This window comes from Erigeron canadensis, chromosome 4, assembly GCF_010389155.1.
Source record: "Erigeron canadensis isolate Cc75 chromosome 4, C_canadensis_v1, whole genome shotgun sequence".
Lineage (NCBI taxonomy): Eukaryota > Viridiplantae > Streptophyta > Magnoliopsida > Asterales > Asteraceae > Erigeron > Erigeron canadensis.
The window spans coordinates 3770879-3915057 of record NC_057764.1 but is presented as its reverse complement, the minus strand read 5'-3'; the positions used below and the strand labels follow the sequence as shown (position 1 = coordinate 3915057).

General features: G+C 33.8%; 8 protein-coding genes, 1 long non-coding RNA gene and 1 pseudogene across 13 annotated transcripts in view; 6 read left to right on the top strand and 4 right to left on the bottom strand.

Moving 5' to 3' along the window:
* The window catches only part of LOC122596794 (sucrose nonfermenting 4-like protein), an 8597-nt gene extending 1617 nt beyond the window's left edge, over window positions 1–6980 (top strand). For both annotated transcript variants that reach the window (XM_043769437.1, XM_043769438.1), the window contains exons 3-12: window positions 1–90; window positions 189–248; window positions 3357–3446; window positions 3723–3857; window positions 4182–4317; window positions 4387–4560; window positions 5229–5292; window positions 5386–5455; window positions 5962–6079; window positions 6291–6980. The exon at window positions 1–90 is cut by the window's left edge and continues 18 nt beyond it. In XM_043769437.1, the coding sequence (XP_043625372.1) occupies window positions 1–90; window positions 189–248; window positions 3357–3446; window positions 3723–3857; window positions 4182–4317; window positions 4387–4560; window positions 5229–5292; window positions 5386–5455; window positions 5962–6079; window positions 6291–6382 (1029 nt within the window). In that variant the 3' untranslated portion in view covers window positions 6383–6980. The remainder of the gene's footprint in view (window positions 91–188; window positions 249–3356; window positions 3447–3722; window positions 3858–4181; window positions 4318–4386; window positions 4561–5228; window positions 5293–5385; window positions 5456–5961; window positions 6080–6290) is intronic.
* Window positions 6981–26292: 19312 nt separating this feature from the next.
* Window positions 26293–36528, bottom strand: LOC122596837 (annotated as a pseudogene).
* A 15270-nt stretch (window positions 36529–51798) lies between these two features.
* Window positions 51799–52206, top strand: LOC122596836 (nuclear transcription factor Y subunit B-5-like). The gene has a single exon (XM_043769487.1). The coding sequence runs from the start codon at window positions 51799–51801 to the stop codon at window positions 52204–52206; it is 408 nt and encodes a 135-aa protein (XP_043625422.1).
* Window positions 52207–57203: 4997 nt separating this feature from the next.
* LOC122595734 (serine/arginine-rich splicing factor SR30-like) lies at window positions 57204–62243 on the bottom strand. Of its 4 annotated transcripts, none has more exons than XM_043768163.1 (14): window positions 62166–62243; window positions 61456–61560; window positions 61288–61353; window positions 61099–61173; window positions 60902–61007; window positions 60748–60794; window positions 60486–60543; window positions 60125–60174; window positions 59928–59984; window positions 59169–59290; window positions 59002–59091; window positions 58064–58097; window positions 57906–57968; window positions 57204–57448 (listed from the first exon to the last, which is right to left on the bottom strand). In XM_043768163.1, exons 2-13 carry the CDS (start codon window positions 61537–61539, stop codon window positions 57906–57908), a joined length of 852 nt encoding a protein of 283 aa, XP_043624098.1. In that variant the 5' UTR covers window positions 61540–61560; window positions 62166–62243; the 3' UTR covers window positions 57204–57448. The 4 variants fall into 4 exon arrangements, 1 of the variants encoding a protein (XP_043624098.1); XR_006323251.1 differs by lacking the exon at window positions 57204–57448 and adding an exon at window positions 58571–58666 and having other exon boundaries at window positions 57915–57968; XR_006323252.1 differs by lacking the exon at window positions 57204–57448 and adding an exon at window positions 58565–58666 and having other exon boundaries at window positions 57938–57968.
* A 5969-nt stretch (window positions 62244–68212) lies between these two features.
* On the top strand, window positions 68213–69749 carry LOC122595131 (elongation factor 1-alpha-like). Its single transcript, XM_043767445.1, has 2 exons — window positions 68213–68640; window positions 68733–69749. Exons 1-2 carry the CDS (start codon window positions 68323–68325, stop codon window positions 69567–69569), a joined length of 1155 nt encoding a protein of 384 aa, XP_043623380.1. The 5' UTR covers window positions 68213–68322; the 3' UTR covers window positions 69570–69749.
* Window positions 69750–72561: 2812 nt separating this feature from the next.
* Window positions 72562–73941, top strand: LOC122596834 (peroxidase 5-like). The gene is made up of 2 exons (XM_043769484.1): window positions 72562–72795; window positions 73183–73941. The coding sequence occupies exons 1-2, from the start codon at window positions 72562–72564 to the stop codon at window positions 73939–73941; spliced, it is 993 nt and encodes a 330-aa protein (XP_043625419.1).
* A 1912-nt stretch (window positions 73942–75853) lies between these two features.
* On the bottom strand, window positions 75854–79365 carry LOC122595708 (serine/threonine-protein phosphatase PP1). Its single transcript, XM_043768132.1, has 4 exons — window positions 78865–79365; window positions 77523–78082; window positions 76983–77177; window positions 75854–76255 (listed from the first exon to the last, which is right to left on the bottom strand). Exons 1-4 carry the CDS (start codon window positions 79079–79081, stop codon window positions 76232–76234), a joined length of 996 nt encoding a protein of 331 aa, XP_043624067.1. The 5' UTR covers window positions 79082–79365; the 3' UTR covers window positions 75854–76231.
* Window positions 79366–91123: 11758 nt separating this feature from the next.
* On the top strand, window positions 91124–101035 carry LOC122595555 (dihydrolipoyl dehydrogenase 2, chloroplastic-like). The gene is made up of 15 exons (XM_043767936.1): window positions 91124–91672; window positions 92821–92967; window positions 94244–94378; window positions 94498–94615; window positions 95633–95757; window positions 96082–96207; window positions 96286–96366; window positions 96446–96508; window positions 96593–96667; window positions 96750–96828; window positions 96911–97011; window positions 98083–98196; window positions 98384–98497; window positions 99942–100013; window positions 100704–101035. The coding sequence occupies exons 1-15, from the start codon at window positions 91334–91336 to the stop codon at window positions 100749–100751; spliced, it is 1737 nt and encodes a 578-aa protein (XP_043623871.1). The 5' UTR covers window positions 91124–91333; the 3' UTR covers window positions 100752–101035.
* Window positions 101036–101946: 911 nt separating this feature from the next.
* LOC122598695 (cysteine-rich receptor-like protein kinase 15) lies at window positions 101947–109470 on the bottom strand. The gene is made up of 7 exons (XM_043771271.1): window positions 108642–109470; window positions 107483–107635; window positions 104127–104248; window positions 103487–103697; window positions 103104–103341; window positions 102842–102992; window positions 101947–102483 (listed from the first exon to the last, which is right to left on the bottom strand). The coding sequence occupies exons 1-7, from the start codon at window positions 109426–109428 to the stop codon at window positions 102100–102102; spliced, it is 2046 nt and encodes a 681-aa protein (XP_043627206.1). The 5' UTR covers window positions 109429–109470; the 3' UTR covers window positions 101947–102099.
* Window positions 109471–120572: 11102 nt separating this feature from the next.
* Window positions 120573–122116, top strand: LOC122598071. Its single transcript, XR_006323525.1, has 2 exons — window positions 120573–120693; window positions 121180–122116. It is a non-coding gene; the product is annotated as an uncharacterized LOC122598071 (long non-coding RNA).
* The last annotated feature ends 22063 nt before the right edge of the window (window positions 122117–144179 follow it).

Genomic DNA, 144179 nt, shown 5'->3' with positions numbered 1-144179 from the left:
ATGGAGGCTGATGTAGAGCTATCTCGTCATCGTATATCTGTATTCCTTTCTACACATACCGCTTATGACCTGCTTCCAGAATCTGGCAAGGTTTGATGTCTAAATTATTTTTGTGTTCAGGTTATTTGTACATATTCATACTGAATTGCTGGTATAGCTGTTTAGTTTTTACTCCTTGCGTTCTGTAGGTTGTCGCCTTGGATGTTTCTCTACCGGTTAAGCAAGCTTTCCATGTTCTCTATGAACAGGTATCATCTCATGAGTTTGTTTCTTTGATACTCACATAGGACTTAAATAACTTTTAAGTCGTGTCTTCAGAATTAAATGTTTCATGCATGCTTAAATTCAACCCATTACCGATTCTTATTTTCTGGATAATTTAATTTTAGTATTCCATTTTATCGAAGGCATATCTTTCTATCTTTCCAGAGAGATGTTTTCTTGTCATTTCATTCAACATTGGGAAGATTATCGGAAACATATCTTTGCGATAATTTTCTTCACTTTGACAATCTATTTTTCCATGATTTTGTCATTAGATTTAAATTTTATGGTGGTTTGTTGATTTTCTGTGGTGTTTGTCCAGACATCATATTTCGTATATTAGCTCACATGTGTTTTCTGTCTGAATAGAATTATTATGATTATGTTATCATCATCTAATCCTATGATTTAATATAGTCTTAAGTTTTTCTCTGCACTCATAGCAACTTATTCAATTACAGGCTACCAGCTCTAGCTATAAGCTACCTAGCTATCAGCTACCAGCTCTAGCCACAAGCTAGTTTTGCGAAACATACCCTTATTGTCTCATGTTTTTCTCCTAAAATGCTCTCAAAACTATAACTTGTTGACATGTGTAATCGACGATTTCTGTTTCTCTATCTCATGCATTGATATTGACAAGTGTCACAATCTAGTAGGTAGGATGATTATTACAATGAATGAATTTGTAGGATATTGTATCATTAATCTTTCATAATAGACGACCAAGGTCTTAGCAACATGATATGCTTAGTATTTAGGGAAAGTTTGTAAATAGCAATCTACTTACACTTCTGTCCTAAGGTCCGTAGTCTGTACTTTGTAACATACTCATTATAATGCCATTAGAAGATTGTACTTTCAAGTTATGTGGAATTATGACCAACAACCTTTTTACATGATGTTCTTGACAACTGATGAAAATGTATCGATGTGGCAACATTTGGCTTTTTAGTAGTCTTGATGCGGCCCACTTGGAGTAAAAGTATTTTTTTTGCGAATTAATTTGTAAAATCATTCATTATATAAATATTTTTTCACATTCTTGAAAACAATTAAACTTTTATAAAAACAATCATTAGTTTATATAGACAAGTTTCGAAAGTTGTATTTGTTTTTATAAGTCAATTTATTATTTTAGTATATAACTCTCTATTAAGATGGAGTGAGCAGTGGTTGGTTATGGGATGTGAGATTTCAGGAACTGATGCTGAGATTGTAGATTTTTGAGATGTCGGACTGACCGGTGAGGTTGCTAGAGTTGGGCGAGGAGAGATGGTGAAGTGTAGAATGGAGATGATAGTGGTTGACATGGGGTGGAGTATTTAATAAAGGATTTAGTCCAAAATCCTATTTAGGTAATATTCCATGGAAGCAATCAGTTATTAAGGTAATATTCAAAAAATTTAGGTTAGCAGTTCCGCAGGCTACCAAATTACTTATGTTGGAACAGATGTTGAAGTTTGTTGATGATATTGGTATTTTATTGAGTACATTACTTACATTTAGACAAAAGGTAAGTAGGGCTCTACTTAATAGACTTACTCTAAACTTGATTCGGGAAGAAAACATATCTTTGAATTTCGGCTTTGATATTAAGCATGGGATATAAATTTTTTTTTGGTTTTTTTTTTTTTTTTTTTAAACTTATCACCATGTGAAGGGTAACAAAATTAACTTTATTTATCAGGTTTCTGGTATTTTTTTAGACTCTTTGGTTTTTAGGTCCATGTTATGTTAACTAGTGTTTGTGTTGTCCATTATGTGAGATACATATGAACATCTGAACAAATACAACTTTCGAGATTTCAGGAACTGATGTTGAGATTGTAGATTTTTGAGATGTCGGACTGACCGGTGAGGTTGCTAGAGTTGGGCGAGGAGAGATGGTGAAGTGTAGAATGGAGATGATGGTGGTTGACATGGGGTGGAGTATTTAATACAGGATTTAGTCCAAAATCCTATTTAGGTAATATTCCATGGAAGCAATCACTTATTAAGGTAATATTCAAAAAATTTAGGTTAGCAGTTCTGCAGGCTACCAAATTACTTATGTTGGAACAGATGTTGAAGTTTGTTGACGATATTGGTATTTTATTGAGTACATTACTTACATTTAGACAAAAGGTAAGTAGGGCTCTACTTAATAGACTTACTCTAAACTTGATTCGGGAAGAAAACATATCTTTGAATTTCGGCTTTGATATTAAGCATGGGATATAAAAGTTTTTTTTTCGTTTTTTTTTTTTTTTTTTAAACTTATCACCATGTGAAGGGTAACAAAATTAACTTTATTTATCAGGTTTCTGGTATTTTTTTAGACTCTTTGGTTTTTAGGTCCATGTTATGTTAACTAGTGTTTGTGTTGTCCAATATGTGAGATACATATGAACATCTGAACATTTAATCTGATTATCTTGTGTATCAATGAAGCATAACATTAGTCACTGGCACATAGATGACATCAGTATATGGTGAGTATTAGGCTTTTGTATTATGTATAACATATAAACGATTGAAATCACACACATGGAAAACTCTTTACAGAAACATATATCACAACCATGTCCAGAGGTTTTCTATTTCAGTAAAGTTAAAATAGTTGATTAGTAGAAATTGCCAGTTGATACTATATCCGTCCACTCCTCAAAGTTTTAAACTTGTATATTTGCAAAGTCATTCTCATGAAACATGATCGATATAAATTCTTAAGCCCTGTAAATTGAACTTTTACAATTTTGTCCATCCCGTTAGCTTGGTAGATGGCCTTGTTTGTACTTACAGTGAGAAAATTGTCAGGACATCTTCTGTAAACAAGAATATGATATGCACTAATTATATCATCAAAAATTACGATAGAGCTCAATGTTTAAAGTCCACGATGCTCATTCAAGAATCTGCCCATGGATTTTTGTTCTAAAGTACATACCTAATCTTCTTAAAATCTTCTTCAAACTAAATGTAAACTTGATTCTCCAGTTATACGTTTCTAGATATTGTTAGGGTTCTTTAAAGTAAAGTCACATGCTTACTGAATACTGCCTCACTGTAGTGTGATGTGAATGGCTAACTGAACATGGTTCTATTCACAGGGAATTTCAGTCGCCCCTCTTTGGGACCATGCAGTTGGTCGATTTGTCGGAATACTTAGTCCGTTAGACTTCATCTTGATTCTTAGAGAGGTATAGCTTATTCTGAGTAACTTGTTATGTAACTGCTCATAGTCCCCTTGCTGTTTATTATTGTAATGGTCTTCAATGAAAGTATTAGATATTTGCAATAGTTGAAAAATGATAATTTTCCAGTAAACTAATGAATCCTGATAGGATACATCACTAATTAGTGGAACCCCCAAAACTTTACAAGATATTTCAGATCAAATTATATTAGCAAATGATCTAATTTACTTAAATGGGATTCTCTTACAATAACAACTAAAGTGTATTAACAAACTTCAGCTGGGGAATCATGGATCGGATTTGACAGAGGAGGAGCTTGAGACGCATACGATATCAGCTTGGAAAGAGGGTAAGTTACAGCTTACAAGGAAATTTGATGGTAATGGATCATTGCATCCAAGACGTCTCATTGATGTAAGTGCCTCTTTTGATCATTATTATAGTAACTCATCTTCTCTAAACCTCTAATGATTGATTTTACTGATCTTTCTTCTAGCATATGTTGTACCTAATGTGGTATGGGACTTGTAGAAATTTGGATGATGGTAATACCTGAAGAAATGTGATACAAGTTAAATTGGATTCGTGCTTTGTGTCTTGGAAACTTCATTTTTATACATTTATTGTCTATTTGTATGCTATATATTTGGCCAATATGATAATTATATTTACAACTTCTTGAATCTGAATCTGTGAAACCGTGTACCAGTGATTTTAAATTTCTATAATTGTATGCAGGCTGGGCCCCATGATTCGCTAAAAGATGTTGCTTTGAAACTGTTGCAAAACAAGGTTGCTACTATTCCAATCATCTCACACGATGGTTCAATCCCCCAGCTGCTACATTTGGCATCCTTAACCGGAGTTCTAAAATGTAGGTTTTTCATCTAGTGGTTGAAATTATATGCATATAATGTCTATTACTAACAGAAACCAATTTCAGGCATCTGCAGACATTTTAAACATGCACACGACTCTTTGCCAATTCTTCAACAACCAATTTGCTCAATTCCTCTGGGCACGTGGGTCCCAAAAATTGGGGAATCAAATGGACGGCCATTAGCAATGTTGAGAGCCAATGCCTCTCTTAGCGATGCCTTGTCTTTATTAGTTCAAGGTGATCCCTGTTGAATGCATCAAACAAAAGTATTTAACTGCGACAGTTGATTAACAATTTCATATTTTGAATAATTAAACTTAGGAGGTTGTATTTATAATATATGCTTTGTTAACTTTCAACCCATCTGATCTGTCTGACTATTTGGCTTTTTTTTCTTTTTAGATTTTTTTCAAAACTTAATTTATTTATTGCATTTGACCCGTTTGAAATATAATACAAGTAAATGGGTTTTTGTTGCAAGCTCTAGTTTTAATGGACTTATTGGCTGTTCACAAAAAACAGTAACTCAAAATTCTCGCTTCAATCAAGTATGTAGCTGATATATCATTACATAACTTGGTGTTTGTTACAAGGTTATGATGTCATCTGTCTGAAATTTGATTTCTAATGGAACTATTAATATCGCTCTGATTAATAGTCTCTTCTCTAAGGCTGTTTACATCTTAAGATTGTGTATAACTCAGCTCTTCTTTGAAGTTATGACCGGATTTACTTGTTGTGCATCATACAAGTATAAAAGCTTACTTCAATAAAAATAAACATTTCATGTTTTATCTTAAATATTTTCATATATTGTAGTTCATTCACAAAAAGAATTATATCTAATAAACTCTTCAGTGGGTGTTGTATTTTTTTTAATAATATATACTTATGTTCCGCTACAGCCGAAGTGAGTGCAGTGCCTATAGTGGATGACAATGACTCGTTGCTGGACATATACTGCCGAAGGTAAATTTTAGCCTACTGAATTGAGATTGTTCGTGTACTTGTATGTATTTGCTTCTTATATATTTTGTTATTTTTGGCATTTTACTTTTACAGCGATATCACTGCTTTGGCAAAAGATAGAGCATATGCACAAATTCACCTCAATGAACTGAGCATTCATCAGGTAGGCAATACATATTCAGTCATCTGATTTGTGATTTGTAGCTCTGTAAACATGATTTCTTACTGTGCGAGTCCCATGCAATTGCAATGTTTTACCATGATTGATTATCAGCGTAAGATCATTTGATAATCATAAAATAGTGAAACCATGGACCGAGGAAATGTAGGCATTGTAGTGGGACATTTCATGAGTTCTAGTTTTTATAGGAATGTAACAGCTAGTACTTGATATTACCTTAGGGGCCTTTAACCGAGAGGTATTGTGTGTGACCCATCAACCTAGTGGTCGTGGGCTCAAGTCTTGCTTGAGAGTTGAGATGGTGTAAATATAGGTGGGTAGGAGCTTAGTTCTTGTTTTCCAAGAAGAGAAATTTATTTGCTTGATTGCATTTACAAGGCCAGTGCATCTTTTGTGACCTGCCATTTCTATTATGTAATTCTATCCTCAAGTTGTAATTTATGTCCAAAATGTTCCTGATAGACGTGTATACATTTATATACATTCAGGCGTTACAACTTACTCAAGAAGCAAGTGCAACTTATGGCTTTTTTAACGGACAAAGATGTCACATGTGTTTGAGAACTGATCCGCTGCATAAAGTAATGGACAGGCTCGCTATTCCCGGTAACTAAGTTCAACATCTAATTTTGAATCATCAACTAGCATTTAGGAATGGGGTGATATGAATTGTGATTCATCTCAAACGGTCAAGTAAAATAAATATTTAAAATGGGGAATGGGTAACATGTGACATGTAAAATATGTTCAACAGAAAGTTGCCCAAAATAATGTTTTAATACATACACTACTAAATCATTTCTTTAATTACTTTCAGGAGTTAGGAGACTTGTTATAGTGGAGGCAGGAAGCAAACGTGTAGAGGGAATCGTTTCATTAACTGATTTATTCAAGTTTTTGCTTGGATAACCCAATAACCATTTTAGTCCTCTTCATATCCTCAAAACAAGTGATGGTTCTGTCTTATGTCGAGTCTTTGGTTGGTACACGGTCTGAGCTTTTGGCTTCCGGGTTTCTTTCCTTTTTTTCTTCCTTTATTTTATGCTTTTAGTTAAAAAGAAAATTATGTAAATTGAAAGAGGAGTTAATTTATTTTTTTTGTTTTTGCCCTGGCATCAATGTAAGGCATCACTGTCAAGTAGACTTTACTGGTTCCAACTGTGCCATTGGGTAAGCTACATTGTATCATTTCTCTCCACGCACCATGATCTACAGGACCGCTTGGTTAGGACTAGGATAGGTTGGGCTGATGCCCTTTCATGGGTGTGACTGATTATAGCAGCATTGGTTATAGACATGAGGACTGTTCAAAAAAGAATGTTTACAATGGCCATTTTAGTAGTCCGGAGGCTTGATTTTATGTTGGTGTTTATTTTGTTATCCTTTTAACAATGTAACTATTGTGTCTCCAGTAGCCAGCCATTCTCAGGGGTATAATTATTATCTATGAAAATTTAAGATGTTAGCCTATAGGCTCTTAATAAAAGTTATGTGACCATTTCTTTTATATTGTTAAGCTTTACTCTCTCAACTGCCAGTACAGGATTATGATCGAATATGTTTCCAAGTGAAGTAGTGTGAACAAAGCATAAATCAAGCTTCATAATTCGCCTTCCCTTCGACTTTTTAGTGGTATGGCATAAGAAAACATATGTATGAAGTTTGATAAAACTGTTGATCATGATTAACTATGTATTGGTTTAGTGGCGAGTTTGAATGTTTGATGATAAAGTTTAAGTTGCACATGTTTATCTCTCCTTTATGTTTCGTTGCTCCTTGACCGAAAGTATAAATAAATGAGATTGGTGGTTACTAGATTCAAGTAACTAGGTTATTTTGCGATTTTTCTTTTGTTGTGCTATTGATCAAGTATTAAATTGGTTCAGCTTCTAGTCTTTATAGCCTTGTTGGCTTAATCGAGTCGGTTAGATCAGTTCAGATTGTGCTATCATTAATCTTGAGATCTTGACTATTTAAACAAGATATTGCTTCTATCTGAGCCAATGTTTTTTTATCAATACTGGGAAGAGATTATTGTTTGGATTTTTTTTTTTGAACATTATTATTGTTTGGAGTTAATAATCCAAAAGTGCTATCAGATCATCCTTATTCACAATCTAACCCAACTTCATTAAATAATTGATTTTTCTCTCTTAAATCTATCCAACCTAACTAAATCTAATTTTTCACTCCCATTAACAATCCAACCAAACTATTTTTTTTAAAAAAAATTACAATGTTTAATTAATTAAGTTAAAATTAAAATTTCATTTCAAAATTTGAAGTTATTCATAATCACAAATAAATATAAATTAATAAAATTTATTAAAATGATGCATGCCATTTTGTTTTTATTTTACAACGTGTTATATAAGGGGATGAGAATATAAGACTGTTAGGTATCTAAGCTTAGGTGTGGAATACTTATATATCGTTTTTTTGAATCCACAAAATTCATAGGGGCCCAAGTATTTATTTATTAATCAAGAAATATTAAAAAATTTGTATGTGAGGGTTCCACACCTAAGCTTAAGTGACGGACAACTTTATATTCACTTTTCCCATTATATAATTATATAAAGTTGAACTACATTTTTTTACTTTTGATTAATGTTGGTTGATTAAAAGCAAACTGCCGGCTAAAACTTAAATTTTTTAATTATCAATTTAACAAAATATATATAGCTTATTCTAAAACATTCACTGCTAAAAAACAAATGAAAGTTAAGAATAAGATAATATATCAATATTATAGTACATAAATAATAAATTAATAAGTAAATGAGATAATTTAAGCTTTTAAAAATATGATGTATAAAGTTATAAAAATTGAACAAGTAAAAAGGGAACATGCAGACATGCGTTGCCAACTTGACACGTTAATTAGTATAGTAAAATCTCTATAAATTAATAATGTTAGAATTGGAATATTTTATCAATTTAATCAGATATTAGTACATCAATAAATTAATATTTTATTAGTTTAAAGAGATTTTAAGATATAAGTTGTGAAAATGACATTCATGACCTTGAGAACTTGATTACGAGTATGCATTATCAACACAAATTGGATATGAATCACTTGCTTATTTAACCTAATGTGAATAATGAATGTTATGATATTGAAAACATTAAAGAAATTATGACGAATCATTCAAAATCTAGTTAATAACGAAGTTGATTCAATAGCTTTAAAAAGAAACATTGTAAATGACAATAACTCTTCATAACTTTTTATGGTTAAAAAAAAAAGATACAAAAACAATGCCGCAACTCTTGAGTATAACAAGAAGATTTAAAGATAAGCTCAATACATATTTGAAGTTCAAACAAAAAAATAAGTAGCTTTTTACTAAACAATCTAAAAATTTAGAATAATTCTAATAATTATTAATTTATAATTTCGTTTGGATCAATATAAATATATTAAGATTTTAAAAAAGTTATTATCATATTATTTTATTGATTGAGGTCAAATTTTATACTGGTCTTAAATTAGAAACGGACAAATTTATTAGTTTTATCAAGGTTATTAATTTATTTTTTATCAATTTATAGAGATTCAACAATTCTTTAATATTTGTTTTTGGCCACTTGGACCCAACTAACTCCCGATGGGGATGGTCTCGATAATACCATTTTTTTCTAATTTGCTTTTAGATTCTGTAGTTGATTTGTTGATAGCTGACGTTTTCACTATTTTATAAAGCAAACGTGATTGTCTTAGAATTTTTAGTTTCTAAGAACATGAAAGTGAGTATATTATCTTTACATCTACAGTGAAACAAGTATATTATCTTCTTATTTTTTTTTTATAAATAAATGTGTTTTTTAATTATCTTAACTGATATGTTGTTGTGTATCTTATTTTATTTATATCTTTTTAGCCTTTTTTGTCATTCCTTTACCTAACGCCAATATTTCATTTATTTTTTCACTCATTTAGTAGTATACTAGCTAATTAACCCGGGTTTAACCCGGGCATATTAATAAAATTTTTATAAAAACCCAACTCCTTTACTGAAATTGCGACAGACCAACGGTAATTATAACCTCGAAATAGTATACCTTATCATTAGCTTATTAATGCGGATAATTTAAAAATCTCTTAGGACAAAGTTATTTAGATGGTGCAACTTAAAATACCATATATAAATTATTAGAGTTTTTAAAAGAAAACAAAATTTTTTTTAAAAAATAACATCATAAAATAACAAAAAAATAAGAATGCAGAATATTTAAAAAGAAAAGTATTTATGACATCATAAATAAATTAAATAAAAAAACTAAATTTTAAGAAAGAATTTAAAAGTGACAAATAAGTTATTTTTGTAAAAAAAATGATGTCACAACAATGCTATTTTATTTAATATAAAGAATAAAGAATTTGTAATCATTTTTATAAAGGGTCTTTCTAGCAAAAAAAAAAAAAAAAAAAAAAAGCTAATATTTCCCCGGTCAACGTTCAGGTAATCCCCGACTAACGACTATAAGGTTTACCTTTTGTTTGTTCTTTATTCATTTAGTAATATATTAGTTTGTACGGTTTCAAGGGTTTTTTAAATAATAAAATATTGATATTTCCATTGCCAAAGACTAAATAGCCACATGATACTATGATGCAGTATTTTTGTAAATAGTATTTTGGACTACTTTTTATTATTCATGTTGTTTTTGATTAGTTTCCTGGAATGTAAGAAACTTTGAACGAATGTCTATAGTATGAAATAACCAAAGTTGTGTGTCTTGTATGTAAACAACTAATTAAAATCTGACAAGTGGCACCTGTATATGTTTCTCACGTATGTTTTCTTACATATAATAAATATTTTTTCGAGTTGCTTACCTACAATACACACAACTTTGTAATGTGCGCTTATTTTTACGTATGTAGCACCGATCTTATACACATTGTAAGGTTAAAAAACTAGTTACTTTTAAAAGAAAAATAGATTGGCGGGGATACTTTAGCCTCATGTGCCTTTGGCACCAACCTGAAGCCCCTTCCAATGCTTGATTGCGGCCTTGCTACTTTGCTAGTATCAAACTATCAATATCAACACTCTGAGTGCTAATGTGCTATACTGCTATGTACCCACGCAAGTGGACAAATTAATTTGAACTCATGGCCCGCATTTCCAAAGTTCACATTGACTAGGTAAATTGAGTTTTTTGGGAGGACGGTGACCACTTTATCTATGAGCTATCGAGAAACGACTAAATAATTTTATTATAAGCTGATACAGTAACAGGATTGTATAGTTCTTTGATCGACACGTGACGCTATATTAATGTGATAAGTGTCTTTTTAGTCATATCTTATTTATCTTTATATATAATAAAGAAGAATTGTCTTCTAAACTATTTTTAGAAAAGTAATATGTGGTAAGTCTATATTTTTAGTCGGGATTGTAAGGTAGCTCCAAGGAAGCCTACGGTGTGTTTTAATTGTTTCAATGAAGGTCATATGAAAAGTGCATGCCCATTGTTATCGGAGGAGGAAAGGCAAACGGAGGTAAGAAGAGTTAATGAAAAGAAAGTGGCTAAGCAAGTAGGAACTCCTAAAGGGAGATCATTTCAAATTTCGGTGGCTCAAGCAAAGGAAACATCCGATGTTGTGTCAGGTACTTTTCTAGTTCATGACACTCCTGCTAAAGTTTTATTTGATTCCGGGGCAAATTGTTCTTTTGTGGCTACCCGATTCACTAAATGCATTCCATTACAATTATCTTTTCTTGAATCACCTTTGTTGGTAGAAGTAGCGGGTGATCAAACTTATGTGATTAAGAATGTGTATCTAGATTGTAGTTTGATTATAAATATTGAAAATTTCAAAGCCAACCTTATCCCTATGAATTTAGGAGAATTTGATGTGATTTTGGGTATGGATTGGCTTGGTCAACATAAAGCGAATATTTGTTGTATTGATAAGAGTGTTCGTCTTAAGACTCCTAACGGTAAAGATATGGTCATATATGGCGAAAGAAATCAATATTCGTTACCGTTGTGTACTTATGCTCGAGCCCGACGACTTATTTCTCATGGGTGTAAGGCTTTCCTTGCTCATGTTGTTGATTCTAATAAGGAATCTAAATCAATATCTGAAATTCCGGTTGTAGACTAATATGTAGAGTATTAGTCTGTTGTGGACAACATATGAAGTATTAGTCTGTTGGAGACTAATATGTAGAGTATTAGTCTGTTGTTTAAAAAAAAAAAAAAATTTTCGATTTTGATTTAGATGGGTTTGGGTTCTTACATAGGGGTTCTACACCCAAGTTGGGTATCTAACATTCACATACTCCATAACCTCATATATATATATATATATTGTAGATTTGTAGATAAAAAGTATAAGTATTAATATTGTCATTTAATAAAGATAAAATAATTAAATTTGATCTAATGGTTGTAAATCAAAGATGGAATTCATCTAAGGGTTTCTATTTATTTAAGAATGAATTTAGGACTCTGTTATATATATTGTTAGATTAAAGATTAGCTCATACATTATAAAGATATATAATATTATTAAATTATAGTTTTGACTTTTTTCTTTAACAACTTAATAATTATTAGTTAGCATTTGAGACACGAAAGTGATATTCAATTGAATACCCTCCCCCCCTTCAATAATCTACTTCCATAAATATTAGAAGTGAGATTCTAACACAATATGTACTTCTTAGGAGTATTAGTACTAAGAGAAAATTGAGTATATGCCTGTTAGATACCCAAGTTTGGGTATAAAACTTCTCACATACCAATATTTTAATATATATATATATAAATGCGTGGGCCCATTGATTTTCATGGATTAAAAAAATAAGATGTGAGGGGTTCTACACCCAAGTTGGGTATCTAACAACTACATACTCCATACCCTCTAGTACTAATCTGTATGTATATATATATATATATCATGTAAAGAAAATTTAGGCAGGTATGAAGTTCATTAAATAAGGGATCCTTACAACTAGGGGTGTTCATCGTAGGGGTTCGCGGTTTGGTTTTTATCCGATTAAACTGTAAACCGAACCGTTTAAAAAATAAAAAAAAAAACCAAACCGTGTTTGAATTTGGTTTGTGACCAAAACCGAATTAAATATGTGGTTTTTGGTTTGGTTATGGTTATATGATAATGAATTTGGTTAAACCGTAAAAACCGAATAACTTATATTACTAGTATGTATTAATAAAAATAATTAATGCATATTTTTATTTTATGGATAATTATTAATGTATTTTTTAATTTTATGTCTATTTGTCTATTATGTTACATTTTTCTTGAAATTAGAAAAATTTAATTGTCAAACAATAAAGAACTCGATGGAAATTTTTTTTAATAATGATGACAAACAAGAATTTAGCAGTTTCAGTAATGTTTACTTATTTATCCATATTGTGTTTGAAGTCTAAATTACTGCTTTGGTGAAAATTGAAAATACGAACCTGTTTTGATTGAACACAACTTAGACAAAAAAAAATTTGGTGAAATTGTGTTTTTCATATTTGGTTTTCTCGGTTTTAAACCGAAACCAAACCGACTTCTAATTTGGTTTTTGGTTTGGTTTTTTAACTTTGAATTAGGTTTTGGTTCAGTTATGGTTTTATTTTTTAAAACCCGGAAATATACATACACCTAAATATACATACACCTAAATGAATCTATAAATATACATACACCTAAATGAATCTATAAATATGAACCACATAAATATCATCCTTTTCTTTCAAAATCCGGAAATATACATACACCTAAATGAATCTATAAATATGAACCACATAAATATATATATCAGGCCTATATATGATCTATATCTATATCTATACCTAATCAAGATCAAGATCAAATCATATCTGTATGTTCATACACATCAATCTCAGTCTATATCTACATCTATATCACACACAAATCTATATTCATACCAAATCTAAATCTATATCTACATATCTTTTCTCACACACAAAAACACACATATATATCTATTGTGTGTATATATATATATACAGTAAAAGAATCATCATCAAATCGGTCGATCGATCAATTGATGTTAGCAAAGGAAAAAGAGATGTCGATAGAAAAAGATCGATGGTACACCTTACGGGGGTTCTTGGATTGTGCTAGAGCATCATCAATCGATCGAATTGATGTTTTCTGGGTTTTGTTTTGAAGAAAACTTTGGGTTAAACATTCTTTTTTGGTGAATGGAAGATTTGGGTTAACCACCACAACCGGATTTTCCCCATCGCCGCCGCACCACCGTCGCTTGATTTCCTCATCGCCGCCGCACTACCACTTCCGGATCTCCCCATCTTTGCTGTCAAATCGAGGTAAAATCCATTCTGTAGTATTAGTGGTAGTTGACCAATGATTTCAAACATCAAAATCGAGAAGATGCGAAGCTTGTTGAGATGGTGAATTTCTTGAATGTTTTTCACACAGTTTTTAGTGTGTGATTATATATATGCATATGTATATAACTTCATAGTTGAAGAAGTGACATATGTATTTAGTTGATGCTTTATGTTTATTTGTATATGTGTATATGTTTGTGGTTTGAAGTGTATTATTTATATGTATGTGTATCTGTACACGTTGCAGAAGTGTGAGATCTATAATATGATGATTGGAGTGAAAATTAAGAAATAGGATATATAGATTAAAAAAATACAGTATGCATTTATTTGAAAGTGTTTGAAGTTATATTTACTGGATTTCTAAGAAGATGAATGAAGAAGTAAGGTGTTTAAAGGTTGAAGAACAAAGAAACGAGATGGGTAAAATGACAGAAATGCCCATCAGGGACAAGTGTATTTAACGGAAGTTAGACCACAGGGATAAAAAAACTCAAAAACTAACAGAGGGGTGAAAAACCATTTTTCGAATAACCACAAGGATGAAATTTGCATTTAACCATATTTTTATTTATAAAAGGTGTTTCTTGTGCCTCTTTGAAAGACATACCACAATTGGTTTCAGATGTGTAACTTATTTCTCTCTAAATTTTGTTATTCCCTCAATTATTTGATACGTGTATTCGCTAACAAATCGGTTGATTGTAGATGAAGAAATTCTTGGAACGTTACTGAAAATGAGATCTTCTTCTCTTCCGGGGGATTCCCAATTTGACCAACAAGGTTCGTAGAGATAAACTGGAAAAGTTTAAGAATCGGTTTCAACCTACATATCACAAAAACAAAAAAACCCAATATAAAGGAAACTAGTTTTCACATGGATGATAAACACAGGTTTCTATAACCCTATAAGAATAGAAACCCTTTTTAAAACCGGTGTATATCAGATTTCTTTTCTTTTATACCTTATAACTGGTTTCCTTTCTCCATTCACATTATCGACTTGGGCTTGCGGTATCCCTAATGGGCCTTCGACAACTATGCCATAAAGCTCTATGGTTTGCCCCCTAGGTGCCCTTATAGTGCTTAGTTATACCAAGCCCATAGCCCGACTGTGCCAAGTTTGAGTACAGTTTGTTGCTGCTGCCCTTGCTTATTATAGACTAAGGGTGCATAACATATTTCTCTCTCTGCTTTTTATTGATTTGATTCCTTCATGGCTTTCAGAAGGAAGGAAGTTTTATGATATATTTGATTGTTTTCTTCCATGTGCATAATTTATTTATTACTTCAATTTTTCTCCGGGTATTTTTATATATCTATTACTTACAATTTGATGGATTATTAGCGGATTTGATCAACTTCAATCCTGGATTTTCCGATGGTGAAGGTGCTTAATTTATTAATTACGTCAATTTTTCTCCGAGTATTTTTATATACTTATTATGTACAGTTTGATGGATTGTAAGCAGATTGGATCACCTTCAATCCCTAGATTTTCCGATGGTGAAGGTGCTTAATTCAATTATCTTATTCATTTTTCTTTTTCTTCAGTTGTTTACCGCTTATTTCATCGTGAGTTACTTGAAAATTCATTAATTGTAGCAGAAAACGAGTTGGATTCTGCATCACCTGAACTGCCACATTCGGAAGGTGGTAAAGGTGCTTTCTTGTTTTATTTCTTTGTTTAGATACTTCAGTTTATCCATATGTTATCAATAATGGCTAGCGGGCATCAGGCAAAATAGTGGTCCTTCTGTTATGGGCGCTATTTTACCAATATCGGTGTTGTACCTGTCCAATGTCAGTGTCAATATATTGCCGTGTTTACAATGTCAGTGTCAATAATTTATTTTCTCTTCTTTTTGTTTTCTTTTTTACCTCTAAACGGATTTAGGGGGTGTTTGGGAGTGCGGTGGTGTTGTGATTTTCAGATTATTACGATTAAGGAAGGCATATAATCAGTTAATGGTGTTTTGAAAAAACCACTTATTACGTTTTTGTTATAATTGACGTGCAATAATCTAAAAACAGGTGGACACCTACGGTTTCAAAACGTAATTTTTCTTTTGCGTCAAAATTACCTAGTCACCCTCAAACTCTCTTACAATGTGATATCTGTATTAAATTAGTATATCTTTTTATTTTCATTTTTGTTAGTTTTGAGGTTGTAATTTATAGGTATGAATAAAGATCCCATGTACATTAACTCATGAAAATATATCTTAGTTTAAAATTATATTCGTCAATTAAATTTAAAGTTATATATTAAATAAGTTTGTGAAGATAATATTGTTACAAGTCCACTTTGTTAAAGAATATATTAAATATATTAAATATAATATACCCTTTTTAATCATTTTACCCGATAAGTTGTTAAAGAATGCAAGCAAACAAACACACAAAAAACTGATTATTTGATTATTGCGATATGAAACTATATAATCAAATCCCAACATTATATTCTTGCAACATGATGTGTGGTCGTTGATTATCTGATTATAATTATTCAAAACACATAGTCTTTCTTTGACGCAATCACAAACACCCCCTTATGCGGGGTTTGATTTATTTATTGATACAATGTCACTGTCAATATATTGTCGTGTTGCTTAGTTCTGTTATAGAAGATAATTGACGGACTTTTCAGTTTGGGTAAAAGTTGCATTTAACTCTAATTTTTATTATAATCAATCGAAATCACGATAATTTTATTCTTCCTTTACATATTGTATTGTTTTCACGATTCTCTTTGTTTCCACATTCATACCAGCATTAGCAAAGTCAAATTATCTCAAGTTCATAGAGTTTGAGAAGAAAACGAGGCAAGTTATAAGTCCTATCAAATCAAGATGGAGACTGAGAAGAAGAAGCAATTGGTCTTTACACCTTTGGACTTTCATAACGTTGAGGTGGATCCAATATGTGGTATCGAGCATGCTTTTATACGCATGAGGCTCAAGAATGAGGATTACAGCCTTCCGTTATGTATTCCTATCCATCGCAACACCCTTTTAATGATTCTCGACTATTGTAAAAAACGTGCGAAGATTAAACTCCAACATTATGCGCAATTCCAGCATTCTCCGCAGCACAAGTATCTAACGCAACTCTATTTTATGTCGTCCTAGTATGAAGCTCAACGCAAGAAGCTTAGGGAATTTGACTTCAAATTTCTCCATTCTATCCATTAGTATCCGAATCACAGCGATCGCCGTATTTTGGATATTTTTGTAGTCACAAAGTGGACTTGTAACAATATTATTTTCACAAACTTATTTAATATATAACTGTACATTCCTTGTTCATCGGTTCGGTTTTTGGTTATTGGGTCTATTTGGTTCGGGTTTTTCGATTTTTTTATTTTAATTTTTTAAAACTATAAATATACATACACCTAAATGAATCTATAAATATACATACACCTAAATGAATCTATAAATATGAACCACATAAATATCATCCTTTTCTTTCAAAACCTAGAAATATACATACACCTAAATGAATCTATAAATATGAACCACATAAATATATATATCATGCCTATATATGATCTATATCTATATCTATACCTAATCAAGATCAAGATCAAATCATATCTGTATGTTCATACACATCAATCTCAGTCTATATCTACATCTATATCACATACAAATCTATATTCATACCAGATCTAAATCTATATCTACATATCTTTTCTCACACACATATATATCTATTGTGTGTATATATATATATACAGTAAAAGAATCATCATCAAATCGGTCGATCGATCAATTGATGTTAGCAAAGGAAGAAGAGATGTCGATTGAAAAAGATCGATGGTACACCTTACGGGGGTTCTTGGATTGTGCTACAACATCATCAATCGATCGAATTGATGTTTTCTGGGTTTTGTTTTGAAGAAACCTTGGGGTTAACCATTCTTTTTTGGTGAATGGAAGATTTGGATTAACCACCACAACCGGATTTTCCCCATCGTCGCCGCACCACCATCGCTTGATTTCCTCATCGCCGCCGCACTACCACTTCCGGATCTCCCCATCTTTGCTGTCAAATCGAGGTAAAATCCATTCTGTAGTATTAGTGGTAGTTGACCAATGATTTCAAACATCAAAATCGAGAAGATGCGAAGCTTGTTGAGGTGGTGAATTTCTTGAATGTTTTTCACACAGTATTTAGTGTGTGATTATATATATGCATATCTATATAACTTCATAGTTGAAGGAGTGACATATGTATTTAGTTGATGCTTTATGTTTATTTGTATATGTGTATATGTTTGTGGTTTGAAGTGTATTATTTATATGTATGTGTATCTGTACACGTTGCAGAAGTGTGAGATCTATAATATGATGATTGGAGTGAAAATTAAGAAATAAGATATATAGATTAAAAAAATACAGTATGCATTTATTTGAAAGTGTTTGAAGTTATATTTACTGGATTTCTAAGAAGATGAATGAAGAAGTACGGTGTTTAAAGGTTGAAGAACAAAGAAAAGAGATGGGTAAAATGACAAAAATGCCCATCAGGGACGAGTGTATTTAACGGAAGTTAGACCACAGGGATAAAAAAACTCAAAAACTAACAGAGGGGTGAAAAACCGTTTTTCGAATAACCACAAGGATGAAATTTGCATTTAACCCTATTTTTATTTATAAAAGGTGTTTACCACTTATTTCATCGTGAGTTACTTGAAAATTCATAATTTGTAGCAGAAAACGAGTTGGATTCTGCATCACCTGAACTGCCACATTCTAAAGGTGGTAAAGGTGCTTTCTTGTTTTATTTCTTTGTTTACATACTTCAGTTTATCCATATGTTATCAATAATGGCTAGCGTGCATCAGGCAAAATTGTGGTCCTTCTGTTATGGGCGCTATTTTACCAATATCGGTGTTGTACCTGTCCAATGTTAGTGTCAATATATTGCCGTGTTTACAATGTCAGTGTCAATAATTTATTTTCTCTTCTTTTTGTTTTCTTTTTTACCTCTAAACGGATTTAGGGGGTGTTTGGGAGTGCGGTGGTGTTGTGATTTTTAGATTATTACGATTAAGGAAGGCATATAATCAGTTAATGGTGTTTTTAAAAAACCACTTATTACGTTTTTGTTATAATTGACGTGCAATAATCTAAAAGCAGGTGGACACCTACGGTTTCAAAACGTAATTTTTCTTTTGCGTCAAAATTACCTAGTCACCCTCAAACTCTCTTATAATGTGATATCTGTATTAAATTAGTATATCTTTTTATTTTCATTTTTGTTAGTTTTGAGGTTGTAATTTATAGGTATGAATAAAGATCCCATGTACACTAACTCATGAAAATATGTCTTAGTTTAAAATTATATTCGTCAATTAAATTTAAAGTTATATATTAAATAAGTTTGTGAAGATAATATTGTTACAAGTCCAGTTTGTGACTACAAAAATATCCAAAATACGGCGATCGCTGTGATTCGGATACTAATGGATAGAATGGAGAAATTTGAAGTCAAATTCCCTAAGCTTCTTGCGTTGAGCTTCATACTAGGACGACATAAAATAGAGTTGCGTTAGATACTTGTGCTGCGGAGAATGCTGGAATTGCGCATAATGTTGGAGTTTAATCTTCGCACGTTTTTTACAATAGTCGAGAATCATTAAAAGGGTGTTGCGATGGATAGGAATACATAACGGAAGGCTGTAATCCTCATTCTTGAGCCTCATGCGTATAAAAGCATGCTCGATACCACATATTGGATCCACCTCAACGTTATGAAAGTCCAAAGGTGTAAAGACCAATTGCTTCTTCTTCTCAGTCTCCATCTTGATTTGATAGGACTTATAACTTGCCTCGTTTTCTTCTCAAACTCTATGAACTTGAGATAATTTGACTTTGCTAATGCTGGTATGAATGTGGAAACAAAGAGAATCGTGAAAACAATACAATATGTAAAGGAAGAATAAAAATTATCGTGATTTCGATTGATTATAATAAAAATTAGAGTTAAATGCAATTTTTACCCAAACTGAAAAGTCCGTCAATTATCTTCTATAACAGAACTAAGCAACACGACAATATATTGACAGTGACATTGTATCAATAAATAAATCAAACCCTGCATAAGGGGGTGTTTGTGATTGCGTCAAAGAAAGACTATGTGTTTTGAATAATTATAATCAGATAATCAACGACCACACATCATGTTGCAAGAATATAATGTTGGGATTTGATTATATAGTTTCATATTGCAATAATCAAATAATCAGTTTTTTGTGTGTTTGTTTGCTTGCATTCTTTAACAACTTATCGGGTAAAATGACTAAAAAGGGTATATTATATTTAATATATTTAATATATTCTTTAACAAACTGGACTTGTAACAATATTATCTTCACAAACTTATTTAATATATAACTTTAAATTTAATTGACGAATATAATTTTAAACTAAGACATATTTTCATGAGTTACTGTACATGGGATCTTTATTCATATCTATAAATTACAACCTCAAAACTAACAATAATGAAAATAAAAAGATATACTAATTTATAAGCTCGAGCGGGATATTTTACGCATTTCAAGCTTGGATTTTGGGCCCTCCGTGCTTGAGCTCGATAATAGCTCGACTTGAAGGAGTCGAGCTTGAGCTTGGGCTACTTGGATTTTAGGTTAAATAAGTGTGTTTTTTGTTGTTTTATTATGGGATGGATATGCATATTCATTTAAAAACGTGTTACTACTATTATTTTTCATTGTGTCTTTTTATTATTGTCATCTTCATTATCATCTATTATATTTTATCATTTCAATTCTTATTGTTTGTTTTGTATCTACTGTATCTAATTTATTCATTTTATTTGTTTGTAATTAATATTCTGTTTACACTACATTCAAAAGCCTCTATAGTCTGGTCCTTGATGATGCTGCTGCCATCTGCGACCAGTGGACTTCTAAACAAATTCTCGATACCTTCGAAGCGGCCACTAATTGTCATCTTTGGAACGTCCGCAGTCCCCGTTGGTTCAATTGGGCTTTTACTATAAATCGTACTTATAATGTCGACAATTAAGTAAGGTTCAACTTTGTTTCATTTTAGATCTTAGGTATGTTACCTTTTTGTGTTTAGTGCTCACGGATGTAATGAACTATACCCGTTTGTTTATGTTACGCAATGTTGTACAAGGGTGTTTAAAGCATGTAATTAACTTGTATTTTGGTCTAAAGCATGTAGTGGATATCTGCGTGGCTTTTAATATATGACTAGTAGCGAATCTGCACGATTTTGAATACTTTTGGCAGGAACAGCTTCTTTCCAGAAGCAAGTAAAGTATTCTAATGGCACTGGGAAGTAGGAACTGTATACAGGATTGTTGAATTTTTGCTACACAATTACAGCTTAAACTTCACAATTTGCACACCACCACAAGGTAAGCAGGCGTAAATGCAGTCTTGATTGCGTATATAATATTATAAAAGGGAAAAGGGAATATAATGATTTCCCTCACCTAAGCTTAGGTGTGAAACCTCTCATATACTAATATTTTATTATATTTTATTTAATGAATAATTGTCTGGGCCCCTATGATTTTTATGGTTTAAAAAATTAATATGTGAGTGTTTCATACCTAAACCTAGATACCGACACCCTTATATTACCATCCACCATTATAAAATTATATTGTTGGTGTGCTAATCACATTGTATAAATTAATGGTCGAAGTTAACTGAAAAGTATTTGGCTAGCCAAACTCTTGTTATCATCTTCTTTGAGTAAACTGATTCTTGTTTTTGCTGCTTATTTACTGATTATATTTTTTTGAAAAGTATTTACTGATTATATGACGAGCTTGGTTGACTTGTAGATTATCTAGTAAACTATGTCATGTACTTGACTTAATGTTTCTTTTAGTTAAAACATATGGAATTTCACAGGTCATAGTGATTTAAAGAACTGAAAAGATTATCTAGTAAACTCTATCATGTACTTGACTTCTTATTGTCTGAATAGCAGCATTTCTGTCTGAGAAGTTTAGTACTTGTGACTCAAGTTTCTTTTAGTTAAATCATTTGGAATTTGACAGGTCATAGTGGTTGGTGAGGTGATGGGTCAATACGGGTAATTTTGAAAAGTGGGTCTAAATGGCTGGTCTGAAAAGTGGGTCTAAATGGCTGGTAAGCTGGCTGGGTCGTATCGAACGGGTAATTAAGTACACTTTGTTTTGAAAAATGAATAAGTGGCCCTCCATATAAGTTGCACTCATCATTCATCTTTCAGAAGCTTCCATAGTTTTTACAACCGGGTAATTAAGTATACTTTGTTTAGAAAAATGAGTAAGTGACCCTTCATATGTGTCAAAAAGCTTCATTCTTGTCCAAACTAGCTTAGATTTAGTGGTGAGTAGGACTAGGAGTCTGCACGGGATGTGCTCCTGCTATTATTCTTTTGGAGATACAAGGTGGAAATTTCTTGGTTTGCTTCTTTATCCCTCATGGATAAAGGGGCTCTGGGTTATTTTTTGCTTGTTGTCCATATCAGTTTTTGCATAAACTGGTATTCTTGGGTCTTTTTAAGTGTATATTATACAAGCATTTCTTTTTGTTTATATTTGGGATCTCTGGTGTAGATGTAGGGTCAGAGATCTGGTTTGTCCTGTGTGTGTTTGGGTGTCTTTTTGGTTCTGGTTTTGGGTGTCTTATGATAGGTTGACCTGTTTTTGTGGGTTGTTGGTTTTAAGGGTATGTTGGTGGTGTTATAGGCTTTATATGAAGTTGGTTAATCTTGATAGGTTCTATGGATGGCTTTATAGAATTATTGATAGCCAGTTTCATGAAGTCATCATCATTATTGGTTATATGTTTTGGTGGCTTGGCATTTCTGTTAATCTTGATGGGTTTATGTTTTGGAGAGGTAGTTGCAAATTGCAGAGTGTTGATTTTTGGTGGTTTTGCTGGTTTTTGGGTTGGTTTTGTTACATTGATTTCTGGTTTGTTTTTGTTGATGGGGTTGTAATTTGGGCTGCATGTTCTGATCTGCTGTATTGTAATGATCATATACCAGTTATGCATTTATTTTGGAAGTCTTATGCTGTTTTCAAGGTGAATTATGGATGCTGCAGGGGTTTATGTAAAGTGACCCTATATGCAGTTTTTTGCAAGTTTAGGTGGTTTAGTTTTGGAGGGTTGTGTTTCTCTTTGATTTCATGGGGATATAGATATTGGGAGGGTTTTAAAACAGTTAAGCAGTCATTTTTTGGAGTATTTTTTGGTCTTGTTTCTGAAGATAATGGAAATATAGGATGGAATTGTTTGATGTTGTGGGAGTTTGATAAGGTCAAATTTAGTAACAGAATTTCCCGCCTGCTTATTTTGGTTGGTGATGGGCTAGTTTTGATAGTGGGCTTCGGTTTTTGGCTAAGTGGGCTATGGGTTGTATATTGCTTTGGACTTATTAAAATGGCTTGCTGGGCTCATGATTGTATTGGATCGAATTGTTTTATCTCAAATGGGCTTTTTATGAAGATTTCGGAAGACAAAGTGCTATTTGGAAGATTGGATGTCAAGGAAAAGAGTTTAATTTTTTATGTTTAATTCTATTTTATTTTTATTTTTAATTTGTAATATAAACTTTTATAGAACCTTAGCTTTTGTGTTAGTCAATAGTGTTTTTGTTTGGGATGTGCATTAAGTCTTGTAAATGCAATCCCTTATGGGTATGCCCATAGTATTTTTGTACAAATGTTTCTTTTTATAAATGGTATTCCAAAGGGCCTTGCCGTTTTATTCAAAAAAAAAAAACCCTAAACCCTAAACCCTAGAATGTTGAAGGTGTAATGCGTGTGTTTTCTCTGAAGAACAAGGAGATTTTTTTTCCATACACAATTTTCGGTCCAAAAATCATCAAAAATCGAATCAAAAACACAAAATCATTACAAATGAAATCCCAATCCATGTTCCTTGTTCAAATCCGATCCTAACTATGCCAAAAAAATCACCAAATCAACGTAAAAAAGTTCCAAATAATTCGAAAAAGATTGATGTTGAGGCCGACGGTTCTCTTCACAAAACCCTAGGTCTTGATTCGACTTCTTCCACTGTTAATCGATCCAATTACAATCTCAGATCATCATCTTCATCATCCTTTGTTGCTGATTCTTTCAATTCCGATCTTAATAAACCGATTTCACAACAAAATCTGGCCGAAAGCAAGCATGCCACCACGCAACCACCATGCGCCGCCGCTAATCAACCACCTGCCGGCCACCATAAGGTGGCCATGGCAGCGAATTCGAGTGGGGTGGGGCTGCCATGATCAATTCCGATCAGATTCAGATTATGGGGGAGAAAACGACGGCTGTTCAAAATGAAAACCCTAGCCGCCTTGTTTTTTCATCCCAACCACCGATCACCTCCACTGTTGCTCCGGCCGGCCACCATGGGGTGGCTGATGGGTCACCTCAGCCCGTTCAACCTGCTGGTGGGTCGGGTCGTGGGTCAGAAAGTCCAGCCGATTCAAATCAGACTCAAACTCAAACCAAAAACCCTAATTTTGTCAATGTAAACCCTAGTTTTTCATTTGCAAAACCGATGCCACCTCCTCCTTCCTCGATGCATGGTCAGACGAACACCACTTCACAGCCACAAGTCAAACCAAATGGGGTTGATGACACGAGCCCTAGTGTGTCACTGGATCGGATGAGTAATTTTTTGCAAGAACGTCTCCAAAATACGAACAAAGTTGGCGAGTCAACATTTTCGGGTTCTCCTAACCCGTTTGTTGGTTCAACAAATAGTGGAACGACTCTTGCTCATGCGTAAAATTAAATTTAAAGGGGTATTTTTTGTATAATCATAAAAAGTATAAGTATTAATATTGTCATTTAAGAAAGATAAAATAATTAAATTTGATCTAATGGTTCTAAATCAATGGTTCTAAATCAAAGATGGAATTCATCCAAGGGTTCTTGTTTGTTTATGAATGAATTTATCACCTTATTATATATAGATTGGTAGATTTCGTAAGTATAGATTAACTCAAATACTTAAAATATTGGATAAAAAAATAAGGACACGTGTCAATTAAAGAATGTGCCATGTGTTATTCAAAGAACCCTTTAATTCTGTTTTAGTATATTGGTAGATAATTTTGCTTACCAATCCCATTGGAAAATAAAATAACACATCGGGATAAAAGTAGCACCATTGCATAAACCATACTCAGACAGTCAGACCAATAAAGTTAACAATGTATGTATCTATCTTTTTAATAATGGGGCCTCTTTAGTTTCAGTATTAGAGAGACATTCCCATATATAATGTTCCATGTACTCGGTACTTATTTATTTTTATTATACATATGTCTTGGTGGTTTGAAACTACTATCTGTGATTGAGCATTCTGTCATGCTAAAAAGTTGGCCGTTTTCAAAGATTGCTCATGTATTGATTGTTTTCAAATTGAATCTATACCATGTAGGAATTATAAGTTTTTTTTTTATTATTAAATATATTAAATGACTACTTATTATATAGTTAATTGTGTTGTATTGTTTACATTATAATATTTACATCACAATTGTCTTTACTATAATTAGTTTTCATAATACTACCCGGGTAGTCACCTGGGTCCTTAAGCTAGTACATACAATATACACATATATAAAATACCTAAAAAAGAAAAAATAAAAATGAAAATAAAAAAATAACGCCAAGTTCATTCGTCTCTGTGCGGACGGACCAACGAAAACGAACCTCCGGACGAGTGACACCTAACGGTGTGCACTCGTCCTCCAACAAGGAACGAACATGGGACGAGCTAAAACGAGCCCACTGTGAGGCTCTAATTAAAAATGGTCAATTAGTGTGGACCGGTGACCAATTTGACCTATAACAACAATTGTCTGTTTTATGTGGTCCTAATTTTGTAGCATATGTTTACTAGTGAAAAAGAGACCGTGTACTACAATTGGAAACGCTTTTTGCCTATGGAAACAAAAATTATGGATTTGACCTCTCTCCCTTTGGGAAAGCTTAGACAGTTCATATCTCACATCTCGGTTCTTGCACACCCGTAGACGTATGTGAAAATTGATGTCTTGTGGTATCAAGAAACCAAATTCCTTGAAAACATCATGGGAAAAATTACCAAAAAATTACCGGGAAAATGAAGGGTTGTTGGAACTTATCCAAAAATTGACTATACCTTAATTAACATTGTAAGTTCAATGAAAATATATAGGTCAATAAAAGAATACATGGTTGTACCGTGTAGGCGTCCATTAACCAAAAGTTCATTAACATTTTACTTCTTAAACCCAATTAAAAAAATATCAAAATTAGATCTTTTAAATACTACACAATCTGATAAACTTACATACATTTACATACTATCTCTCACTTAGATGAAAAACATTATATTCAAGACTTAAACTAATCATCTTTCAAATAACCTCACAAGTTGATACGAGTCCCTCATTTATCAAGACAATCGACTAGGAAACCTACCTGGTTGAAAACGATAGAAACAAGAATCCAATAATCAATCATTGGAGATACCGTCAGGTTCAGAAGGATCAACATATCTCCAAAAGAAGCCCAAACTGCTACCCATCATATTCATTAACACAGCAGAAACCGCAGGTGGTAATGCAACCATGGGCGAGCTGAAATGCGATGCCGCTAGTACCACCCCCAAAGATGAATTCTGCATTCCAACCTGCTCCAAAAGTTATAAAAACCATTATCTAGCAACTTTATGGAAATGATGTGTACTTTTAAATGAATTATTACGACTTATAAGAAGATGATCACACTATCGTTGAGGTTACGGACACTTTGTGTAAACAAATACCATAAACTAGTTTTCTTTTCTACAGTAATTCTTCGTTGTTTCGTAAAATCTACACATTGACCCTATTTAACTAGTAGTTCAAACACTTCTTCTGACACTTTAACCGAACATCTAAATAGCCCTTCAGAGATATACATAAAGCCAATACCGGTAAATGTTCAATTTATTAGTCTGCACCGGGTCTGATTGGTAACAGGTCAAAACATGTTACAAAAGGTACACCTTTTAAGAACATCTGAAAATGAATCAAAATGGGTTGTGGGTCAGGCTGGCTCTAGAAACCTCAAAGTATTACCTCAATGGATACCGCACGTCGTTGTGGTTCTTTAAATCTAGCTAGAGTTGCTGCTATATACCTGCAGGTAGACACTTGACTTGTCAATCACGTCACATAACCAAATACCATAACTATTTTAGGTACGGAAAGTTTTGTATCAGTGCACATTATGAAGAATTTATAAAATACAATAAACATGTTAGCAATGATTAGTGTTTCTCCATTACAGTCATTCTATGCATGTAACACGAAAGTTATTTGGATGTGGCTATTGTAACTAATTAAGTGATATCAAGGAGTTGGAATCACAATATTGTGGTTATGTAATGGGCTGCAGTAGACATTATATGGATGTGGAAATCAGCTGACAATTCTAGTGTTTAACAACAATGAGTATTCGAATAACTAATTAATAGAATGATTAAATAAAGAAATGCAATTTTTATATAATATCAAAGTTTAACCTTTGTCACATGTCAATAATAAAACCGAGAACTGCAGATGTAAAATAACAAAACTAAAGGATAGATATAGGACTGGTTTTGTGCAGTTGGCATAAACATAAATATTCAAATTTAACTTTACTTAAATAGATAACGGAACAAAAAAATTTAATTACTCGTAATTATCAGATAAGAAGTTTCATGTGACATATCCAAACACCCCCTGGTATTTTGAATATGTGCTTATGAAGCTAAGTGGATTGAGGAGATTCTCCTAAAGAAGGCACAGACAGGACAGGCAAAAGTTGGCTATAGTGTAAAAGTAGCAAAATTGATTAGAAAAGGTGCCAGCCTTACCTAACAAAGAAACCTGCAAAATGAAGTAAAAACACTGAAAGCACGACCATTCCCATTTCACTTGACAAAAAGGCTTGAGCGTAAACAAGGGGGGAGGTATTGGATGCTAATGATGTGAGAACCGTTGATGACTTCAAACGTCCAACATTTTCAGAAAATACACTGAGAAATCAGAGAGAAAAACCAAAACAAATCAATGACAGTTGCATATGGAATGTATGTTTGTGAGTGCAAAAGGCAATACCTGCAAGCCAGTAGAGAGGAGGTTAAAACAGCTAGTAGTGGTGCAAAAGGTAGTGCAGTTTTCACTGCACGAGGGAAGGTGGTTTGCAGATAAGAGCCCAGCAGAACAGGCGCAACAACAACCTTGAGGGTAAAATAGTGGAGATCGTTTAGCTTAATGTATTCCATTTGGCTTCAAATATGTACACAACAACATTTGATGTCACACAAGTTTCACGTAGAAAGTTTAACGTCGTACTTTGTTACAAATTAATACGAACTTTTTTTCCCTTTTTTAATGGTAGTTAGCAAATTTTCTTGAAACTTATTTTAAAAAAAGTACCAACCTTGTCATCAAACATTGGTAAAATACAAAAAATGACAATGCAATGCTTCATGATTATATTACTTGCATGCTCTAGTAGCCTTACCCAAAAAAAAAATATTCATCAACCACCCGTAGATCTCACTGACAACCAATATCGACAAGTTAAAATAAAGATAATAACTAGATCAACAAACTGAGAAGAAGATCAAAGCATACGCACTAACTACGGCTATGCTAAAGCATGTAAAAAATAATTTTGTTGTTGAGGTAAAAAGGTGAAACGAATACGAAACTTTAATGATCATCTTACGTATATTGTTTTAATGTTCAGCCAGTTTGACCTCAACTCGATGGAAAATTCTTAGCACTACTTTAAATTAATTACCTGCAAGGTGCTGATGGAAAGTTTGATGGCATCAACATGAATATAAGTTCCAGCCAAAACCATTGTCAAAATAGGAGTTAAAATCACCGCTCCTAGAGTACTACATACCGTCATTACAATAGACAATGGTACATCTCCTTGAGCAATCAAGGTAACCTGTTACACTATCACACGAAAAGATAAATAAATGTGTCCATAAACAAAAATATGGCAAAAAAATACTACCAAATGGAAGAAGTGAAAAGATGAATTAGATTATCTTTAGATTACTCAATTGTATTTACTGAGGCTCCTTTTATATCAGAAATGAAGTTGTGATCAACTCATTCAATCGATATTATTTTGTTTCATTACATATTACTTTTATCAACTTAGAAAATAATAATCACATTTCAATAAGCACTATCTGATACTGATTTCCCACTTATGAAACAGTCATTTTCATATGGGACGAAGTTCTCACCCCTCTGAATTATTTAGCACGAGTTGAGATAGACTTGAGGTTGAGAAACAATGCTTACCACATTAGAGGCTGTACCTCCAGGACAACAAGAAAGCAATATCAGACCAACTGAAAGAGACGGTGAGAGCCCCAACAATCTGCTTATAAGAAATCCAAAAGCCGGCATAATTGTTTACTGACAAGCACATCCAAAGACTATCTACAAAGAAAATTTGATCAGTTTAAGAACATACTTTTTAGTAATTAGATTTGAACAAAGTATTATATCATTTTATCTTGAAATATGCATATTCAGAAAGTGACAAAAAGGTGATCTTTCATATAGATACAAATATAGAATTATTCTTGGAGTTTAGATCCCAGTCCAGTCTTTTGGTAGTTCAAACTTTATACACATATATACGCAAATTTGCCAAGTGGAAAAACCATAAAAACAAATATTCATAATGCTAGAACCAAGGACAGTAATATTGTTCGAACCCCTGGTTTCGTGTTGTAATGGTCCACACATGTTTAAATATTGCAGCTGGTTATTGAACTCTGTAAATTGACGAACTACACAAAAGTCAAACCAGGAACAACAAAGTCCAAGTTCAACCAACTTCTAGTTGTGCCTCTAACCTTACTACGCTTCCCCGATAAAAAGTCGAATTCAGCAGGACTGCAGACACAAAATGCTGATCAAATCCGTTAAAGGATGCCCATAAATTCACTTACAATCCCTTCATTCCTCTAAAAGGGAGATAAACTTCGATTCTGTAAGGTCATTGATCCTCTAGTGTGCACAAATAAAGTTCATACAGATGTTGTTACATTATACATTAGAGCCAATGAACCATTTATAAAACTAAGTTTGAAACAATAAGTTGCATTTGAAATTTACAATAAAGACATCAAGATGAAAAATTTTAAAATTTAGAAAAATAACAAATATAAAAACTTGCTTGAGAAACGATGAATATATATCGAAAAAATAAAAATTAATAATGTAAAAATGACATCACAAAAAAGATTTTTTTTTAAAGATTAATTTTAAAACTTGATTGTGGTAAAGCTATATAAATTTTTTTATATATATATAAAATAGATGATATCACTGAAAGTATTTTTTTTATTTAGAAAAGTGATAAAGATCAACATCGTTAAATTTAAAATAGAATGTTCTGTTTAACTATCAAGGTATGATACTATTTATGAAAGTTTGAAACATTTTTTTTAAATAGTTGGAAAATATTAAACATTAAAAGAAAATAAATATGTGATGTCATAATTTTGTTATTATATGGAAAGTATGAATTGTAGAAAGCTATGGTGGTGCCACATATAAAATTTTTGGGATTAGTTTCCTCGAATGTAAGAAACTTTGAACGAATGTCTATAGTAAAAAATAACTAAAGTTGTGTGTATTGTATGCAAACAACTTTGAAATAATGTTTATTGTATGTAAGAATTTCGTTTCAACCAATTAAAATCTGACAAGTGGCACTTGTATATGGTTGCCACGTATGTTTTCTTACATACAATAAACATTTTTTCAAGTTATTTACATACAATACACATAACTTTAGTTTTTTCCTACTATAGACATTCTGTCAAAGATAGTTACTTTTCAGAAAACTAATCCCTGATTACCTCATAACAATTTTCTTTTATTTATACTAGCATGGTACCCGCGCAAATGCGGCGGCGTGGCCACAATGCGATGGTGACGGGCGGCGGTGGCGACTGACGGTGGTGTCGACAAGTAGTACGGACTATTATGTAAATCTAATTAATATAATGTGTAATATCCTACAAAATTAAAACACTATAAATAAGATTATATATAAGCCATATAATTGTGGAGACACCATTGGTAGTTTACAATTTATTCTAAGCTTAATATAATTTTTTTTATACTAATTAGTCATAGTTGTAAAGGAAATATAAATGAAAAAAAAAATCACATACTTAAAAACTAGTTATTTGTAACAATAAATTAGATTGTGAGTTATGAGTTGTGTGTCACGTTGGTAGATCAAAATTTTTATTAAAAAAATTGATATCTTAATTAGTCATAATAGAATTCATGTTATAGTAAGATAAAAACTAATAAGAATAATAAAACAAAATTTAGTAGGTGCATACTTGTAAATTTGAAATCGGTGATGGAATGTTTTTATATTCATGTTAACTTAATTAATTAATCACTTATATTTATGGGGTTGTAATGACATTTTAATTACATGCCTTTTTTTATGGAATACTCATACGTTAAGAAGGAAAACAAAAAGGTTATGAAGGCTGGACTTCTAGACTAGATATGAGAAGTAAAAATAAACCAAGATCTAACATCTAAAAGTCTAAAACATTAGATTGCAAAAGTTATCTTCTGCCTTTTTATGTTATACGAAATATGGGAAGAACAATTATGGTTTTCTATATAAATGGGACTATGAGAGGAAAGTATTCAAAGGATCATATGAGGTTCGGTGAAATTGTCAAAGAAATCTTCGAAGTGCAAGACAATAAGTTTCAAATTTATCTAGTACTCCAAATATCATTTCCATTGGTAAGTCTCTAAACTCTTTATATACTAAAAACTCTATATAATGCATTAGACAAACAAGTTTTGTTTTACAAACAGATTACTTTGTTGATAAACAATTTTCTTTATTTTATATAAATTGGTCACTTAGTAATAAGATATCACCTCAAAGATTATAGAACAAGTTAAAACTAACAATCATAGATGTAGATATTTATAATGGTATCTTAAGTTTGCCTTGTTAAAGATTTTTGAAAAAATATGGTATGTCTTATGTTTCGTATAAATTTTGTAGCCATCATGTTTTCTAGTAGTTTGACTATTAAATATTAATCACATTTAACATAACAAAATAAGTAGTGTTTGGGTTGATTGCAACATTCTTATAAAACGAATATGTCAAAACGAGGCAAATAAAGATCAGGGGAGTGATACTCTTAATTTCGTAATTCATGGCCATAATATTCCATTACTGTTATTGTGATAATAATAATTAAAAATACAAGTTACACATAAAATGAGTCTGTAGTACTGAAAACTACTAATCACATAAAATTCTGTAATTAATTAATTTATAAAGTATAAAGGGTATTACATGCTTCCTATTTGAATATATTTGTGTTTATATTTTCGTATTTGTTAGATTCGGTTTGGTGATCGCGTTTCTTGGTGGCTCTCACGTTTTGAAATTTGTTGTGAACAGCGATAAGGTACGGATATTCTAGGCGGTCTTAGGATCCTTTCGGTAACATCTCTCCTCTCAAAACTTTATTTGATTAAATGTGTATGAAAATGTGTTTTATTTGAAAAGTTATTTGTTTGTTAGCCTTTGTATAAGTATTATAATATCCTCGACTTTGATGTACCATTTTATTCTTGATACATGTGTCAAAACCGTCTTTTGAAACCCGATTCGAAAACTGTCCCGAAAAAGGTGGATTTAGTGTGTTACATTTGATGAGATGATGTGTACATGTTTGTCCCAATTCGTACACTAATGTCCCTCGAATATCCGTTGGCCACGAAAATTAATGCTGTCGCATATTATAAATCATATTCATTGGCCACGAAAATTAATATTGTCGCATATTATAAATCATATTGATTGGCCCGAAAATTTATAAGTGACTCCATTGAAATTTTATGAGAATTGGGTGGACGGAGATGTGATTTTAAGTTGATATTTAAAATGTTTTAATTATTTTATTCGTCTTAAAATTTATTGTCTCTTCGAAAAATCTTCAATATAGATACGACTATATAAGTCGGTCAAAACGGTTTCTTAAGATGTGCATATAAGAGTAACCTATCCATGGAGGTCCCATGGGCACGTTATTGTGACACCGATGACATGGCACCGGCCGTAGCGGGTGTATTTGATTTGATCTACGGCGTCTCTATATGATTACCCGGTAGTGGTATGCGCTCTTTGATATTTTGATAGGAGGCGTATGGATCGGTCCTAGGCATTTTGTAGTTTGATGGTTGGCGTTTTCGTAGTGTCAAACGAAGCGTTCGACCCTTTGATAGGATATTTGTTTGGTTCTTATGTGCATTATTTTATGAAGCTTTGTTTTATAGTATATTTTGATTTGTTAAGTATAAGGTATTTGTGAAACTATACGTATGGGTGCTTTGATTTGAAATAAGTTGTTTTGAAAATAAGTTTGTCTTTTAAATATACGTCTCTGCATTTGATATTATATTTCTGCTTTTGTCATATCCGTCACAGAGCTTTTGCTCAGCCGTATTCCATTTTCTTTCTTATACGGCAGGTTATCAAGCGGGAATTGGGAACGAGAGGAGAGAGTAGATAGAAGTGGACTTAGCACCCCATTGCCTTAGAGTTTTGATTCAAGCTTTAGAAGTATTATTTTGATTTGTCAGGTTGCCTTTTGTTTGACTTTGAATAAGATTAACGCCCTCTTGGCCCTTTTAGTTCTTTGATAACATTTTGTTTTGTTTTGGAAATTAGGGGTGTTACATAATTGTTAGTATAGTTATTTAGAAGGTTGATGGACTAATGGTGTTTTTGTTTCATTTAGAGTGAGGTTGTATCGTATTTATGAGGTATTGTTTTAATGGAGGGCAATTATGATATTTTCCCCCTGTAACTTTCAACAGGGGTCTATTCTTTTTAATAAGGACTATAGATATTGTTGAGTCTTGGATTTACTGACCAGACTTGCTCGCTGACACGTATCGTCAGCAAGTCCTCAGCGAGTCCAGTGACTCTCTTCAGCGGGGTGTATGCTGCCCAAATGTGTGTCATGGCGGGAAGTATTCAAACCATATGAAGACAAGAGTCACATGGTGGTTATTCCAACTGTAACATACCTTACATGGTAAAGGTATATGTTGGGACCAAAACTTGGGTCTTCTCTCTCATACCCATTTTGGTAAAGAAGACAAAGGCTCTTGCTTGGAAGTAGAAGGAGCCAATGGAGGGTCGACAACCACTATCTATCACCATCAAAGGAAGGCTGTATTGCCCTAATTCTCCCTCTATAGAAAGCAACACAGCCGCATTGTATCAAGCGTGTTTTGTTACCTTGAAAGTTTGTGTCACTTGTAATTGTTCAAGTTTTTAGTGTGTCTAGACTTAGCAATTACCTTTGTTCTTTTGTATTCTTGTAAGTCAAGTGTGTAAGATCAACCATGTATTCATCGTTTAATCAATGATACATATGATTATCCTTGCATTGATTTATTACAATTGAACTTGTCATTGTTCTTATTATTTATCTTCTTATTTACTTTCTTGTCTAATTTAAATATAACATAAGTTGTGCATTCGTGGACCATTAAGTAGTATCAGAGACAACGCTCCTAAATCATTGGAACAAGATCTGTTTGCCTCCTTGTGTTTACATCTAAAATTTCTGTTCTTTAATTTTTCTTAAAACCTCTTTTCTAAAACAAGAACATGTCTTCTGTGCCCAGCCTAGTGAACACACGTGACTTTGGCTACGTGTCGACACCTCCTAAATTCGAGACCAATGATTTTGGGTCTTGGAAGGAGAGGATGCTTCTTCACATCTCTGGTGTGGAACCCTATTTAATGACCATATTAACTGAGGGTCCATACGTACCGATGTATGTCCAAAGGACTCCAGGAGCTACACCTAAAGCTCCTGAGATAGTCACTGACCTGGTTAAACCAGAGGTTCAATGGACAGATGAAGAAAGAAAGCTGGTAAATCTTGATGCTAGATTGAAAAACATGATTATCGTCACTCTTCCCACTGAAATCATGAAGCTAGTCATAATGTATCCCTCTTCAAAGGAAGTATGGGATAGACTGGTCAGCACCTATAAAGGATCTGCTGACCTCATCAAAATCAAGAAAATTGATTTGAAACGAGCTTATGAAAACTTCTTCTCTCTTCCTGATGAAAGTCTTGAGAGCACTTATACTCGCTTTAAAGGGTTGCTCAATGATATGACAAATGTTGGCATTACTCATGATAACTTTGAAGTATGTCATAAATTCATCGACTCTCTTCCTTTTAAGTGGCAAAACTTAAGACAAACTCTTCGTACAACGAAGAAAATTCAAGATTTTGACCTTGAAGAACTTTTTGGCACTCTTCAATTTGAAGAGAGAGCATTGGCTCAAAACATTCGAGCTTCTGCTGACGCCAAAAGACATGCTGGCCCTTCTTCTTCTTCCTCTGTCAGCATATCCTCTCATCCTATTTCTGACCCTATAGCTCTTGTTTCTACTGAGCCCATCGATCTCTATGATGGTGCCAGTATTTCAAATCTTCCAGCACCTATTCAGACTCTCATTGATGAGCTGGATGATGAAGAGAAACAAGATTTGTTGAATGACTTTATGGGCTTTGCCCTTGTTGCTGGTAGAAAATACTCCAGAAGGTGGAACAATCGCAAAACGGTTGGTCCCCTCAAACCTCCTGTTGATAAATCACAGGAAGAGTGCTGGAGGTGTGGCAGAAAAGGCCACTACCAGAAGGAGTGTAGAGTCTCTATTCCCACTCTTGCAGCACCCAAACCTAATCCTTCTAAATCTGCTGATGAATACAGGAACAAATACTATCAGCTGAAGGCAAAGGTGGCTGAAACAGAGGATGCCAAAGTTCCAGCAAAAGGACTAGTTGCTGAAGAACATGATTGGGCTAACTCAGATGACTCTGATGATGACGATTATGTTGATGCCATGTGCCTTATGGCACTTGCTGACAGTGATGCTCTGACAAAGGATCAAGTCTCCTCTAGTCAGTGGGTAAACATCACTGTTAAAAAGGTACACTCTCTTCTTTGTTCCTCTTCTGCTCATGACAAGACCAAAATTATTGAGTCTCTGTCTTGTGATCTTCAGTTCGTAGAAAGTCTACGTGTTGAACTTCAATCTAAACTTAACTCTGCTGGAGTAGAGTTAAGTGAAAAATCTGAAAAACTTATAAAATTGAAAAATGTTCATATTGAACTTCAATCTCATGAGTTAATGACTCAGAAACTCCAACTTGAGAATGAATCTCTTAAGGCTGAAGTCTCTAATCTGAAGAAGATTGTGACCTCCTGGTCAAAGGCTTCAAAATTTCATCATCAATGCTTGAGTGAGCAAGTCCCTGCTCGAGTACAAGCAGTGATTGGTGGCAATTTTGATGCTGCTGCCTCAATTGCTGACTCATTTAATGATGATGTAAAGCCTGAAATCTCTATTCCTCTACCTTCTTCATCTTCCGTCTCTCCTGAAGAAATGAAAAAGTGATATTTTGTCAAGGGACAAAATAACTACCATGCTGAGATGGACTCTAAAGCTACATCTTCCACCAGTGTGCCCTCTTCCTCCAATGTTAAAAGTACCAGTTCCTCAACCAGTACTTTTGACATGTTCTCTCATCTTCCCATTGTTGGCATGATGCCACATGAAGGGAGAATTCAACATTCTCCACCCAGAACCTTTAAAGGGGATATATCAAGTAATGGATATGTACCCATTGCTCCTCAACGACTATCTGTAAAAGGTGCTGAGCCCTTTAAAAGAAGCACTATTGCTGCTCCCTATGACTATGGTACTCCTCAGCGAGTTAATCAGGTCGTTCAGCAACACTCTAGTGCTCAATCTTCCTCTCAGCTGGAACCTACCCATGCTAATCCCATGTCTGAACATGATCGTCTAATGAACAGACGGGTTAGGTTCGCTAATGCAAGACATCAGCAGGTACTTCCCACAAAGGCTGTACCTGCTGATACTCAAACTCATATGGCATCTCAATCTATGCCTTTAAAATGAAATCTAAGGCATAACACTCCAAAAAGGGGAAGAGTGCCTTCACAAAATAGGTCTACCACTCCTCAGCGAGGACAGTTGCCACATCAGCAAGTAAGGCCTATAACTCCTCAGCGGGGACATTTGCCACATCAGCAAATGAGACCTACTACTCCACAAAGAGGACAAGTGCCTTCTCAGCGCAATCAATCCTCAATGTCGAACATGGAGTACTTACCTCATAGGCAAATGAGGTCAGTGACTCCAAATCGTCAAATCAGATCCATAACCCCTAACCAAGTGAATCAGTCTTAGCAGGGTTCCTGTTCTTCCTATCCTGCTGGAAAGCAAGCATGGACCATGATTAGAGGACATCAAAATCCTCAAAATCATCATGGTGAGTCCATCCTTGGTCCTGTTCCTCAATTGCCCCCTCCTAAACTTAGACAAAGGAATAAATCCAAGTCTAAGCAAAAGAGCAAGGCTTCATCTTCCTCATCTCCTCAAATAAATGAGCTTACTCAGCGAGTGAATGATCTTTCTTCTTAGCTGAGGGACTTTCTCATTCATAATCAACAAGGCAACCCCTCTGACAAAAAATGCTATCTTTGTAGCAGCAGAGGACATGTTGCCTCTGAATGTGTTTTAGTCAGCTCAAGAGATGCTCCAGCAGTTGTAGTTCAACCAAACATCTCTGCATCTGCTGAAACATCTTCCTCTACAAGGATCAGTGAGAACCTCTCTACTCAACCAGTAATCAGTGACACTTCTTTTGTCACAAATGCAAGCATTGCTGAATACATTGTAGCTTAGCGCATTGAATTTCCCCATTCTCAGAGGGCTATTTCAAATGCTTGGGGGCAACCTTCAATACTGGTTGAGTATAGTGCTCCTGATGTAGTGAGCAGCTATGCATATCTTCATAGTAATGAAACCAGCGTAATGCCCTCCAATGAAGATAACACCTTTGGTCTTGTCCCTGTGGGAAATCACACTACTCTTGAGGAGGCTCTCTCTAAAGAGCCAATATCCTCCTTTGAAGTACCTTTAGTTAATCCTGCTGACATGGCAATGGATGAACAAAGTGAACCCTAAATCCTTTCTTTATATCCATGCAGGGTTCGCTAGGAAAAGGAGTGTAGTATTTGGACAGCGGTTGTTCAAAACACATGACTGGCTCTAAGTCCCTGCTGGATAACTATACAGAGGCACCTGGTCCTACAGTGGTGTTTGGTGATAACTCCACTGGACAGACTGAAGGGTATGGTCTTCTTTCTAATGGCCTCATAAAATTCTCAAAAGTTGCTTATGTAAATGGATTAAAGCATAATCTCATCAGCATAAGTCAACTATGTGATGCTGACTACAAAGTAATCCTTGATAAACATCAAGGCACTGTTGTAAACAACAACAAGGAAGTCGTCTTGGTTGCACCAAGAAAACGAGATGTATATCTTGTAGACTTCACTCCTATCAAGACTGATAGTGAGACTTGTTTCTTTGCTAAGTCTGCATCCGAGTTAAATTGGTTATGGCACAAGCGTATGTCGCATGTGAACTTTAAAACCATAAACTCACTGGCCAAAAAGAACCTTGTTCGTGGCCTTCCTCCTCTTTCTTTTGAAAAAGATAGACTCTGTGGTGCTTGTGAAAAAGGCAAATGTCATAGAGCTACTTTCAAAACAAAACAAGCAAATTCTGTTAAAGGTTGCTTTCATCTTCTTCACATGGACCTTTTTGGTCCAGTGAATGTCCAAAGTCTAAAGGGTAGTAGATACACTTTAGTAATTGTGGATGAATATTCACGATACACTTGGACAATTTTTCTTAATTCTAAGAGTGATGTTGCTGATGAAATTATCAAATTCATTAAGAAAATGGAAAATCTCAACAGCATAAGGGTTAAAGAACTCAGAAGTGATCATGGCACTGAGTTTAGAAATCACACTCTTGAATCTTTTTGTGCTGATCAAGGGATCTCACAAAACTTCTCTTCTACTAGAACTCCTGAGCAAAATGGTGTTGTTGAAAGGAGAAATAGAACTCTTATTGAGGCAGCACGTACAATGCTCAGTGAGTCCTCACTTCCCAGTAGGTTTTGGGCTGAAGCAGTCAACACTGCTTGTCACACTCAAAATCGCTGTCTCATTGTTAAAAGACATGACAAGACAGCATATGAAGTGTTAAGAGGAAAGAAACCTCAAATCAACTACTTCCATGTTTTTGGTTGTCCTGTCTTTATTCTTAATAATAAAGATCATCTAGGCAAATTTGATCCTAAAGCTGATGATGGTTACTTCGTTGGATACTCTGCCATTAGCAAAGCTTTTAGAGTATTTAATACTCGACTTCAAAAAGTAGATGAATCCATTCATGTCACTTTTGATGAAAGCTCATCTGCTCTCAAAGATATCCAACCATCTTCTACTGAAGAGATCTTCAATGAGTTCACTAATCCTCCTATGGAGGATGCTAACTCATTTGTTGATGCTTCTTGCTCACCTCCTCTTGATCAGCAACTCATTGAGGACAGTTTAGCAGATCCTGAGCTGGAGCAAGTTGCTGCTCATATCTATACAATTGAGCCAGTTGAGCCTATCTTAAGGTCAATCCATGCTGCATCAGCCAAACCTAGATCACTGGCTGATGATGTGCAAGTTGATGACTCTGCTGATGATGAGTTTCATGATGCTTCAGCTAACGCTGAAGACATGGAGTCTGCTGATGACCCCAACATTATTGATAACACAAATCAGTCAAATGGCTCCACTGATCAAACTCCTGTTGAACCTTCAATAACCATTGATTTCTCCTCTTATTCTTCTCCTGTTGGTCCCATACAAATGTCTTCCGCTGCCACTCTAGGCTCATCAAGTGTCCCATCACTTAAATGGACTTCAAGTCATCCTGCTCACCAAATTATTGGTGATCCTCAGCAGGGCATTGTGACTAGATCAGCGACTAGAAACACATGTCTATATGTTAATTTCTTGTCAATGATCACTCCTAAGAATATTGGTGAGGCTATGGTTGACCCATCGTGGGTTGCTGCCATGCAAGAAGAACTAACACAATTCCAAAGACAGCATGTCTGGTTCTTAGTTCCTCTTCCTCTTGGCGAAGAACCCATTGGAACTAAATGGGTTTATAGGAATAAAATGGACGAAGATGGTGTTGTTATATGCAACAAGGCTAGGTTAGTCACTCAAGGTTACCTCCAAGAAGAAGGTGTCGACTATGACGAAACCTTTGCTCTAGTGGCCAGACTTGAAGCAATACGCTTATTCTTGGCATATGCTGCTTATCGAAACTACACTGTATATCAAATGGATGTCAAGAGTGCTTTCCTGAATGGAAAACTCGAAGAAGAAGTTTATGTGGAGCAGCCACCTGGTTTTGAAGATCTAACCAAGCCAAACCACGTCTATCGTCTTTATAAAGCATTATATGGTCTTAAACAAGCTCCAAGTGGTTGGTATGACACTCTTTCTGAATTTCTTCTTTCTCATGAGTTTCAGTGATGATCTATAGACAGCACCCTCTTTATTTATAGTAAGGGTGCTCATGTTCTATATGTACAAATATATGTCGATGACATCATATTTGGATCCTCAAGCAAGAAACTTTGCAATAAGTTTAGCTCACTTATGTCCTCTCACTTTGAAATGAGTATGATGGGTGAGCTGACCTTCTTCCTTGGTCTACAAATTCGCCAACTTCCTGATGGCATTTTTATAAACCAAGAAAAGTACATACGAGACATGCTGGCTAAATTTGATATGTCTAATATCACTACAAAGCCTACTCCTATGTCTCCTCCAAACAATCTCCATGCTGACCTTGATGGTAAGCATGTGAACCCCACTTTCTATCGTGGGATGATAGGCTCGCTGATGTATCTCACAGCGAGTCGTCCAGACATTATGTTTGCTACTTGTCTTTGTGCGAGATATCAAGCATCTCCCAGGGAGTGTCACCTTCTCGTTGTCAAGCGTATCTTCAAATATCTCAAAGGGACTTCCTCTCTAGGTCTTTGGTATCCCAAAGACTCTAACTTTGACTTAGTTGCATACACTGATTCTGACTATGTTGGTTGCATGTTAGATAGGAAAAGTACCAGTGGTGGATGTCAACTGTTGGGGGGAAGGCTGACTAGTTGGTCTAGTAAGAAACAACATACAGTCTCCATCTCCACTGCTGAAGCAGAGTATGTGTCTGCAGCAAGTTGCTGTGCATAAGTCCTTTGGATGAAAAACCAACTTGCTGACTATGACCTAGATTTTTCTAAAATCCCAATTATGTGTGACAACACTAGTGCTATTGCCATCACACATAACCCTGTTCAGCATTCCAAAACTAAGCATATTGACATTAGGTATCACTTCATTCGTGATCTTGTCATGAAGGGGGATGTTGAAATTTACTTCATCCCCACTGATGACCAACTTGCTGACATCTTCACTAAACCTTTAGATGAAAAGAGATTCAAGGATCTCGTCAGCAGGTTGGGAATGCTAAATGGTAAGTCTGCTACTTAACTTACATATCTTTTGTAAGTTAAAATCTCTTGACTTATATCAGGATCCTCAGCAAGTTCAAGTGTGTCTTACTTGCTACAAAACAAGGCAATGAAGAGCCCTAATGTCTTCATCTAGTCCAGCAGCAAACGGCTGCTGGTAAAGACATCTAAAATTCGTTGATCCCTGATGCTTTGGGAAAAAGCATAATAAAAGTAATAGGGTGCTGAAAGTCCCTATCTAGTCCAGCAGCAAACGGCTGCTGGTAAAGACATCTAAAATCCGTTGATCCCTGATGCTTTGGGAAAAAGCATAATAAAAGTAATAGGGTGCTGAAAGTCCCTATCTAGTCCAGCAGCAAACGGCTGCTGGTAAAGACATCTAAAATCCGTTGATCCCTGATGCTTTGGGAAAAAGCATAATAAAAGTAATAGGGTGCTGAAAGTCCCTATCTAGTCCAATAGCAAATGGCTGCTGGTAAAGACTTCTAAATTCCGTTGATGGCTGACAATTTGCCAAAAATTGTTTAATGCTCATCAGCATCCACTCCTTCTTTCTTTGTGGTGCTGATTAAAACTTGGTAACCATTCCTTTAATAAAATAAACTCTTGTACACTGTACGCGCCGTATGAACTCGAGTATAGTTGAAATCGTGGTTCATATAGTCACATCATACTTCTCTCATACGTACATATAAACAGTGTCTCTCAATTTAATATAATGTTTTTTATGCCACGTATGAAAGAGAGTACATGTGACGACTCACTTTTTGCACTCATGGGACCCATATCCATGCCATATATATGCAAATCTCTTCCTTTTCACCTTCTTTTACGTTCATTTCTTTCTCTCTAGACTTCCAAAATCTCTCATATTCTCTAAAATTTCTAAATTTCTCTCAAATCTTTCATATTCTCTTAAAACATTCATCTTCTAATCTTCTGTCATCTCTAAAATGACTTCTTCATCTGCTTCTGGACAACAAAATATCTCTTATCTCATCTCCAAAATCTATGATAATGAAGGCATTAATCCTTCAAATCAAGTGTCTTTCCAAGCCTCTAAGATGGTTATCAAGGCCAACAACTATCTGGGATCTGAAGAGATCCCATCAAAAATCAAAGGTTACTTCTCCATGCTTGACTTCATAATGGGATGCCCAGTTAGAAGGGCTATTTATAGCGATCCTAAAGAAATAGTTGTCCACCTCCTAAGGGAGTTCTGGTGGACATGTGATTACAAAGTAGCAAGTAGCACCATTACTGGTACCGTCATGAAAGGGACGCGTACTATATCTATCTCAGTGGATCTACTGAGACAAGTTCTTCGTCTTCCCAATCAAACTGAAGAACGACCATTTGTTGGACTTGTAGAAACAAATGTTTGGAAGGAATGGTTGCTGCCCATTGGGTACGGATCTAACATAGTTCCACCCACACATGTTCATAGCAATCTACAAAAGAAGTTCTTGCCTGGGGTCTGGAGGTTGCTGTTTACTCATGTCATTCAGTGTCTTGGTGGAAATAGTGGCTCATTTGATCAAGCCACTGATGCTCAAATGCAGATGATCTATGCACTGGCAAATGGTCGAAATATAGACTTTGCCAGTGTAATTTTTGAAGACCTAAAGGGAAAGGTCACTATAAGGAACAGGTCAAGCGCTGTACCATTTTCAAGATTTCTACCGCTGATCCTCAAGCATGAACTGAAGGGAGAATATCTTCATGAAGGTGCTCACTATCTTCTCTCTCCAAAGGTTGCGATTTTTGTATATAAAACTCCTACTTGCGACCCTGAGCTATTCGACTCCAAGTATGTTGTGCTCACTCCAGCTATGAGGCAGGTACTGTATTCTGTATATCCTGAAATCTATAAACCTAACCCTGCTGGAGCTGGTATGCTGATAATCCCCCCAGCAGCCTCCAAAGCTCCCAAGAAAGCCAAAACAATTGTATCTTCTTCCACTTCACCTCCTGCTGATGTCCCAAAACAGCAACAGCGAGTACCAAAGGGCAAAACTACTAAGGTTAAGAAGTCCTCACTGCCCAAGGACAATAGAGACCCAGCCAGCCCATTAGCAGCCTCAAAAAAGGCTGCTGAAGAGAAAAAGGGTAACCGAAATCAGCTACCTCAAACTTCTATAGGCGAGGTTGGTGAAGATCAAGGGCCACCCCAGCCCATTAGAGTTGAGTCCACCGAACAAACTATTCCCTCTTCTTCTTCTCAACCCTCTGAGTCGCTGTCAGCAGCCATATCACAGGTGATGCTAGAGACAACAAAGTCTACGGCCGATGATGCTTTGGTGGTACAACACACTGAAGCTGAGACACCCGGTTCCCTTACCCCTCTAAATTTTTCTCTGGATGAAAGGATGGGCGTTGAGGCTGAAAATGTAGAGGATGTTGCTTGTGGTAAAGGAGATGTTAGTGTTGAAGGTAATGATGATGATGAGGAAAGCGATTTTGAGCTGGGTGAGTTTGTTGCTGATGAATTCCAGCTGGATTCCTCCAACCAGGCTGATGAAATTGAAGCAAGTGATATGGAGGTTGATGAAGAGGCTGCTGCTGTTGATGTAAATGCAGTAGCCATCAATGAAAGTGCTGAAGAAGCTGCTGCTGATGATAATGCAGCAGCTAATATTGAAGAAACTGAGGTGCTGACTCTTTCTGCCAGACCTCAGACTCCACCCTTGCAACCAGTGAACACTATGCTCTCCCTTGGCATGCCCTCTTCCTTTCAAAGTGTTCCTGGCTGTTCTTCTGCTGCCAAGCCTGTCGATTCTCAAACTGCCAAAGAGTTGGGTATCTCTTACACCACTAACTCTTCTGAAAGGCTGGCCAGGGTGGAATACCAATTAAATGATCTCACCAAGGCTGCCACACTCGCTGTTCAACTTAAAAATCATGAAGATGACTGATTGGTGAAGATCTTGGAGAGATGGTATAGTAAGCAGAATGAAAACACTGCCAGCATCGAGACTATTAAGGAAAAATCTGTCTTTATGGCTGCTGATCAAGAGAAACTGCGCACTTATACAAATGTTATCAAAAAGGATCAGCAAGCCATTCGAGGGTTCTCGCGATCGCTGTGCAAAATTGGATCTGCTGTAAGGCTCTCAGCAAAGAGAGCATCCAGCAGCAGTGACTCTGCTGCTACTGAAGCGAAAAGGGTTGCTGACCTGGTTTCTCCTCTTATCTCCCAGGTTGAATGCAACACCAAGGCCATAAATGCCTTGGAGACTCAAGCAGCCAGTCTTCCTCCTCAAGTCTCTTTCGCTGAGGAAGATTGTAAGCGCTAAATGCACCTGGAGCAAGAAGTTGGGAACATTAAGAAGATGATGTCCCAACTTCTTCAGCAGCAGGCAGCTCCAACAGCAACTGTGGAGGTAGTGATTAATGATACTACCTCCAAGGGGGAGAAAATTGATGTTGTCGTGATGGCACTTCTCAGCGAAGCTGTTAACAAAGCAGTAAATGATATATATGAAGCTTCTGCTGACAAGGTTGCATGTGAAGAAAACACTGCTGCAGCCACTGAAAAACAAGATGAACTGGCAATAGTGGCTGTCAGTGAGGATAAGGTAAACACTCCCCCTGCTGATGTTGAGGGGGAGACAAGAATTGATGCTGAAGTTCCCCCTGCTGGTGCTGAGGGGGAGACTGAGGAAAATGTTAATGCTGAAGGGGAACAGCAGATTGTAGTCAAATCTCCCCAGCTTGAAACTTCTGAAGCTGAGCAGTTGGAACCAGAGACCATGAAGGCTATATGGGAAGCTGGGTTTGCTCAGGAAATGGCTCAAGACAGATCTCGTGAGATGTTGCCAATCTTTCATAGACGATATCTGGCAAATGCTGAAATCACTCCAATGACTGATAGTCAAAGGAAACAGCTCACGGAGTCTGGATTATTCAAGGAACCTCAAGCTGCTGCCACCTCGTTCTCTGCTGAATCACTAACCATCCAATCCCCAGCAGGTCATCAACATCAAATGATTGACATTTTGGCCTTGACTGCTGAGGGTAAAACTCAAGAAGAAGCCATCAAGGAGCTGGACAGAATTAAAGAAAACCAAGAAAATGAAAAGAAAAACTTGGAATTCATAAGACAACTGCCACTCCTTGAAAAAGACCAGTTGGATGCTGAGCAAAGAATGATTCTACAAACAGGTGGTGCTGAAGCTCTCTACATGCATAAACATGATGAAGTAGAGAAGCAGCTGAGTGAAAAGAGAGCCAAGTTTGATAGCGAAAAGGCTAAATGGTTGAAGCATATGAATGACAGGAGGCGGCCCCAAAGAATAGTGGCAGTTGAAGCCTTTCGTGCTGACATGGGCTTAAAGACAAATCTGAAGATTTTAAGGGAAGCTGCTGATAAGCCTGTCAGGTATGAAGGTGTCAAGGCAACTACACTAAGTGCCTCAGAATGGGCTGAAGTGTATATGTTAATAAAGGACAAAAAGGCTCCCAGCTACGACCAATTGAAGAACATGCTGAGGGAGTACTTTGAAAAGGCAAAAGCTTTTGAAACAAAGTTCAGGTGTGATTTGCCTATGCTAAGGCTAGTGTTTGGAGCTCCAGCAGCTACCTCAATGACTGCTGGCAAGAAAACAAGAAAAAGAAAAGAAATGCATCAAACCTTGCCAGCAGCTCTCCCTCCTTTAGCTGGCGATGCCACATTGAATCTTTGATTGCCCCCCAGAAGGACATTCGAATCAGGAAGAATATTGGAGTCCCCTGCTGGCATATTCTTCCAAAACTTCCAAAATGATCAACTCTTCTTCAGGTTGGCAGAAATTGAAAAAGCGTCGATTGGTTTTCTAATCAGCATTAGAAGAAGGTTTGCTAAGATGTCAAGTGTTAGATCAGTCATCAGCAAGATAGACGAAGAATTATTGAAGCCAGCAAGAAGAGAAGATCCAGTACTAAGGATTTCCAAGCAGGAAGATGCTTGGGAGATAGAAGCTGCCAATCTTTAGATGTCTTAATTTGTAAAAGCTTTATGCTTCAGCTTGTAATTCTCTTTGATGATATAAAAGACATCTTTCCTTCATTATATTGTTCTTACTTACTCAGCAAGTCTCTTCAGCGAATAGGGGGAGATTGTTGAGTCTTGGATTCGCTGACCAGACTTGCTCGCTGACACGTATCGTCAGCAAGTCCTCAGCGAGTCCAGTGACTCTCTTCAACGGGGTGTATACTGCCCAAATGTGTGTCATGGCGGGAAGTATTCAAACCATATGAAAACAAGAGTCACATGGTGGTTCTTCCAACTGTAACATACCTTACATGGTAAAGGTACATGTTGGGACCAAAACTTGGGTCTTCTCTCTCATACCCATTTTGTAAAGAAGACAAAGGTTCTTGCTTGGAAGTAGAAGGAGCCAATGGAATGTCGACAACTACCATCTATCACCATCAAAGGAAGGCTGTGTTGCCCTAATTCTCCCTCTATATAAAGCAACACAGCCGCATTGTATCAAGCATGTTTTGTCACCTTGAAAGTGTGTGTCACTTGTAATTGTTCAAGTTTTTAGTGTGTCTAGACTTAGCAATTACCTTTGTTCTTTTGTATTCTTGTAAGTCAAGTGTATAAGATCAACCATGTATTCATCATTTAATCAATGATACATATGATTATCCTTGCATTGATTTATTACAATTGAACTTGTCATTGTTCTTGTTATTTATCTTCTTATTTACTTTTTGTCTAATTTAAATATAACATAAGTTGTGCATTCGTGCACCATTAGATATAAGATAAGATAATAGATAGAAATAGATTTATATTAAAAATTAAATGATGACATTATCAAAAATCAATTTGATCTATTATAAAATCTATTTATGATCACACTGCTAATATCACAAATAATATTATATAGTTTATATTATAAATAATATTTAAACTATAAAAAAATTTTTATATAGAACACATATCTTTTTTTAATTATGTTACGTACAGTGTCGATAAATATTGGGTGCTACCATCCTCTTTTTGTATATTGATAGATTATTATTATTATTATTATTATTATTATTATTGTTATTATTATTATTAGAGTATAATAACTTTTTTTTTGAGGTTTAAAGAACTACTACTCATTCAAGGATGTTGTTTTTCATATTCTAAACGATATTTTACTTTATGAGATTTTACGTTATACTACAAAAAAATGTTGCATTTGTTCACACTTTTAGTTAGCGTGAACAAATTAAAAAATTGGTCACGCTTTTATGTATGTAAAAGTATGTGTGGACTTTATAATTATTTTGTAACACCACATTTGTCCACGCTAACTAAAAAGATAGCGTGGACAAATGAGGTGTTACAAAATAATAATGAAAGTCCACACTAAAAAGTGTGAACTTTTAGTTCTATTTATTTTTACACACATAAAAGCGTGACAAAGTTTTTAATTTGTTCACACTAATTAAAAGTGTGAACAAATGCATTATTATTTGTAATGTTATATGTTTAATATGGCTAAAGATATAATTAGATTTATTTTTTGCGTTCTGTTTTTCCTTATTAAACAATGTTTTAGATTTATGGTTTATACATGTTTAAACTTACATTTTATGGTTTATGCATCAAATAGATATATAAACTTTCATATAATAAAATGAAATATAAATATTATGAGTCAACATGGGCATCACGCACGGGTATTGATACCAGTTATATATACAATGACATCAAAAAGTATGCATGTATATTTGTAGTGATTACAATAAAAAGATGTCACCATAGCCTTCATGCCATCCCCATTGCATCGTGCAAGTATTTTTGTTGCATCGTGCGAGTATTTTTGTAGTGATTACATACGCTAGTTATATTTATTGTCAGTTTGGTTTAATAAATATTAGACTAACATTTCTAGTATATTAATGTGTGAGCAAATTCTATTGTCCTCGTACATAAACTTCATTTTGAGACTAACATTTCCAACAATGAGCTTATTGCACTTTCTTTGTCAGTTGTGCTAACTCAAGGACATATTAGTATTTTTAAACTGACAAACAAGATGAAAACAACTACCAGTAATATATTTAACAAGAGAAAGAAATTAAAAAGTTCTATAACAAGATGCTAGCTAGTAATCTTGCAATTCTTTATACGATCTAGTCATCTCTCACTTTCTATATACTAGTACATCTTTCTAAAATTTGCACAATCAATTGAATATTCACATTTTAATAATAAGAAAGAAAAATTCGTTGTAAAAAACGAAACCATATGCATGCCACAACTCTGCAATCTAGCAAAACTAAAACAACAAAAAAAAAAAGCAATCAGTTAGTAAAATAAAGGGCTGCAAGCAGCTTGTAACGACTTTTCATCAAAATGTGTTTGAGCTTTGGTTTAAAATCCAATGAGGTTCCTACCTTCATTTGTAAGGAAGTTCAATTTGTAATATGGATCCAACGACCCACATGATATATCTCGCAGTACCGCTCCATCTCTCACCCACGCACTCCCTCCGGCCTAACCGGTGTTTAAGTAATTAGTGCCTTGTGAACTTCTTGTATCATATTTTTTCAAGTGTAAAGCACTTCCAAAACAAAAATAATCAACACTAGAAACATGTGCATTCATATAAAATTCATTGCCCATATCTTGGATTCTTGATTATGATGGGTTTTTTTTTTTATATATATAAGAGATATTGAAATGATAATATTCAAGATCGAGGATGCAAGATATCTCACACTTTAACATAAAAGATTCTTTATACGAAGGGAGCTAGGGTTATTAGTTGAAGAACTAAGGGTAAATTACACAAACCGTCCATATGTGTGACTTGTCTTTTTCTCACGTACCCTCCATTTGAGAATTTTATCTATTAATTAAACATCCTCCTCATGTTTGAAAAAAAAATAATAAATAATAATTGAATGAGAACCTTTGATTTCATGTATCATTTAGTACTCAATAATCCTCCACCCAGGTTAGTATATATCCAGGTAATTCTCACCCATTTTCTTCAAAAACATTCCTGGGATAAACTCTCTTAGTATACTTCGTTAGCCCCTGAGATGTTTTTTTACAAACATGAAGATGTCTAGTGTAATAAAATTCCCGGAAACATTCAAATTAAATGAACCTAACAACATTCAATTCTAATCCTTAATACACAAATTAGTCGATCTATTAAGTAAAAAAACGATCATAAGTTTTTAATTAAACATTCGGTTCTAGATCCTTAAAATTTTCAACAAACCAAAATTCAAAGTAGATAGTCCTTTATGAAACTTGAGTTGGGGATATATTCGCCAAGAGCCTTATAAGTGGTTGTTTACAAAACTATGTATGTAACTAGGAGTATTTAACACTACTCTTGAAGCATCGAATAAATGTTTTTATATGTTTACACACACATCTATCTAGTAGATATATAGTCCTTTAATAGGTAACCTTCATCTATATGTTGGAGTGGTATCTTTGTAGTGATATATATAGTTTCACCAATGACATTACGTGTATGTGTCATTAAAAGGTAAAGCTAACAAGGGACCTATTGGCACATTGTTGCATATAATTTATCTATATGATATAGCAATAATATTCTAATTTATGATCTTCTCTTAATCTATGATCATATCTTTAAAACCTAACACAAAATCTAAAAAGAGAATACATTGTTCCCAAGATGAGGGACAAAACCCTAAGCCAGCCTTTGTTAGTTTTCATAAATCCATTTTTAAACAAAATGAATTAGGTGGAGAGTTTATGTCCACACACTTTGTAAGCAAAAACTATTAGAAAACATATAGAAGAGTGGGTTCCTTTATTTTGCCTAAAATACCCGAACAACATACTCTAAAACCAAACTTTGTTTTTCGTTGGGAAATGAAATATACTTTTAAAATTTATTCTAAAAATCCAAAATGAATTCCATCAATCATATTTCCTAATTTTACCTGTTAATCTTGTCACTTTAAAAAAAAAATTTAGACTATTTAATTAGAAGAATTAATTATTTTTCTTTCATTATCTATATACTTCTTTATATATAAAACATAAAAGTTACAAATTAAGAAGAAATCTATCACCATTTATTATGTTGATACGATTTCCGGTCTACGTTATCTGGACACCACTTTTATAAACAAATTAAAGCATAATCAAAATATGCAATTTTATCAACAAATTTGTTTGTCTTTAATATTGGATGTTTAGGAACAATATACTACATGTATAGTGTTCCCGACTTTAAAAATGTTAATTGTAAGTATGTATAGTATATACTAGCTAGTATGTAACTTGTAAGTTTTATTTAAATTCCAACTCCTAAAATCTTTTACTAGTTAGATAGTTAGCCAGTTACCATCAGATTATTGCCACGTACATATCGTGAACTTTTTTTAGCCACGGTAGCAATAGACATGGGTAGGCTTTTTATGAATTTAATCAAAAGGACCTTAAAAGCACATGAAATAACGAAACAGTCGACTGCTTCCACGACTTCAATTAAGTTAAAAAGACTTATAATTGTTGACTAATTCTACCAACCGACTCATAACTTGGACCATATATATAACTTGGTCCGTTATTTAAAAAAAAAAAAAAAACAGAAAAGAGTACCGTTAATATCCATGCCTCCCACATTCCCTTGTTTAATTTCAGACTTAGGTAATGTTTGATAATGACTTAATTAAAAAGTCATGACTTAATTTTGATTGACTTAATTCATTAAGTCAATCAAATATGTTTGTTATTGACTTAATAAGTAAAAAAACAACTATATTGACTTAATCTTTACAGACATTATGTTTCTATTCAGTCACTTTCTCCATTCAGTCACTTAATGACTATATAAACAAACAAGCCCTTAGTCTCATTTTTAACATTTCAACGTACAGTACTAACCAACAAAATATATAGGCGACCATATAGAAAACACTAAGCTACTAGCTAGCAACACATTCTAGTGACCTGAGATATCATGTATCGTTTTAAAGTAATTCGTCACCGGTTATCATCATACATATATTGTATATATTGAACTTCTCGCTGGAAAGTACATTCTTCTAGTTGTCTCACTTTGGTTCAACTTTCCTCAAAACCAAAAATCAAAAATTGATTAATAATAATAATCATATATATGGTCTTTATGGCACATAGCTAGGAAGATGTGGTCTACAAACAATATCTTCTAGCATATATATATATAGACATTTAGATACAATGAAATGAGTGTCTCAAGATACCTACACACATTAGAATATTAGGTATACGTGTTTCTGTGTGTGTGTGCGCGCGCTCCCGTCTGTGTATAAGTATATCTATAATTTATTTACAATATATATAAGTGAAATTAGAGTGTGTAATTTAGAAGACCTAGCTTGACTAAATTCAAGAAACTATATATATATGGCGGATGAGCATGATAAATTGCTGCCAATCGCAAATGTGGGTCGAATCATGAAACAAATCCTACCGCCCACAGCCAAGATCTCCAAAGAATCGAAAGAGACAATGCAAGAATGCGCCTCAGAGTTCATAAGTTTTGTGACTGGAGAGGCATCCGAAAAGTGTCACAGGGAGAATCGCAAGACGGTCAATGGAGATGACATTTGTTGGGCTCTTGCATCATTAGGGTTTGATAACTATTCCAATGCGACGGTCATGTACTTAAATAAGTTTAGGGAGTTTGAGAGGGAGAGAGCAGCTACGTCGACGTCCTCCATGGGAGCACCGGCCACAGGACCTTCCAATTACCAAATTCATGAAGTAAATGTTAATTATGAAGCTGCTCCAGGATCTTCAAAACACCTATGAAACCTTAATTATGATCATATATATGATTATATCTGCAACGCGTACGTAGCTTCTTTATTAGTTATTGAATCTTTGACATGAATTTATGTTCACAAACTCGTTGTGATGAGGTATAATTAACAACTAATTATGTATGGGGTATATATATTCTGTAGGCTGCAGCTAATTACATATATACACTATATATGATATATGTCCCAGAAGAGCTTTGCCGTCTACTAACAAATGATTAGAATTTACTAATCCTTATCTCCTTTTATATATTTTAATTTGTACCGTTAATAATTTCTTCACTTCATTGGTGTAGCTAGAAATTTATATGTAGATCGAGAAGCAAAATATGATTTATGTTTTGTTTATAGACCAATTAACTTTAAACTAAACTAATATAAAGATACTCGTATAATAATAGAAATATAGAGTTTTACAGATATTATGGGTGCACTACAAACAATATTGTATTTGTCTACACTTTTAGCTAGTTTTAACAAATTAAAAATTTTGTCATGCTTTTATGTGTGTAAAAATATGTAGAAATAAAAGTGTGTAGAAATTTCTCCAATGTGTAGAACCAAAAGTTCGCACTTTTTATTATGGACTTTCATAATTATTTTGTAATACCTCATTTGTCTACGGTAACTAAAAAGTTAGCATTGACAAATAAGGTGTTACAAAATAATTATGAAAGTCTACACTAAAAAGTGTAAACTTTTAGTTTTACATATTTTTTAGTGTGTAGAAATTCTACACACTTTTATTTCTACATATTTTTACACACGTAAAAACGTGATAAAACTTTTAATTTGTTCACACTAACTAAAAGTGTAGACAAATGCAACATTGTAGTGGTGGGCCATTACCAATTTGGACCTCCATGTGGCTCCCCTATATATTGTGTCTACTAGTTACATATATACTTATGTATCCTGCTTTAAACTCAGAAGCTAGAGACGACTCGATCATATATATAGAATGGCATGCCCTGGAGCTTCTGCAGAACCTATATATTGATCCGATTTTAATAGACAAACTAATCAATAGTTGCATTAAGGAAAGAAAAGTGAACTACAAGCTAGCACGAGCATTAATGACTTTCTCATTAATTACTGTATGATTAACTGTTGATCAGTTGATTAATTGTGATTTATGATATAGATGTCAAACTGACTATAATACCAACTCAGCCGGTTGAGTCACCATGTTTTAAACTGTAGGCGGGATCTAAAGATAAGGACCCAAATTAAACCATTTAAGGTGTGTGGGGGCCGGGCATTCTACTGTAGTTTTCCCCTGTATGCCTACTCGGTAGATGTAACGGGGTCGATCCGGTTATTTATGACAACCGATTAGACTGATCTGAGAAGGCCCTCACCTTTAGATGGTGAGAGTAGTATAACGCCTGTCTTTAAAATATAAATATATAGATATCAAGCAAAATGTTTCTCTTTACTTATCCATCTAAAATAAAAATATTTAACTATATGTCATGATAGATAGATAGATATCAAGCAAAAGTTTAGACTTTAAAACATACTATACGAAAGCACCTTTTAGAATTTGATGCATAATGCATATTGTTAATCTTCAAAATTTGTCCACGGCCACATCTTGTAAGTTCTACTACTACACCGAAGTCTCGTACTTATATCAAACTGGCACGAACGACCCAGTACGTGATCGACTAAATTTATTACTTAGTTAACCTTTGTTGATTTTAAATAAATTGACCACACTTTACATAACTAAGAATTCCTTGCTCTGCCCTTCTCAACCATCACCAACTACATATGCAGATCGATGCACCCACGGAGAAGAAAAGGATAAATTATGTTCAGGCTACCCGAAGAAAATCGAGCTAAGCCATTGGTTTTGATATCTCGAGTCTCCTCTCAGAACTTGAGAACCACGCCTTACATCTATATTCGAATACATTACAACTCAAACTTAATTGTTGGAATGAGTCTAGCTATTCAGTTGTACGTGAGTAGGGCATGCCGTCAATAACCAACATCCCCACTTATTATCTTCATTATATTAGAAAATGAATGGTCACGCTAATTAAAAAGAAAAGGGTAAATGGGTGGGAACCCTCTTTTCTCATGCACCATTTTGGTGTCTAAAGCGCACACCGGTATAAAACTCATGTCCGGTAAATCACCATCCTCATACATGAGATCACAAGATATAATTTATCCACTCTACTTTTTCTTTGTTTAGGACTCTTTCAGGAGAATTTGATGCAACAACATTTTGGAAATACAATTTGGAAGTTTCTATTAACCTAAAATATACTAGCATGGTACCCGCGCAATGTGGCGCTAGTCGTCACGGCGACGGTGTGGTGGTGGAGCGATTGTTAGTGGCGGATGCGGTATTGAGTGGTGTAAAAAGTAATTGATTTAAAGGGTTAATGTGTATATTTTAAAAGATAAATAATTCATACTGTAATTTAATTACTAATGTTAAGTGTGTAGTGTATATAAATACTTTTTAAGGGGTGATACGTGAAAAATTTTACACAAGTTCTAACTTTTCCATTAATAAGGAGCTATTTTTTTAAAATATAAAATATAGATAAAGCAAACTACCCCGTAAGTAATTAAGATTTTAAAATTATCATATTACTAATCTTCTTTATTCATTAATTTAAATATCTTTATATATACTATAAGACAGTTGAACTAATGACTTTTTAACCAATCAAATCGCTCAATTTCATCAAATTGACTTTCACTTATGTTAATATTTAGATTAACTATAAATTAAAATCCTAATAATCATTATCTAAATATATTATTATATTAGTACTTATATTATATTGTAGTATAAATCTCATTAATTTACACTTTTTTGTTTTCCAGCAATAATTTACACTTTTTAGCCCTGAATACTTAATTTATATCTACTTTTAGCTATCAACTTGAAAGAATTTTTTAAAGTTTACAATCATTTAATTAGTTAAAAAAATTTCAATATATTAAAATATTGTCTACAAAAATTTATTTCAAAACATAATGACTTATTAACAAATATTAGATTAGATTTTTATAAGTTATAAATATATTAATTTAATATAAACACAATTTGAACTCTAGATACATATCTCAAACATAATAGCAGATGACAATATACAACATCTTTATCCTAAACACAATAGGAATCACAAAACATGAAACGATCACAGAACAAATCACGATTTACAACAAAAGGTTACTTGGATATTAAATCAAAATCAATATGATTTTCATTCAAGATTCATTATATATCTCAATAAAAAAGGTACATAATTTTCTCTTTTTTATATATTAGGTTTGTGTATTAATGTTTAAAGTTACAATTGTCACTCAAATCAAGAATCCTAATTGTTAACAAAGAGTATGAACTATCATAGGACATGTGATTGAAAATAAACCTATGCGTGTTATGGGTACGCATCATGATCAAATACATATACTTGAATGTCAAATACAGGATCAAAATTATGTTTATATTTTAATTCTTAATTATTTTTCATAATAATTCATATTATGAGTACAACTGGTTTTAAAAAGTTATATAATAGAGAAATTATTATAACATGTGCCTTGTGGAACGAATATAACAAACAATTCCATCAATATGTCTCAACTAATAATGACAGTGACGAACATATGATTATTGTATTACAACTTTCAAAGTACAACACTTAGAACGCTATATCTTCAAAATTATAAGCTTTTATGACTTAATATATGAATATCTAATATTGATAATATCGTAAACCCCGTGTCCAGTGTTGGACACGGGTCTAAAATCTAGTCTTCACCTATTTACCTATGATACATTTAATAAAATAACTTACAACATAGATCCTATAACCCATAAATAACCCATTAACCCCTCTTACATCAACTACAACACCACCGCCACCGCCGCATGCTATCGTCACACCGTCGTCAATACTACCATCGTTGTCACATCGCGCGGACATTCGTCTAGTTAACCTGAAATGGTAAGGTAGGAAATCCAAATTTTTTACCATCAAATACCTTAGTTATGTGGTCAACCAATTTTCTTTTTATCTTTAAAAAAGTGTAATTTGTCCTGCATGTTTCAAATGCAAATTTGACTTCACACTCAAAGTCTTTGATCACTTCTATATACGAGTATTGTCTAAACCGGCTTTAGAAATAAAAAAATGTACTATAAATTAGAAAAATGAATAAATTGTTGACTAATATTTCCGAAAACTAAGCATAGGTTGAACTATTGAAGTATAGCATGTTATGTACTCGTATGTGTTTAGCAAAAAAAATCTTGGAACATGTGTTTAGCAAATTAGTTTGATGGGTTTCGGCTCGTTGCCACGACCTCCAATCATAATTAATACGGCTCAATTTGATTATGATGATTTCCGTTTGATTACCTATACCAATGATTTCGTAATTTGGAAGTATCCTGATCAAATCCGTATCATCTGTGGGTACAAATCATTTCCTAAACAAATTATGTGGTTTAGCTTTTAAATGATTGATTTCTCAAAAACATGTATACTTAATATTTATAAAAAGAAATTCAACAGCAACATAGAATAGGTATTTACCATACCTAAAGTTAGACATTTTAACAGAAATGTGAGAAATCATTATACATCTAACCGTTATCTCATAGAAAACTTGGCTCAAACTTCACTTGTAAAATATTAGCGTTAAATACCCACAAAAAAATGTCCAGGAAACAGCCACAAAAATATACATCTAACCGTTATCTCATACACCTAAAGCAAGACCACACAAAAAAATGTCCAGGAAACAGCCACAAAAATATCAATGTTGCTACCCAGGTGAAAACTAAAAACTGGTAGGCGTAAAAGAATCCCTGTCCGTTAACTTTTTGGGGAAATTTCCGATACCGTATGACTGTATCTGAATTAAGTGAAGTTATGTGCCTCATCTAACACATTTACTAATAAAAACTATAGTATCATTTTAAGAAGGCATACAGGAACACAACAAAAGTTAACTAACTCAAATCATAACCTATGATAGTATCACTTAAAGATATAGTTCAATCATAATCTCCAAGTTCACAATTAGTTAAATACGTTCCTCCTTTGCAGGGGACAAACATATATAGCCACACAATACAAATCGTTTCTGTGTAACAAGGACAAATAGATAGAAGAAAAGACACTACTTTCATGTGTGGTCTGTAACACAAGCACAGTTCCAGTCCAGCAGTTGCGATTTTAATCAGCTCTCACCTGTTATAATGCAAAAATCAAAGGGAGAGTTATACTTGTTTGGGTTGTGTTTTATGTCCAAAAGTTCCACAGGACCAGACAAGTCAAAAGGCTAGAAAACACCCAAAGTTTCTAATGAAAAATAAATAAATAAATAAAAAAGGTAAATGCTGGCACATGGCAAATTCTGGGCGAGGTGCGTCACTTTTGTTCACACCTCAAAACCAACGAACTGTCATTCTTTATTATTTGTTTTAAAATAAGGTTTGTTTTCAAATAACACATTCCCCTCTTTAAACATCTTATCAAAAGGAATTAGAGTTGATGCATTGATTATTTTGTAGGATTTGACACCAAAAGTATTGGAGGTCAACTCAATCCAAGACATACCAGAATAACCCAGATTCAATTCACACCCGCCCATCTTGCAACCTTTTTCTAATAAAACTTTTTAACCATTTTTATAAACTAAACATACCTATGGTGAACGAGAACGAGAAATGCTCCGACTGAGGCTCCTAGCTCGATTGCGGCGATGAGACTGCCAAATAAGCATATTCAGCGATAAAATTGTTATCATAAAAGAATGGGATCCGTCAACAGCTCTCAGTACAAGTAATGTGTTTCAAAACTTACAGATGGTGGCGGTGTAGGAGACCTTGAATGAGATCTGCAAAAAGTTCCATAAAAATACAAAACAAAGAAAGAAACCAATTCATTAGCCCCAAATCTAAAATCCAAAACATCAACAATATTTCCATATTGGTTCCAAATGCTTACAAAGCTTTGGGACCTTTCACCATCAGCAAAATAATTCCTACGCTACTAGAGGTGTTCCAACAGGTGGGTATTCAGCCGTATCGGTACGAAATTACATTAGTAAACTTACTACAATAGCCTTCGCCTTCGAACTTGCATAATAACAATAAACAGCAAACAAACATAAACTATCAACCTAAAAATCAAAGTCTATTTTAAACTTCCTTGTATCACCAACAAGTGGTGACACTCACACAACTTGCACTAGTAATCCACTTTTAATCCATTTCAATATCTAGCTAGTTTTATCAAGTTTGGTATATAAAAGTTAGTTACCATCGTTTGCCACTGATGCTACCGTCAAACCCATTGTGTTACCTGTACCTCTATATATCCAGTCATGCCCCTAACATGCAATCCCACACAGCCAACTTTGCGCCTATTCCCCATCAAGTCCCTACCAAGCCGTAGAGTCCACATCTAAAAAAGAAACAGGTGCAAAACCAAGGGCACCCTTTTAATATCTATCCACAATGAAACCCCCATCGACCTTTTATCACAGTGCAAAGATTATATTACTGCGCATAAGTAGAAAATTACAGTAATAAAATTAACAAAGAAGAGTGTTTGTCAGGACCCGAGATTAATCTCGTACCATTAACTCTTAATGAAAGACCTCTTGATTGACAGTGAAAAAAAGTGTTACTCCACATACGCATACTTAACCTATACCCATATCTACTCGATAGACCAGAGGCACCCATTGTTTATTACTTGTATAACTAAATATTGAACATGTTTCTTAAATTATGTACCTTGAAATAGGGGGAGAAGACGACTCGGAACGCGGCTGAGAAGAAATCGATCTAGATCGAGACCTGCGAGAATTTCCCCTAGGAGAATAACTGCATAAGAATGTTTGGTTATTTAGTTGTCATAAATAACTGCAAACATAGTAAAATACATGGATATCAGCACACACCTCCTGCTCCTGCTTCTTCTACTATCATAGCTATTGCTGCGACTTGCACTACTGCTTCTTGAATGACATGGACTTCGACTTCTGCTCCTAGAGTAGCTGTCTCTTCGATCATACTCCTGCACCTATTGCGGACAAATCATCAAGGATAATAAATGATAGCATTTACATGGGTCATTGGATTTGCCTTTTGTAGCTGATAATCTGATTTTTATGAATCGACATCATAATAATCAGTATTTATTATTTTTAATGCTCAGATTAATGCTTCTGATCATCTATTAATTTAAGCATCAAGTAATGTTTTTTCGGAAATCAGTTCAGAAGTAACTACAACACCATCAATTGTTAAAGTGAACTGCAATTTCTTATCTACTACCACATCGCTTGTATCCTTTATAAGTTCTAACATAAATGATAACCTATATTTTTTTATTATTTTTTTTTTTTTGAACAGCGAGTTAGTAGTTAGTAATTAGCGGTTAGCATTCGAGACACCACAGTGACATCCAATTGGGCAGTATGCGGTGCACGAACCACGCAAGCCTGGGAAACCTATATGGTCATATTATGAGTTAACTTCTTAGATAATCAAAATTTTCCAAACATTCAAGCAACTAATACTTCATGCAGCAAAACTGAGGAGCATCTCCTACAGCCTGCTCTATCACAATGGTATATCTATTTATGATAATTAGACACCCATCAACACTTTTGAAATGTGCTTCCAACCCACTAATCAAATTACTGTTTATGACATACCCGTATGTAGCCTTTGGAAAATTGGTTACGGAAAAGCGAGTCATCAAGCTTCCTTATCTACAACAAACAACAGATGTCATTTAAATAATCAGAGTTACATTTACACAAGATGAACCATATAACACCACCCTCAAAGTGGTAGAGAGAGAGAGAACACTATGTCAGTATATGATTGTAAAACTATTGTTGGAACTGACCGCATATTTCATATCATCATAGTTTGTATAGTCCACAACCCCTCTCATGCCTGGAAAGAAAAAAATCCGCATCATCAGTAATTGTTGGATGACCAAAGATATGCAAATCCATAAGCGAAACAGTTGAGATAAAATACCAAACCTAAAAAGAATAATGAACAAACACATACAGTTTTCATCTAAAGGCAGCCTAGGAACCAGTGTTGGTTAAGCAATATAAACATGAAGGAACATATGTTTGAGTACATACATTACAATTGTAAATGTAATATCAATACACTCAATAGTTGGTATTAAATTGTTAATGTATTACAATTACAAATTCTTCAGTAGATTTGAAGGCATGGTATGTACAGCTTACCATTGCGATCACGAAAAACTTCAGAGAAACAAACATCACCAGCTCGACGCATGTGATCCTAATAATGGACAAAGAGTAGTGCAGTCAGAAAAGCTAAAGCCAAATTTGAAAGCAATATAATTTATTGAGGCAATGAAATTGCGGCATTGCGCTAAGCGTACAGAAAATCGAGCCACTTGACTAATTAGAGAGTAGCATAAATGGCTGTATTTTTGTCCATCATTCTACTTTGTGAAGCTTAAATTAGATAGAATGAACTGACCTTCAAATCTTGCCATGAAGCAGATGAAGGTAATCCAGTAACATAAACTGAAAAGAAAACAAAAGTACTTACTGAAAGAGTGAACTAAATTTATCATGGATATGTACAGAGAAAGATAAAGGTATTAGCAGATAAAGCAAGAGAACGAACAAACCGCGGTATTCGGATCGCCTAGATACTCCAGCACGACTACCTCCACTGCTGTAGCTACTGTGTCGGTCCACAGAAGATGAAACCCGTCCACCATGTGCAAGTTCAACCTGCAGATAAACACAAAAGAAAGCAATGAACAAAACACACAATGATAACACTTCACCAAAAAAACAAACAAGATGGGCTCCATTCACTAACTCGTAACCGTTGACCATCAAACTTATAGCCATCCCGTCCACGTATGGCATCATCAGCATCACGAGCATCTTCAAACTGAAACAAACCCAACAAACTTATCATTAAACAAGGCAATTATAATATATCTTTCACAAAATCCGACTTACGACCCAGTTGAAGCTAAACGACAAAACACAAATGTGCTTTTACCTCTACAAATGCAAAACCAGGAGGCCTAGGCGGAACTTTTATGTCAATCTCAACAATTGGTCCATACTGCAAGTAAAAAACAAAAGCATATATACATATCATATATATAATTTATAAAGTATAAGAACTATAAAACTGAAAACACGATACGGATATAGAAAAGGAAACCTTGTAGAATAAATCTTCAACTTCTCTTTCACGAATATCGCCAGGAAGATTACCGACATAGATAGTACGGTCTAAGCGACCCATGCTTTCTGTATCGATTGAATGCTACAATACAATAAGAGCTCATGTTAAACATCCACCCACACAACAACTGCTAATATATATATATATAGGGAAAAATGAGTATGAGGCTGTTATGCACCCAAGTTGGATGAAAAACCCCTCACATACTAATATTTTAATATTTTAAATTAATACATGTCCCCCATGATTTTTACCTTCTAAAAAAAGGTATGTGAGGGTTTTCACCCAATTTGGGTGCCTAACAGCCTCATATTCTCTTCCCCCATATATATATATATATATAAAACAACAATCCCGACATAAGCATATGATAATTGTTATATATATACTTATATAAAAGAACTGTACCCAATCCAGACATAAGCATACAATAAAAAATAATATATAACAACACCCTAACTTTGATCACAGAATTTCAAAGATTTATTAAAGAACAAAGATTAAAATCATGAAAAAATAACAATTCGTAAGATGCTAATTAACTATTACAAAAGCCCTAATTTAATGATTATCGTGCAATTAAAATGATGAAAATCAACTAGGTGAATAAATTAAATAAATATAAACAGGATTTTATACATATACATACGTATAATAAGAAACAATAAGAAAAAAATGATCATCACCTGAAGAATAATTAGGAGAGGGATAACAGTCGAACAACACAGCGACTCGCGAAGGTTCTATATAAATATGGATACAGATACATAGAGATATAAAATAACGAATTTTTAGTATTTCTGTTATTTTATAAACTAGTACTCGTAATTTGAACAATATGCATTAATGGCCCACAAAATTAGCTTAATGCTCCATGAATTTTGCATGAGTAGAGAATAGTGATCGGCTTTCATTGGGTTCGGGTTGACGGGTTCAGGCTCGCATGTTGGCGGATCGAAAATCTTTGACTCTAACCAAACCCATTAAAAATTTCAGGTCAGAAATTTTAAACCTGACCCATGATCTGTCAACCCGAACCCAACCTACCAACCTGAAGAAAATCGAGTTGGCGGGTTGACGAGTCGAGTTTCGTTTTAACGGGTCAAATGGGTTGGTGGATTGGCGGGTTAACGGGTTGATATCAGGTTAATTAGGTCATATGGGTTGTGGGTTGGTGGGTAAATTTCAGGTCAAATAGGTCATTAGTTGGCAAGTCAAATAGGTTGATGGGTTGACCTATTAAAAATTTATATAAAGTTAAATTCTTTTCAAGTTGACGGGTCGACCTGTTAACCCAATAGGTCAACCCAAACCCAACCGGAAAAAAATCAGGTTAGTGGGTTGACGGGTTAATGGGTCGAGATTTCACAATCCTAACCTGATTTTTTTTCGGGTTAGGTCGAGATTGACAGCCCTAAACTGATCCCTTTAAATAAAGGTTAGATAATTTCCCAAAAAATCAAACTTCAATTATTAATAATCTTTAATTTTATCCTCCAATATAGGGATAAATTGAGAGAATCCCTACCCATTTTGCATATTTTATTTTAATTTTTTTTTACCGCAGATTTTTATCAACTACCTATATATACCAATAGGATTACGATATAAATATATTATTATTTTTTTGGAACATATTAGGGAAATCTCACCATATAATGGTGAATCTTTACACAGAACCTAGACAACGAGATATTGACCATGGGTCATTACAACTGTTGACCTTGGATTGGAAAAAAATAACAATGACTGATGTGACTATGCATAATCATAGTATTAAAGAATGGTGGTTTTGTCATATTTATGTATGTCCATACTCTTATAGGTTTGAGGAATAAACGTGATGATACAATGGGGACCACTCATACCAGAATGTCACGATCAAATATTTCATCTAAAAAGCCAATAGAAGATCAATACGTGTTATAATTGAACAACAATGGAAGCAGTGTATTGAATAAGACACAATATGGTAAATTAACTTTACACAAGTTTCATTGTTCATATACACACCTCATACTGGATGAGATCAACTTTGGTTGATTCTTTAGAGTGGAAACTTATTGGTTGTAATTTGTCATTTAACTAAGTTATGTAGATATTTGTGATGTGTAATTTCGAGTTTTAAAATTTATAATCACGAAATACCTACCTATTGTCTACTACACACTTGCAGGCAGTATACCCGATTGTATGCAATATAGTTGACTTGGTAAACCGAGGTCGAACACAAGGACTTTGTAAGTAATTGTTGAAATAAAGTAACTCGGAAAAGAGGGGGGTTTTGTGGCCGAATTGCCACTTTGCAAAATTTAGTAATAATTAGTAATCTCGAAAGATTAATCGAAAAGAAATCCGGTATGACCGGGGCAGGGATCTTCCTCAAACGATAGTGAAAATGATTTTATGACAGTAATAATTAAAAGGACACTTATTTGGATCAGCTCACATGCTAATCATCGGGTCTAAACATTACTTGCATTTATTAAACGACTTAAAAGGTAGTCAAGATGAACTCCTGTTATACTTGAAACTTTAACTACTCGAAGTATAATTATTGCTCCTGCAAATAATTTCTACTTAAAACAATTAAGCATTAAGAAGCTAAGTTAATTTTATGATTTAATCTTTAAAAGCTTTTTCCCGAACTGCTTATTCGTCTAATCAGATCCCTCTATTATAAGCATTCACACACTCAAAATGAATTTATTTGTTTAAAATCCGTATCGCTAGTTTCTCCCGAACTCCAACGACTTTAAGTTAATTAAAGATCGATTAACCGTTTCATAAATCAATTGAGAATGACATAGAATTCTCCCGAACTTTTAATTACAATTATCAATCAATAAATATAAAAGAGAAAAACAATATTTAAACTCAAATAAATGCGGATCTTTGATTAAACCTAAAAATCTTGTTCACCAATTGCAAGTAACATTAAATCGACCATATGACATGCTCACTACCCAAGCGGGTGCAAAGAGATTTAGCCTTTCATATTTAAAAGACAAGAACAAACAAATATAAAAGAAATCATATTATATCGATAATTTGTAAAGAATCCGGTAGCAACAATTATTGTAATCCAAAGCTTCAAAGTTGAAAACCCTAACAGCTTGTTTATCCTTAATCAATAGAAGCTATGAGAAAACTATGAAAAATCCTATCAAAATTCGTCCATTAAACTGAACCCTAATCAGGTATATATATGAAACGCCTGTGTAACGCTACGGTTACGTGTCCTAATTACTTGATTTAACATTAATTGCAGAAATCGTCCTTAACGGCCGTTACATATGTAACGGGCGTTACATGCTTCAGAAATCCTCACGGCAGTTATGCAACCCATTACAGTGGAGACACATGTAACGGGTGTGACAGAGGTAACGGGCTTTACAAGCCCCAGATTTCGTTTTCTTTGTCTTTCACTTGATTCCAACCGAACCTTTTTCTCGTTTCTTCCATGGATCGTCGAAATCAACCAATTTATCCATATAATCATTTTCCAACATGAAAATACTCAACACTACCTCAAAGGATCAAAAGTTGGATATAAAACTATAAAAAATATGAATAAACGGTACTAAAGTCATGTGGGAAATGGTATAATATTGGCCACATCAATTTGTAAGTTATGTTGTTGCGCAACAATCCTGTGATTCTTTATATAGATATTTTTTAATAAAGAGTTACATTAAAAATTACATGTGAAGTTTAAATTTCTTTTATATGTGTGATTTACATGTTATAATCAATTTTGTTTATGTTATTAGTTACAACTCTTATTTTATTTATTAAAACAATTTACAAAAGTTACAAAGATCGAAGTAAGTTCTATAACCCTCATAATTAATGTTGGACATCATCCAAAGCCCGGACAAGTGTTTTTTGCTAGTTACTTCTAAAAAAACCCTCATAACTAGTCCGACTTAAGACCACTAAAAGGGTTAAACCGACATTAAATGGGATAAACAATCAACCACACGATAACATAGCAAATCTAGTTTCAATCTCATATATATTCTACATTTAAAATATAGCAAACATAACCGACATTAACCCAAACTCTTCAAGTAGTCTCAACAATCAACATATGAGAATTCAACATGTTCACCAAAATAGTTCTTTATGAAATCCGACGTTAGATTGTCTCTTTTCTGACAAAAGTAAGTTATTGTACCTCTTATAGACCCACGTCAATCAAAAATAAATCCACCGAACAGGTAATGTGTCCCCCGACCTAATTAAGTGTTGAACATCAGACTAATAAACAACCAAAATGAAATCCCAACATTGCCCTATAGGTATTACGAGTAGTAGTACTTATTACATGACATAATTATTAAACTCGTGTATATCATTTCAAGTCCATTATTTCATTAACCACGTCAATAGTATGCATTGTTTATTGTTTACTTTACTTAAAAGGTGGAAAGAAAATGAGACGAGAGAAAAAATCATAACATTCATTTAAAAAAAAAAATTATAGGGTTGAAAAAAAATGAGTGAAGAACTTAAAATTTTTTAAAATGTGAAAGAAAAACTTCTCTCCTTTCTCGTTTATTTTCCATCAAATTATCTATACAGTATCAAAGTTTCTTTCAACCCTAGTATGATTATTTTAGCAAATAAAATACCAAAAAAAATGTTGTCAATAGATCGACACATCACTCATCTAAAATATGTTTGGGGTATCACGCACTATCCCAAAACATTTGAAAAAACAGGTACAAGGAGAAAAATAGTCGTTCAAAAAAAAAAAAACAAGAAGAATGTAAGAAGAAGACAATAATATCAAAAAGTAAGCAAAAGGAAGATACGTGTCGAGGTGTCATTAGTCACAAGAACACGATATTATAGTTTCATGCTCATATCATACTGCACTACACTGTAAATTTTCCAGTTTCATTTCTGCTACATCTTTCTCTCTCTATAGAAACTTTGTCATGACATATACATATAGACACATAGACATACATACATACATGTATCTATATCCATGTATCAAGGGTTTTATTTTTTTTCCTTATTCTCTCACACATTTTTTTTATAAGACTAACCGGAGCAAGGCTTTTAAGGTTTCTCATAGGGACCTACAATTTAATTATTTATATACTACTAACTAAATAAAATAATTAAAAAGGGGAAAAAATCGAAAAAGTGACAGTTGGGGTCCACCCCAGTCACTCAAAACAAGAACAAAAAATGATAATGTTACATGGACATGCCAAATGTCCACATATGAGTGGCCTAGACAATTAATTCTTACAAGTTTAGTGGCGGGACCTGTGATGATTTCAATTCCAACTGAAATGTGCGTGCAGCTTTTACTCGTTTCAGAGATGGGGTCCATAAAAAGTAAAGAAGAAAGAGGCGTCCATTTCTTCACGCCATCTCTCCTTTCTCTCTCTCTCTCTCTCTCCAAGACGCTCGGGGCGTTTTCAAGCCAAAAAAGTGAAAAAAAACGCCTTGCTCCATATAGCCTAAGCTGCTTTTTTTCTTCTTCTTTGTTTGTAAACAACAAACCCAATTAAGGTATATACTACTTTCTTTCTATATATCTACATATATTATTACTCTTCGTTGTTACTATGTTACATCTGCTTACATTGTTGTTTGTTTCGTATGTGTGTATATGTTCAATGTTTTCAAAAGGGGTACTTCTCGTATTCTAAGCTTATATATTTTCAAAAGGGAAATATGTTTTATATAGAACATGAATATTTATATAAATTAATAAATATAAAGAGTTGCATCCTACATATTGTTTGAATTTGCTCCTTTTTTTTTATCTTTTTATATAGAGAAAAGTGAGTACGGGGTTGTTATACACACAACTTGGCGAAAACCCCTTCTCACATCTCAATATTTTAATATTTTGAATAAATGATTGGCCCCATGATTTTTATGGTTTAAAAAAAGGTATGTGAGAGATTTTCACCCAACTTAGGTGCCTAACAGCCTCATATTCCCTTCCCCATTTATATAATGTGTTTTTCAATCTTTGTGTATGATTATATTTTATTTTATTTTATTTGTTAGAAACTTAAGCTGATGTGTTGATATAATGTGTGTTTTTGTGCGTGTAAGATGTTTTTGATAAGTTATACCTTAGCATTATTTATCTAGTTCAAATTTGTTATGTTCACTATGCTTTGATTATGTTATCGACTAAGTTTTGACAATTTTAGAGACTTTTAAGAAATTTTTGACCACTTAATAACTTAAATTCTTATAAGAATCTAACATACAGAGTAGTTTTTACTAAAACATTTTTTAGGGTTCGCATTACAGTTACGCTGTTGTTTATAATTTAATGATTGTTTATTGTTTCAACTAATTACCGTATGTATATATGGTGATGTCATATTTATGGAGTATCATATACGTTTCTGGATAATTACTTTTCACTTTTCAACCTTATAGAAGCATTTTTCGCTCGGTTTTTGTCCGTTTTAAAGTTTAAAAGTTTTTATTGGAATTCCCTATTACATGATGATTTCAGAAGATTTAACTGTTATGCAGCGATTAATTTTGTTATAACTGAATTTCATGTTTGAGTGTTGGTTTTTTTCTGTTTTCGTCCCTGTTAATAGTGTAAATTTTTGTTATATGCATTTATGCTGGTTTTTTTCTTGTATTATACTTTGTAACTATGTTTATTTGACATTGAATTTTGATCCAGCCAGCTTATTAGTCATGGGTAAAGAAAAGGCTCATATCAACGTTGTGGTCATTGGTCATGTTGATTCTGGGAAGTCAACCACCACGGGTCATTTGACCTACAAGCTAGGTGGAATTGACAAAAGTGTGATTGAAATGTTTGAGCAATAGGCTGCTAAGATGAATAAACGTTCATTCAAGTATGCTTGGGTGTTGGACAAGCTCAAGGCAGAGCGAGAACGTGGCAAGACTATTGACATTACATTGTGGAAATTTGAGACGACCCGCTATTACTGCACTGTCATTGATGCTCCTGGACACCGTGACTTTATCAAGAACATGATCACTGGAACCTCCCAGGCTGACTGTGCCGTTCTAATCGTTGACTCGACCCATGGTAATTTTGAAAATGGAATATCTCAAGATGGACAGACTTTCAAACACGCTTTGCTTGCATTTCTACTTGGTGTCAAGCAAATGATTTGCTGCTGCAACAAGGTACTTGTTTTCTTTTTTTCTTTTATGCAATTGAAGGTAATTTTAGCTTATTTCTAAGATGTTAACTAGCTTAATTATTTATTGTTTTGCAGATGGATGCTACTACAAAATCCAGGTTTGACGAAATTGTTGAAAAATTGGCATCCTTCCTCGAGAAAGTTGGATACAAGCCTGAGAAAATCCCATTTGTACCAATTTCTGGTTTTGAGGGCGATAACATAACTGAGAGGTCGGCTAACCTAGACTGGTACAAAGGGCCAACTCTGCTTGAAGCCCTTGACCAGATCAATGAGCCCAGAAGACCATCTGACAAGCCTCTCCGCCTTCCACTTCATGATGTCTACCATATTGGTGGGATTGGAACCGTACCAGTGGGACGTGTTGTAACTGGTCTGATCAAACCAGGTATGATGGTCACTTTTGGCCCATGTGGTTTGACAACTGAAGTCAAATCTTTAGAGATGCACCACGAAGCACAACTTGAGGCATTGCCAGGAGACAATGTTGGTTTCAATGTTGAGCATGTTGCTGTGAAGGATCTTAAACGTGGGTACGTTGCTTCAAATGCTAAAGATGACCCTGCAAAGGTGGCTGCTGGTTTTACTTCTCACGTCATCATCATGAACCACCGTGGTGAAATTAGAAACGGGTATGCACCAGTGCTTCATTGCCATACATGTCATAATACTGTTAAGTTTGCTGAGATCTTGAGCAAAATTGACCGGAACTCTTATAAGGTGCTGGAGAAGAAACCTGAGTTCTTGAGAGCTGGTGACGCTGGAATGGTGAGGATGGTTCCAACAAAACCGATGGTGGTTGAGACTTTCTCTAAGTATCCTCCATTGGGCCGGTTTGTTGTGAGGGACATGAATCAGACTGTTGGTGTGGGCGTGATCAAAAGCGTTGATAAGAAGGATCCAACTGGATGAATGGTGGTTTGTTTATAAATAACTTGAAGCTGACTAGCTGAGTTTGAACTTTTTTGTTCTGTTTTTTTTTTTTTTTTTTTTAGTTTTGTGTGGGTTAGGTCTTGTATGGTGGTTCTGAAGTTCTTCTGGAATCATACTTTGGTGCTTGTGGCACTTTTTGTATTTTGATGTTTATTTTGCTGCAGGACATATTCTAAACCCTAACTCATTGAATCAAATGTATCCAAATGACTTTGATGTTTCATTGTATTCTCTCATCCGTTCCTTAAATCACGAGGTTTGCGTGGTTTTCCATCACCAAAAAGCATAAGCCTCACAGTAGACATAAGTGTTATGATCTGATATTAGGGTGGACGGAGGGCCTTACCACCCCTCCCCTCCCCTCCCCGGTTTTGCTTCTCCTCCCCGCTCGCTGCCTAATGCTAGGAATGTCTCCCCACCTCTCCCCTCCCCTCCCCACCATTTTCTATTTATTTAAGAATTTAATAAAGAAGAAAAGACAAAAAAAAAAGGGAAGAAAAAGACAAAAAAGGATAGGCACCACAACCGGCACTGTGGTACCCAATTCGCTCCCCACCCTATAGGTACCGGGGGGTGGGAGCGGTGTGCCAGCAGATACCTATCTGGTACCGGCCCCCTCCCCTCCCCACTCCGTCCACCCTTAACTACCGACCAAGAAGTTTTCTTGTTTAAGTGCTGTTTTCAAACACTGAATTGTTACTTAAATAATGTCAAATCTGGTTTCAACAAGTATTGTAGATGACAATTAGCATAAACTTAGGAAACGTCAAGAAAGAAAACAAAAAGAAAGGCTTTATTTATTAAGCTTTTCAGAACCAAAGGGATATATAAACAACAAGCTATCGGATTCTAGCCTTCACTAGTTACATCAAGCTAAAAAAGATGCATATGCTTAGAAAGAACTAAGTATATAGTTAGACCCTTTGCCGATGAGTTGTTGGTCAAGTGGTCCAAGGAAGAGATACGACGCTTGCCTCTCTAGATGTCCCGGGTTCAAACCCGGGTATTGACATTGATTTACAAACTTGGGGAAAACTGACAGCTAACCAGTTACATAAAAATATAGTTAAGACCCTTTGACAATCTCTCTTGAATTTGGAAGATGGTTAGAATACAAGGACAATACTACAAATCATCCATTTGTCATGTGCTTTGTAAGTTTTCAGTTGGGTGTGATCTGTGTTCAGAATATGATTTGATTGTATCAACTTCATTAGCCGGCTGTACATGTTTAATATTTAATGAATAAAATCAAAAATGTGCAAAAACCATTAGAGGTTCAAGTGTAACAAATGTGTAAGAGGAATTGTGAAAGAAATCCAGAATAAGTGGATTTCGAAAAATGATATGAACCAGCAACGCAAAAAAATTAAAAACATTGCGTGAAACTACGAGAGGTCTGTAATATTGATCGAGGTCGTCTTATAGTACTAGTAACGCAATTGCTTTAAGTCCGAAAAATTTAAAGACCTCACAATTTGTGCATTTGTGTATGAATCACTATAAGCATCGTGAATTCACCTGAGTATAACCAAGTAGTAATAACATCTAATCTTATCAGCCGAAATACTTTTGTTTAGCGTATAATGGTGTATCTTATGAGAATTGCTAACTAACTGATTATGCATTCAGGTGTAGAGTAAGGATGACTATATGAATTTGATAATTAAACTTAACAATGATGTAATTTTTCATTAGGAATGATTGTACATAACAAAACTTATATACCTCAAGTCCTCAACCTATACAACATGTCAACATATAAGTATGCAATTGTAATATTGTAGTGTTGCAAACTTTTGCAACTGTGTAAGTCCTCCAAAGTCCAAACTTTTCAGGCTCCAAATGCAACAAGAATAATCCGTTACTAGTAAATTATCAATAGTAATTGATTAACTATTAACTCCCTTCGCTTATCTCTATCTTTATAAACAAAAAGAAGAAGCTTAATAAGAGATTGAAAGTATAATTAAAAAAATGGCCCACTTAAAAGGTCAACTACTCTTGTAGTTTATAGTTTCATTATTTACATCGAAACTATTCTTGTATGGAACAAAGCAAACATATCACATTTTATATTTGGAGTACTTATTATTAAGTGATCATTACCCTTATAAGCAAATAAACAATTGTTTTTTACTCGACTACGTACATAATTATTCTTGTATTTTTTCGCCAAGATTATCAGTGTTTTGACAAGGGTATCAATCTCTAACTTAGCAAAAATAACTATTTTTTCACTATGAGAAGATAAAGTGGCCTCAAATTGCTATATAACAATTGTTTGAAAGCAATAAAGATTGACAAATGACCCATTAATAAGAGCTTAATTATGTATTTTACTTTTTTGTGTGTTTTTAGTCAATGTTTGAAGTTGACCCCGAATGTAATGCTTAAAAGGGTTAGTTTGGTATGGAAAAACTTACATCACCTCCTTTCTTATAAACATGTTAAAATGCCGTTTCTAACTATATACAGTACTCGTGGTATCTTAATTTTATTTTCCATGAAAACAAATAGTACTAATTCAATACTAACACTTTAATTTGAACCTGAGTCTTCTAGAGAAACAGAGCCTTCCGGTACTTACCCCTTGAACGAGTAGACCATAAGTCCATTGGCATAAGTATCATTATTTAATTATTCTTTGAAACTGAAAAGAAAACGGTATATCAATGAGATGTAACCATATGGAAAGACGTTATTATATATTTATAGAGTTTAGAGTATAAAACACAAAATTTATATAGTTATAGCCAGCTATACGTTTTCTATCAACCAATTAAGCACTTGTCTCAAACTCATGGTCTTTTCTATACTTCAAATTAGACCAGGTCCAATATTTTGTGACACTGTAAACAACTAATCATGTAGTGATATAGAGTACGTCTATATATATATATATATACACACACTTTGTAGTCACCCTTAAACCATCAATTTAACAGATCAAGAAATAACCAAAACTACAATGAACATGTCTAGTGTGGTTATAATTAGAGTCTTGAAGCTCTCTCTTGTGTGCATGATTCTGTTGGCTTTAGATACTGTAGAAGCTCAACAGAAGTTGACAATGGGGTTTTACAAAACCACGTGTCCGACTGCTGAGCAAATTGTCAGAGATACTGTGACTAAGGCGGTGACCGCGAACCCTGGAATGGCTGCTGGTATTATCCGGCTTTACTTCCATGACTGCTTTGTGAGGGTATGTCTATATACACATCATATCACACTTCACTCATATGAATTTATATGTAAAATTTATTTATATATGATTATATACTTGTACACAACATTTTTAACTGTAATGTTGTCTACGTCATACCTCCTCATAACTCGTGGAATGGAAGATGGGACTTGTAAACAACAATTTTTAGCTATATAATACAAGTACAAATGAAATAATTCTTAGTGTGAACCTATTTGAGACATATATAGTTGTTGTGTATGTCACAGGTGACATAATATTTCATTTAAAATTTTAAAGATCACTTTGTTGTAAACAATTAACTTATTTACACAAGAGATAGCTTAAGTTTGTATAGCAATACTATACTTCGTGTACACATATATTAATTTTGTACACAAACAGGGTTGCGACGCTTCACTTCTACTAAAGACGATACCAGGCAATGAAGTTGAGTCTGAGCAAGATGCTGGGGCAAATGCTGGGACGTTAAGGGGATTCGAGATAATAGATCAAGCTAAGGCCCGGATTGAAGCTGCATGTCCAAAAACTGTCTCATGTGCTGACATCTTGGCTTTTGCAGCCCGTGATAGTACCAACGTTGTGGGTGGTTTCTCTTATGCAGTCCCATCAGGACGAAGAGACGGAAGGGTTTCAAATATAAGTGAAGTGGACCTTCCAGGACCAAGCTTCAACTTAAACGCCCTCAAGAGGGCGTTTGCCACTAGAGGAATGAGCGTTGGGGATTTGGTGGCGCTCTCTGCAGCCCACTCTATAGGTAGAGCGGACTGCAGATTTGCTGCATCCCGTCTCTACTTATTTAATGGAAACGGTACTGATCCTTCATTGGATCCAAAATACGCAGCCTTGATGAAAAAGAAATGTCCAAAGGATAAACTCTCCGGTGTAACAGAACTTGATATAGTGACACCAAATCGCCTAGACAATCAATACTATCGTAACGTGAATCAACATCAGGTTCTGTTTTCTTCGGATCAATCTTTATTAGATAGTACAATGACAGCAAGAATGGTATCTAATTATGCAAATAACCCAATTGCTTGGAGAAAGGATTTTGCAGCAGCAATGGTCCGTTTAGGTTCTGTTAAGGTATTAACAGGGACCAAAGGAGAGATTCGTAAAAAGTGTGGGGCTATAAATTAATTTCTATTTCTTCAAATATTTCATTTGGATGATATCCCTACACCACCTTTTTTTAACCGCACGCTTTAAAGGTATTATACTAGCTAAAGAAGTTAGTGTAAGGATTACTTTCCATCTCATTTCTTCATATATTTCATTTGTAATTCATGCTTCGTTTTTTAATTTTCATATATGATTCAAAATGTGTATTTTATTTGTTATTGTTATTGTTTAATTAATATAAAGTTCACTTTCTTGTGTTAAAATTTAAGTGGTGGCTTACGGACGGCTTATTATAGTTATTCATCTGATCTTTTCAAAAATGCCTATTTTGAATATTACAAGATCCCGTCTTCCTATTTCGTATTTGTTGTGAGTCCTTCAGATTTTATGAGATAATAATCAGTATCGTACTCGCATGTTGTGACAGCAGCAAGTATATTGGCGAGTATATTGTAGTTTCATGATTAAATGTGTTGGTTACCGCAAATGACATACGGAGTATAATACATAAATACTAGTATATTTTTGTCCCTATAACATCCAAGTTTGATTGTCATGTACAGATTCATATATGCATAAGCTTAATAAGCCAAAAGTAAAAATATATTTGTATATCTTTTAATTTACCAATATCATTGCTAATGTAATTATAGCATTCTTATGAAATATCAAACCATTTCCGACCTTGTTAAAACATTATTAATCCTCTTAAAGATCTTACTAAAAATCCTTCTAAAACCTTTAAAACATGACATATAGATTATATTAACTCTCTTTTCTAATCTCAATTCATGACTTTGCCACATGGCATGATCTTGAATTTAGGATGATTTTTAAGAAGATTAATTAGGAGGATATATCATTTCGATCTCTTTTTTCAAATATCACTGAAAATAATACTAACGCCTTGTATCATGGATTTGGGAGATTTAACAACAAAAATGCAAGCTGCTTGGTGTTCTTATTTTTTTACAAGTGCAGATCGAATATGACAACTTGATGTCTAGATTATATTGTTTTAACGGGGTCCACGCTAGAGAGTTCTTCACCCAATAGCTAGTAGGAGAAAAAAATCTTGATTAATTCGCTCAAAGACATGACAATTAATAAGGGTAAACCTTGTCCCCTCAGGACTCGAACTCAGATCTCCCTGAATCCAAGGCTTCATTGGAAGGACCTCCCTTTGCTACTCGACGATTAACCCAATGACAAATGGCTGTAGTGCAAGGATTCCAATAGGTGCTTTTCTGTTGCATCTATGAAGCTAACTTGGCGCAAGTCGGTTAACACTAGCATGTGAAAGACTACCAAAATTGGTAGCGTTGTCTAAAAGGAATATCAGTGTTGGTCTGGTCCACTGTAAATTGTGTGAACAGCCAGAATCCGCTTCTCACCTATTCACTGCTTGTCCTTTTGCAGCTACCGTTCGGTATTCTATATCAGCTTAGTGCAATGCTAACGTTATCGCCTTATTATGTACAGGATCTAATATGCTTCCAAGACTTTTGTGGCTACAAACATCCTAACTACATGGGTGGTGGTGTATATGGAAAGTGAGAAATGAGGTTGTCTTCTCAGATGCCCAAGCTGAGGCCGCAAGAGTAGTGGGAGAATTTAGATCATTGGGATATCTGTAGTTTAAGAACTGATCGAAGTTCAAGGCCATTCAATGGAAGGATTGGCGTGCCTCGTTGCCTCCGTCCCTAACTTCATTACGTGCATAAAACACCAGCCTGTTTCTTCTCCTCTGTCAGCCAATGAAGCAAAACAACCTTCGAGCTTTTAAAACATAAAAATACATGGTTTTCAGCCTCCTTTTTTGTTGCAAAGAGATTTTACGCCTTTTATACTATCATTGGCATTCCAGGCATAATAAATCAACTCCACAATAACTATTAATAATACTTTTGAAACTATTTGTGCTTTGCCATTACACTCGAGAACTTTCAGCTTCATTTCTATGTTTAATATGATTCAAAACGTTAAATCCCTATCATAGGAACACAAACTTCACATACCCTCGGATGGAAAACAGATTTTACAAATAATATACAACAGAAAATCCTTAAAAGGGGGGGTCATTCTCAATCTATATTTCCAATAACAACCAACTCGAAAGGGTGTTTAATTGCATCTACCTACAGTGAAACATCTTACTTTCTGCAGATTATGTATATTGCCTTCAGAATCCTGGTCTTAAACATCTGATAGTTTTGCTGTATCTCTAATCTCAAACTTCATGACTTTGACTTGGCACGAAATGCTTCTTCAGAAGAAATTTGAACTCTTCCTACCTCACGATTCTGTATCAGGATGTTCCGGTTTTTGCTGGCTGTTGAAATGAACAATAGATGTTAAGTATTGATTGCAACAATGAAACTTTTATAAAACGAAACGACTACGACTAAAAGGTCAAATGAGTCATATAACAAGTTCAACAAAAACAGACACTGGTCAAAGGTTGTCTAAAGTCCATCTTAGCCATGCAACGTCTTAAATTGCTCTATGCAGAAAATATTAAGCTATTATAGCCTTATAGTAGCAAAAGAGGTTTTGTAATCATATTTAACACACTATTATGTAGACGTATAACTAAATATAAAAAATAAACAGAAGAGTTTGCAGATCAACCTCATCCGACCATTTCCAGCAAAACATTTTACTAACCAAACAAGTCACATCAGACCTGCCGTAAAATTCCAAATACATAATCAAGAATTTTAAATGATGCTTGCTTGGTCCAAATATGAATGCACCGTTTAACTTTGCATATAGTTTAATGAGAGTGTTTGACTTTTTGTCAAATATCTAAGATGATTAACAAAAGAGCGCCATCTGGAGTTTTGCGGTCAAACATTCCATAATGCACTATTTGATATGTCTATTCTTTATATGCTGGAGATAATTCTGACATCTACATTAAATTATACGATATTGAATTATTGATATTATTAGTAAGAAAAGGCTTAAATTATTTTTTTCACGAAAGGCTATATTCACATTATGATACGAAAATATGACATATAAGAAAGTAATTGAAAAATTAAATTGCTATTTACCTTTTTAAGAGGTAACTTAGAAGTTCCTGCCTTCTTTGCATAATCAAGTGGCTTCAATATCTCAAAAGAACACACCAACGATTTGTCAACACTCAATAGAGCACCAGCATTGTCAAATTCTCCGCCGTAGTTTGGTGCAGAAAAGATCGTCACTAGTCTTCTTTTAGCAAAAAACTCGTAACCGTCCTCTACAACCTGCAGATGATTAGGGTCATGATACGGCACATCTGATTCATGTACAATGTTTATGTAAATAAACCGCTTGAAATGTAACCAACTTCTTTGTCACACCAAAAAAGGAGTCAAATTTTCTTAAAATATACCAGATTAAGGTAATCCCAGTATGTTCGCACATAGAATTTGGTGTTTAAGTAAACTAGATCAAAGTCGGTCACATCTTCATGCATTTAGCCATGAAAAAATATGCACTTTAGTGCCATGGTGCTTCTTTGGTTTCACCCACAACCGTAATATCCAATCCTTGTGGTATAAGTCATCAACATGGTTCATGTAAAGCGTCTCGTATCCAAATAATTTTACCTGATGACCTCTGCAAATAAGGTCAAGATCATTCTTCTTTAGAAACTCAACAACTTTATCAGCACCAAAAGTACACGAAACGCCACGGTCACTATCTGACCACCCTTCAATAGTAGAATCCGGATCCGACCACAATAGATCACAAAGAAGCCCATTATCTGGGATCTCAGTTGGCCTCTCAATTTCCTTTATTTGGTTTAAATTCTCAAGTTCCGGGGAAAGCCCACCATGCATGCACAGGATCTTTTCATCAACTAGTGCAGCAACGGGCAAACAGTTGAAGCAGTCTGTGAATATCTTCCAAAGACGGACATTAAATCTTCTTTTACATTCATCATAAAATCCATAAATGCGGTTAATTTTGGCATCTTCGTGGTTTCCCCTTAAAAGGAACACTTTATCGGGATACCTTATCTTGTATGCAAGCAGCAAACATATGGTCTCCAAACTTTGTCTACCTCTATCAACATAATCACCAAGAAACAAATAGTTTTCTGCTGGAGGATAACCACCGTATTCAAAAAGCCGCAATAGGTCTTGGTATTGTCCATGTATATCGCCTATCGTAATCACACGCATAATAATATTAGCAAGCTTACCAAATAAAAATCAAAGCGGATACATCATTTTCAGACAATAAGTGGTATTTCTACTTTTCAGTGATATGTCTACATGCATATAATCAGTTTTGTCGCAAGGAGTAACAAATTAAAATCTACCCATACAGAATCATAATATATACGTATTATAAGGCAAAATTCAGAAAACCGTAGCATAATTACCCTAATTTCCTCTTAGGGATACGAAACATGACTTGGAAGGGAAAAAAAGGAGCATGCATAAGTTCCCTGATAAAGAAACCCAAACATGACATCCGAAAAAATGAAACTTCCATATGTATATCCCCACTTTTCTAACAAGATCAAGCTTATTCGCATTTGTCCAAAATCATTTTTACCTCCCCTGAACCCCAGATTAGGATATTCGTATAAATATAATAATATATTACCTTTTAACAAAATTTACCCTATATCGCAAATTCGCAATCAATCAAAAGCCGTTTATTGAAACATCAAACACTAAATTCATCATACCTAATATCCAGAGACCACCCCTTAATTCATCAACCCCCCAAAAACCATTCTTTATTGAAAAATAACAATCAAAGCTACATAATCTTGCATTTGGAACAAACCCCATATCAGATCAAACACAATTAGGCCAACACAATTAAACCCCACATCAAAAAATCAAATATTTTACACATTTATACATATACCCTTATGTATATATAAAAATATAGATAAAAAAAAAAAAGAAAAAAAAAAAGAGGGTGGTATACCACAGATCCTGATGGGGGCATGAAGATGAAGAAGAATAGGTTGAGTAAGGAAAATTTGTCTAGCGTTGACGCAAAGCTGACGGATCTCTGACTCATGTAACTGCACCTGTTTCCCATTTCGGCCATCTAATAATCTCCTTATTATATCATCTAATACTCCCTTTTCCATCATCATCGTCGTCATCCCTCCTCCTCCTTCTACCTTGTTATGACTCATCTTTATTATTATATATCTATATTTATTTATGTAACCCTTATTAGTAATATTTTTTATTAAGATGATGAATCTTGTCAGGTTGTTTACATGGTAAATTGGATGGGTGGGTAAAAAGAATGAAATGAAATGGATCAAGTAGATTAATCGTTAATAAAAATATTATTTATTTTTTTTATTGTAACAAGAAGAAGAGAGAAGAGGATGTGGGGGGATGTTTTGGTTGGGTTTGGATTGTGTTGAATAAGATTCTTTTGGTGTTGGTTGTGGTCTTGTTAGTTGTGGTGGTGGCTATTTTTTAATTTATTATATCATATCATATACTGTATTTAGTTATATACTAGTTGTTTTGACCCGCTCGTTGATGCGGGATATGTTTTTAGCTGAGTGACTTGATTGAGAAAGCGAGGGCCTTGAGAAAGAGGATGATATTAATAAAGTTTTGGCAAATTTATGTTAAATATTCAAACCCAAACTTTAAAAATTACAATTAACTATCTATCAATAACACTAACAACTAGATTTTAGACCCGTGTCCAACACTGGACACGAGTTTACAATATTATGAAAATTAGACCTTTATACATTTAATTCATAAAAACTTATAATTTTGACGATATAGTACAATAATCATAGGTTCGTCGCTGTCATTATTAGCTGAGTCATTTTGATGGAATTATTTGTCGTAGTCATTCCAAAAGGCACATGTTATAATAATTTCTCTATAATATAATTTTTTAAAACCAATTGTACTCAATTAAGAATTAGTACTTAACATTCAAGTATATGTACTTGATCATGATATGAAGTTGTGAACCCATAACACGCATATGTTTATTTTCAATCACTTGTCCTATGATACTTGGATAACAATTAGAATTGTTTTCATATTTTTTGATAACAATTAAGACTCTTGAGTGACAATTGTAACTTCAAACATTAATACACAAAACTAATATATATAAAAAAAATTATGTACATTTTTCATTGAGAGATAGAATGAATCTTGAATAGAGTTCATATTGATTTGGATTTAGTATTCAAGTAACCTTCTGTTGTAAATCATGTTTTGTTCTGTGATCGTCCCATGTTCTATGATTCCTATTGTGTTTAGGATAAGGATGTTGTATATCGTTATCTGTTATTATGTTTGAGATATGTATCTAGAGTTCAAGTTGTATTTATATTAAATATTAAACTAAATATTAAGATTTATAATTTATAAAAATCTAATCTAATATTTGGAATATTTATTAATAAGTCATTAGGTTTTAAAATAGTTTTTTATATACAATATTTCATATGTTGATTTTTTTAAAAATAAGTAAATGATTATAAATTTTTAAAAATTCTCTCGAGTTATGGCTAAAAATAAATAAATATAAATAAAATATTCAGGGTTAAAAACTGTAAATTATTGATGGAAAACAAAAAAGTATAAATTAATGAGACTTTTTATACAAATTAATATAAATACTAATATAATAATATATTTGGATATTGATTATTATGATTTTTAATTTATATTTAATTTAAATGATGACATAAGCGAAAGTTAATTTAATGAAAATGAGCGATTTGGTTGGTTAATAAGTTATTAGTTCAACTATTTTAAACCCGTGTTCAACACTGAACACGGTACTTACAACATATCAATATTAGATATTCATACATTTTAGTCATAAAAGCTAATAATTTCAAATTTTAAGTAATAATTAAAAATTAATTGTTCAATTCAAATATTAAGAATGTTATGAAATAAAAGGTAAAATATAATAAATGAACACTAAAATCATATATATTTTTAATTTTCTTTCACCTTTTGCAATATTTGTTGAGTGTTGTAAGTCTTCTCATCTTTGTCACAGATCAACACTTTGAGGCCCCTTTTCGACTTAACTCGAGATACTGCAACGTACAACTGTCCGTGTAAGAAAACTGGACGTTGTAGATACAAACCAATAGTCGATAATTAATGTCTTACAAAAGGGTTATATGATTTTTATCAGCCATATTTGTTTGATTGAGTAATTTTGATGGTTTGGTTGAATTTGTTCGTATGGTATTATGCACGTATGGTATCATGCAGCCTAATATGACAATTTATATAATAACTATCATATAATTTGATAAGAATTAGGATTGTTTTCATATGATTTGAAAAGAATTAGGACTCTTATTTGATTGAAATTCTTAACTATAAACATAAACATTAATTAATACATAAAACTAATATATAAAAAGGGAAAAATTGTACCTTTTTTTATTGATAGATATAATGAATTCATATTGGTTTAAATTTATGTTTCAAGTAATCCTTTGATCAGTTTGTTATATATCGTGGTGCTCTGTAACCTGGTTTGTGACTACCTCCTGTTGTGATCCTTTGCGATAGTATCCTGTTGTGATTGTGATTAGAATGAGATAGAGATGTGGCATTATGTTTGGGCTTTTGTTTGCCGATTAAAACTTCATATAGTGATTTTATAATAATAAATGAAATATATTATATAAATGAAATATTTATATTTATATTAATTTATAATTAATCTTAAGGTAGTTATCTTAAAGGTATATGGTCGACATGATGGGGGACATTTATTTATATTTATATTAAAATCTATAGGTATTTAGATAATAAAAAGTCAAAGAAAGTCAAAATTAAAAATTTTGTGAAATCGAACGATATGATTAGTTAATAAATTGTTAAAATAACTGTGCTTTAGTATAATAGAAGATATTGTAAAGGAATAATAAATCGTACAAGAAATTAAGAACACAAATAATAATTATATTAATGCTTTAAATGTTTCATGAATGTAAGACGTAAACATAATGAAAATTATTATATATTAAAAACGTTATATATACGTATAAATACGGAAGAAAATAATAAAAAACTAAATCTTTACAAGTAAACCATAACTGTGTACAAACTGTATGATGAAAATATGAGAATCCAAAAGTTTAGTGTCAGTAAAAATGAAAACAAAAATTTTGATATGGGATACAAGTTAAAAGATGAAAACTTTCATTAAAAAAAACAAAAATGTAGCAATACAATAAAAATAATATAGAGAATATTAAGATGTATAAAAACATGAACAATAACTATATTAATGTTTTAAATGTAACATGAACGTAATGAAAACGCTATATGTATAAAAAGACAAATGAAAATAATCAAAAATCAAATGTTTAAAAGTAAAACCGTAACTTTGTGAAAGTTGTTTGATGTAAACATGAGAATTTATAAGTTTAGTGTCGTGAAAATGAAAGCGAAAACTTTGATGTGGGATAAAAGTTAAAAAATAAAAATTTTAGGGGGTTAAAACGAAATTTGGTTAAAATTAGTATGTGTTTTAAAAGCTTGTACATTCCACGCATAAAATACTTGTACATTTACATAGGTTTTTAGTATATGTATAATTACAGATTAGTATATTATTTGTTTAAGAAATAAAGAACGGTATCCGCATTACGCGGCGGTAATGATGGGTGGTGGCGAAGTAATAATGTCAGGGATGTGGTGGTGACGGGTTGTGGTGGTGCGCGACGGTGACAATGGTGGTGGAGGTAACCGGCAAGTAGTGTAGTTTATTGATGTAATGTGGCTTAGATGTATTGTATCATGCATTAACATGTATATATTGTTAAATGTTGAAAGTTGAAACCATATTTGTTTTATAATATAACAAGAGAAAGGTACATGCGCGTTACGGCAGTGATGGAGGTGGCGGCGGTGTTAGCGGTGACGGGTGATGGTGGGAAGCGGCAGTAGCGGCAGTCGTGACGACGAAGATTGGTGGTGGTGGCGGCGGTGGTGCCGGTGAGTAGAGGAAGTAATTGATGTAATGTGGATGCATTAGAATGTGTACATTGTTGAAACATAAAATGGAAATTAAAATTTTAAGTTCAATGTTGAAAAGTTAAAAGTTGAAATGTAGATTTGTTTTATAATATAGTACGATTTATGAATGACTGAAAAAAAAATTAGTGGTTGAGATTTGAGAAGAGAGATGAAAATGAGTGACTGAGATTTCCTCTAAGGGTATTATAGTTATTTTAGGTATATGTATTTAAATTAGTGAACAAATAATATGGGCATTATAAGGTTTTCAAAAACTTAGTTGAATGTTGAAAAAGAAAAATGAGAGAACAAATGCTTTATAATATAGTAGAGAAGATATAGACTAGTTCAATGTTGAAATATTGAATGTTGAAAAGTTGATAGTTGAAAAGTAATTTTGCTTTATAGTATAAAATAGATATAGATAATAGTATAGATAAATTAATCTTAAAATAATAGCCTAAATATTATTGGAAGACATGTGAAAAAATCAAGAGGTGAGATTGAGAAAAATAATTAGTAGAATCCACATATCACCATCTTATAGTTTTATGAAAACTTTTAATCTAATATTTAAGAGGATCAGTTATTTTCTTATCTTTTTCTCTCTTATTCTTTATAAAAGTTTTAGGCTCTCTCATTTAATAGAAAGTTATAACAAACTTATATTGAAAAGGGAATATGACATGTGAGTGTAGCTAACTAACCCAAAATGTCTATGTAATGCAACCATCTCGAAAAGTGTCTATCTAACGCAACTAAAAACGAGTTTTGTCTATGTAATGTATGAAACCGAATAAACCTTACAAAATGACCGGTTACTTAAATTTTGCTCCATGTGAGCTGCCATGTAGGCCATTTGAGCTAGTTTTCCTCTCATTTTCATCCCATAAATCTCTCAGCTTATATTTTTTTACCTCCACCACACTTTCTCCTTTCCCCCCACCACACTTATTTCCCTTCTCCCATCCACTTATCTCCATGGCTGCTAATACATATTCTTTTTCTTCAATAAATAACTCTCCTGTGTATATGTATTGTAAGTGTGGCCAAAAGATGAATATTCTAAGAGCCTGGACAAGAAAGAATCTAGGTAGAAGATTTGTCAAATGCCCAAAAGTAAGTTCATTTTCATGCATTCACTCAGCTAGTTTCCCTCTCATTTTCATCCCATAAATCTCTCGCTTATATTTTTTTACCTCCACCACACTTTCTCCTTTCCCCCCACCACACTTATTTCCCTTCTCCCATCCACTTATCTCCATGGCTACTAATACATATTCTTTTTCTTCAATAAATAACTCTTCTGCGTATATGTATTGTAAGTGTGGCCAAAAGACGAATATTCTAACAGCCTGGACAAGAAAGAATCTAGGTAGAAGATTCGTCAAATGCCCAAAAGTAACTTCATTTTCATGCATTCACTATAATATATGTATTGCATCATCTATATTCCAACTTGGATTCTGAATTAAACTATCATTCATTTTCTGATTCAGGTGAAAAGTAGTACATGTATCAGTTTTAGCTTTATTGACGAAGAGCTGCCTAGTTTGTACTACAAGGATTTGTTGTTTGATATTCACTCACAGGCACTCAAACAGCTGGAAGTGAAACATACAATGGGAGTTGAAGATGATAAATCCATAGTTCAGTTGTTGAAGAATGAGTTAAGTGTAACAAAGTCAAGATTGAATGTGTTTGACAAAGTGTTGTTTATGTTGTTTGGTGTAAGAGCAATCATAAGATTTGTTATTGTTGTATTAGTAATTTAGTAATTTACTTTTCCTAATTGTAATCCTAAGATTCATGGAATGAAGTGGACAACTTTGGACAACAATCTAGAGTCCAGTTGTTAAAGTGATGACTGGGTATTGACAGTTTATCTGGTTTCTATACATTACATAGACAAAATTCGTTTTTAGTTGCGTTAGATATACACTTTTCAAGATAGTTGCATTACATAGACATTTTGACTTAATTATCTACACTCACATGTCATAATCCCTATTGAAAATGACTTAATTGGTCTTAATGAACCTCTTATTGGAAAGAGTTATTAAAAGTTACTCGAAATCTTAATAAAATAATTTATACAACATAAACTTAATAATTTACACTTTACGTCTTTATAGTCTAAAATATTGCAATCCGCACCATTCGACATTGTCCGTCTGCCACTACCACTAATAGTCACCGCCATCAATACTGATCACCCTCACCACCATTGTCGCATGCATGAAGACCGTGCTAGTATTATATCATTTTATGAGTAATAACATTATTGATATTATTTTGTTTGTATTATATTGTTGCGAAAATAAAGACACTAGTATAATCATGGTAAGTAAAATGTAGAGATTTATCTTAACAAAATAGAGAAATTGCCGAAGTACCTCTAGATAATATGTGAGTGTTAGACAAAATAGAATTAAAAAACTCATATAAGCATAGCATATACCAACCACGCAAACTATTATCAATTTTTTTGAACGACATTCTATTCTACTTCTACTCTTCAATTACACGTATACTTGTAAATCAGGACTCTCGAAAAATCCCTATTGTCATCCTCACAACTGTGAGAGTGGAACTCGAACCCAGGTGGGTCCTCCCAAGGTCAAAGAACTTACCAATGTGTAACACCTGTGAGTTGACCACGAAAGATTTTAAGTCAAATTATAATTTTAAACTTCAAAATACGACCTCGTAAAGTTAGGCGGCATCGTAATTGTAAAACAACCTCGTATTCGTGTATCAAAGTCGTATTTTGTATCAGCATCGTTTTTTTAATTTGGCATCGTATTTGCGTCTAGCATTGTATTCTCGTGTCTGGCATCGTATTCTTGAGTTAGCATGGCAAGCACTCTATTTTACCCTACATATAAATACTCATTTTCTTTCACAGACTCTCATTCCATCAACTTAGCCTCCAAGAAAAACACACACAAGCCCTTACTACCTCACTTTTGCTACCCCAATTTGCTACCCCATTTTACTAACATATTTTTACTACCTCACCATTACTACCCCATTTTACATCAAGTTTTATGGAAATCAAACCTTATTTTGTTTAGATTTAGCTTCAATAAAAGTGTTTTTACGTCCTAAACATCATCACAAACATTTATTTTGGTCAGATTTGAAGTAAGAATCAAAACCCCTTCTTATACTTTTCTTTTTGAAATTTTTGGTTTTTCTTTTAATACACACACGACACCCACCAAGTATCAAACTTTATGCTTCCAAAACGTTTAGAAACATATACTACAACTTTTGTGAAAGTTTTGTGTGATTTCGCTAACAAAATCTTGAGATATAAGAATTTTTGTACACTTTTTATAAACTTTGTTCAAATGGGTTTTCGGGTTTAAGTCCGTTTTAGAGTTTCCGACTTTAGTATTGTTTTTCTATCATATTTGTGGGTTTAAAAGTACAATCTGATGTTAAAAATACCTTTCAGATTGAAAGAAACGATTAGGGTTTTCTAGAATGAATTTTGGGAAAGAACAACCCAGTTTGCGACCCTGTGGATATGTGATCTCGTATTTCAAATGTGACCTCGTATTTCAAATGTGACCTCACATTTCAATTTGTGACCTCGTATTTCAAATGTGACCTCGTATTTCAAATGTGACCTCGTATTTCAAATATGACCTCGTATTTACAATTGAGACCCCAGATTTAATATCCTTTCAAATTTAGCCTTTCAATTGTAGACTCTCAATTTCAATTTTGTCCTTTAGTGAAATAAGACCCCAAAATCAATTTAGACCTTGAATTTCAATTGAGATCTCGGACTTCGATTACTACCTCGATTTGGTGAACCTAGGTCATCTTTGGTCGATTTGGTCAACTTAGTCAAACTCGTAATTTGGTCAACTTTGGTCAAACTTGTAAAATGTGGTGAAATTCAAACTAGTACGCTTTTGGAAAACTTAGTCAACACTTGGCGACACATTATAAGCACGTCTACCTATAATGAACACATACTTAATTATGATAACTTGAAACAGATTGTTGTGTACCGGTTACTTGCTTTCTGATATCTTGCGTAGCTTAATCTTGTTGCTACCGCTCAGGTGAGTTTCGTAGTCCCTTTTTCACATGTTTTCATGGGGCTGAAAGGATACAAACTGTTTTTCTAATAAACCGTATTTATTGGAAACTATGCTATGATGATTTTGGAGAAACTTATTTTGGGTACACATATGATTACTTATATTGGATACATAATTTGTAACTTATTTTGGATACATATTTGACTACCTAATTCGGAATCTCGTGCCTTCGTGTCTATCATCATTTATGGCTATTTAACTGTATTGTATGATGTGAACTATGATTTTTGATTCTTGATACTTGATACTTGTGGTGGAGTTGGAGATACTAGATACTTGATTCTTGATACTTGTGGTGGAATTGGTGATACTAGATACTTGATTCTTGATACTTATGGTGGAGTTGGAGGCACTAGATACTTGATACTTATGGTGGAATTGGAGGCACCAGATACTTGATACTTGCACCTTAAGTCTGGTATACTGTAAGTGTTGGTGGCATATAGATACTTGATTCTTGCTATCATAAGTAAGTTGATAGCCATATTGCTGTGTGGATCTTGGCAAATGATGAAGCGCACGATTGCTTTTGAAAACCTTGAGAAACCTCATACGGGTGAAAACCTATACTATAAGTTAAGGGATGTGTTTGCATACTATAAAACTGATCAAAAGATTTTTTCAATATCATTTGATAATGCAAGTAATAATACAAAAGCGGTTGACGCTTGAAAATAAAATATGCTCCTATTTGTGATGGTATTTTTTTTTTTATCATGGTCGATGTGTTGCACATATTCTTAACTTGGTTGTGCAAAGCGGTTTGGGTGATGCTACCATTGAAACCATTAAGAAAGACTTTGTAAAGATGTTAAAGGAGGTATTTTTGGGGGGTAAGACTAGACTTAAGAAGTATATCAAATTGTGTAAAGATACCGATTCGATATATTTGACACCTCATTGGGATTGTCCTGCTAGATGGAATTCCACTCTTACAATGTTTGAATGTGCTTTACGTGAAAAAACTACTTTAAAACATTTTAATGATGATCTAGTTGACAATCATTTGGCATCTTCTAAATTTGACCATTGGTATTCAAACTTTAGTAGATTTATTTCAAGTGTTTAAAAATGTCACGGTTTTGGTTTCGGGGATTTATTATTATAATAGTCATTTGGTGCTTCATCAAATGTATGAAATTGGTGAAAAATTAGTAGAATTTGAGTGTATGGATGATGGTATATATGAAAGCATGATATTTTATGGAAATGCCCCCAATTTTTGCTTGTGCTGCCGCAATGAACTTCACTTATAATGTTAGCGGCGTTGAGGCACTTATTGAAAAATAAATGACAGTTCGGAGTGTTATGAAAAGGATATAAACTTTTCCATGACGGCAAAAAGTGAGTTTAATGCGAATTTAAAAAGATTGTATAAGATTTATGAAACTAGATATGACTCAAGTTCTTCTACTATTCCTACTCCTTTTGTTGGTGCAAAAAAAAGCAAGGATTCAAAGATAAACCTATACAATTATGTCGTCCAAGCAACCACCAAAAGTCCAGGCTTCAACTTCCAACAAGAACACTGAGTATCATAGGTATATCGGAACCAACTTTTTAATGAGCCTTGGAGTTGATGCTTTCATGGATGTGGATATATTGAATTGGTGGAGGGAAAGGGAAAGTCAATTTCCCATTCTATCTATCATGGCACGTGATTTACTAAGCGCTCAAGCTTCAACGGTGGCTAGTGAATCCCCATTTTCAACTAGTGGGAGAGTTTTGTCCATAAGAAGAATGATGAGCGACAATTATATAGACTTTTACCGCACTAGTTTTGGCCATTTTATAGTCTTTTGAGTGAACTTATGATACTTAATGGCATCTATATGTGATTTCAGGTTCATTGCTCGTGGAATGAAGGAAAATGTTAAGAAATGGTGATAAAGGACTTAAAGGAAGATAAATGATGGTTCAATGAAGATTCAGGTCGAGATTCAAGACTTAAGATGAAAAAACTTACGCCAACGTGAAGCCAATGACCGTGTGTTAGTATTTTGGGCATAACTTCTTCATACAGACTCCGTTTCTGACAAGTAAGCTATCCACGAAAAGTCGAGAGAAATATCTACAACTTTTGTGTTGAACCTGAAGCCTCCAGCGCCGCTCATTTCTCTCTAGTGCCGCTGGAAGTGATCCTGAAGCTTACCAGCGCCGCTGGGAAAGTCGGTTCAGCTAGGGTTTTGCCTTAAACCTATAAATACTAACCCTAAACCCTAAGAGACGCACCACACTTATTCCAGTCGACTTTGGGGCTGCTTCTAAAGTATTTTCATCAGATCTAGACCTTTGCAACATCCCCAAAACACCCACATCGTTCATAATCATTCCAACCATCATTCCATTCATGCATCAAAGATTTTCTTCATCAACCATTGAAGATTTGAAGATGGAGATGTCCGGCTATACTCTCGTTATCTCTCCCGGTGAATGATTCTTGTTTAACTATGTTTAGCAAACCTTTTTATTTATTTGTATGAACATTAATTCTTTGTTGGTGATTTATGCAAGTACTTGAATATTTGCTTATTTAAGTTGTTATTTGATTATCGTAAGACAGTCTATTGCGAGTCAACAATTTGTGCCGAGTCCAACTAGATTAGGGATTAAGACAAGTTGTGTGGTAAACATAGGTTGTACCCAAAGTAGTTTACTTCAACTTAACAAATTATGTCTAAGTGATTTGGAACATATAATTCACAGGGTTTGTTGAACTAGTTTATTCAATTATCCAGGAGCCAGGAGGGATGCGTCTTTTTATTATTGTTTAGATATTTTATTTTTATTATTGCTTTGCTTAATTATTATAAGTCTAGTTAATTAATTTCCATTGTCATTTTAATCAAATCTAGTTTTAGTATTATCTTTAAAATCAGCCGTGATCGTACAACTTGACTATAACCACAGACGCTTCTCATGGGAACGATATCCACTTACCCTATCTAGTATAAGGTATTTAGGTTTATTTTTGATCGGTACTTCCACGTCGATCAAATAACAAGACTTACACCGGCATCATTGGAGATGTGTATTTGCTACAAAGATCACTTGGACGCCATGGGGCGTAGACAAGACAAATCAAGCCTTGAAGACACTTTGGACCTTGAAGAACATATTCACAATGAAGAAGTTGAGGAAGGTACATCCTTATCATTTTCCGATGAAGAGATTGCACTTGATGAAGCTCAAGCTCAACAACAACCAATCCCACTTGATGAAGATTGAAGATGAGGATTGAAGATGAAGATGAAGACTTTTATTTGATTGAAAAGTTTGTATTTGTTTCAAGACTTTGTTTGTAGACTTTGTATTTGTTTCAAGAAGACCATTTGAAGACCAATCAAGACAAATGAAGACAATTTGAAGACAATGAAGATTGAAGACTTTGAATTTGAAGACTATTTAATTTGTTTAAGAATTTGTATTTGTTTGAAGACTTGTTATTTGGTTTAAGACGTTATTTGGTTGAAGACATTGTATTTGATTGAAGACTTTGAACTTTGTTGTAGATTAAGATGGTCTATAATAAAGTATGCGTTTTCGACGAAAAAGAATGAATTATAGTTAATTATTAGTGAGTTTTTAATTATTTCAAGTGTTTTTTGTGAAGTAACTTGGAGTTTTTGTGTCAAGTAACTTGGTCTTTAATTATTTTTAATTATTTCCGGTTCCAATGCTCACGTCTGAATTTGGTCCATGTATGGATTGAAATAGTTTCATTGGGTTTTTGGATTGTTTGGTCATCGGCATCGCAAATTTCAACCCGCCCAAGCCCATGAAAAAACTCAAGCATCCCTAGATATATATTGCATGTATGTATATATCCAAGCCCATTAAAATATGAGAAAAACCAATATGCTGCTAGTAATATGGAAGAAACATGCTTTTACTTTATAAACTCCACCCATAAAAATCACATATTTGAATATAAAATTCTCCTAAAAATCATGGTGTAAAGATGATGCTAGAATCATCTTAGTTAATCCCTTTAAAATATATAGCCCAGTTTATAAAACAATAATAAAAAATCAAAAATCAAAAATACAAAAGTAGTTCAACTTCCCCAAATCAAACAAACAAAAACAGAAGAGAAGTAATCAGGGACCAGAGTCCGACTCACAGTCTCCTTGTTAACTCCGCCCTTTTCAGTGGACGGACCTCTCAAAGAAAACATTTCTTCATTTCCTCCATCAATATATATACATATACACTCCCACCTGTCTGTCTCTATACTCTATAATCCCTCTCTTTTTTTTTCTCTCTCTCTCTGTTTCTTTCAAAATGCAATCCACACTTTCTTTATCATCATCATCAGCAGCAGCTGGGATCACAATCAGATCCAACGGTGGAGCAAACGACGCGTTCAATACTGCTACTGCTACTACTCCTAATCAGCTCCGATTTTGTGGACTTAGAAAAGAAGCTTTTTCCGGCTGCAAATCAGCTAAAAACAATGCAGTTTTGGTTAAGAGATTTCGACGGAAATCGGAAGTTGTTTTCGCTTCGTTGTCGGGTAATGGAAATGGAAGCACGTCGTCTGCTGGCGGTTTTGATTATGATTTAGTTATTATTGGTGCTGGTGTTGGTGGTCATGGTGCTGCTCTTCATGCTGTTGAAAAGGTTTCTATATATATATATATATATATATTATAAATATATATGTTCTGTTGTGTAGTTAAAGTTTATTGATTTTACTGTAAGCACTGTTATTGTATGTATGTTTGTATTGGCGATTAGGCATGTTGCTGAGCTCAAATTTGGCGTTCAAAAAAAAAAAAAAAATTTAGAGAAATTTTACTGTAAGCACTTTCCCATTTTCTAGAAAAGTAGAGATGTAAAATTAGAGAAATTTTCTGCGACTAAATTCACCCTTATGTTCACTTAAGCAGGGAAGTAGACTTTTTTCAACTAATTAGTATATATATACATTTGAGGACGAGCTTAGGAACAGACTGCTTTTTCTTTTTCTTAAATTCACTTTTTAATTATCATGTCTAACAGGTTGCTGCATATCTAGATCTAAGCGTACATACTATATTTTTCCCCGTTTTTGTCACGCTTTTACCTAACGTTGATATTTCTTTTGATTTTTAATTCATTTATTAGTATGTTCATTGGCAATCTTTTTTTATATAGGGTCTTTTACATAAAAAAAATGCTTGTTATCCTTAGTCAACGTTCACGTAATTCACAACTAACAACCATATCTACCTATAAGACTGCCTGTTTTGATTTTTAATTTTTTTTTCTTTTCCTTAACGTTCACCTTTTATTTATTCTTTATTCATTGATTAGTATATTAACTAATTTTTATGGAATTTTTTAAGGCTTTTTCTGAATTAAAAACATCTGATATATGCATGACAAATGACCCGGTAATCACATAACACTATTGATGTAGTATTAATTTTAAATAGTCTTTTGAACCACTTTTTAATTCTACGTGTTGTAATTTTTTAGTTTATGATACGCTTTTGTAATGTACGTTTATCTTTACATATGTATCACCGATCTTATACACATTGCAAGTTTTACGTATCATTATGTTTCCCAGGGCGACGCCCGGTTTCAAAAACTAGTTTGTTAGTAAAGTATTGCCGTAATTTTTTATGCGGATGTCTATGGCAGTGACTTTTTTTTTTATCCTGTAGTTATTTGTTTGGATATAGTGTAAGTTATATGTTATTACTTCTCAAGAGACTAACTCGTATTCTGTTTCTATTGGTAACTTGCATTTTGATTGAAAAAACTTGTAATGATCTATGTAGGGTCTAAAAACTGCCATTATTGAAGGAGATGTGGTTGGCGGAACATGTGTTAACCGTGGTTGTGTGCCTTCCAAAGCTCTTCTTGCTGTAAGTGGTCGCATGAGGGAGCTTCAAAATGAACACCACATGAAGTCTTTTGGTTTACAGGTATATCTATAACATGGTACAATAATATTTTCTAATTTGTAGCATCTTCACAGAATTTCTTTCATATAGACGTCTAAGTTTTGACCTTTGGGTTCCTTGTTGTCTTTGTGTATATCTTGCGTTTTAGGAGTAGTCCTACTTTTAATCCTTTCGTTTTTCTTTACTTTATTTGTTTTCTTCAAATTTGTTAGACCTTGTGGATGGTAGTTTTATATTATATGTATTGATGCAAAGTATGAGTCAGTGGGGATGTCTATAAGTGATTTTCAGGCGATATTACTTTCAATAGTAATATGTGCACTCAGTGTTTCTGTGTGTAAGTAACTATTAGGAGAGAATCATGAACTTTGGCTGTAAGTAGAACTCAATGAATTGACTAATTAAGCAAGTTTGTCAAAAAAGTATGGCATTTAAAGAAAACTTTATAGACTAGAGTCAACACACAGAAGTTATTTGTATGAACATATCTTTTACTTGGGCATAATTGTAGGACATACACTAGGGATCTGAGAACTCACACAAACTTTGGTAGTGTTTGGTAGGCAATAATGAAAACCAGAATGGAATACATCATTAAGATGCAAATATAAAAAAAAAATTATGTTAGCTTTTCACTATTTCAGAACCGATGGACTTATTACTTGTGGGATGTGATTCCACCAATATCTTTTAATTTAATTCTTCACATAACCCATGTTTTTTCTTCACTCCTTCCATAAATTTGATATTGGGCAAAACAAGAATATAAAGTGATATCAATGGAGGAAATTGATCAGCTGTAAGAACAGCTCACAATTGAAGTCCTAATTGGAAGCAACTTCCGATTTTAGACCCTAAATTCCCAATCTTCCTCACCAACTAGCTAGAGCCTTCATGAGCGTTGAGGGGTATCTAAATATATTTAAGAATGAGTCCTTAAACTTTGGGTACTTGATTTTGAGATTGTGATACGACCTGGCCCATTATTTGGAGTCATGTGTTTTATTTTTCACAAGCTTTGCATTTTATTTTCCACTAGCAATGAATTATGAATGTAAATTTGCTTGCATGAAAGGAGGACCAGTAATTGCATTTGGAGTATTTTGTTTGTTTCCATTTATCCCCACGTAGTATAACTGCATTGTCTTCCTTTATATATGTCCTCTTAGTTTGCAATTAGAAAGCCGAGAAAAAACTTTGAAGTTATTCCCTTAGTCTTATTTTTTGGAAGTTTTGTAGGCTTTTCTTTGTAAAACCTATCACTTTACGGTTTACCTATAATAGTTCATATTGACAGGTTGCAGCTGCTGGTTATGACAGACAGGGGGTTGCTGATCATGCTGAAAATCTCGCCACCAAAATTCGAAATAATTTGACCAATTCAATGAAAAATCTTGGCGTTGACATATTGACAGGTTTTGGAGCTGTTGTGGTATGTTCTTAAATGCTGACCGGGCATTTGGATCAGTGACCCTATTCACTTTTGTCATTATAAGTGGTATCATACAAAATACCTTATGTTCAGTTTTTGTTGTGAATATATATATGTAGGGTCCACAGAAGGTAAAATATGGAACAGTTGGGGGCACTGAGACAGTTATTACTGCAAAAGATATAATTATAGCTACTGGATCAGTACCATTTGTCCCTAAGGGAGTTGAAGTTGATGGTAAGTGCTTGTATTGATGTTCATTTTCCCCTGTAAAAACATTTTCAGCTATAAATAAGGTAATGGAAAGCATAAGAAAAGAGAATTAGAAGTGAGAGAGTGTTACAAGGGAGTTGCCAGAGAGTATTACACTAAGTAGTCAAGGACATAAATTTCGGTGTTTCGTCACGGACTGGTATACGAAATATCGTTTTTTTCGGTGGTATTTCGGTAATTCTAATATTATGTATATAGATACAGAATTCACCGAAATTTCGGAAATTTCGGTGGTATTTTGGTCAAATTTCGGTCAATACCACCGAAAATTTCGGAAACGATATCAAAACCGAAATTCAATACCGAAATTATGTCCTACCACCGAAAACCGGTATACCACCGAAATACCACCGAAATTTCACCGATATTGATAACATAGGTATTACAATGGAAAACATTTTTTTTTATTTCTTTTACCTTTCAAAAAAAAAAGAAGTAAGAGAGTATTCAATGAACATTCTGATATGAAAGTCTTGTTAGGTCAGATCCTACTTTGTTGAATTTAACATTTGAAATGATAGTGAGAAAAGGTGATGAAAATTATTCACATACTATGTCACTATTGGCTTACGATCTGCATATTTTAGCAAGGCATTAAAAGATATGTGACTATGTCCTGTTTTAAAAAGGTTTCTGCAAGCTTGAAAATGCAAGTGTGAGTTTTTTTTTGTAAGAAGCGGTTTATATGTAGAAACAAGTTATCTACAAGTTACTTAGACAATTCTGCTTCACTATTGGGCTTCAGCTCAAGTGGCCCGCCCCACAAATGCTCATGGGCCCACTGGAGTGCTGTGGGTGGATAATAGATCTCAGGTTCTAACCTGACCTCCAGTGTGCCCGACTGAGACAAGGGAGTTGCCGGAGCTATTTCTTCCGTGCGGACAATGGCTGGTGCCAAAGATCTACACCTTTTGGCTGGATTTGCGAAAGCATATGCAGAAAATGACTGTTTTTTAGTACATTCATAATTGTTACCTGCAGGTAAGACGGTAATTACCAGTGATCATGCGCTAAAATTAGAGACGGTACCAGAGTGGATAGTTATTGTTGGAAGTGGTTATATTGGTCTTGAATTCAGTGATGTTTATACTGCACTTGGAAGTGAGGTGGGCATGCTTGTCCTTTTTAAATATATCTATTGCAAATAAAATTACTTTCAACTTTCGAGCTTTCTTCCTTTTTCTTTTACCTCATACAGTATTAAGTAAACCATAATACTCGTACCATATATTATTATCATAATTAATTGAACTCTAAGACTATGGCCACTGATATAGTTGCCACATCCCAATGTGGCAAAAGCAAAACATAGAAGATGTTTTCTTCTTGAATTGTATATTGTTTCTTATTTCATTGAAGTTGTATAATGCAAATGTTAGTAGAATAATGTGGATTATATTTTGAATATTCTCGTTGTCTCACTCTCATAGGTGACGTTTGTAGAAGCTTTGGATCAGCTAATGCCTGGATTCGACCCTGAAATTGGAAAGCTGGCTCAAAGAGTTCTCATAAATCCTCGAAAGATTGACTATCATACTGGTGTATTTGCAACCAAGGTTCTTACATTTCTTTTCCCTTTTCTGTGGATATGCACCATTTTTCATCATTGTTTATCTCCCTTCTCGTATTGACAGATCACTCCAGCAAAGGATGGTAATCCTGTAAGAATTGAACTTATTGATGCCAAGACAAAAGAACCAAAAGATACATTGGAGGTGGGTTAAATTGCTCAACTCTTATATATTCCTTCACATATCCATATATCTTACCTTTGTGCTTTGCTATATAATACAGGTAGATGCTGCTCTAATTGCAACTGGAAGGGCTCCATTTACGCAAGGGCTTGGTTTGGAGAGTGTAAGTGAACCTATCAATCTTCATCTTTACTATACTAAGAGATACCAAAGACAAAAGAATCATTCTCAAGTACTCATTTTATAGGTGAATGTGGAAACACAACGTGGTTTTATCCCTGTTGATGAGCGCATGCGAGTGATTGATTCAAAGGGAGAATTAGTACGTCACAGTCTATATTTTGTCTTCGATATTCACTGTATTCATTGTTGAGTGTTTTCTTGACCTAAGTTTTGGTCATTAGGTTCCTCACTTGTATTGTATTGGTGATGCTAATGGGAAAATGATGCTTGCTCATGCAGCAAGTGCTCAGGGAATTTCAGGTGACTATGCTTAATTTCAAGTTTTCACTTGGTACCAACTTATTGCTACTTGTCTGACTTGGCAATTATCTCTGTAATATAGTTGTTGAGCAAGTTTCTGGAAAAGATCATGTTCTAAATCATCTGAGCATCCCTGCTGCATGTTTTACACATCCTGAAATTAGTATGGTTGGGTTAACAGAGGTATGCCCTTTTCCTCTTTTCATAATTTCTTCTTTTGTTTTTTAAAGTAAATTTCCGATGTTCATTTTTTATTTTCTTCAAATGGTCAACATAGATATTTCTACTTTGAACGTCTTAAAGTATCATTAAAATAGGAGCTTATAATAGTCGAAATCCATACATACCCATGAGTATATGAGTTAATAAGCTGAAATAACCGCATTGTTAAGGGTGTATATTAATAAGTCTCGCTTGAAACAAAAGGGTGTAAATACTAGGGGATAAGGGTGTGTACGTCTTTTCCTCTTAGAAGATCAAAAAGTGCATCACTAAATCCTTATTCTGGAAGACTCTTCAGAATTAATAGCAGGCAAGTCACACATACTTCTTAAAACTTAAGTATGTGAACATAAAGCCTCACATTTTATAAAAAGGTATATATGTCAATAATGTTAGCCAGATTTGTATGTTCAAAGAATAAGAGCTCTTTATTTCTGTTGCACATGGACACATGGTATGCTTGACTTATTAGTCACTCATTGGAGAGTCTCATGAACTAAAACTCATTTACCCCTATTTTGGAGATAATGGAATTTGGCTAGGTTTGGAAGGAGTAGGTGGAATCATTTACCTATGTGACAGGTCAAAAAAGATATTATTGGACACAATCTATGATACCTAATTCGAAAAAATTCCACTCCCAGAACGCAGATAATTATCATTCTTCATGTTCTTTGAGTATATCTTTCTATTGTTAATTTGGCTGATTTATTTGAAGAAAGGAAGCTAACGTTTGTCCCTACTAATTTGACTAGGTTTGGAAGGAATAGGTAGAATGATTTACCTGTGTTACAGGTTAATAAAATATTGTTAGACATAATCTATGATACCTAATTTGAAAATATTCCACTCCCAGGAAGGAGATAATGATCATCCTTTGCGTTCTCCGAGCATGTCTTTATATTGTTAAATTGGCAAATTTATTTGAAAAAGGAAGCTAGTGTTTGTGGAATGACATCTTTAACAATGTGACATATTTTATTCTGCTATGAAGAATGCTTTTTTTGAGCAGTTTTAGTTATATATACGCAGCCCCAAGCAAGAGAAAAAGCTGAGAAGGAAGGATTTGAAGTTAGCATTGCCAAGACTAGCTTCAAGGCTAACACTAAAGCCCTTGCTGAAAATGAAGGAGAGGGGATTGCTAAGGTAATAGTGATCTCTTGTAAAGACATTTTAGAATTATACTGTCCAGATTTTATTTTCCTCTTCTTTGGTATGGTTATTCATATCTGACTGAAGGAGGTTTTCGAGTCATGAAAGCAGTCTCTATGCAAAAGCAGTATGATAAAATGCATACAAAGACTGTAATGGGTATTTTATTTCTTGTTTACAGATGATCTATAGACCTGATAATGGAGAGATCCTTGGGGTTCATATATTTGGGATGCATGCTGCTGATCTTATCCATGAAGCGTCAAATGCTATTGCTCTAGGAACACGTATCCAGGTTTGTATTTATCTACATTGGAGATGCATTTCAAACTACCAGGAGAATCTGGTCCAGAGATGACAATTTTAAACCGTTTACATGAAATCAATCCATGCATATCGTAAGTTTTCATCAATGGGTCAAATTAGAAAACTTGACTTTCCAACAGGTTTAAAGGCAACCGAAGTGTATAAAAAGATTTAAATTTCTAAATAGATCTCGCAACTACTCCATAATAATTTACAAAATACTATTAAAGAATAAAAGGTCAAAAAGCATTGTTTGGTCAATGGGACTTGACTCCTGTTAAAACTCAACCATTTTGACATTTTACCACCTCAAATGTAATCTCTATCTCTACTACTATATAAAGCTATCTAGTCTTTAACTTACGTGTTGAAAACTTAAAATCTTAATTATATCATTCTACAATTATTATTAGTTTGAAAGTTACAAATCAAATCCAATTAATCAAAACAATTCTTTCTACAATTATTATTAGTTTAAAAGTTAACATAGATAATAAGTATAAACGAATAATTTAAATTACAAGATCAATTGTTTTATTGTAATATAGCTATTTATGCCCCCTCTCACACCACCATTGACCACCATCATAAGCCAGCAGTTGGCGTATACAGACCGCGTCACCCACTGTCTCGTATCCTTCCTAAAACTATTGAATTTTATTTTTATAGTTTACAATTTTGATTTAAAAATAAATTTAAGAAATTGGAGAAACTATCAACCTTTGCGCATGGTGCGGCTTCTGTACTAGTCACACTCATACTAATATGAAAAGAGCTGGTGGTTCAATTTATGAAGCATGTCAATTTAGGTTCTACAACATGAAAAGATTAGCCAAAATGAGAATGAGTTACATGGGAAATGGGTTGAATAGGTCTACCAAGTCCAATGTCACGAAAAGTGTTCTTTTTTGTATGAAACAATTCTGAATTGTTTTATTCCAAAATTTATATTATCAATAATATCGTGTTTATATTTCTGTTTCAAATATCAATCATGTATAAAAATATAGAACTGAACAGACATGGCGTTTGCGTTACGATCCAATCTCACCCAACTAATTTGGCCGTACTAAAAATAAATTTAGTTTGACCCGATGTTGTGCTGTCATCCTGCCAGCCTAACCTGTCCATTTTACCACGTGTACCAATATGCGAGCTTATAAATCTCTTAGAACAAGCGAACAAGTCAACAACCACTATACCTGTAACTCTATAATCAGTTGATATTTTCTGTTTTGGAAAGACAATTAGTGAAGTCTTTTAAGTTCTTAAATCTTAATATCTCATCTTGATCACTTTCAAATAATGCTTCATTCATCACAGATCTAACAAGTAAAGTTAAATTTTGGTCATTTGTACTTGTGAGCTTTGACATGGTGATCATTATTTTGCTGTGTTAAGCTACTATAATTGTTTGCATGCGGACTGTGCAGGACATCAAGTATGCTGTTCATGCCCATCCAACCTTATCTGAAGTGATCGATGAACTGTTCAAATCAGCAAAGGTAGGTAATCTCTTTGTTGTTTTCAATGAAGTTATTTGGCTATCACAAATAATTTAGACAGAATTTAAGAAACACCGGCGAAGTCACCCTCTATATACCCCGAGGTGATGAAGCATATTCTCAAGCACCACCTGCTTCTGTCCATTATCTAGGTTGATAAACCTTATGTTTATTCATGTGCGAAATGCAGGTAAGGGGGGATGCCTCCTTAGTTCCTCGACTGAGATTGTCTCTCGTTTTACAATGGTATAATAATAAGACAACATACTCCAAACAAATCATCTAATACAAACCTCTAGAATTACTATACAATGTTATTGGGCCAAATTTGTTCATAGAGATTGCAATTTAAACCCCTATCCATGAATACAGTTCAGTTCATGTCGCATTTGTTTATTATCAGGTCAAAGGGGTAGATATAGAAAAAAAGATTAGTATCAAATGGTTCAAATGGGTCGAATTTGTTAGAAGTGTAAAACGTGTATTGAAATGCTTAGAACATCCTAGGTAGTTAGCGATACTCAAGAAGAAATTATTTTCTCTCAATAATATAGTTACCATATTTAGTACATTAAAACAAATAAACATAAAGATTGTCAGTGGGTTCGCTAACCCTAGCAGGCCTTTTTAGATATTCACTATATTATCTACGCCTGTGACATTAATAAGAAAACATTGGTTCTTGCGCAGGTTAAAAGCGACGTTCCTAGTGCCGTTGCTGAACCAGTTGCAGTCTAAGCTCGTTGATGGATTTTATCATGAAGCCGTGGATCGATCCTAGAGTGCAAACGCCTAGAGACATTTATCTGGAGCACAGGATAGAACTCATCAAGAGATAGCTTTTTTCTTTTAAAATTTTTTGTTGTCAAAAAATGGCAAACTATGCTGCATATAGAACCTGGAATTTTTGAATAAGAGAGCGTGATTAAGGTTTGTGGTGAAATAATCAAGTTAATTAAAGCTAGGTATAAAGTCTGTAATTTTAGCTTCATTTATGTCATCAGTTTCATCTTACTATAAAATCTATAGAACATTTAGATAAAAAGTTAAATTTATAACTTTATTCCACATAACACAGCTTTTGACAAGTTAGCCTGGAAAGAATCGGATTCACTCCTGCCAGATGAATCTTTGGCCGGAGTATCCTGGGCAGTAAGATTGACAACCTGTGTGGCCTAGCTGCCTCAAAAAACGAGCCTTGTTACCATATAGGATTGTCTTGTTTAACTTCTAGCAAAGGTGATGTCAATTTTGAGAACTCAGGTATTCGCCCTCTCGATTTATTTATGTGTAGTATAGCAATGAAAATGGGATATGGTGATGTGTTTAGACAGGTGTCTCGATATTTCTAGTAGGCTGATTAAACGAGTACAGATGAGTTTCGATTCAGATTGATTCTTTTAAATAGGTGATCATTATAAAATGTTGTATATTTCCATTTTCAATTTGAGTTGAAAAATGCTAGATTTTTGGTAGTGTGGTTAATTTTGAGCACTGATATTCAGATATAGCTAGTGATATCATTCCGACAACTCAAATGCAAAAATGGTTGCTGAGTTTGAAACTGCTCCCAGTTCCCACTCTAACAGCTTTTCCCAAATCAAGTGGTTAACATACTCCATTATGAAATGCTATGGATGTCTCATAAGGTTCATGTTTATTTCTCAGAAGTAGAGACAACTTAACATACATTACTACATAAGTTACCATCATAGCTTTCGGCAACTGCTACTTGAAACTGTGACAAAAAAAACATGCAAAGCTTGATGACAACACCCAACACAATCCTTTTGTTTGCATAGCACAACTATATGTACACTGGAATGGGCGTGAATCTATGATTGGGCTAGTGTATCCCAGTATCCCACTGTTCAAACACTCCATATTTTCAGGGATCCAGATCATGTGGCAAATGTTTCCATTACTTAATAAATTTCACTCAAAAGAATCGAAACTTACTTAGTATTAGGAAATTACATCCAAGTATCATGTTTAATTACATTCTTCATTCCTAAATGGTAACTTCAGGTAAATTCCTTAAAACGAAACCAATAAAATGCAAGTGTGTTTAGAACACCTAGAATTATTAGCCTATGCTAGCTCTAGGAGTGATCTCTGATACCGTAACATCATTTTGTGACAATTGAGATGCTCTTGGCCTTGCTTTTGATATATCATGCCTTCTATAACCACTACTCCCTGTTGTAGAACCATCATCTTGAAGTTGAAATTCACCTCTAATACTGCTATGCATGAAAAATGCGGGTTCTGACGGTGTTGTAAGAGTCATCGATGAACTATGAAGCATAAGAACTACCGATGCCATGGTTGGCCTATCGTTAACTTTTTCTTGAACACATAATAACCCTATATGAATACTTCTAATTATGTTGTGCAATGAACCTGAACCATTCTTTAATGAGGAATCAATTATATCTGATACCGTTTCATTCTTCCACCTTTTCCATGCCTAAAAGGAAATAACAAGTTCATTTTCAGAATGAATTAATGGGATCCAAGTTTTTTGAGGGGCACTAAAAATTGATATATATTAATTTTACTTGACTAGTTAATGTCAAAAATATAACTAACACACTAGGTACTAAAATATAACTATTTTTATAACATTAGTTATCGCTTATAAAAAATTTTGTTTATATATTTAAAATTGGTAGGTGCTTTTTATTTTTTAATTTTCTGGTCTAGGCATTTAAATTCTCATAGCCTCTTATGCATTGAATTTTGTGATGAAATTAATTACTTCTATAAAAAGTTATGCCTCAAGTTAGCATGCATATTTTAGTCAAGGTGGAATGGTGGATACTCACAACGCTAAGAAGATCTTCGATGCCATCTCCATTGTCAAAACATATATTTTTTTGACCCGTTACCATCTCTAACAGCAACACTCCAAAGCTAAAGACATCCGACTTAACTGAGAATTGTCCTTGCTGGACATATTCTGGTGCCATATAACCACTGTATGAAATAAAATTCGCATAAGGGCAGCTCAGAATTGAATGTTTGACTAACTTGAAATTAGTGAAGCAAATAAAATCTTAATCAATTACACGAAGGATGTGAACTTACTAGGTTCCAACAATTCGACTTGTGTTAGCATGAGTTTCTTGAGGTTTAAACAACCTTGCCGTGCCAAAATCTGCAATTTTAGCATTCATTTCCGCATCTAACAAAACATTACTAGCTTTCATATCACGATGAATTATTGTCAAAAGCGAATCTTCATGGAGATACAATAGTCCCTTGGCAACGCCTTTGATTATGGTGTACCTTTTCTTCCAATCAAGAAGCGTGCGTTTAGCTGGATCTATATGAACGCCATCAAGAATTGGTTATTACATATTAGTCTTAAAATCTAGTTTCTTGTCTATTTTCTTTAAGCCAAATTAATTCTGACACTATGAGCTCCTCTTTTGGCTTAAAGAGGAATGGTCTTGACTCTTGAAACTTACTGAAAATAAAGTGATCAAGGCTTGAATTTGGCAAGTACTCATATACGAGAAGTCGTTCACTATCTTCCACGCTGAAACCAAGCAGGCTAACGAGGTTACGATGATGAAGCTTTGCAACAAGAAAAACCTCATTCTTGAATTCTAGATCACCTTGACTAGAATCTTTAGCTAATCTCTTAACCGCGATTTCTCGTCCATCTTCAAGCTTACCCTATTTTGTATTTGATAGTGCATGTATATAAACACTTGAGTAACGTATATAAGATTGTTAAGTTTTGGTACATCAACACTAGCTAAGATAGAATATATATTTGTACTAGCGGGGTATCCGTACAATGCGATAGTGGTGACGGCGACAGGGGTGGTGGCGGTAACGGAGTGATTATTTGTAAAAGTAATTGATTGTAATAATTTCATTAAGAGTATTATAAGTATATTACGTAAAAATATTTAAATTAGTGAATTAATTAAAGAGAGAGATAGTTTGAATAGATAGGGATGAAAATTTTTTAAGGGAAATTTTGGGTTAGATGTAATGTTTGAGTTAAGAATGTGTTAAAAATTTAAGGATATTTTAGATTTTTTAAAGATAAAAAGTTAAAAAAAGGATAATTTGTTTTATAAAAAAGTAAATATATACCTTGTAAACTATCCCAAATCCACCTTGTCCGAGCTTATTTGCATCAGAAAATTCGTTTGTTGCTTCCTTTAATGTACTAAAGTTGTATTGCCGAAATTCAACAGTAATATCTACGGTTTGGCCTAGTAAAGAGAGAGGGAAAGAGTTAGAATTGAATATGCATGCTTTGGAACCAAAATATTGCGATATTTGGTACTCAAATAAAAATAATATTTGTTTAGAAATCTAATAAAATCTTTCAATTTTTGTCATGTATATAAAATTTTCTAAATCTACAAGTATAGAAATGAAAATAATCTTAAGTACTACACCTTCGGTTTCATTTTAATTTTTCTATTTTGACTAGTCAAATCTTTTTTCTTCCGACTTTGACCGTTAATATCTTTGTTTGTGTTATATATTAGTTAATGAAAGTTATATCAATGAAAAGTATATTTAAAACTCAATCAATTCATATATGTTATATCAAATGTTACATAACAAAAACAAAAATATTTACGGTCAAAGTTGAAACAAAAAGACTCAAAAAATCAAACTAGGACACTTATTATGGGACGGAGGGAGTAATTAACAACTTTCAAATGAAAAAAAAAAAGTAAGGAGAAGTATCTGGAATGTAACAAACTTTGATCAAATGTTTATAGTGTGAAATAACAAAAGTAGTGTTTATTGTATGTATTTATCTTATTATGTCTATTGTATGTAAAAGTTCATATGTGGCAACCATATATAACTGCCACTTGTCATATTTTGATTGGTCAAATACATTTGGATACATACAATAGACATAATTTAAAAATAAATACTTACAATGAACACAACTTTAGTTATTTCACACTATAAACATTCGTCTAAAGTTTGTTACATTCCAAAATACTTATCCCAAAAAAAATACTTAACAACTTTCACAATTACACATGGATACGGATCTTAAAAAGTTATATCAACTTTATAGATGAAGTTGGAAAGATCACAATCCTTATATTAAAATCAAAGGTCAAGACTCAAACTTGATTTTTGAATTTTGATCATTGATTTCAATCCAAGAAATATGCAACTTCACCTCTAAAGTTGATTTCAACTTTAGAGGATCCCAATTCCTTAAATATATGATCATAGTTGTTAAACTCTAATGAGTCAAGTCGATTTACACCAAAAAATGAGTCGACTCGTTAGGCGACTCGTTTTTGTCACGACTCTTAGGAGTCGATGTGTTAACTTGTACCAAATCACGAGTCACAAACTTATAGTTATAATAGTTTGATGTTATGGTTATATATAATTCAAACTCGCTATATTATATATTGCTACATTACTTTGTTAGCTATCTATGTAGTTTTGATCTTTTTATTGCAAATTTGAAGATAAGATGTGAATTTTTAAGTAAAAACTATGGAATATGTAAGATTTTGGTAAATCTATTAAGATAGTGAAATTATATTTTGTTTATGAAGATGTCATATATATATATATATGTATATATATTTTAAAAAATTCATGACTCTTACGAATCGAGTCATGTTCCGAGACACGATTAAAAAAATCATATTTTCAAGACGAGTCAAAATTTATGAATCGATAAATATGCATATAATTGAAATCAAAGTCTGCCCTATGTAACTGCTAGAAAGTTATATATAACATCTATAATTGTAAAATTCAATTTATAACACCAATATTTTCTACATTTATGTGTATTGTTAGAAATAAAATAATTTATACTATAACTAAAATATGAGCTTATTTCTACCCTTGATATAATTCATACTCCTAAAAGTATGTTTTCAATTCCTTGCTATTTCTCTTTTTCTTTTTTCTTTTTTTTTTTATTCTATCTTTTTGTTTTCCTTTATAAACACTTTATTAACAAATTAGTTGAAACTAAATCTATAACAACTTTTGAAAAAAACAAATATTTTCTTTATTATTATATTTGTTTGTTCCATATGCGTTAAAATCAAGAGTCAAAAACAAGATAATCGTGACATGAGAAACCCTGTCCATGATATGCACCGTAACGTCCGGGTACCATACTTTCCATCTTTTGGAAAAAGCTTATTTTCATAACTATCTCATATTTGTTTGTTCAATATGCGTTAAAGCGAAACGAGCGAACAAACACATACCCAAAAGCCCCCCATTTAATTTTTTGTTTTCATTTGGGTCGATTTATTTTAACGACGAATATGAAAAACCCATGTTCGTATTTGTTTCTGTCTAGATAAACATTGTCTGTGTAAAGCCAATAGTATTATTGTTTCTTTAATATATGTGCTAAATAAATAATAAAATTAAAAAAAGAAAATTAGGGATAACTTAGATGATGTTAACATCATCCCTAAGTTAGATGATGTTGCTCTCACAAACCATAAAATTCATGGGTGACTTTTTGACATGTGTAAAAAATGATTTGAGTTTTTGTAAGTGTAACATCATGATGTTAACCAGTGACGGATCTAGGATTTCAAGCAATGAGGGTCCTTAAAAATATCATGATGATTTAGTTGATGCGGAAAAAAAAAACTAGAATTGGTAGTTTTGACGGGTCGGGTCCCAAATGCAAATATAGAAACATATAATGATAACACTATTAAGTATTAAAGATTAGAAATTGTGGCAACATTACTCTAGGAGGTTTTAAACTTTGAAACATATAGTGACGCAAGTAACTAGTTGTCAACCTCTATACACAATTTTTGCATCATATTATGAAACATTTTTTAAAAATGGTTTCCATCCTTTATTTCTAATTTCTTCAAATAAGACACACACAATACACACAATGTAATGTATAGGCACCTAAAATCTTACTATTTGCGGTATGTATAGTCCACCCTTTAAATTGATGATATGCCACTATTTACAGCCACCACTTCTAGTTAAATACGCCACCACTTAACTAACAACGGTGCTAATGGTGAACGGTGGGAGTGTGTGTAAGTTTTTTTTTTATATTTTCACTAATATTCATCACTCATAAACTCAATTAATCTTCCAAAGAATCAAAAGGGAAGCTGAAAAGTAAAGCAAGTAGCAATTGTGTTGTATCCCTGAGAAAACAAAAGCGCAATCACCCACCGGCAAAACTTTGGGCTTAGTTTATTGGGCTTTTTTACTTTCCTTTTTTTCTAAGAAGGGTCATTCAAAACTTTCAAGGAGGTTCCATCTAAATATTATATGGGTTCTCTCTAAACATATTTTTCTTGTAAGGGTGGTCCAATGACCCCTTACCTTCCATATGAATCTGCCTATGTTAACATCAACAAACATTTTCCCTAAAAGAATATGTGACTTTTCAATGAAAATATATTATTTATAAATTAAGTTCAAAACAAATACACGAACTTGAAACTTACTTTGAACACAATGAACGGGTGGAAGTAGGATTTGATTCTTCTTCCTCTTTCTAACTCTCATGAAGATGCAAAGAGAACTAGTTACTATGAGAACAATCATTAAAACAATAATTGTTATGAGTAGCACAGTCCGTTTTGTGTTTTTCTTTTTTCCTGCAATTATAATCGTACAGTAATTAAGAAATTTTGCACCATAATCTTTCCTTTTATATATATAGAAATAAGTTAGACTTAGAACACCCCCGTTACAAATAGACCAAAAAAACAATTCTCAACTATACATTTTCTTCCATTTAATCTGTTTCACTTACATATATGTAAGCGACGTGGTGATATTTTTAAAAATAATGGCTCATTTCATTTACTTACACATGTGGAAATTGTATATTTCAATAATTCATTGGCGTCACTTTAAAATATATGAAATAAGAACGATAAGAATAATGAATCTGATGATTTTTCAATCAAATTCTTTAAATTGATGCATTTGCATCTCATACCATCCTAATACATGGATACATATTTTCATTATCTTTTAAAAAAAATGATGATTCATAAATTTAATGCATATCCATGTTGATGAATTTTTTTTTATCTAAATGTTTTTTTTTTGTTTTTTTTAACCGCAATTTTATTATAAAACTATCGAGGAGCTAGAACGAAAATTACAAATCACAAAGACTGAGATTTTTTATCAAGTTACCCAGTTGACTTTATTATAAATATTTTATTCTGGTTAGTCTGTTTAAATGATTGTTCAATAATCTACTATTACAAATGTAACATATGAATTTCATCCCTGCTAGAATATCTCAAGGTTAATGATCTTGTCAATGACCATTAATCCCATTAACCATCTTGATGAATTTGATGGATGCATAAAACAAAGAGAGTGATTTTATCGATTTTGAAATATCAAAATGTGTTTGTAAAACATTTAAACAATAATTAGTTATAAAGTATGTTCGATTTTATGAAAATCTCTATGATATTGTGTCGTTATCAACATAATAGTGTGACGCACAATGTAAATAACAACAAAATTTAATGGATGTATATTTTATCGTGAGGTACACGATCATATACACACCACTTATTCATAGGTGTAGATTGTATGGTTACTCAGTAGACTAGTTACATTCAGAGGGCTTTTCTGTACCTGGCGGTTGTGGTGGTGGTTGCGGCGACATTAAGAATATAGTTTGTGTAGTCTCGTTAAAAAAACGATATATCTCATACCTTATGTTACACATAGGTAGAAAAACTCTCCCTCCCAGATTATCAATATCTTCGGTACCTATCCGAGCAATTTCACCTGCCAAACAATCATTACATTGCTCCTCCGTTAAATCCGGAGTACATTGCAAAAGCCCATAAATCGAGACACCCGGTCCACTACTATTTCCTGTCGCAAACTTTAGTAGCGAACCACCAGCAGCCGCGGTACGTCTAAGTGTATCCATTAATGGTCTTAGTGCCCCATTAAACTGTTCAAGTTTTTGAGGATTAAACCGAATTAAATAGTTTCGTTTATTTGGGTATCCGAATAAAGTATTGTTGGAGTATTTCACTAGACATTCGGTAGAGAATATTAGTGCCTCTTTTTTATTAGGACAGACTTTTCGCAACTGAACAATGGAGTCACTAAGACATGGAATACACACATTTGGATTAATGTCTCCGCGACAAAGTGCAATAGAGTTGACGGTATCCCTGCCTTGGCCCGTGGAGAAGTTGTAGAAACCAAAGCCGGAGTTGGTGGTTGGGAGGGTGGAGAGGGCCGTGTCTAGGTTTGTATGGTACGTACCGTTTATGGTATAGTTATCGGTGTTCTCACAACGCGTGAATATAAATTCGGGTTGAGCTAGCAGGGTGTTGGTATTGATAATAGTATATATGAAAACCAAACATAAAAAAAAGAGTTGTTTTCTTGCAAGTGTTGGCATGCTTTCTAAGCTGTGGAGGATGAGGAAGCACTTGTTAGAGAAATTAATTGGGATAATTTGATTATAAATACAGTCACAAAACCAATTGTATTGACTGATAGGGTCAACATAAAAACAATCGTACGTATTGTGATAACCTCATTTTATTTATTTATTTATTTTTGTATAAAAAAATTGACCGACTTCATTCAATATTCACTGGTCGCATCCAATTAGTATCCACTAACTCCTTTATCTTTCTCATCCTCCACTTCCGTCGCCATGTCATCACCACCGCCGTTCCCCATATTTTCCGTTTCAAATCGGAGTTGCTTTTTCTCCGGCCGCCTTCGAAAGTTGTTGTTACCAGAGAACGCGGCAAAAATCACAAGCTCATAACTGCTCTCGTTTTGTTGTCGTACGTTTGCTACCCGTCATAAGGTGGCATACCCGGCGGACCCAACTGACAGGTATATCGTCTTATCATGGTCTCGACAGACAAGTATAAACACTTTACCTTTTTACGGCTTTTACATCTTCCTGGCCGGAGGTACTTATGGAAGTAGTCTCTCTACCTTTGGGTAGAGATAAGACTGTCTACAGCTCACCTCCCCTATACCCCGTTTAGGGATTGGGTACTATTGTTGTTGAAGACTAAGATATGCGGAGTTAAAAAAGTCAAAGTAAAAAGGAACTTTATAAGTCAACACATAACACTCATTGTGTGGAAGTGAGGGAGTATTTCTTTGTTTGATAGTGCAATTGTCTCCACAGAAATTTCTTTGTTTGTGTAAGTAAGTCGGTGTTGATTAGTGACTAGTTTTAAAGTCTTTTTATTCTACAAAAACCGTTGGTCCACCTCCATAGATTTCTTTTGACACGCGGAAATAACTTTATGAACATTAACGAATAACGATGACTCGATATGTTTTATTAACCTCATGAAAACTTAAAATAAGTCACAACATCATTAACAAAAGTATCCAATTTTATAGTATCTTAATATATACTAAATACTTTGTTCATTTGAGTCTTAAATTTTCTTTGGAAACTAGGGGACAAATCTTGGCCATTGGATTATCCTCTCAAAAATAAATCCCAACCCTTGATGTCCCTCCCTTCCTTGTCGTCTCCTTCCCCCCAACACACACACACACACACACACAATCTGCCTCTCTCTCTCCCCGCTTTTCCTGCGACGGGATCTTGAACCACCGCCATCTCCACATTTATCTCTGACCGGCGACAGCGACCAACTCATCCTCCTTCTTCTCCGGCAATACAACCGTCGGAAAAAGCAACAAACTTCGCTGGAAAACTTCAAACGCCGATATATCCTTCGTTCCTTCGAATTAGAACATCACACTTCTACCAAAACACTCACAATCACACCGCGAACAAACCCTGACCAGAAATTAATCCGATCTATACTCGCCGGAAAACTTGAAAAACTCATCGGAAAAATTAAAAACACTATAGCTGTGTTGCTTCTTCGAATTAATGCATGAAACTTGTACCAAAACACTCAGAAACACATTCCGCACAAACCCTATCCAATAAACATTGTTTTTGAGCTCGCCGGAAAAATCAGTGTCGCCGGAAAATCAGAATCCACCATTTCTTGGATCGCCGCCAGAGTAACCAATCAAGCTTGATTGGCTTGACCAATCAAATATGATTGGACAATGTCGCCGGAGTAACCAATCAAGCTTGATTGGCTAGACCAATCAAATATGATTGCATAGTCGTCGAAGTAATTCACCGGATTAACCAATCATGTTTGATGGGATTTTGATAATGGTTGTTCCAAGGGCTGAGATTAGTCCCTTGGTTTCCATCATTTTTAAAGGATCCATATGAATCCAACCCTATATACTAAATACTAAATACTAAATACTAAATATATACTATAAGACAGTTGAACTAATGACTTATTAACCAATCAAATTGCTCAATTTTATCAAATTGAGTTTCGCTTATATCATCATTTAATTTAACTATAAATTAAAAATCTTAATAATCATTATCCAAATAAATTAATATATTAGTATTTAAATTAATTTGTAGAAAAAATCTAATTAATTTACACTTTTTTATTTTTCATCATTAATTTACGCTTTTTAACCCTGAATACTTAATTTATATTTATTTTTAGCCATAAACTTGAGGGGATTTTTTAAAATTTTTTATCACGTAATTAATTACATAGATTCCAACATATGAAATATTTTCTACAAAAAATTATTTCAAAACCTAATGACTTAACAAAATATATTATTATATTAGTATTAATATTAAAATTTGTAGAAAAAGTCTTATTAGCTTACGCCTTTTTGTTTTAAAAGCATAATTTACAACAGAGAGTTACTTAAATACTATATCCAAATCAATATTAACTTCATTCAATATTCATTATATTTCTTAATAAAAAAATATACAAAACTTTTTTTCTTTTTATATATTAGTTTTGCGCATTAATGTTTAAAGTTACAATTAAAACTTAAACCAAAAGTCCGAATTGTTATCAAATAATATTAAAACAATCATAATTGTTATTTAATTATCATAGGACATGTGATTGAAAATAAACCTATTCATGTTATGGGCTCGCATCATGATCAAATACCTATACTTGAATGTCAAATACATGATCACAAGTATGTTTATATATTTTATATCTTAATTATATTTTAAAATGATATCACATTATAGGTACAATTGGTTTTTATATACATAACGTTTTTTAATTTGTCCCACATCAAAGTTTTCGTTTTTATTTTCTTGACACTGAATTTCTGGGTTCTAATGTTTTCATCAAATAACTTTCACCTGGTCACGATTTTGCTTTTAAACATTTGGTTTGACTAGTTTTATTCGTCTTTTATATACATAACGTTTTTAAATTTGCCCACATCAAAGTTTTTGTTTTTATTTTCTTGACACTGAATTTCTGGGTTCTAACGTTTTCATCAAATAACTTTCACATGATTACGATTTTACTTTTTAAATAAAGAGTTTTGTTAATGAAAGTCCTTAGGGATGTCGGTATTAATTAATTTGATGCATTAAAGTTTATACTTTGTCTTATGAAAATTCAGGAGGGCAGTTATTGATATATAAAGTACTACTTTTTATGCATGTAATAATCCCTTAATGACAACCCTTTGGGCTATCATTATCATTTTCCCTTGTATGATATGCGCCGTAACGTCCAGGTACCATACTTTCCATCTTTTGGAAAAAGCTTATTTTCATAACTATCTCATATTTGTTTGTTCCATATGCGTTAAAGCGAAACGAGCGAACAAATGCATACACAAAAGCCCCCCATTTAATTTTTTGTTTTCATTTGGGTTGATTTAAACGACGAATATGAAAAACCCATGTTCGTATTTGTTTCTGTCTAGATAAACATTGTCTGTGTATAGCCGGTAGTATTATTATTTCTTTAATATTTGTGCTAAATATATAGTAAAATTATTATAAAAAAAATGAGGATAACTTAGATGATGTTAACATCATCCTTAAGGGGGCGTTTGGTTCAAAGAATGTTTTTGAAGGAATTGAAATCTGTCAAAAGAATTGGAATATGAAGGAATTAGAATTTTAAAGTTTTAAAATTTGTCATGTGTTTGGTTGACAGAATTCAATGAAATTCCGTCAAACAAATCTGAATTTAAATTATAAAAATGACAACAATACCCTCTATTAAATATAAACAATAATAGAAAATTTAAATGTTAATAATATAAATATTATTAAAATAATAATAATAAGAAAAATAATGATAAAAATAATAAATGTAATATTTTAATAATCATAAAAGTAAGAATAAATAAAAATAATGCTAATAAAAGTTATATTAAATATAAAAAATAATAATAATGTAAATTATATAATAATATTATTATTATATTATTTATATTAATATTATTTATTATTTTTATATAATATTATTCTAATAATACAAAAAAATAACAGTTTAAATATATAAAAATAATAATAATATAAATAAAATAATAATAATATTATTATATTATTTATATTATTATTTATTATTTTTATACTCGTATAATATTATTAAAATTCTGTAAAAATAATAATAGTTTAAAGATATAATAATAAAAAATAATAATATAAATAATATAATAATAATATTATTATTTTATTATTATATTATTTATATTATAATAATATAAATAATATAATAAATAATATATTATTTTTCCAAAAGATGGAAAAATTTTCCCTTGTATGCCTACTTGGTAGATGTAACGGGGTCGATCCGGTTAATTATAACAACCGATTAGACTAATCAGAGAAGACCCTCACCTTTAGATGGCGAGAGTAGTATAACGGCTGTCCTTAAAATATAAATATATAGATATCAAGCAAAATGTTTCTCTTTACTTATCCATCTAAAATAAAAATATTTAACTATATGTCATGATAGATAGATAGATATCAAGCAAAAGTTTAGACTTTATAACATATATACTATACGAAAGCACCTTTTAGAATTTGATGCATAATGTTAATCTTCAAAATTTGTCCACGGCCACATCTTGTAAGTTCTACTACTACACCAAAGTCTCGTACTTATATCAAACTGGCACGAACGACCCAGTACGTGATCGACTAAATTTATTACTTAGTTAACCTTTGTTGATTTTAAATAAATTGACCACACTTTGCATAACTAAGAATTCCTTGCTCTGCCCTTCTCAACCATATATCACCAACTACATATGCAGATCGATGCACCCACGGAGAAGAAAAGGATAAATTATGTTCAGGCTACCTGAAGAAAATCGAGCTAAGCCATTGGTTTTGATATCTCGAGTCTCTTCTCAGAACTTGAGAACCACGCCTTACATCTATATTCGAATACATTACAACTCAAACTTAATTGTTGGAATGAGTCTATTCTGTTGTACGTGAGTAGGGCATGCCGTCAATAACCAACATCCCTACTTATTATCTTCATTAGAAAATGAATGGTCACGCTAATTAAAAAGAAAAAGGTAAATGGATGGGGAACTCTCTTGTCCCATGCACCATTTTGGTGTCTAAAGAACACACCGATATAAAACTCATGTCCGATAATGCATCATCCTCACACATGAGATCACAAGATATAATTTATCCACTCTACTTTTTCTTTGTTTAGGACTCTTTCAGGAGAATTTGATGCAACAACATTTTGGAAATACAATTTGGAAGTTTCTATTAACCTAAAATATACTAGCATGGTACCCACGCAATGAGGCGGTCACAGTGACGGTGTGGTGGTGGAGCGATTGTTAGTGGCAGATGCGGTATTGAGTGGTGTAAAAAATAATTGATTTAAAGGGTTAATGCATATATTTTAAAAGATAAATAATTCATACTGTAACTTAATTACTAATGTTAAATGTGTAGTGTATATAAATACTTTTTAAGGGGTGATATGTGAAAAATTTTACACAAGTTCTAACTCTTCCATTAATAAGGAGCTATTTTTTTAAAATATAAAATATAGTTAAAGCAAACTACACCGTAAATAATTAAGATTTTAAAATTATCATATTACTAATCTTCTTTATTCACTAATTTAAATATCTTAATATATGTTATAAGACAGTTGAACTAATAACTTTTTAACCAATCAAATCGCTCAATTTCTTCAAATTGACTTTCACTTATGTCAATATTTAGATTAACTATAAATTAAAAATGTTGATAATCATTATCTAAATATATTATTATATTAGTACTTATATTATATTGTAGAAAAAGTCTTATTAATTTACACTTTTTTGTTTTTCAGCAATAATTTACACTTTTTAGCCCTGAATACTTAATTTATATCTACTTTTAGCATTTTTAAAGTTTACAATCATTTAATTAGTTAAAAAAATTTCAATATATTAAAATATTGTCTACAAAAATTTATTTCAAAACATAATGACTTATTAACAAATATTATATTAGATTTTTATAAGTTATAAATATATTAATTTAATATAAACACAATTTGAACTCTAGATACATATCTCAAACATAATAACAGATGACGATATACAACATCTTTATCCTAAACACAGTAGAGAAATTATTATAACATGTGCCTTGTGGAACGAATATAACAAACAATTCCATCAATATGTCTCAACTAATAATGACAGTGACGAACATATGATTATTGTATTACAACTTTCAAAATATAACACTTAGAATACTATATCTTCAAAATTATAAGCTTTTATGACTTAATATATGAATATTTAATAATATTATAATATCGTAAACACTGGACACGGGTCTAAAATCTAGTCTTCACCTATTTACCTATGATACCTTAAATAAAATAACTTACAACATAGATCCTACAACCCATAAATAACCCATTAACCCCTCTTACATCAACTACAACACCGCCACCGCCGCATGCTATCGTCACACCGTCGTCAATATTACCATCGTCGGCACATCGCGTGGACATTTGTCTAGTTAACCTTAAATGGTAAGGTAGGAAATCCAAATTTTTTACCATCAAATACCTTAGTTATGTGGTCAACCAATTTTCTTTTTATCTTTAAAAAAGTGTAATTTGTCCTGCATGTTTCAAATGCAAATTTGACTTCACACTCAAAGTCTTTGATCACTTCTATATACGAGGATTGTCTAAACCGGCTTTAGAAATAAAAAAAATGTACTATAAATTAGAAACTGAATAAATTGTTGACTAATATTTCCGAAAACTAAGCATAGGTTGAACTATTGAAGTATAGCTTGTTATGTACTCGTATGTGTTTAGCAAAAAAAATCTTGGAACATGTGTTTAGCAAATTAGTTTGATGGGTTTCGGCTCGTTGCCACGACCTCCAATCATAATTAATACGGCTCAATTTGATTATGATGATTTCCGTTTGATTACCTATACCAATGATTTCGTAATTTGGAAGTATCCTGATCAAATCCGTATCATCTGTGGGTACAAATCATTTCCTAAACAAATTATGTGGTTTAGCTTTTAAATGATTGATTTCTCAAAAACATGTATACTTAACATTTATAAAAAGAAATTCAACAGCAACATAGAATGGGTATTTACCATACCTAAAGTTAGACATTTTAACAGAAATGTGAGAAATCATTATACATCTAACGGGTTGTATTCACTTAGATCCTTTAAAAATAGTGAAAACCAAGGGACTAATCTAAGCCATTGGATTAAACAATCATCAAAATCCAATCAAACATGATTGATTACTCCGGTGAATTACTCCGGCGACATTGTCCAATCATAAGTGATTGATCAAGCTTGATTGGTTACTACTCCGGTGAATTACTCTGGCGACATTGTCCAATCATATTTGATTTAGTCAAGTCAATCAAACTTGATTGGTTACTCCAACGAATTACTCCGGCGACATTGTCCAATCATATTTGATTGGTCAAGCCAATCAAGCTTGATTGGTTACTCCGGCGAATTACTCAGGTGAATTACTCCAGCGACATTATCCAATCATATTTGATTGGTTAAGTCAAACGAAGCATCAACAGAAAGCAAAATCAGAGGCAGGATAATCACTGATGACAGGTCTTCAATGCATTCGATGGGTAATCCTTTCTGCAACTATTGCATGAGTTTTATTTGCACAATCCCAGACAATTTTTTATTTAATTTTATTTTAAAAAATTAGAAAACTAAAAACATCAAAGTTTTTGTTCATCTTCTCATCAAATTCGTCTTTGTTTTTCATCAAATCACGCTGAAAATCACGAGGTTTTGTTCGCGGACAAATTCTGAACATAATCATCTTTTCAATTTTTGGATTTACAAATTCCGGCGACACTGTGATTTTTCCGGCGAGCTCGAAAACAGTGTTTATTGGCTAGGGTTTGTGCGGAATGTGTTTCTGAGTGATTTGATACAAGTTTCATGCATTAATTTGAAGAAACAACAAAGCTATAGTGTTTTTAATTTTTACCGGTGATTTTTTCATGTTTTCCGGCGAGTATAGATCGGATTCATTTCTGGTCAGGGTTTGTTCGCGGTGTGATTGTGAGTGTTTTGGTGTAAGTGTGATGTTCTAATTCAAAGGAACGAAGGTTTTATCGGCGTTTGAAGTTTTCCGGCGAAGTTGTATCGCCGGAGAAGGAGGAGGTGGTGGTTGTATCGCCGGTCAGAGATAAAGCTGGAGATGGCGGTGGTTCAAGATCCCTTCGCCAAAGAGCCTTCCGGAAAAGCGGGGGAAAGAGAGAGAAAGTCCCATGGTTGTATCGCTGTGTGTGTGTGTTTGGTGGGAGAAGGAGACGAGGGGAAGGGCAGGGATATAAAGGGTTGGGATTTATTTTTGAGGGGATAATTCAATGGCCAAGATTTGTCCCCTAGTTTCCAAGGAAAATTCAAGACTCAAATGAACAAATACCACTAAGAACTTTGTTCATTTGAGTCTTAAATTTTCTTTGGAAACTAGGGGACAAATCTTGGCCATTGGATTATCCCCTCAAAAATAAATCCCAACCCTTGATGTCCCTCCCTTCCCTGTCGTCTCCTTCCCCCCAGCACACACACACACACACACACAATCTGCCTCTCTCTCTCTCCCTGCTTTTCCTGCGACATATTCTTGAACCACCGCCATCTCCACATTTATCTCTGACCGGCGACAGCGACCAACTCATCCTCCTTCTTCTCCGGCAATACAACCGTCGGAAAAAGCAACAAACTTCGCCGGAAAACTTCAAACGCCGATATATCCTTCGTTCCTTCGAATTAGAACATCACACTTCTACCAAAACACTTACAATCACACCGCGAACAAACCCTGACCAGAAATTAATCCGATCTATACTCGCCGGGAAACTTGAAAAACTCACCGGAAAAATTAAAAACACTATAGCTGTGTTTCTTATTCGAATTAATGCATGAAAGTTCTACCAAAACACTCACAATCACACCGCGAACAAACCCTGACCAGAAATTAATCCGATCTATACTCGCCGAAAAACTTGAAAAACTCACCGGAAAAATTAAAAACACTATAGCTGTGTTGCTTCTTCGAATTAATGCATGAAACTTGTACCAAAACACTCAGAAACACATTCCGCACAAACCCTATCCAATAAACACTGTTTTTGAGCTCGCCGGAAAAATCAGTGTCACCGGAAAATCAGAATCCACCATCTCTTGGATCGCCGCCGGAGTAACCAATCAAGCTTGATTGGCTTGACCAATCAAATATGATTGGACAATGTCGCCGGAGTAATCCGCCGGAGTAACCAATCAAGCTTGATTGGCTAGACCAATCTAATATGATTGCACAGTCGCTGGAGTAATTCACCAGAGTAACCAATCATGTTTGATGGGATTTTGATGATGGTTGTTCCAAGGGCTAAGATTAGTCCCTTGGTTTCCATCATTTTTAAAGGATCCATATGAATCCAACCCTATATACTAAATACTAAATACTAAATATATATATTATAAGACAGTTGAACTAATGACTTATTAACCAATCAAATTGCTCAATTTTATCAAATTGAGTTTCGCTTATATCATCATTTAATTTAACTATAAATTAAAAATCCTAATAATCATTATCCAAATAAATTAATATATTAGTATTTAAATTAATTTGTAGAAAAAATCTAATTAATTTACACTTTTTTATTTTCCATCATTAATTTACGCTTTTTAACCCTGAATACTTAATTTATATTTATTTTTAGCCATAAACTTGAGAGGATTTTTTAAAATTTTTTATCACGTAATTAATTACAAAGATTCCAACATATGAGATATTTTCTACAAAAAATTATTTCAAAACCTAATGACTTAACAAAATATATTATTATATTAGTATTAATATTAAAATTTGTAGAAAAAGTCTTATTAGCTTACGCCTTTTTGTTTTAAAAGCATAATTTACAACAGAGAGTTACTTAAATACTATATCCAAATCAATATTAACTTCATTCAATATTCATTATATTTCTCAATAAAAAAATATACAAAACTTTTTTTCTTTTTATATATTAGTTTTGCGCATTAATGTTTAAAGTTACAATTAAAACTTAAACCAAAAGTCCTAATTGTTATCAAATAATATTAAAACAATCATAATTGTTATTTAATTATCATAGGACATGTGATTGAAAATAAACCTATTCATGTTATGGGCTCGCATCATGATCAAATACCTATACTTGAATGTCAAATACATGATCACAAGTATGTTTATATATTTTATATCTTAATTATATTTTAAAATGATATCACATTATAGGTACAATTGGTTTTTATATACATAACGTTTTTTAATTTGTCCCACATCAAAGTTTTCGTTTTTATTTTCTTGACACTGAATTTCTGGGTTCTAATGTTTTCATTAAATAACTTTCACCTGGTCACGATTTTGCTTTTAAACATTTGGTTTGACTAGTTTTATTCGTCTTTTATATACATAACGTTTTTAAATTTGCCCACATCAAAGTTTTTGTTTTTATTTTCTTGACACTGAATTTCTGGGTTCTAACGTTTTCATCAAATAACTTTCACATGATTACGATTTTACTTTTTAAATAAAAAGTTTTGTTAATGAAAGTCCTTAGGGATGTCGGTATTAATTAATTTGATGCATTAAACTTTATACTTTGTCTTATGAAAATTCAGGAGGGCAGTTATTGATATATAAAGTACTACTTTTTATGCATGTAATAAGCCCTTAATGACAACCCTTTGGGCTGTCATTATGATTTTCTCCTTAAATATATAACGTTTTTAAATTTGTCCCACATCAAAGTTTTCGTTTTTATTTTCTTGACTAATTTTTGAGTTCTCATGATTTAATCAAATAACTTTCACATGGTTACAATTTTACTGTTTAAAAGTTTATATTATATTTAAAATATTACCCAATATTGTTATTGTTTATGTTTTTATACATCTTATAATACTTTTAAATTTTTTTTATTGTTATTGTTAAATGTTTAATTGTCTTTTTTATTTTTCAGTTCGAATATTTGACATAAATTTATGTCTAAAATTTTGTCGTGTAGAAAGCGTACCCTGCGGCAACACGCGGATACGATAACTAGTTTCCTCTAATATTAAATTTCGACCGACAGAGCATATGGGTAACATTAATATACGGTATCGATCGAAGAGTCAAAGAAATAGTCGATATAAACAATGTCTATTGGTAACCTCATCATCATCTATATATATGTGCGATCCACTTTTTAAGGACCAGCCAAATTTCTCCAGCTCCGATCTACTCTATGCAGATCGATCAAGTGAGTTTTTTTCTTATATTTTTTTCTTTATTTTCAGTTTAAAGTTATTTCTTTTTCATACATAATGATAGTAGTTTATTTCTTCTGTATGTAAATGAATCAAAGTTAGGATTTATATATCAATATATGAGTCCATTGTTTGAAGTATTTTTATGTATTTCATTCTGAAACATACATAATCCACCATTAGAACTTTAATGAAAAAAAATATCGAAAAGAATGCCAGGGTAACTTTTCCAACACCCTGAACAGAAACTATAAATGAATACGTGCATATGTCGAAAGACAAGTTTATAATGCGTTGAAATAAGTTAAGTGATCGATATATCTGTGTTCAAGAATTCGACACTTGCAAAATATAGTTCGAAAAAAAATTAAATGATTATCTGACCTCTTCACGTTATTTATTTTAAGTCAAAATATACTTTATACTCACCTAATCGAGATTGTGTAAATACTTTCTTGTCTTGTTTTAAAATTGAATAGGAGGTACATTAGCATCTCCTTTTAACTTTTGCTATGGATAAACAAAGAATGGAGACCTTTATGAAGGAGTTTAAGCGTCTTGAACTCCTACCAGAAGAGATCAAAATCAACAATCTTGACGGCAACAATGTTATCGGAACCACTGGATTTGGGAAGGTGTACAAAGAAGAAATATCTCACTCTACGGGCGCATCATGATTTGCATTTTAAGTGTCTAGATCGTAAACATGGGCAAGGAGGTCCATGTTTTGTAAGTATATCATGATGCTTTCCCGATACACATGGAAAAGTTTTCTCTTTCTTCTTGGCTTTTGTGATGAAGAGGAGAGAATATCTTATTTTACGTTTATACATCTTGTATAAGGAAGCCTAGATCGCCATTTAAGTTCCACTGCTCTTATGTGGACATAAGGTATCAATGGATGAGTTTGGTACTATGAACGGCTGATCTATTTTTTTTATAAGAATTTAGATCGTAAATATGGACAGGGACAGGGAGACCTTGAGTTTTGGAAGAAGATCTCGATGATTTCCTATTATAAAGAAAAGATTTGTTAAAAGCTACAACACGTGATTGAAAGTCATCATTGTATATATTGCAAAGCATCTTCCACCGAAGAAAATAATACAAGATAATTTCCAATTAGGTATAAAAAATTTGATATTATCTTATAATGAAAGTGGTGAGAATATCTTTTTATATGCACAAGTTTATAAGATCTCACAAGAAAAAAATAATGTAAAATATGTTTTGGTGCTGCTCTACGAGGAACTAAGACTAACGTTATCTAATGGGCTATTGCTCGGTGTTTTCTTCCTTAGTTATTTGTTATAGTGAACCTAGATTAAGGAGTATTGTTGTTTGTTTTATGCGTTTTGAATAACGAATATGTAAAAGATTATTATAATTTGGTAACTTGGTGGATAAAGTTTTACATCTGTGACTTTTTCAATTAACTCATCCATCATTCCTATTATCTGCACTATTGCACGGGCCTTGTTGCTATAACCATAACATAACAACATTGAGTAGGTAAGTTATAGAGGAAAGTTATTTTGAGAACCATAAAAAAAAAAGAATGCGAGAACCAATCTGGGCCACACATCTCATTTCCTTTTTTCTCTCTCATCACTTTCATCCAAAATTTTCAAAACGTTTTATCTCACAAACCGTGCATCGTTAGACGAAAAAAAAATCATGGGTAGTCTTAAAATTTCATCCTCTTTCATTAGAGATGCGACTTGATATACTTTTGACAAACTTTTAAATTTCGAAATTTTTTTTTTTTTCGAAATTTTTTTTTACCTGCACATGTGTAGGACATACCTACACATGTGTAGGATGTATAACCTACACATGTGTAGGATGTGTATGATGTATACCCTACACATGTCCTGCACATGTGTAGGATTATCGCTAAAAAAATTTTCTTTTTTAAAAAATCGAAATTTAAAAGTTTGTCAAAAGTATATCAAGTCGCATCTCTAATGAAAGAGCACGAAATTTTAAGACTAACCATGCTTTTTTTTTTCGTTTAACGATGTACGGTTTGTAAGATAAAACCATTTGAATGAATTGGGTGAAAATGAGGAGAGAGAAAATTAAATATCATCAAGATCAAAATGAATGGCCAAGATTGGTTCTCACGTTCTTTTTTTTTTATGGTTCTCAAAATAACCCACCCCGGTAAGTTATATACCCTTTAAGTTATATTTATTTTTTAACAAAAAATTAACTTTTATTCAAAACAACACCTAAGTCATGCAATTGAGGAGTGACTCGAACATTTACAAGTTATGTACAGACATTGAAACGATTTTAATCTTCTCAATAAATATTACAATTTTTTTTTTTCAGCCATGAAAAACTAGTTGTCTTAATCAATTAAATAAGGAAAGAGAATTATAATTTATTATCCTTTCAAAAGAAAAGGAAAAGGCATACTCAAAGCTTGTAATAACTTCACTTTTTCACGCAAAGGTGTCATCGAATATCATGTAAAATCATATTCTCTGTATTGTTAAAATCCAAGACTTTCCTTGTAACATATTCAAGAACATCAAAGAGACATCCACAAAACTTTGTTACTCAAGTCTCAAGCATCCACAAAACTTTGTTACTCAAGTCTCAAGCAACAGTTATCTAACTTTCATGGGGAAATATTCATAAAATTAGGAAAGACAACGTTAAAAGTGCATAAGACAGATTGATTAAAACGATGTCTGATCAAACCGTCAACATTATTTGCATATGTATCATTGCATTGTTGATTCTCTTGTATGGACATTTAGCTTGTACGAGTATTAAATTGAAATTTTGGGCTGGGTTAATTAGTGGCCCATTCCGAGACAAGTTAGCCAGCCTATACATGCTTGTAGTTTAATCAAGGGTTAAGTCACTGGATGACCATCGTACTTTCCTTCTTGTACATGGTTGCCCATTAAACCAGAAAACTAAGCTGTATGACCAACATACTTTTCAAATTTGTACACGGTTGACCAAAAGTTTACCTTTTTACCGGTTACATTATTGTTTGATGACGTGGCAATGACGTCGCAATTTGAAAAGTCACTGGATGACCATCGTATTTTCCTTCTTGTACATGGTTGCCCATCAAACCAGAAAACTAAGCTGTATGATCAACATACTTTTCAAATTTGTACACGGTCACAAAAGTTGACCGGTTGACCAAAATTTGTACATGAATCTAGTTTGGATTTGGGGGTTTTGAAAACCCTAGTTTGGAATTAGGAAATAAATTTTCAGATCTATTGCATATATAACAGATTTATTTGTATTAAATTTAGTTTGGAATTGGGGGTTTTGAAAACCCTAGATTTATTTGATAATTAGTGAAATGAATTTGTTTTCCATATATGAGCATGTATGAATTCAATTTCAATATATGAGAATTTATGTTTGGTTAACTTTTTTAGAGTCTGCTGCTTCTGGCCGGAATTTGCTGGTGTTAATTCAATATATTTTATTATTATTATTATTATTATTATTATTATTATTATTATTATTATTATTATACAAATTAGGAATACGTTTTTATACACGTAATTGTTGACTAGACATTTAAGTCATCGTTAAAAATAATTCACTTCATTTCCACGTCATCAAAAAATAATGTAACCGGTAAAAGGTAAACTTTTGGTCAACCATGTACAAATTTGAAAAATATGTTGGTCATACAGCTTAGTTTTCTGGTGTGATGGGCAACCATGTATAAGAAGGAAAGTACGATGGTCATCCAATGACTTAACCCTAAAAGAAAATACGTTTAACCGGCTATCACCGGTCAACTGGTCAACTTTTGGTCAACCGTGTACAAATTTGAAAAGTATGTTGGTCATACAGCTTAGTATTCTGGTTTGATGGGCAACCAAATAGAAGAAGGAAAGTACGATGGTCATCCAGTGACTTAACCCTTTAATCAAATATGAGAATATAAATATTATTAAATCGAACCGACAACATATGAGTATATTTTATTCAAGGGTGTATAGCCTTATCTGCGCGATCTACTATTTAAGATCTAGTATATGTCACCGCCTCACCGGTCCTATTATTTACGATCCGATCAAGTGAGTTTTATTTTTGCTTTTGCTTTTCCTTTATCTATTAGGGTGGACGGAGTCGAGTAGGCAGGGGACCGGTACCGGTCCGGTACCGGTGTGCACACCGCCCCGACCTACCAGTACCGGTGGGGAGGGGAGCACTTTGGGCACCACGCTGCCGGTTTGGATGCCGATGGATTCGAACGTTACAGCCAATAAAAAAAATAATAATAATAAAAAAGCAAAGGGACCCACTAGGCAACGACTCTCTTCCTCTTCTCTTTTTCTTTCTTCTTTTTCTTCTCTTCTTCTTTGTAACTCACTATTTTTTTTTTCTTTCAAACACACAAAGCACACACACACAAATAACACACACATATATCATATATCCACATAATCATCTAAACAATCATGAACCCTTTCTTCAACAATCCTTTATTTCTTGACAATCACGGCCCAACACCCCCAAATTTCCAATCGGATTCGAGTTCATCCAACGAGACGGAACGGTATATTAATCTATTCACAATGGCGCATTATGTGATTCAACAAGATGTCCGTGATACTGCCTCCTCTTCAAGAACGTATACAAGACGGGACGATTGTGGTGAGTCTCACGACCGTCTTTTTCAAGATTACTTTACCGAGGAACCGAAATTTAATGAGACTTTTTTTAGACAACGGTTTCGTATGAGTAGACGGTTGTTTGTGAAGATAGCTTTAGATTTGGAAAACAATTATAGTTTTTTTCAGAGGAAGATCGACGCGCGTAGTAAATGGGGGTTTTCGGCTTTACAGAGATGCACATTTGTAGTTCGCCAGTTAGGATACGGTAGTAATCCCGACAGTTTAGATGATTACCTAAATATGTCGGAAAGATCGTCACGTGACACCTTTAATGCTTTTTGTGATGGAGTCATTAAGTTATATCGGCATGAATACTTGCATAGGCCAACGCGTACTGATACGCAACGCATTCTTGATCATCATGCGTCTTATAGTGGTTTCCCGGCATGTTAGGTATATCTTTACTTAATATATATATTTTTTAGTTAATAATGTATATATGTATATATATATTACGTAGTTTAGTTAATATTTTCGGTTTAATAAATGTGTTTATAGGGAGTCTTGATTGTACACACTGGGCTTGGGATAATTGTCCAGTAGCATGGCGTGGCCAGTACACGCGAGTAGGGATGTGCAAATGACCCGACCCGGCCCGGCCCGCGAAAAACAGGCCCGACCCGCGACCCTCGAATGCATGAAAATTGGAACCGTGACCCAGCCCGTGAAGGTACGGGTCGGCTCGGTTCGGGTTCGGGCGGGTCACGGGCGGTTCACGGGTTTCCTTCACCGGCCCGACCTGCGTGACCCGTGACCCGCGAATGCAACAAAAGCGTGACCCGTGACCCGGGCCGTTGGGGTTTCGGGCGGGTCGGTTCGGGTCGGTTTCGGGTCGGGCGCGGGTCAACGCTTTATTTGCTCATCCCTACACGCGAGATGACCATCACGGGCCGACGATATCGCTTGAAGCAGTTACATCACAGGATTGTTGGATTTGGCACGCATACTTTGGTGTTGCCGGGTCAAACAACGACATTAATGTGTTGAACCAATCTCCTTTGTTCAATCCTTTTGAAGACGACATAACACCGTTGGTTCCTTTCACTGTAAATGGAACCGAATATCGGTACCCGTATTATCTTGTGGATGGGATCTACCCAAGATATGCGATGTTTGTGAAAACGATTTCCCATCAAACCGGTGAGAAAAGGATTCGATATGCTAAGGCACAGGAAGCTGCAAGGAAGGATGTGGAGCGAGCTTTTGGTATTATTAAAATGGAAAATACTTAGAGAACCGGCACGACAAATGGAAGAAACCCCCATTTGTAAGATCATGTATGCGTGTTGTATTCTTCACAACATGATTTTAAAAGACGAGGATCACGCTATAAGTCCTGATTACATTCCAGATCCCCCGGTTGCGCCACAGCCATCTGATGAACGACTGTTTGAGATATATGCCTCAAACGTTCACGAAGATCTTAAGATGGATCTCATTGACCATATTCATCGCACATTCATCCCAGGCATCGATCGCTAGTTTATTCATGTATTGTGTTGTCGTTTCGTTTAATATTGTAGTTTGATGTTTTATTTTGTTGTTTGTTTTATTTTTAATATTGTAGTAGTTTTAATTTATGAAATAAAAAGTTTTATTTGAATAAAAATTAAATGGAAATGAAATTAAATAGAAAAGGGTGGGGAGGGGAGGGGAGGGGTGTCGAGGTGCTCCTAGCAAAAGGGGGAGGGGAGGGGAGGAGAAGAAAAAATCGGGGAGGGGAGGGGAGGAGTGGGCAAGCTCTCCCCCCACCCTTAAGTTTGATTAAACCTCTTCTCTTCTCTCTATATAACTAAGAGAGGGTAATTTTTTGCTTAGTTGACAATTATGAGAAAATGTCATGTAAGATTTTTCATTAGGTGTCATACTTTAATTAATTTCCTAATTTTAAGCATTCCATGTCATCTAAATTATTCATAATTATTTATTCTAATCATCATTAATAAATAATTAAAAATTAAAAAAATAAATAAATAATACATGATAACAAGTCGGTCGATATGTATAAGTTACTAAAACTTTGATTTATTATTATTTTAATTAATTGTTTTAAAACATATATATTTCTCGATGATTTTAAAACATATACATCTTATATGGATTGGATACTTAATATTACTACTATTATTTTTATTAATGTCACATATAACTTTGTTTAACTTAGTAGTATGTTTAATTTGATTAAGATTTAAGAAATTTGACATATATCATATATTTATAAATCATAATCTTATATATGAATATAATATCATATAATATGAGGAATACTGTAACTATTAATTCTTTTATTTATATTTTCCGTCAAGCGCGGACAACGTCCGGCTTTAATCTAGTTTCTTAATAAAAGAGGATCCCAAAATAAACACCCTTCAAGAAATTACCACGTGGCAACTGGCCCATATCTTTTCAAAATCCTTCACACAAACCGTCCCCTGTTTCTTTTCTCTTTTCTTTTTTCTTATTTCCTACTTCTTCTTATTTTCTTTTATTTTCTTTTTGATCCAGATTTTTAATCTCTATGAACGTGACATCTGGAAAAATTTTTTTATGAATTATCTAATATATATTTCGGATCATTGTTTATCATCATCGATGTTGTACTAAGATTCAAAGGTCTATTTTCACACTTTTCGGATCTCGATCAATGACGAACGGAAGTAAAATTGCAGGTTTTATGCGATAATGTAAGTCAACCTATATGTATGTATCTATATTATGGATGAAATAGGGTTAGGGTAATGATTTAGTTGGGAAGGTAAGAAACCCTAAATTTTGGGATGATATAAATTTTGTTCATTTGTAATTATCAACCGATTGACAAAAAAATTTGATGTTTAAATCATTTCAAATTTCCTTCTAACTTCAATCTAGGGTTTTTCCATACGCTTTGGTGTTGCATATTAATATATTATTCTCATATGTTGTAACCAACTATGGCAAGTGTACCAAAGGTGTGACAGTTCTTTCACTTTTGTCGTGGCTTTGAATTTGAAACACATTAGCTTGAGTCGAGCCTTTCTGTTTGTTTTTGCTTTAGCTACTCCTTTGCTCTATTAACGTTTGTAAGAAGCCTATTGCTATGCTCCTGCCAAATGTATTAGATTGTTGCAGCAAATGTTAGATGACGAGTCAACAGACTATGAGTACAGATGTACCTTTAAAATTCAAGTATTAGTTTTGGGAAAATATGATGAAGAAAATGGCTCACTACACCAATAAAGTGATTTATTCTCTGTGTGTAATTTGCTTTTGGTATTTTAATTGATTGCACTATAATAAGGTTAAGATTTTTGAAATGCTTATGTCCATTCTAGAGCTTTCCTACTTTAAAACACGGGTTAATTTGAGTAATCACAATGTGCTAATTACGTTTATGTTGTACAGTTTGCAAACTTACAAACATGTATAGCAAGCTAAATATGTTCTGGTTATCTTTTAATGCCTTTATATGCGACCAATTAAAAAAAAATAGCGTCAACGTTGACGATATCTAAATCATGAGGTATATGTTTTGTGGTTCTTGCTTTTATTTTAAACACATACTTTTGTTGTATCATAGTATCATATCTTTTATAAGTTGGTTCATATCCCAAATCAAGAGTTATAGTCATTTTAAAGGGAATAAAAACTATACTACAAGGCTTAAGATTTTTATGTATTGTCTAAAGAGTGTCATGGACGCTTAAAATTTTGACTAATTATTTGACATATGAATAGAAGCAGCAAAATAAAGTTCCTTATGGTCCTCTCGCCACCATATTTGGCTATGGATCTCATTGAGAAACTTTTATGAAATTGCCACTTTTAATATCATTCTAAGTAGCATCGGGATAAATATGTTGCCTTTCGAAAGGTTTCGTAGGTTCTCTATCGATTATGGAATTACTAAAATTACTGTTATGTGAGGAAAAAGTATGATAATTGCTTTGGGTGAAACTTCTGTGATTGATTATGACCTGTTTGAATGCCGAAATGATTGACATACGTGATTGCTATATGTTGGCTTTTAATAGTGGAGTTGGTTTTGGGTTGTGGGATCATGGTGAGGAGAGTAGAAACATATATACATGTCACACATACCTTAGCACGTTTTTAAGTATTTATATATGTGATTAATTTGGAACGATGGACGTGGAAAACATCTAATTCCATGCTTTGTTTGAAATGGTTTATATAAAGTTGTCATGGCATCTTAGATGGGTAAACATCTATATCTTCTTATATTGATGGTAAATGATAGAGAACGAGGTGATTTCTCACACGTATGTTGGTAACAAAGCAAACTTTATGTAGAGCATGCTAAATCATAATGTTGTATATAAGTTAATTGTAAATTTTGGTTCATAAAAAACTAACCAGTGCCTATTTCATTTTTTTTTTGTTTTTAATTTCTATGCAGCATTTGTAAAAGCCAGAATTCACCCAAGCAAATTGGAATGTACGTGAAGAACAACACTTGGCTCCTGTGTATTTTTATAAGAATGAAGATTATCACGTTACAATTGTGAGCTTCTGTAAACATATGCTCATAACAATCACTGGTTTCCTTGTGGTTGGTATAATAATAGAATTAGAATAGATTGTTATTAAGTTTATAGGATGAGCCGATTAACCTGATGTTGGTATCCACCTGACTATCCAATTTCGTTCTTGACTCAACGTGCTTGGGAATGTAATCATCTTTTGAAACTTGAAAGTACACATGACAATATGAAAGCTAACATGAGTTTTAGTCATCTATGCGTTTCATAATTTATCTTATGGTCCGTCTCACTTTTATATATATGATATAAGCAATGTATAAAAGTGATATCAAAGTAAGAAAGTTTAATATTTTAGTTTGTTAATCATGTCCGAATAATCATCCGGGTTGATTAGCTAGTTACATATACAAACCTCAGTAAATCATATTGTAGCTATATGTATGTGTATGTGTTGGTTAATAATATAAATACCAATTGTTTTCTCTTTATGTATTATTAATTCATATATATATATATATATATATATATATATAATTCAGATTTAAGATCATACATGACTATATTGTTTTTTGGATTAGAAAAAAGGGTAGGAAACTAGGAATCAACTTAATTAATATATACTAGCATTCTACCCGCGCGATGCGGCGACAGTTTGACAGTTTGGTACGACTGGTGGTGACGACGGTTGTGGTGATGACGACGGTTGTGGTGATGACGAACTGTTGTTGGTGGTCGGTGTTAGAAACTGATTTAATGTAATTGATGTAAAAGGTTAGTGAAGATATTATAGAAGATAATAGATTGATGATGTAAATTAATTTATTAAAGGTAAAATGGTACTTTTGCATCTGATATTTTTATGAGAGACAAAGTGATAATTATTATAATACATTATAGATATTTATACTTTTAAAAAAAATAAAAAAAAATAAAGATGTATACATACACGGTGGAAGTAAATTTTGATAGCTTGATAATTTGTTGTAGTAAGTCAGTGTTTCAGAATTCGTCCCAAATTATATGTAGTACTTCTAGCATCGTTATTATATATCTTCTACTTTGATATTGACTTGATAGTTGGACCGGTTGGAAATGATGATTCATATTTCTGTAAATACATTTAGAGCTTTCATGTTTTTAGCTTGAATAGGTACATTAGTAACTCATTACCACTTATGCAGTTGATCAGAAATAAAAGAGATCTTCATGAAGGTGTTTAAACATCTTGAAATGCTATTGGAAGAAATCAAATCCACCGCTTATACTGTGATGGCAACACTGCTATAGGAATCTATTGATTTGGGAAGGTGTACAAAGCAAAACTTTCTATGGTGCAAGTACGGAGTTGATGACGTACCCGCCCAGACGTAATCACGCAGGGTACGATCAAAGGGTACGTGTCACTCTCGATAAATAAGGAAAGGATTTGCATTTATCAAGAATCATATATCTTAGGAAAGAATATCAAATCAAATCCCTTATTCTTAGAAGAGATACACACGGCCTGATTAAATAAATAAAACCCTACTTGGGGAATAAGTCACGAACCCCCTATAAATAGGGGGAAGAATGGCTAGAATAATTCATAATCACATACACACTTTCTTGGCGTACAAAAGGCTCCGCCTTACCGGAAGGGAATCGCCAACGAACAACCACAAACACCCCCATTCCTCCTTCTAGGCTAACGGATTGGCTGTACAAACAGGAGTGATGGAATGTTGAGCCTTGGAATCACAAGAAATCACAGGTCTAGTAGATTCACAAAGGGTTTCTGGGCTAATACACAGTTGTCGAAATAGAGAATTGGTCAAATGCTTAAATACAGATTTAGCAGAGACGTTCGATGAAGCAAAGAAGAAAGCCCACAAATTCCTGGACACAAAAGAAATCGGAGCAAGTAATTTGGATGATACAAGGTACAAAAAAGGAAAGTGGCAATCAAACAAGGACCAGCAACGATATGGCCCATATAACAGAGAAGAAAAGAGAAGAGATTATAACATATCACTGCCAGAAATGACAAAAACTCCAAAGGAAATATTACTCACAGAGGCAGTAGGAAAAACATTCCCCACCCCATCAAAGTTAAGTGAAAAAGGAAGACGGGACAAAGATAAATATTGTGATTTCCACAACGACACAGGACACGATACCAATTCGTGTATGCAATTGAAGAAAGCCATTGATGAAGCCATTAAAACAGGAAAATTGGCGCATCTGGTAAAAGGAATCCGACAACAAGGAAAGCCAAAAGCAAATGAGTCTGGGGAGCAGAAATACAACAATACCCAGGCAACAATCTACACAATCAGACGAGAAAGACAAGTCGAGAAGAGTTAGGGGATTGACGCACTAATCCAGAGCGTGGGAGAAATCTCATTTCCACCAATACTGGGAACAAATGTCTCGAACGACCCAATAATGATCAAAGCAATACTACAGGAACGATGGGTAGACAAGATCTACATTGATGATGGAAGCGATTGCAATATACTATACGAGCATGCGTTCCCAAGGGATAACCCACTCCTGCGTATCTTATTATCACCCCCAGGTGTAACAACCGTCTTAGAAATGTAGTAAATAACTTTCTCAAATTTCATCTAAGTTCTTGACGTGCTTTAGACTTAAGATATGTGCTCACATGAAGGTCAATTTGATCTTAAACCTTGAATTATAAGACGAGTTTAGGATATAATACGATAAAATACTAGGTTTCAAGTCGTAAACGTTCGTATTATGAAAGTTCTAGTCCTAAAATATTCACAAATAGTCCCTAAACTTACTAAGATCATTTAATAATGGAAAACTATAAATAGAGGGTTAGAGAGAGAGAGCTTCATTCATCATCTTCTCCATCTTTCTTCACTCTCTCTCTAAAACACATAGTGCAGCCACCATAAACACACACAAAAATCATCTCTTGATTTTGGGTTATTAAAACAAAATTTCTTGTACTTTTAGCTTCCTTGTGATAATCAAAACATACTTCTAGCATCAAATCTCAGGTAACAACAACAAATTTTGAGTTTTTGATCAAAATAAAAGTGTACTTTTTCAAGTTTATGTTCTTGATGATTTGGTCCGATTTTGATATGAAAAACGTGTTAATAACTAATGGGTTTGTGTCTAAATGTGTTTAGTAACCTTTTTGTGAACAAAGTTGGGTCATAACATGCTTTAATCTACAAAACCCATTTTTGAAAATAAGGAAAAACTTGTTCTTGATGTGCCACCCCTTAATCATGTTATGGATGGTCTTGAAATCGTTAAAAGTGTTAATGGTTAGTGTTATTATGTATATATGTACTAGTTTGATGTTCTAACAAGCCCCGGAATCGATCTAGATCTTCATGATATAATTCAGTTCTTGTTTCAGCTCCCTAGGACGATCTCCCTGGGACGATCTTGTCAAGATCGTCCTGGGCAACCTTTTGATTTTTGGTTCCTGCTCGTATGTTCTTGTGTGATGTGTGTTGTGTTGGTACGTTTAATGGGTAACCGATCCTTCGGATTGGTTTAGCTCAAACACACGATCATGAAACGATCTTGTGTCTTGTTCATGTCTTAAAAATGAAACGATCTTGACGCTTGTTTTCTAAAACGATCTTGATGCTTGTTTTCTAAAACGATCTTGATGCTTGTCTTCTAAAACGATCTTGAGTCATGAAAATGAGACGATCTTGGCCCTTGTTCAGTGGGACGATCTTGGCCCTTGTTCAGTGGGATGATCTTGAAGGACGACCTTGTCCTAGAAGCAGCTAGGACGATCCTGACTTGGCAAATGGGACGATCTCGACTGTCCAGTGAAACGATCTTGGCATCCAAAACCCTAGACGATCTTGTGTTCATCATATAACAACACATACTTGTTCTATATCATACCACATTTGATCCTTAATCATCTAATCAGTTCATAACAACATCATTACTTGATTTAACACATCAAAGGCTAATTATTAACACCAAGGCTAGTTCATAATTCGATCTAAGATGACGTACAAAGTGCAACCCCTAATTAAGTACAATAAGGACATGTTCTATCTCGATTATCCAAGTACGAGTTCTATGATCAATTAAATTGAGTTCTAAAGACTAAAAGCTCATCATTAAAGATATGTTCAACTCAATAACACGATAAGTACTAAAGTGTGAGTTCAAAGATGTCCAGATCGAGTCCAGTTCACATATTTAAAGTTCATTCAAACTCTTTTCGAGTCAAAACGTTCAAGGATCTTCAAAGGACCAAATCATCAATTCATCAAGGTTATTTCAATGATTACTTAACCACATGAAATAATATGTGTATGATTTATATTTAGGTTTTCATCAAGGTGTACTTGGAGTTAATAGATATAACCTATCTATTTTGGTGATTGTTCTTTGTACTTATAAACCGTGCTTGTACCAGATCATTGTGAGTTTCGTAGCCCCTTTTTACTTACATATCAAATTTTGGGGTGAAAGGATACTTGTGCCTTTATGTCTATCATCATTTATGGCTATTTGACTGTACTGTATGATGTGCACCATGATACTTAATGCTTGATACTTGATACTTGATACTTATGGTGGAGTTGGAGGCACCAGTTGAGATACTTGATACTTGATACTTGCACCGTTAGGCCTGGTATACCGTAAGTGCTGGTGGCATAGACATACTTGATTCTTGCTATCATAAGTAAGTTGATAGCCATATTGCGGTGTGGATCTTGATGATATTTCGACCTGGCACCATACTTGACACTTGTTTACAAAACCTACGAACTCAACAACCTTTGTGTTGACACTTTTGAGTATTTCCTTTCAGGTGAACATGCGAATCGCATTAGAGGAGGTTAAGGAGCTTAGCATGATGTCCTGTAGCAGACCAGGCTAGGATTTTGGTGTTGCATGTGTACTTATGTGTTTGATGGCACATGCCTGACTTCTTCCCCTGCGTGGGAGCTTATCTCGTACTTTATTTGATTGCATCTAAAACTTGGGGTTGTAAGCTATGTTTACTTGTTTGAACTATGTGTTTGTTTATCTCTGTTTAATCTATGCATACATTTAGTTATTCCTATGTAACATCCATGTGCGCGTGTACTTTATCTTGCATCCCGAGTTTTCCGCCTTAGTCGGGGTGTGACACCAGGGACTCGGAATAAGTTTCTCTGGCGACAAAATAGAGCATGCGGGAAAATTGTTGCAGGACCATGTAGGAGGACAGAGGAGCTAACGTTCATGCTAATCAAAGGACACTCGCCATACAATGCAATCCTGGGAAGACAAGCACTACAAAAGTTCGGGATGATACCCTCCGTCATACACAACATGGTCAAATTTCAAACGGAGGATGGGATAGCAAGCATCCGGGGAAGTTTTTAGCCACCCAGAGTTCATGGACAAGCTGGCACCAGTATGCCAACAAAGAAAAAGAGGCTAGGAAGAGAAGAAGGGGAACTTGCAGATACATTCCACAAAATGGAAATAAAAAAGCAAGAAGACCCAGAACTCGAAAATAGCACTCACAAAGCAGAATAAGTCTATCTATTTTTTGTATCTAGAACTATTCTATGCTTCAATAAAATAAAAATTATGATTCATGGTGAAGAAGGATCGCAGCCTCACACACATAATTTCAATAAACGCCAACAAAGGCAAAAATCATACTCCTATGATTTTATGATAAAGTCGTGACTATAAAGAAAACACAGGCCTAAACAAAAGCCAAGCAAGGCATCTACACTTTAAATCATACTCCTATGATTTTACTATATATGCATAATCGCTGAAAAAGCAAAATGCACAAATTTCAAAGAATGCGCTCGAAACGCTGAAGAAGCAAAGAGCATATCTAACTGCTAGCAAAGCAAGTACACAATCAAGATCTATGCAAAAGTAATCAAGCATAGCATGCAAAAACCTAAAGAAGGTTATCAAAGTGCATTAATATAAGCATGATAATAATTATTCAAAGTGACCCGCAAGTCCAAAAGAAGAAACCCAGATACACTGGGGGGCTAAGGCAAGTTATTATTGTTTTACAGACCAAGGCTTACAAAGCCAAATATTCCAACTGTTCAAATTTCCAAAGACAAGAGTTGATCAACAGACAAATCGGGATGGGCAGCAAAGGAGGCAATAACAGAAAACTTGGCATCCTCCCAATCTTTAGCAGTAGCCTCGACCTTTTGGGAAGCATCTGCATCATAATCAAGACGGGACGCCAGATCCACATGACCTTCCTGGCCAAATTCCTCCAACACCTTGGACCTCTCCTCCAATCGGTTTGCTAAGATACCATCGCCCACCGCCTTCAAAACCTCAGGATGCGCCAAAAAGACTTACACACATAAGGGACATATTCAGACACAACTCTGTTGCGGTCAACCCTTAGCTCCTGCAATTGTTTTGAAAGGTCCTCGATTAACAATTTGTCTGCTTGTGATTGGGACAACACTTTAGCACTCTCAATGGACTTGGATTGTAATTCTGCCTTCAACTTGGCAATTTCTTCATTCCTGGAAAACAAGGTGGATTCTTGGGACTTCAACAAAGCTTCTTTCTCCTTTAATTTTTCAACAACAGAGGTATCTTCACCATACTCTGCTAACTTTTTCTCCAAATCAAGTACATTGTTACTAAGCAAAGATTCCCTATGAGCACTCTCTTTCAAAGTCTTCACAACTCCTTCAAACCGGAAGCGCATCTCAGTCAACATGGTACTGTGTGCATCACAATCTTCATCATTTAAGGCCAAGAACTCCTGGGGCTCCTTTGACCTTATTTCACCGGCAGTTTGCTTAGGGATTTGGGACCTGAACACCCAATTCGATTCATAGAATTCTGCAAATACAAAGAGAGAAATAAATATTATAATGCAATTGGAATATAATAGTAGCAGAGGCGAACATCCTTACCTTTTTTGGCAGAATATTTTGTAGGCACAGACTTCCTGGATTTCCTGTTTGAGGCACAAAGCTTTGTATTTCCTTCCTTAATATCATCAGTGGGGACATGAGCATTGGCAGCTGCAATCTTAGCTTTCTTCAACCGGGCACCAATGGAACCACCAGGGGGAAGAATATTGGCCCCTTTTCTTACCAGCATCGGGGATCAAATCAACATCAATAGCTTGCAACACAGGGGGGGACGACTAGCAACCTCTGCTGTCTCACCAGTCCTTTCTCCAATACTACCACCAACAGACACATTTGGGTTAGGAGCTTGAGACACCTCCTTTGTACCTTTCTTCACAAATCTTAGGTAAGACATTTCTACAAAACAAAATAGAGGCACACGATGACAAAGCATGCAGAGCATATATAAAGATCATACAAGAAGAGCATACCATCAAATTCTTCCTCCCCTTCAGCAATTTGCCCTAAATAACACTCCATCTGGATAACGGTACACAACAAAACCTTCCTCTTCTAAAATATCATATATTTCACCACCATCATCATCTGGAACAGGATCACCAAAAAACCCCTTCTTTTGGACTTTTAACCTACCTTTTTCATACAACGACTCACAATGTTGGAGAAACAAACTATGGTGCATGAACACAAACTCATCCTTCTAGTCACGAATATCGACACCACCCTTAATAATACACTCAATACCAGGCTTATTCGCAATAGTGATCCAATCACCAGCGGCTGATATATTTAAAAGTTTTCTAAACAATGTCACAGGTGGTTCAACACCATAAGCACGACAAACAACTTCGAAAGCTATTATCCTAGCAATCCCTAAAGGATGCATCATCAATATGTGACACTTAAAGTACTTCAAGACCTCAAGAAAGAAACTAGGAAACGGATACCTAAGATTTCCCATGGTAAAAGATTTCACATATATAGTAACAAACCCATTTGGGGGTTTTAAGGCACTCTGAGAATGAGTAGGTAATCGGAAAGATGCATGTCGGCCGGGAAAAAATTGATCCACAAAAGCTCGGAGAGTGTCAACATCTACAACAGATTTGGTACCAGCTATACCATGTTTTGCCATTTATTCTAGGGTTTATTCAAAAAAACAAGACAGAGGAAAAAGATCGTACCTTGGGCACACAATGTCTCTCTCTCTCAACGAAGCAGCAAAATAACTTTAATCGGATGAAGAATTTGGATCGATATTAACCACAAAAAGATATTTATATGGCAACTTAATGGCAAGGCCGTCGATTAAGGTTTTGATTTTCGAGATACGCCCATTATCTCGCAAAAATTAAATACCCCAAACCTACCAACGGCATTTTCAAAAAAGACCCTATACTTCGCTTAAACTTTCAAAAAAGGCGCAGGTACAGGGCAAGAGTCTAATACGATGATCTTCGCAGAGTCACCCCATTAGACAGGGGGGCTTGAAGACGTACCCACCCAGACGTAATCACGCAGGGTACGATCAAAGGGTACGTGTCACTCTCGAAAAATAAGGAAAGGATTTGCATTTATCAAGAATCCTATATCTTAGGAAAGAAGATCAAATCAATTCCCTTATTCTTAGAAGAGATACACACGGCCTAATTAAATAAATAAAACCCTACTTGGGGAATAAGTCACGAACCCCCTATAAATAGGGGGAAGAATGGCTAGAATGATTCATAATCACATACACACTTTCTTGGCGTACAAAAGGTTCCGCCTTACCGGAAGGGAATCCCCAACAAACAACCACAAACACCCCCATTCCTCCTTTCTAGGCTAATGGATTGGCTATACAAACAGGAGTGATGGAATGTTGAGCCTTGGAAAGAAATAATGCTTTCTCGTTACAAACATGGATTCGTTATCTTTCTCTTGACAGTTTGTTAGGAGAGCAGTGAGAAAATCCTCATATTCGAGTAAGCATCTCGTGAAAGCCTAGATGTTTACTTAAATTTCATTACTCTTACATGGGCGCAACGTATCAAAATATGCCATGGTGTTGAATGTGAACTAAGTTACCTTCAACATAATAAAGGTAAACAATAAAGAATTATCCACAGGGATATAAAAAAGTTTTCAATGCCTAGACCACTAGTTTGGTGAATGGTATGAAGAAGTTGTATGCGGTTGGACCTAGTGTGGTGAATGGTATGAAAACGTAGTATTAGGATCATCTTTATGTTGATGTGCAACAGGACAAGTTGGGCATTATGAAGAGGGGGATTGGACTATATGAAGAAGTTGTAAGCGGTTGGACCTAGTGTGGTGAATGGTATGAATACGTAGTATTAGGATCATCTTTATGTTGATGTGCAACAGGACAAGTTGGGGATGATGAAGAGGGGGATTGGACTAGGGGCGTTGATCGGTCGGGTTAATTGGGTTTCGGGTTATATGAGTCGGGTTATTTGGGTTTTAGCCATGGAAAATGTGACCCGTAACCCAAACCGAATAAAGATTCGGGTTTTGGGTTTCGGGTTATATGGTTCGGGTTGATTTGGGTTGGGTTTTGGGTTAAACCTGAAATAACCATTTGAAAAGATTTTGAACAATGACAAAAACTTCCAATTTACACAACAGATCACTTGCCCAAATACCTGTGCATTATAATACTTAAGCTACATACGATTTCAGCATATGAGTTTTGAAATACATCATTAGAAATTTAGAATACAAAAAAGAAGATTATGCATCATCAGAACATTAGAGTACAGAAAAGAAGAGCTTGCAAGCATGCATTATACTAGTAGTTTAAAAGAGTCTTTCTTCTTGGTGCAAGCATGCATTAGAGATTATACTAATGTAGTCCAAAAGAGTGTTCCTTCTTGAGTTCTTGATGCAAACATGCATTATAGAATATACGTCTAGTCCAAAAGAGTATTCCTGCTTGTTTCTTCACGTGAAATTCTTATATACCTTGTTGCTTCAGTGATCAGTCACTCTACATTTGAAGAACCAACAATTCTTGTTTCCAATTCTATAATAATAAATGACATAATCTTAGATAAAATCTATGAATATTGAAAAATGTAATGGACTAATAGAGAAACAAAATTACCTTTATGAATTTCTTGAATATTGTCCCAATCCTTCTCAACTGGTGGGTTCACATTTGACCCAGTTCGAAGCCAATCTTGGGTACAAATGAGGGATTCGACAATCATAAGGGTCAAGGAACTCCTAAATGGATCCAAAACCCTTGTACTCGTGCTAAACACTGATTCAGAGGCAACTGTTGAGACTGAAATTGCAAACAAGTCTCTGGCCATCAACGATAAAGTTGGAAACCTTGGGCTATTAACTTTCCGCCATGCCAATATGTCAAACATGGATGAATCATCTTCCACACTTTCATCCAAGTAGTTTTGCAACTCACTAATGGATTCAATTGTGTTTGTTTTCATCTTCTCTCTTAGTTTGTTTCTTGTGGGGGCTTTTGCCTCCATAACATCGGGGTTTGAACGTTTCCCTAATATTGTAGATGAAGTAGAAGACCCGGTAGTGGAACTTGGACATGGAGAATGAAGTCGTACATACTCGTTATACAATGTTCCCATAGCCTCTAATATGTATGTCTTCTTCTCACTCACAACCTCATCCCCATCCATTCTATAATGATCATCAAGTAAAATGCCCAAGTAAGGTTTCTTGTTTCTTGGATCAAGTATCAAAGAAAAATATAACAGCAAGTTCATTTTCTTTACATCCCCAAAGTACTTGTCAAACTTAGGTTTCATTGCTGATGCAATTTGACAAAGTTCAACTTCACTAGGATCGTTTAGAGCTTCATTCAAGTGCGTACGAATTGAGGCAATATCATCCATGCAAGTGTTTGATGTCACATAATATGTGCCTGAAACCTTCAAAGTAACATGATAAAAAATTTCTAAAAAATGACATAACTTCCTAGCATTTACCCAATCATCCCGTGTAAGCATCTCAAAACCCGCTTCTGTCATATCTTTCCCGAACTCCGAATCCAACAAATTGTATCTTTGAAATGTATTTTCATAAGCTTGGGCAAGTTCCAACATGTTGTAAGTGGAATTCCATCTTGTAGGTAAATCTCTAATCAAATTTTTGGTAGTATCACATTTAACAATTTTGGCATATTCAGCAAACTTTTTGATTCTTAAACCCGACTGTCTAATCCACCTTACGGCATATCTAATCTTCTCAATCGACTTACCAACCTTTTTAATGTCATCTTGCACCACTAAGTTTAGTATGTGAGCTACACATCGAATGTGAGTGTACTGACCCATCAATAGACAATGGTTTGAACATTTAAGCACATTTCTTAAAAAATTAACGGCGACATCATTATTGTCCACCGAAATTGTAAAAACATTCTCAATTTTCCAATCTATCAAACACTACTCTATTTCTTTTCCAATGTCAACCCCCTTATGACTATCAAGTTGTTTAAAACTCAACACTTTTTTCCTTAACTTCCATTCATTGTCTATAAAGTGAGCGGTGAGACATATATAATTGACTTGTTGAGTAGAAGTCCAACCATCAGTGGTCAAACAAATTCTACCAATGTTTCTTTTAATAAAGTCACGAACCTTTTCCTTTTCCTCAAGAAACAAGTCATAAGTAGCTATGGTCATAGTACTTCTACATAGAATTTTAAACAACAAGTCATAAGTAGCTATGGTCATAATACTTCTACATGGAATTTTAAACAACGGTTAGGGAAACGCTATTATAATGTCTAAACCCTTTATTTTCCACGAAACTAAAAGGAAGCTCATCTATAACTATCATATGAGCTAAAACCTTTTTAACTGCTTTTTGTTTAAACTGGTGTGCTATCATTTTTCTTTCATCCCCTTCTTCAAAAGCAATTTGGGTTTGACCTTCCCCTAATTTGTAAACTTTACATTTAAAAAGTAATTGATTCTTAAGATTCGAAGTACCGTAATTTTTAGTTCCACACAAGTACATATCGCCACAATGAGCACATGCGGCTCTCAGTTTACCTTCAACAGTACTCCTATTGAAGTGTTCCCACACCCACGATCTTGGTTTGTAGATTTTGGTCTTATTCTTTCCAGTTGCGAGATGGTTCCCATTCTCATTGTCTTCAAGATCAATGATATCTTGTTCAACAAAGCCATCTGGTTCTGACATCTATAAAAAAAAAGCCAATAACACGTGAGATTCAAAGTTATGAAAAAGGTTTAAACAAGTTGATGTTTGTTATAGTATGTTTCATGAATTAAAAAAAACTAAATAACACAAAATTTAAATAAGCAAATACTATTGAAAATTAAATCTTAAAGAATAAAATGAAGTAGTGAACTCATGGAATTAGAAAGTACCTTTCAATTTTTCAAAGCAATTAAAAATCAAGATGAGATAAAACTTGGTGAGTTGGTTGTTAGTATTTACCTATTATATTAAATAGTAAATACTACTAATAAGCAAGAGAAGTAGAGAAATAGAAAAGAGTTAAAAATATCTAATAGTTAAAAGACAAATTTTGAATTATAATTTTAATTGATTTTAAAATATATACAATTATAGGTACATTAGTAGATGCAGTAGTAGCATACTCTAGTGGTTAAGTCCTTAAGATGTCAAGTCGATAATTGTATATAGATATGGATTCATTGGATTTGGATGGGTTTTATGAAACTAGAACTAGATACTATTTAGTAGTTAGTTAGTATTATTGGTAACCATAACATATTTATAAACTATAATAATTAGAAAATCTAGAGAATTTATTCGGGTTGTTCGGGTTAACCTGAAATAAAACTTTTTCACCCACAACCCAAACCAATTAAATTTATATGGGTATGGTTATCCGAATAACTAACCCGAAACCCGAATAACCCAACCCATTTAACCCAAACCCATTTAGATCGGGTCGGGTTAATTGGGTTTGGGTTTTTTCAACACCCCTAAATTGGACTACAATTTTCAAAGAAAAAGTAAGCTGGCTTAATCGTTTTATTTTGAGAAATGTTTGTTGGAACTTGTTTTTGAAAAATGTTTTGGATTGTTGTGATCGACTTCTATTTTAGCTTAATTGTTGGATCTAAAAAAAAAGCCCTGACCTAGCGAACCATGGTATGTTAATGAAGCAAAGGTCTATGTTGAAATATAAGATGTTCGCTATTTACCCTCAAGAAATATAGTATGTTTATGAAAGGTCTAGCTTAATTATCTGGATGTTGTGATCCATTATATATGGAAACATACTCTATAACAGACGTATACTCTTTTGGTTTAATATCATTTGATGTATTATATTTGCGGTTTCACTTTCTATGTGAAATTAACAATTTTATGGCTTTACCTTTAGTTGTGAGTTAATGATAGTTTTTTTTCGGTAAAAAGGCCATTTGAGTTTATGATAGTTTTTATTGATAGTTTTTCATTGATGTTGAATTCACTTTAATGATAGTTTTTCATTGATATTGAATTTTATCGTCTATGAACTCGTCTTGTTTTCATCTCCAGTTTTATTTTGTGAGAGTAGTAAAATATATTTTACAAGTGAGCATGTTATACATGGTAATTTTTGCCTTTCAATTTTTGAGGGAATGTTTATTTGATCTTTTCATAATTCATCTCATTATTATCAAATTATGATAAGAGAACAACTTAAACAATTAAGCATTTAAGATGTATATGAAAGAGGATAACGTATATATAAACGGTAAAAGAATTTCATGTTCATATACTTACGGATGATATAATCATAATTACGAGTAGTATATACTATTATACATGCTTATTAACCAGGCATCATTAAAAAGGGTAATGTTTAGCCCCGACATCACAATTGGATACCAATCGACCCATTCCGTATGAGCCATATGATGCCGGTAAAATATCTTCATCCTAATCCTCAATTGATTTGGGTGCCCCAAATGATCAAACCCGCGTATTTAAACTTCACATATGGGTCTAGTCTTTATTAGTAACGGGTACTTTAAAGAAATTATTTTTTGTTCCCAACGGGAATCACACCTGAGACCTTAAGGTCATCAAGCGTTTGACTTACTATTAGGCTAATTTCTTGTTGGTACCACACATTATTATGACAACATTATATGAGCTTTTACATATATAAACGTTATTGACGTTAATTAATTGAGAAACTGATAAAATAACGAAAAACAAATATTTGTTAATTAATATCTTAATTTGATTCTGTCTTTAATTTATGAATGATGATCTCCTAAAGTTGAGTATAACTTTACTAGTGAAGTTGGCTTAATCATGATCATTGGATTAAAATTAAATGTCAAGATTCAAAATTCATATTTGAATCTTGACTATTGATTTTAATCCAATGGACAAAATTTTCAACTTTATAAGTAAAGTTGGTTTGAATTTTAGAAGATCTCGTTTTATTATGAGCCCAAGAACATGAAGAAATATG

Bases quoted from the DNA above. Each gene is read 5' to 3' on its own strand.
- LOC122595734 (XM_043768163.1), bottom strand. From the start codon at position 61,539: ATGGGTCGCTTAGACCGTACTATCTATGTCGGTAATCTTCCTGGCGAT. The intron at 59,291-59,927 runs GTATGTCATAAA...TGTCCGCAATAG, and splicing joins TTTCCAAAGGCTACATACGG to GTGCAGGAGTATGATCGAAG. The intron at 57,969-58,063 runs GTAAGTTTTGAA...CTTATTTGGCAG, and splicing joins CTCCTACACCGCCACCATCT to TCTCATCGCCGCAATCGAGC.
- LOC122596834 (XM_043769484.1), top strand. From the start codon at position 72,562: ATGAACATGTCTAGTGTGGTTATAATTAGAGTCTTGAAGCTCTCTCTT. The intron at 72,796-73,182 runs GTATGTCTATAT...GTACACAAACAG, and splicing joins TCCATGACTGCTTTGTGAGG to GGTTGCGACGCTTCACTTCT.
- LOC122595555 (XM_043767936.1), top strand. From the start codon at position 91,334: ATGCAATCCACACTTTCTTTATCATCATCATCAGCAGCAGCTGGGATC. The intron at 94,616-95,632 runs GTAAGTGCTTGT...TGTTACCTGCAG, and splicing joins TAAGGGAGTTGAAGTTGATG to GTAAGACGGTAATTACCAGT. The intron at 96,668-96,749 runs GTACGTCACAGT...TTTGGTCATTAG, and splicing joins TTGATTCAAAGGGAGAATTA to GTTCCTCACTTGTATTGTAT.
- LOC122596836 (XM_043769487.1), top strand. From the start codon at position 51,799: ATGGCGGATGAGCATGATAAATTGCTGCCAATCGCAAATGTGGGTCGA.
- LOC122595708 (XM_043768132.1), bottom strand. From the start codon at position 79,081: ATGAGTCATAACAAGGTAGAAGGAGGAGGAGGGATGACGACGATGATG. The intron at 78,083-78,864 runs GTATACCACCCT...TGATTACGATAG, and splicing joins TGCCCCCATCAGGATCTGTG to GCGATATACATGGACAATAC. The intron at 76,256-76,982 runs GTAAATAGCAAT...TCATTTCAACAG, and splicing joins CTAAGTTACCTCTTAAAAAG to CCAGCAAAAACCGGAACATC.
- LOC122595131 (XM_043767445.1), top strand. From the start codon at position 68,323: ATGAATAAACGTTCATTCAAGTATGCTTGGGTGTTGGACAAGCTCAAG. The intron at 68,641-68,732 runs GTACTTGTTTTC...ATTGTTTTGCAG, and splicing joins TGATTTGCTGCTGCAACAAG to ATGGATGCTACTACAAAATC.
- LOC122598695 (XM_043771271.1), bottom strand. From the start codon at position 109,428: ATGCCAACACTTGCAAGAAAACAACTCTTTTTTTTATGTTTGGTTTTC. The intron at 103,698-104,126 runs GTATATATTTAC...AATACAAAATAG, and splicing joins GATTTGGGATAGTTTACAAG to GGTAAGCTTGAAGATGGACG. The intron at 103,342-103,486 runs GTAAGTTTCAAG...GCGTTCATATAG, and splicing joins CCTTGATCACTTTATTTTCA to ATCCAGCTAAACGCACGCTT.